At 58.2% G+C, this 136,336-nt stretch overlaps 6 protein-coding genes across 16 annotated transcripts in view; 3 read left to right on the top strand and 3 right to left on the bottom strand.

Moving 5' to 3' along the window:
- Positions 1-42,929, top strand: part of CELSR1 (cadherin EGF LAG seven-pass G-type receptor 1) — a 138,348-nt gene extending 95,419 nt beyond the window's left edge. Inside the window, exons 6-35 of the mRNA XM_042948138.1 lie at positions 442-599; positions 1,639-1,802; positions 2,260-2,385; positions 3,911-4,077; positions 9,156-9,341; positions 10,380-10,493; positions 11,371-11,545; positions 12,580-12,721; positions 14,356-14,476; positions 16,280-16,463; positions 16,777-16,878; positions 17,496-17,590; positions 18,081-18,290; positions 19,504-19,687; positions 21,225-21,368; positions 24,782-24,986; positions 25,992-26,159; positions 27,793-27,919; positions 30,212-30,412; positions 34,738-34,912; positions 35,425-35,537; positions 35,863-35,942; positions 36,553-36,679; positions 37,306-37,431; positions 37,858-37,952; positions 38,236-38,339; positions 38,595-38,744; positions 39,212-39,445; positions 39,983-40,244; positions 41,012-42,929. Of these exons, the coding sequence (XP_042804072.1) occupies positions 442-599; positions 1,639-1,802; positions 2,260-2,385; positions 3,911-4,077; positions 9,156-9,341; positions 10,380-10,493; positions 11,371-11,545; positions 12,580-12,721; positions 14,356-14,476; positions 16,280-16,463; positions 16,777-16,878; positions 17,496-17,590; positions 18,081-18,290; positions 19,504-19,687; positions 21,225-21,368; positions 24,782-24,986; positions 25,992-26,159; positions 27,793-27,919; positions 30,212-30,412; positions 34,738-34,912; positions 35,425-35,537; positions 35,863-35,942; positions 36,553-36,679; positions 37,306-37,431; positions 37,858-37,952; positions 38,236-38,339; positions 38,595-38,744; positions 39,212-39,445; positions 39,983-40,244; positions 41,012-41,036 (4,464 nt within the window). The 3' untranslated portion in view covers positions 41,037-42,929. The remainder of the gene's footprint in view (positions 1-441; positions 600-1,638; positions 1,803-2,259; positions 2,386-3,910; positions 4,078-9,155; positions 9,342-10,379; positions 10,494-11,370; positions 11,546-12,579; positions 12,722-14,355; positions 14,477-16,279; positions 16,464-16,776; positions 16,879-17,495; positions 17,591-18,080; positions 18,291-19,503; positions 19,688-21,224; positions 21,369-24,781; positions 24,987-25,991; positions 26,160-27,792; positions 27,920-30,211; positions 30,413-34,737; positions 34,913-35,424; positions 35,538-35,862; positions 35,943-36,552; positions 36,680-37,305; positions 37,432-37,857; positions 37,953-38,235; positions 38,340-38,594; positions 38,745-39,211; positions 39,446-39,982; positions 40,245-41,011) is intronic.
- Positions 42,930-43,053: 124 nt separating this feature from the next.
- Positions 43,054-63,670, bottom strand: TRMU (tRNA mitochondrial 2-thiouridylase). 3 transcript variants are annotated; one of them, XM_042948139.1, is made up of 11 exons: positions 63,510-63,667; positions 60,453-60,618; positions 57,949-58,055; positions 56,034-56,156; positions 52,129-52,301; positions 50,566-50,619; positions 50,415-50,481; positions 49,022-49,122; positions 47,645-47,789; positions 47,219-47,301; positions 43,054-46,724 (listed from the first exon to the last, which is right to left on the bottom strand). In XM_042948139.1, exons 1-11 carry the CDS (start codon positions 63,589-63,591, stop codon positions 46,560-46,562), a joined length of 1,266 nt encoding a protein of 421 aa, XP_042804073.1. In that variant the 5' UTR covers positions 63,592-63,667; the 3' UTR covers positions 43,054-46,559. The 3 variants fall into 3 exon arrangements, with proteins under 3 accessions (XP_042804073.1, XP_042804074.1, XP_042804075.1); XM_042948140.1 differs by lacking the exon at positions 56,034-56,156 and having other exon boundaries at positions 63,510-63,670; XM_042948141.1 differs by lacking the exons at positions 60,453-60,618; positions 63,510-63,667 and adding an exon at positions 58,159-58,997 and having other exon boundaries at positions 52,129-52,242.
- A 3,704-nt stretch (positions 63,671-67,374) lies between these two features.
- On the bottom strand, positions 67,375-86,551 carry GTSE1 (G2 and S-phase expressed 1). 4 transcript variants are annotated; one of them, XM_042948135.1, is made up of 12 exons: positions 86,429-86,551; positions 86,082-86,187; positions 79,698-79,755; positions 79,048-79,594; positions 76,841-77,011; positions 75,935-76,061; positions 73,954-74,334; positions 70,994-71,066; positions 69,964-70,203; positions 68,842-69,046; positions 68,214-68,426; positions 67,375-67,790 (listed from the first exon to the last, which is right to left on the bottom strand). In XM_042948135.1, exons 2-12 carry the CDS (start codon positions 86,101-86,103, stop codon positions 67,707-67,709), a joined length of 2,121 nt encoding a protein of 706 aa, XP_042804069.1. In that variant the 5' UTR covers positions 86,104-86,187; positions 86,429-86,551; the 3' UTR covers positions 67,375-67,706. The 4 variants fall into 4 exon arrangements, with proteins under 4 accessions (XP_042804069.1, XP_042804068.1, XP_042804070.1 ...); XM_042948134.1 differs by having other exon boundaries at positions 78,991-79,594; positions 86,429-86,550; XM_042948136.1 differs by lacking the exon at positions 76,841-77,011 and having other exon boundaries at positions 78,991-79,594.
- Positions 86,552-89,146: 2,595 nt separating this feature from the next.
- TTC38 (tetratricopeptide repeat domain 38) lies at positions 89,147-112,187 on the bottom strand. 2 transcript variants are annotated; one of them, XM_042948132.1, is made up of 14 exons: positions 112,057-112,183; positions 110,950-111,027; positions 108,992-109,073; positions 107,147-107,318; positions 105,899-106,072; positions 103,228-103,303; positions 100,397-100,516; positions 98,556-98,615; positions 97,406-97,444; positions 96,295-96,376; positions 94,342-94,507; positions 92,683-92,842; positions 92,415-92,488; positions 89,147-90,326 (listed from the first exon to the last, which is right to left on the bottom strand). In XM_042948132.1, the coding sequence occupies exons 1-14, from the start codon at positions 112,087-112,089 to the stop codon at positions 90,233-90,235; spliced, it is 1,410 nt and encodes a 469-aa protein (XP_042804066.1). In that variant the 5' UTR covers positions 112,090-112,183; the 3' UTR covers positions 89,147-90,232. The 2 variants fall into 2 exon arrangements, with proteins under 2 accessions (XP_042804066.1, XP_042804067.1); XM_042948133.1 differs by having other exon boundaries at positions 90,221-90,326; positions 92,415-92,516; positions 112,057-112,187.
- A 2,432-nt stretch (positions 112,188-114,619) lies between these two features.
- PKDREJ (polycystin family receptor for egg jelly) lies at positions 114,620-121,671 on the top strand. Its single transcript, XM_042948131.1, is given in 3 exon segments — positions 114,620-115,596; positions 115,599-119,783; positions 119,786-121,671. Coding segments are annotated over 3 exon segments (6,816 nt in total). The 5' UTR covers positions 114,620-114,662; the 3' UTR covers positions 121,483-121,671.
- Positions 121,672-124,251: 2,580 nt separating this feature from the next.
- On the top strand, positions 124,252-132,473 carry CDPF1 (cysteine rich DPF motif domain containing 1). 5 transcript variants are annotated; one of them, XM_042948126.1, is made up of 6 exons: positions 124,252-124,432; positions 125,902-126,038; positions 127,058-127,200; positions 129,107-129,219; positions 129,468-129,579; positions 131,582-132,473. In XM_042948126.1, the coding sequence occupies exons 2-6, from the start codon at positions 125,927-125,929 to the stop codon at positions 131,726-131,728; spliced, it is 627 nt and encodes a 208-aa protein (XP_042804060.1). In that variant the 5' UTR covers positions 124,252-124,432; positions 125,902-125,926; the 3' UTR covers positions 131,729-132,473. The 5 variants fall into 5 exon arrangements, with proteins under 5 accessions (XP_042804060.1, XP_042804061.1, XP_042804062.1 ...); XM_042948127.1 differs by lacking the exon at positions 124,252-124,432 and having other exon boundaries at positions 125,837-126,038; XM_042948128.1 differs by lacking the exons at positions 124,252-124,432; positions 125,902-126,038; positions 127,058-127,200 and adding an exon at positions 128,373-128,454.
- Positions 132,474-136,336: the final 3,863 nt, after the last annotated feature.

The raw sequence follows: 136,336 nt of genomic DNA, 5'->3' as shown, positions 1-136,336 counted from the left end.
CGGGCACCAGGGGAGGGTCCCAGATCCCGGTGGTGCCGGGGAGCCCCTGTGCTCCTTGGCCTGCAGACACAGCACTCTGTCTCTGCCTCCGTTGCCACATGGCGTCTCCCCGTGTGTCTGTCTCTGGGCCTGCCTTATAAGGTCACCGGTCACATCGGATCAGGGTCCCCCCTGCTGTGGTGTGACCCTGTTTAGCTAATTACACCTGCAGACCGTTCATTTCCAAATAAGAGCACATTCAGAAGCTCTGGGAAGGACGTGAATTTCAGGGGTCCCCAGTACAGCCGCTTTGGGGGAACTAATTTAAAACAAGGCCGTCCACACGTGGCCTGGCCACGTCCTCATCCCCTGCAGACGGGAGGCATGTGCTGGCGCTGGTGAGCCCACCGCGGGCGCTTGAAGGGGACACACTCATGCCTTCTGTGCTTTCTGTTCTCACAGCCCAACATTGGCCGCCTGGGCCTGCCCCACGGGCCATCTGGAGAGAAGGTGGCCGTGGTGACCGTGGACGACTGTGACACGGCCGTGGCTGTGCGCTTTGGCGGCCTCGTCGGGAACTACAGCTGCGCTGCCCAGGGCACACAGAGCGGCTCCAAGAAGTGAGCATCCCCGGGGCTTGGCGGGGGAGGCCCAGGCAGTCACCCCCTGTGACGGCTGCTCCCAGCAGGGTCGTCCAGGGCGGGACCCTGAGGCAGGGCACCGGGGGCCCCAGCGGCCTGGCAGCCCCCGTCCAGGCTGGAGTCAGATTCCCTCCCCTTGTTTGGGGCACCTTCCCTCTGACACGTTAGAACCTTCTAGAATAAGTCCTCTCATCAGTTCTGCCGAAAGTAATGGCCAGACCAACCCCGAACGGCCTGGCTTGTGACGGCTGGCTTGATGACCCCAGAGACTGTGGGATCCCTGGCCTCGATCCACCAGGCACGCACGGGTCCCTGTGGTCCGGTGTTGGGTCAGTAAACCTCCCTCTGGTACGTCCCGGAGGTTTTCTGTGGATCATCCTAACTCGGAAGCCCAGACAGCCCTAAGGCCAGTTTTGTGATGCCGGCCCCACCAGCCTGAGCTTTGCTCCTTCCTAATTGCGTCGTGGTGGAGTATTCAAGAAGCTTTCGGCGTCCACAGTTGGAGGACCCGATCCGTGCTGGGCATGGGGAATGAAATATGCCTGTTTCCCCCGACCCCACCCAGCTGTGCCCATTGTACCGAGAAGAAAGCTGTCGCCTGGAGACGTTAGACCCCTTGCCCAAGGCCACCCCGCTGCTCACGTGGAACCAGGGCTCTCGTGTGCTGTGACCTCTTTAAGGTCATCAGAGCCTGGGGGGAGGGGTAGTGCCACGATTTGGCATTGACTCGTGCCTGCTGGGCTGCGTGTTTGGCTTCGACTGGCCCAGGCAGTGGGTGGGACTCCCGTTTGCCCGGCTCTGATGCAGGTTTGAGGAGTCTGAGGCACAGAGAGACGTGAAAGCCAGTGGTGGCCCCAGAACCGGGACCTGCCGTGTGTGGTCTGACCTGTGGGCTGCCCGCCTCCCCTGTTCCCCGTTCAGTTACGGACGTTCAAGTTGATGGGTGTGTCTGGCGGCCACCGGGATGTTACGGCAGCTTCAGGGCCCCCGACGCTGCCTCTCACCTTTGCCCCCTCAGGTCCCTGGATCTGACCGGCCCTCTGCTCCTGGGAGGCGTCCCCAACCTGCCCGAAGACTTCCCCGTGCACAACCGGCAGTTTGTGGGCTGCATGCGGAACCTGTCCGTGGACGGGAAGAACGTGGACATGGCCAGCTTCATTGCCAACAACGGCACCAGGGCAGGTGCGAACGACCGCCGGGGTGCACGGCCGGGCGTTGGTGGCCTCCTCCACGTCCTGGGCAGTGACTTCTTCCTAGAGCTGACCACACCTGTGTGCAGCTAGCGGTGGGCCGGTAGGAGGGGGGCCCGGGCTCGCAGATGTCCTGCTCTTGGGGCCTGGGCGTTTGGGGTGCCTGTGACACCGCCGGGCTGGGCAGGGCACTCGGTCCCCCGGTCTTGAGCATGTCACCAGGTGACCCGACGTCCCTGGACACGGGCAGGGCTTCCTGTACCATTCCGGGTCTGACCATCGGACTGCCACCACAGGGTCCCGGCCTGTCCGCCTCCCCTTGGGGCTGCTCCTCACCAGGCTGCTTTCGCACCGCGGGGTTGGCGTCGGGGGCAGTGACCGGTCCCCCCGAGGCACGATCCCTTCACGTCTCCCGCTCTGAGACCGTACCGCGTGCCCTGTGTCCTCAGGCTGTGACGCTCAGAGGAACTTCTGTGATCGGACCTGGTGTCAGAACGGGGGCACGTGCGTGAGCAGGTGGAACACGTATGTGTGTGAGTGCCCGCTGCGGTTCGGCGGGAAGAACTGTGAGCAAGGTAAGGGCCCGGCATCCGTGCCCGCCCGACCTCGGGGCCTCGGACGCATCGCTGTCGGGTGACGGGGCTCACGCGGGCTGGCACGGCCAGGGCCGCAGCCTCCGATGGCGTGTGTGTCCCCAGGCCTGGGCCCGGCGGGGAGAGAGGGTGGGGACGGGGGAGCGGGGGGGTGGGGGGGCCCGGCCGCCGGTGGGACACACGCCCACACCTAGAGTTCCTGTTATGGAGGCCGTGGGGCCCGGCCGGCCGTGGCTGTGCCAGAGTGAACAGATGCCAGCGTTGGATTTGTAAGAGCAGGAAACAGACGGGCCGGGGCTCGTGAGGCTGTGGTCCCCCAGAGGCAGCCGCCAGCTGGCGTGCCCTGTGCTGTTGGCGGGTGCGCCCCACCTGGGGGACGTTCCTCTGTGTGACAGCCGGGGTCTGGAGGACACGGGGCGGCTGGCCGGCACCCCGTTTGTGCAAGGGTAACACACTGGATGGGGTGTTGATCCACGTCCGTGGTCCCCCCCAAACATCTGGAGCCCTCGGCTGGCCAGCGGCCTTCCCACCTCTGTGCCCACAACCAGGAAGAGAGAAACAGTGGCCCGCATGCCTGGGCGTCGGAGCCCCCCCCCAGACACAGATGAGGGCTGGTTAGGCTACAGGGTCGGGGTGTTTCTTCCGGAACACGTGTGCGGTATTCATCGCAGGCTCACACCGACCCACCCTGAGACCACCCTCCCCACAGCCCCGCCCCCGCCCCACCCCATCGGCTCCCCCCACAGCCCCGCCCCACCCCATAGGCTCCCCACACAGCCCTGCCCCGTGGGCTCCCCACACAGCCCCGCCCCCGCCCAGTCAGCTCCCCACACAGCCCCGCCCCCACCCCTTCGTCTCCCCACATAGCCCCGCCCTGTGGGCTCCCTGCACAGCCCCGCCCCTGCCCCTGCCCCGTCGGCTCCCCACCCAGTAGGTGTCACGTGGGGCAGGGAGGTTGGGATCACCGCACCCCCCAGCACCCCATCTGCGGAGCCCAAGGATTCTGAGCCACGACATCCAGCCCGAGAGCCCCCCCATCATGCCCTGACCAGGGCTGGGAACCCCCAAGCCCCAGCCTCACTCCCCGGGAAAGTGGCGCATGCCCTACCGGGTGGGCTTCTGTAAGCCGCTGGCTCCTGTGCTCGGAGACCTAGAGATGGACGCCCGAGACTGGCCTTAGTTTTCGTTTGGTTGGTTTGTTTATTTTTGAGATAGAGTGTGAGCAGGGGAGGGGCAGGGAGAGAGGGAGAGAGGAGAGCGCTGACAGCTGAGAGCCCGACGCGGGGCTCGAACCCACGAACCGTGAGAGCACCACCTGAGCCGGAGGTGGGCGTTTAGCTGACCCAGCCACCCAGGTGCCCCTGAGACTGGCCTTTGTATTGCAGCGAAAAAGGCCCAGAAATTTTTCCCTCCCCTCTCCCGGGAGCCCGTCCTGCCCCCCCTGCAGCCGGCAACGGTTCTCAGAGGCTCGTCTGATACCTGGGGCCCCGCGTTTCTGTGTCCGCAGTCATGCCTCACCCCCAGCGCTTCAGCGGGGAGAGCGTCGTGTCCTGGAGCGACCTGGACATCACCATCTCCGTGCCCTGGTACCTGGGGCTCATGTTCCGGACCAGGAAGGAGGACGGCGTGCTGATGGCGGCCACCGCAGGCATGGCCTCCAGGCTGCGTCTCCAGGTGAGGGGGGACCACGTCCCACCCGGGCGAGCTGAGTGGGGCAGCCAGAGCCACCCAGGCAGCACCCCCCCCCCCCCCCCCAGGAAGCACAGGCTTCCCGCGCACACAGGCAGGGAACCTCACCCCTGCGCCGCCTCCCTCCAGGGAACCTCACCCCTGCGCCACCTCCCTCCGCCCGCACCGGCCCGGCGGGGTCCCCAGAGTGAGGAAGAAAGGAAACACGAGCCTGCTTTCCCAGCCAGCCGCACAATCCCGCCATTCATGCCAGGGAAGAGCGCAGGGAATCCGGTGTGCAGCCACGATTCCCCCTGGGGGGATTGATTCCAGCACTTTCTTTTCTTCCATTATTCCTGAGACGGGGGGCGGGGCGCACGGGCGGGCTGGACCTAGCAGCCCAGCTCCTCAGCTGCGAAACTCAGCCAAGGCGTGTTGTAGACAGCGGCTGTGGCCTGCGGGCATTTCGGACCTAGAGGGGGCGCAAGCTGCACCTCCGGGTAGAGATGGGGGGCCCGGGGCTGGGGTGCCGCGTGCAGGTCTGCGCCCCGCGCTCTGCCGGGGCTTTCCTCGAAGTCCCGAACGCTGAGTCTCCTCCCGCGTGTGCTCTCTTTACCTTTTTGCAATTTACTGTGTTGTCTATTTTAAATGTCAGATAAGCAGAGTTCCTAAAAACCTTTTATTTTCATTTGTTTTAATGTTTATTCATTTCTGAAAGAGGGAGAGGACACAAGCGGGTAAGGACCAGACAGAGAGAGGGGGAGACACAGAATCTGAAGCAGGTTCCAGGCTCTGAGCTGTCAGCACAGAGCCCGACGCGGGGCTCGAACCCACGAACCGTGAGATCATGACCTGAGCTGAGGTCGGACGCTTAGCCGACTGAACCACCCAGGTGCCCCTCCTAAAAACCTTTAAGAAATGGTTGAAACACACCGTATTCGTTAATCTCTGTGCCACAAAGAGCTCTCCCTGCATTTTCCCTGCTCCACAGAGATTTCACTTGGAAAAACAAGGAAAGTTATTGCCGTTTGTGGAAGTCACCCAGCGACCCTGTCAGGCTGCCTTCGTGCCTCTGGCCCAGTGTCCTGGTGGCCTGAGGGAGGGGCTCTCACCCTCGACGCCAGCCTGCGGTTTTGCGATATTCGAGGGCCCAGGAGACCCTGCCACCCGGGGAGCCTGGGTACGGGCCTGCTCTCTCTGGGCTCCTGGTGCCTTCTGTCTACAGTGACGGGGGGAACGGGAGGGGAGGTTCTTGAGTAAACCCTCCACCTCCGAGCCGCTCGGCCAGGGGGCCACACCCAGGGATTGTCCCTCTTAGAAAGTCCACTTTCTGACCCTTCTCAGAGCTGATCTGCCTCCTGATGCAGCAGCGGCATGTGGGACCTGTTCCTCGCCACTGCCCTGGGCCCTGGGGACTGGTCCTTCCGCCCGGTGAGGAGTGGCCTTAGTTCCCAGACAGAACAGGCTGTGCTGCGGTCAGAAGGTCAGACGTGAGATGGACCCCACGGAGCGTCCACTCCAATCTCTTTTTGCTCAGCAGAGGCCTAGAGACTCTGGGCTCTGGGCCCCGTGGTTCCCTTGTGCCCCGGGCTCTGTAGTGCCCACAGGACCCCCTCCCATCGCCCCCGTGAGCTATCCACCTGGAAGCACTTGGAAATGGCAGGGGCAGCGGGTGGGGACACAGGCACTGTCCAGCGCCCCCTGCGGGCTCTGTGTCGGAGGTCAGTGTGGGCAGGACCTCGAGGGCTCCCAGTGGACAGGCAGGCCCCACACTCGCCCACGGATCAGTGAGGACAGGGTGCCAGGGGGCCACGACTAACCCTGTCCGGGCAGGGGGGCTGGGGGCTCAGAGCCCGGACGGAAGCCTCTCTGTCTTCCACCTGCCCGGCTCACCTGCGTCACTGCTCAGCGGCATTTCCAGCGCGGACCCATTCGGGGGTGCTGAAGTGGGTACCTCTGTGCATCCGATAATTTAGCTGTCGCTGTTTCTCCTTAGTAACTCGTGACTTCATAGGTTTCCAGGCAGTCCCAGAAGCTAGGTCTGGGCCAGAACTTGGCAAGCACACTTTTGCCTCAGGATGGCATTTTTCTCTGCGGTTATCTCACTGTGGAACAAATTAAATTGGCTCTTTCGATTCAGGTGATGAATTGGAACTTGTAGGTTGTCCTTTGTCAGCGGGGTCTCTGTAGGAAAGAAGTATGCTTTCAGGAGGAACAACACTGAAAGCCACAGACTCCCGTATTGTTTGAGTAATTACGTTATGGGTAGCTAATCCAAAAATTTAGTTTTTTGTTTTTTTTTTTTGGCCAGGGACTATGGCCAGCCCCTCCCTGTGGAAGGCTGGGTGGGTGGTAAGAGTGGTGGCCTTGGGGGGAGTCCTCCAGACCTCAGTGGCCACCCAGAAGGGCGCTCCAGGGCCCGAAGGCCGGTCAGCTGGGCGTTACTGGAATGTTCTGGGTTATTGCCATGTGGTGTGTTTGAACACAGGCCTCCTGCAGACCCTGTAAGCTCTGTGGGGCAGCCGCGTAGGTGTTCCTGGCCTCCGCGGCAGGCCAGACAAGCTACGTAGTCATCCTGCAGCCCAAACAATTTGGGTAATTGCACTCAGGCGCCCTCGCTTCGCCTGCATTGTCAAGGGAGATAACCTGGCCATTGTTGAATGCTGCCCCTCTTAAATCCGGCGACAGACCTGAGGTGGTGAGCAGTTACTGTGCATGGGCCTGGAATTCATTCTGTTGCCTTTGTCTGTAGACATATGTCATTTTTATTGTTGCTCCACTGGCCTCAGGGTTTTGTTGCAAGGAAAGAGCATAGCCAGGGAGATTAAGGACATTGACTTAAACTTCTGTGGACAAATGGAGACAAAGCCGAAAAAGGTAAAAAAGTCCTCTTTATTTCACTCTCGATTAAGACCCAAAACCAAAAGGGGCGCCTGGGTGGCCCAGTCGGTTGCGCGTCCAACTTCGGCTCAGGTCACGACCTCACGGTTTGTGAGTTCGAGCCCCGCATCGGGCTCTGTGCTGACAGCCCAGAGCCTGGAGCCTACTTCGGATTCTGTGTCTCCCTCTCTCTTTGCCCCTCCCTTGCTTGCACTCTCTTTCTTTCTCTCAAAAATAAATAAACATTTAAAAAACATGAAAGGAAAATAAACATTAAAAATTTTTTTAAAAAGACTAAAAACCAATATACGTTATTGGTTGCATAATCTTGGTAATCACTTAAAAACATTTTCTGTTTTCCATTATGATTTCTTCTTCGATCCTTGGGTATTTAGAAGTATGTTTCTGGATTAGCAAACAGGTGGCGTATTCTAGTAAATCATTTTGTTGTTGATTTTTGCATAGTTGCAGGTCAGGGAAGGCATGCTGTGTGATTTCAGACCTTTGAAACGTGTAGAGACCTGCTTCGCAGCCCAGCATTTCATCGTTTCTTTGTGTATGTCCCACCTATGCCTTGAAAGAATGTGTGTTCTATAGCTGTGTTCTGTAGTGTCCTATATACATCAAGTGAGTGAAGTTTGTTAATTGTGGCATTCAGACTTTCTATGTCATTGTTGATTTTTGTGTCTGCTCAGTTGCTGAGAGAAGTGAGTTTTAAAAGTTTGCAACCCTCATTATGGATGTCTCTCTTGTTCCTGTTAGTTCTGTCAAGTTTTGCTTTATACATTTTGAGGCTGTGTTGTTAGGTGCATACAAATTTAGAATTGCTTTATTTTCCTGGACAAGTGACTGTGTCATTCTATGAAAATTGCCTTATGTCTAGAATTTTTTGTTTGCCTTCATGTCGACTTTGTCTCCCTTTGTCTCACTCTACTTTGTCTCACATTAATGGAGCTACACCAGGTTTCTTTTGGTTGGTGTTTACGTGATGTGTCTTTTTCTAGCCTTTACTTTCAACATTTCTGAATCCTTCTATTTTATGTCTGTCTCTTTTAAGCAGTGCATTCGTAGTTGTTTTTTTTTTTTAACCTATTCTCTTACTTGAAGCAGTCTTTGAACACGTGTATCTTAGGTTAGTTGCAGTGCTATTTTCCCATCTCCTTACATGTCTTTCAACATGGTAGCTTCAATCTTGTCTCCCGAAGTGTAACATTTACCTGCAAAAGTAAGAGTCTCATGGTCACCTGAATCTGTCTCCTTGAAAGTTCTCTGATTCCTCAAGTCTGTCCTCGAGTCTGTGTCTGATGATTCTATTTTATGGATCCACCCGGGGCGGCGGGGGCAGGGGTGGTCTGTTTCCATCCATTCTTTCTTGTGTCTCTTGGTTTTCACACACACTGTCTTATCTCCTTGGGTATGTGGTTATTTTTGATCGAGTGCCGAACATCATATTGAAAACACAGATAATTTGATGCCAGAATGGTGGTGTGGCTGTCCCTCGTGTTTGCTTCCGACGGGCACCCCCACATACCTTGGGCGGGTTCCGAATCCCAGGTTCTGTCATCCTAGCCCCAGGAGCCTGGAAAGCTTTGCTCCTCTTTTAGGCTCAGCTGACAACCATCAGCGGAAGGAAACCCTGAGCTCCTTTCTGCAGATTTCCATTTTCTACCTGGTCGTGGCTCTGTAACCCAGCCGTGAGTCACTCAGTACTGCATCTTGTGTTTCTAGGTGTTCTCAGGAAGAGGGTTGGTCCATGAGGGGAAACGAGATCTTGGCGTTAAAGATATTTTCTTAAAACAGGAATGTCTTAGGCCAGTTATTTTACCTATGGCTTTTTTTTTTTTTTTTTTTTGGTACGTATATATAAACGTGGTGGCTTGAATCCCATCTCAAAAAGTGGAACATCTGCCTCCACAAATAAGAGCCCAGTAATCATCAGAGTCTGTGACTGTTCCCAGTAATTAAGCCCCACGCGAGTTATCTTACCTGCCCTCTGTCCACATTTGACACTTCTTGCCACAGAAAAAGGCATAGGATCTTGAAGAGTGTTACGGGCAACAAGAAATTACACTGGGCCTACTTTTTAGGTTTATCTGTGGCCCAGTGCCCTGTTTGCACGGCTCTGTTACGTAAGTGACTGCAGAGTATTTTCTGTTCTGCTGTCGTCACATCAGTTGGTAGGTCTGGCTCTCCCTGTCCTACAGATCCTGAACAACCACGTCCAGTTCGAGGTGTCCCACGGCCCCTCGGACGTGGCATCCATGAGGTTGTCCAGGTCACGCGTGACTGACGGGGCGTGGCACCACCTGTTGATAGAACTGAAGAGCGCCAAGGAAGGCAAAGACATCAAGTACCTGGCGGTCATGACCCTGGATTACGGGATGGACCAGGTGAGTTGGCACCCGTGCCCTCTTTGGAACAGGCACCTTCGCCGGGCCTACGGAGAACCGAGTGACCCCTCCACGTGCCAGGACGTGCCGGAGCCCCGGAGGATTTTGGGGCACACGTTCGGGCCCCCCTGAGTTTGGGTCTCACATCCTGCCTTACGCTGCGGTCACCAGTGTCTGTACCTCCTCCCCCTGCCAGATGGCCAGCTCCTGGACTCAGGAACTGGACTCCATCCGTCTGTTATCCCATCGTGGTGCCGTCGGCACCCGCGGCAGTGGTCTCTTTCAGCAGAGCTGACCAGAGTAACGACTGCGGCTTGGTGCTGTGCCTCTGGGGCACACAGATAAATAACACGCGGGTCCTCGCCCTCAGGGTGGGTGGCGCGTGAAGGTGGGTGAGCAGATGAGCCCGGGTGAGCAGAGGGGGCAAGCGATGGGCGAGTGGCATTCAGAGCATGCTTGGTGAACCGCACTGGATTTCTACTGGTGGCGGCTGGTAACCAGAGGCCCTTTTTCTGGGACGTCCGCCCACTTCAGGGGCTGCTTGTGAGTTTTGTGCCCTCGAGGTCTAGGCGCATCTCCCACCTGGCTCTGAGGATAAACAGCTGTTCTGTTCCACCTGCAGCCTTGCAGGGCCTGAGGGTCCAGCAGCGACGTTCTTAGATGCCTGCCGTCCCGCTCGTACTTTGCATTCGCTGCCGTCTTCTAGTTCACTCCAGCATTTTCCTGCAGTGGCTCATCAGCGGTGCCCCTTGTGGAGGGGGGAGGGTTGCCCCTGTCCCCCCGGCTGGCCATCTTGGCTGGGCCGGGCGGGGAGGACGTGTATCCTGTGACCCGGTCCCCACTCCCCTGCCTGTCACACACAGACGGCTGCGTTCTCTCCTGAGAAGGCCGAGCCCGGCTCGCCCCTCTGTTTGGAGGCCCACGTGTCCTCGGGCTGTGGGGAGCTTGCCCAAGTGACCGCGTCATCAGCCTCTGGGCATGTTCCTCCCAGAAGATGTTTCCGGAATGTGGATGTAGCCCCCCCCCCTCCTGCCACAGGACACGGTGCAGATCGGGAACCAGCTTCCGGGGTTGAAGATGAGAAGCATCGTCGTGGGCGGCGTGTCCGAGGATAAGGTCTCCGTGCACCGCGGTTTCCGGGGCTGCATACAGGTACGGCAGAGCCGTGGCGCCCGCCCCCCCGTGGGCAGCTCGGGGCCCTTGGTCCGCCCGCTGCCTTTCAGTGAATGAGTCATTCGTCTGATAGCCGACCCAAGCTTAACAGTCCCGCTTCTAGCTTAGACCCGTCCTCCCCGTGGTCCCCTCCGGCCCTCCCCCCGCATCCCCATCACCGCATCACCGTCCGCCACTGCGGCTTTGCCTTCACGTCCTGTGTGGCACGTGCCCCCCGCTGCCTCCCCCGGCCTCCCCCCCCCCCGGCCCACCTGAACCCGCTCATCCCCCGGAGCAGGTGTCCTAGCAGCAGCCAGAGTGACCTGTCAATCGAGTAGCTCCGCTCGCGTGCCCCTGGCCTCCCGCTGCAGGAAATGAACTCCCGACCTGCCTCCCCTTCACGGCCCCCACCCTCCTCGGTGACCGGGCAGTGCCATCGCTGAGCGCCAACCCCCTCCCCCCCCCCCCAAAGCGCCATCCCGCAGCGTGGAACTCGCCGTGTGCGTCCCCACCGCGGTGATGTGCGGGCCGCCCCGCTACCCGGATGCCCCCGGCTCCCACGAGACGCCCCCTTCGGCGGCGGCCGCGCTCTCCCGCCGCCCGCATTCGCTCTTCCTTCAGGACACCAGCCACGGAACCGTCGGAACGCGGACTCGCTCTGACTCCGTTTCCGGGCGGCTGGTCTACCCACCTGGCGCCCACGCCTGCCGTGGTTCCACCTCCCTGCCCCCCACGCAGGTCCCGGCTCTGTGCATACGTGAAGGGTTGCTTTTTGACGACCAAGAGAACTTGGGGCCCTCTTACCCCCTGGTTACTTTGGGGGGTTCCCCCCACCCCAAGACACGGGGCTGAATCCGGCTGCCCCTCTTTAACTCAGGGGGTGAGAATGGGCGAGACGTCCACCAACATCGCCACGCTCAACATGAACGACGCCCTCAAGGTCAGGGTGAAGGACGGCTGTGACGTGGAGGACCCCTGCTCCTCCAGCCCCTGTCCCCCGCACAGCCGCTGCCGCGACGCCTGGGACGCCTACTCCTGCGTCTGTGATAAAGGTGGGAGCCCCGCCCACACCCCCCGGCACCCTGCAGCCCCTGAGCAGAGGGCCGCGCTTTGGCCTCGAAAACACACGGAGGAGAGCGGCCTTGGAGCAGCCCCGACCCGTGCGGGGCTGCGGGGGGCGGAGCCTTGTCACTAAGGAGTGCGCCCTCGCTCTCTTTGTTTATATTTACTTATTTTTGTATTCGCTTTAAATGTTTACCTCTGAGAGAGAGAGAGAGAGGGAGACTGCGAGTAGGGGCAGAGAGAGAGGGAGACACAGAATCCGAAGCAGGCTCGGGGCTCCGAGCTGTCAGCATAGAGCCTGACGTGGGACTCGAACCCACAAATCGTGAGATTGTGACCTGAGCCCAAGTCAGATGGTCAACCGACAGCCTCCAGGCACCCCTCTTTTAATTTTTTTTTTTTTTTTTTGAGAGAGAGAGTAGGAGAAGGGGCAGAGAGAGAGAGAGGGAGAGAACCTCAAGCAGGGTCTACACTGTCAGCACAGAGCCTGATGCGGGGCTTGAACTCACGAACCATGAGATAGTGACATGAGCCGAAGTCGGACACTTAACTGACTGAGCCTCCCAGGTGCCCCTGCGCCTTCTCTTCTTAAAGTTCGTTCCCACGTCTGGTCCTCACCTGAGGCACAGGGGACACTCCAGGCTTTATCCTCAGGGCACAGGATGAGGGGAGGGGAAGAATTCGGGAACAGCCCACACTGTGGATGATACTCTCAGCCTGAACGTTGAGGTGCTGCCACCCTGCTCCGCTCGTACCCGTCCCCCGTGTGTCCTGGGGAGGCCGGGCCTCCTGCCCTCCTGGGGGGCCCCTTTCTCTGCCCTTCCAAGTCTGACCCACCGGACGTTTGTGTTTCCCGTGACTCCCTCATTTCCCTCGGGGGCATAGCCCGGAGAGTTGGGGGAGCCACGATGGATCGCTTGAGACGTCTTCCCCTGCAGGCTGGGGCTCCAGAGGGCGGGCCCGTGATGCCTCGGGCAGATTCTGGCGGGGGGGCGGGGGGGGTAATGCTGGCCTGTCCCCGCAGGGTACTTTGGAAGGCAGTGCGTGGACGTGTGCCACCTGAATCCCTGCGAGCACGTGTCGGCCTGCGTGCACAGCCCCAGCTCCCCGCGGGGCTACGTGTGCGAGTGTGGACCCAGCCACTACGGGCAGTACTGCGAGAACAAGTAAGACGACCCGCCTGTCGCGTCCAGCGGCTCCTTCTCGTGACGCCTCCCCTCCTCTCTGTCACTTAGCACAGAGATACGGAGGATTCCAGATAACACGGACGTGGTCGTTTGCTTGCTTGTTTTTCAAATTGGGCCAGAAACGAGTAAGAGTTGACCTGGCACCTGGGACGACCCGCGTTTGAGCACGCTCCCACCGCGGGGACATGCAGCGTGACTCACGCGTGTAGAGCCCAGCCGTGCACAAAGCAGGCGGGCACTGGGGCGCGGGGGGCCAGCCCTGCAAGCCGGGAGCAGAGCGTGGCTTTTTGGAGGCCGCGGAAGCCTGGCAGAAGCGTGGCAGGATCGAGCGTGGGTCTCAGAGGGCCCCGGCCGCCGCGTGGAGCGGGATGGGAGCAGGTGAAAGCCGGAGGCAGGGAGGCCGGGAGGCTGATCGTGTCCCCGAGGGCTGGCATTGCAGGGGCAGAGGGCGGCAGAGGCGGGAGGGGGAAGGTGCCCCGCAGCTCGGGGGTCCCCAGACTGTGAGTGCGGATCCGTGAACACCTGACTGGAGCCCCCGGCTCGGCAGTTCTGGCGTGGTTATTTTTATGCCCCTGCTGTGTACACAGTCGGTACTTAATAATTGCTTGCCAGGCGAGTGAGGGAGTATGAGAGGTTCACTGCCGGCTGGGCGGGTGGGTGGACGGAATGCCATTAGCCGAGACGGCGAACACGGGGCGGAACCCGAAGGACGTTTGGTTGGGGAGGTGCGTCCCACAGGTAGGGGGTCTGCGGATGATGCTCCCGTGTGTGGTCAGGGTGGGAGCGGAGGTAGGGTGACAGTGACAGGCAGCGGCCAGAGCCCGGGAGGGGTGAGCGTGGCCTCGTGACCTTCGACGCCACACGTCTCCGGGCCTGCTGGGCTCCCAGGGCACGACTGGGCCTGTGTCGTGATTCTGAACCCACCACTGGCTCCGGCCCATGGCTGCACGGAGCCGACCACGGTTCAGGTCACATCCGTGGAAAGGCAGCTCTGAGCGTCTCCGGGGACGTGGCCAGTGTTTGACTCAGGGCACCCGGGAAGGCGTGGATGCCCCGGAATCCCTTACTCAGGATCTGCCCGCCGAGGACCTTTTGCCGATAGGCGCCCCCCCCGCCCCCGGGTCCTGCGGAAAGGTTGCCCAGGGCAGTCAGGCTCGGTCTGCTCTGTTGGGGCTGGGGTTGAGAAAGTCTGGCCCGGCAGTGGGGTCACTTGTCACTGAGCCCCCCCGTGAGCCAGGCGTCCTGGGGTGGACACCGATGGGTGCCGTCCCCACGGCTTGGAACGTGGCGAGGTCACGCTGATGGGACGTAAGCCCAGTTTGGGGTACTCGCCTGTTCTTCCAGGTAGAAGAAAAAATAGCAAGCAAACAAATCATTTTAGAAGTAAGTTTTGCAGGTAGAAGCCCTCCGGACATGGGGCCCCTGGAGGCTGGGATTCTGAGGGGTCACAGGAGAGTGAGGCTGGGGACGAGCAGGGGGGGATACGGAGGCCACTGCAGGGGGAGGGAGGGGCCCAGAAGCAGGGTAGCTCAGCCTCCCGGCCTGCGACAGTCTTCCTCTGGCTGCAGGAAGGGTTATGCACACCTTCCCTCTCTGGCCTGTTTTCCCCACAGGATCGACCTTCCGTGCCCCAAAGGCTGGTGGGGGAACCCCGTGTGTGGACCTTGCCACTGTGCCGTCGGCAAGGGCTTCGATCCCGACTGCAACAAGACCAACGGACAGTGTCAGTGCAAGGTGAGGCCCGGCCCGCGGGCGGATGGAAGCCACGTCCCCACCGCCACCTTGGGGAGCCAGCCCCGCGGGATGGGCGAGTGCAGGGACGCGTCTGTTTGGACATAGATACACACACCCGTGCGTGCACACACACCCGCGCACTCACACACACATCCACCTAGACATACACACACGTGTGCTCAAGCCCTAAGCCCCGGGAAATCGCGACTCACCGATGTCCCCAGTACACCTGGGCTGGTCTTTATCCCTGCGCTGGTTTGGCCCGTGGGAACCCGAGTCCTTGGCCCCACGCCCCGCTGGTAACCGGAAACAGTCTCTGAGAGCCTGGCTCACCCTCTCACCACTGCCATTCTCCTACTTTCCTGGTCTTTTATCAAATTTCTTCTCCGTGATGGCTGTAAGTTTTAATCTGTGAAAAGCTTTGGGGCGCCTGGGGGGCTCAGTCGGTCAAGCGGCCGACGTCGGCTCAGGTCATGATCTCGCAGTCTGTGGGTTCGAGCCCCGTATCGGGGTCTGTGCTGATGGCTCAGAGCTTGGAGCCTGCTTCCGATTCTGTGTCTCCCTCTCTCTGACCCTCCCCCATTCATGCTCTGTCTCTCTCTGTCTCAAAAATAAATAAATGTCTAAAAATATTTTTTGAACTATGAAAAGCTTTGCCTGCACCCCACCTGGGGTGTCTGTCATTCTCCTGCACGGTGCAGTCACCTCGTGGTGCCAGTCTGCCACAGTGCTCTTGGGACAGCCCGTGGGAGACTGCCCCCCCACCCTCCCCGGGCGTCCTGGAAAATGCCACACACCTTCAGAATCGTGTCTACACTGCTATGTTGAGCCGCTGGTCACTTGAAACCCAGAGGAGAGACCTGCCCCCCTTGATGAAGGTCGCAACTGCCAGGGCGTAGGGTTGTGCCCACCCAGGGAGGGAAATGGCCCTCACAGGTACTCGTGGCCGTTTAACATCAGTAACGTCCCCCATGCACCATGGTGCTTCCAAAAACCGAACGCTGTCTCCTGAAACGCTTACGTCTGCTCCAGCCGGAGCAGGTCAGGACCGGGCCAACCACATGGAGCCAGACTGGGTGGGTCATCTGTGGGAGGAAGGTGGGGAGGGTATTTGGGGAAAACGTACCTGGGATTTGTTCTCATCAGAAATTACAGAAAATGCACAACAGCATCTGAAAGGTGACGGTGACACCCATCTCCCCTCCGGGGACGACTGCTGACATTCTAGGGCCTTCTCCAAGACGCTAAAACACACACGGTGGGGACAGTTCCACGCTCCTTCCTAACACAGGAGCGCGGACACTGGCCGTGGCTCTGCCCAAGTCACAGCCCCATCCCAGTCTTCAGCGGGGACGCTTGAGTGACCCGGCAAGGGCAGCGTGGCCAGTCAAAGCCTGGATGGGCACAAACCCAGGACTTTGTGATCTGAAGCCCGTGCTGTTGGCCGTCACCCTGACCTGCCCAGTGGTGGACACTAGGTGGCCTCTGGTTTGTCTCGGTTAAAAAAGACGTTGCAAGGGCCATCCTTGTCCTTCAATCTCCATTTGAATCCAGTATTTTCTAGGACAGATAGGCAGACTTCCCACAAGTCTTTGCTAAGAAGTTAGAAAGGTGCTTTCCTGGAGACTGCACCTGCCCGTCCGCCATGGCAGGTGCCCAAGAAGCCCCCGGCGGGGGGATGTGGGTGGAGGGCAGCAGAGAGAGGCCCAGGAGCCGCGCTGTAACGTTGACGTGCTCCCGAAGAATCGAGGTGTAGACCCCATCCGTGTGTGGAGTCCCACGCACGGCTTCTGGCTTTCGCAGGAGAATTACTACAGGCCCCCGGACCAGGATGCCTGCCTGCCGTGCGACTGCTTCCCGCACGGCTCCCACAGCCGCGCCTGCGACATGGACACTGGGCAGTGCGTCTGCAAGTCGGGCGTCATCGGCCGTCAGTGCAACCGCTGCGACAACCCTTTCGCCGAGGTCACCATGCTCGGCTGTGAAGGTCCGAGCTGCCCCTTGAACCCCGCAGGCCACGTCGCAGGGACAGGCTGCTGGGCGTGTGTGTGCGTGCGTGCGTCCACGTGTGCACAGAAGACTCCCGGGGCTTGGGGCGGGTCGGCAGCTTCTAGTGACCTGGCCCTCGCGGAGGGCATGGGTCAGAGCCAGGGCCCCGCCCTCACGCGTTCTCACGCTGTTGAGGGAAAGTGCAGGGGTCCGGTTCTCGACACGGGTGCAGCATGTGGGGCCCTGTGCACCCTTGCGGCCACGGCCATGGCCACGCCTGGCTGAGTGGCCTTCTTTCCCCCGTCCTCCAGTGATCTACAACGGGTGTCCCAGAGCATTCGAGGCCGGCATCTGGTGGCCGCAGACCAAGTTCGGGCAGCCGGCCGCAGTGCAGTGCCCCAAGGGATCCACGGGTAAGTGCCTTGGCCTGTGGCATCTGTTCCAGGCAGGAAATTGGTCGAGGCACGTGGCTTACGGGAGACTTGGCCGAAGCATGGGAACTCACGGGACGTTCTGCGTTGACGAAATTTTGTTCCCTTAACTGTCAGTGGCGAAAGCTGGAAAGGCTGTAACGCAGACATGAGGGGCATAGTGGCCGGGATCGGGCAGGCTGCGTCGCTGTTCCCAGCGCTGGGTTCTCTGTCATATGGGGGTGGGAGCCGCGTCCGCGCCCCGAGGGGGGTCGGGAGGTCCAGTGAGACCACGCATCAGAGTCGGATTCGCAGCAGGCATGCAGACAGACGGACGCTCGTCATTTGGCAAACGACGGAGCCGATTTCTCTTTTCGTGGACTTGCTTACATGTTGGCTCCTAATCGCTGGGCGGCCCACATGGCCCCTGGCATGAGGGGAGAGAGGTTGGGAGGGCCTCGTGGCCGTGGCACCTGCCGGGCCCCGGCCCCACCCAGGGCTGTGCTTCGCTCCTGGAGTTCACGTCCCCGCTGAACAGACGGGATTTGCGTGCATTCAGGTAAACGAGCATAATTAACAATTGGAATTTCAGGGTTTCCTCTCTGTTCCCCGTTCCCCAGGGAACGCAGTCCGGCACTGCAGTGGGGAGAAGGGCTGGCTGCCCCCGGACCTCTTCAACTGCACCACCGTCTCCTTCGTGGAGCTCAAAGCCATGGTAGGCCGGGCCTCGGGGAGGGGGCAGGGGGTGTGCACACAGCGGGGTCAGGAGAGGGGGCAGGTGTGAGGCCTCCGCATCGCCCCAGCCAGGGGCTGGGCATGGCTTGGGCGCATCAGCGCCCGCGTCTGTTCTGGGCACCCACAGCCGGGCGTGGCTGCTCCTCCCGTCGGGTCCAGCCCCGCACCTGGATCTGGAAACGCGGAGTGCCCACATTCCGGTCCCCTGCCCCCGATCTCGCCCGTTTGTCCCCGCGTCTCGCTCTCTGTTCTTCCCTTGGTGGTCTCTTTCCAGCGCCTTTTGGCCTGACAGTCCCTCCTTTCTGGTTCCGTAGTTAACGACCAAAGTTCGTTTTGGGGTTTTGGACTCTTAAAGTCCTCGTCTGACGAGGAAGCTTTTACCGGAAGGGAACAGAGTCCTGAGTGACAGGAAGGAGCAAAGCAGCCATGGCAGCTGTGCGGACGTCTCGGGCGCCCCCCCTTCTTTCCAGAATGAGAAGCTGAGTCGTAACGAGACGCAGATGGACGGCGAGCGGTCCCTGTGGCTGGCCAGAGCGCTCCAGAACGCCACACAGCACACGGGCGCGCTCTTCGGCAACGACGTGCGGACGGCCTACCAGCTGCTGGGCCGCGTGCTGCTGCACGAGAGCGGCCAGCAGGGCTTCGAGCTGGCGGCCACGCGGGACGCCCACTTCCACGAGGTGAGGCCGTGGAGCAGGGCGCCCTCGGGGAGGCCCCGCAGGCCGAGGACGCGCCTGGGCCCGGGCGTCCTGCGGGGTGGGCGGGCGGCCGGGGTCTGCCCTCAGCCGTTCAGGGTCGCCGCACCCAGCATCCCCAGGGCAAAACTTCACTTTCCGCGCTGGAGCCGGCACGGGGGCCCGTGAGACCGATGGCAGGTGTTAGGGGCATTTTGGCGAGGGCACGGGCGGGTCACGGTCTTGGTGGTGGGGACAGTCACGGCTGCCGACCACTGACCACTCAGTACCCGCGTTCCGTGTGGTTTAGTGACTCGGCCCCTCACGCCCACATCCCGTGACTTAGCACGGTTACTGCCGCATTTTACAAGTAAGGAAACTGAGGCAGAGAGCGCCAAGGGCACGTAGCCTGTAAAGGGGCTCCAGAGTCTGCGCTCCCACCTCGAGGGCCTGCTTTCAAAGGACACGATGTCTCCTACGAAGAACGTCCTGTTTTCTGTTCGAGTAACTGGCCCCTAAGTAACGTTTGCTTAGAGTGGTGGGTGAGGAGATGCTCATTCGTCCCGACGTTTGTAAAGTGCCGGGCGGTGAGCAGTGTCACCCGTGCTTCCTCCGGACTCCTCTCTGGACCTCCCCATCCTGCAGAGCCCCCGGGGATCCTCTCATCCTCACGGAGCCCCCAGGGAACCTCTCCATCCGTAGCAAGGCAGGGCCCCCTTGATTGCATTTCAATCCGAGCCCCAGTTTGGGCCAGTGGAATTTGTTCTTATTTCTGATTCTTTGCAAAAAGAAGTTCCCCTCCTGGTTTTCATCCCGGAGCCCCTATGGACAGCCCGGGTCACCTAAACCCTGAGACGTCGGGGTGGGGGGGTCAGGAGTGTCACCACAGGGTAACCCGCTCTGTGTCCTTGGGCCACATCACTACATGGTCACCAGAGGGGGCGGCGGAGGGGGTGGAGTTCTGATGCAACCGAGGGCCCTCCACGTGCCTTGTCCCCTTGGCGTCGTGGGAGGGACGTGGGGACGCCCTCAGCAGGCTTCTCCGTGACACGTGGCTCCTGCCTCTGACACGGAAAACAGGGAGGATGTCTCCCCATCCCTGAGCCTGGGCCGGCCTGGTCTGGGCGAGCTGGAGGCCTTCCCGAGCCGGCGTGCTCCCGGCCGCGCCCGTTCGGCCCCGCTCACCGCCTGAGCGCCCTCTGTGTGTCTGTCTGAGCAGGACGTGGTCCGCACGGGCAGTGCCCTCCTGGCCCCGGACACCCAGGCCGCGTGGGAGCAGATCCAGCGGGGCGAGGCGGGCGCCGTGCAGCTGCTGAAGCGCTTCGAGGCCTACTTCGGGAACGTGGCGCGAAACGTACGCAGGACCTACCTGAGGCCCTTCGTCGTCGTCACCGCCAACATGAGTAAGGGCGCCGGCCGCCCGGGTGCGCGCTGTGCTCCAGGCGTGGCCCCTGCTGGGCCGTCTTTAGGGAAGGGTCACCAGCCGTGTTTCCTCGTCCGCAGAGAGACAGGACCCCCCTCGTCCCGGTGTGTGAACCGGGGAGACGCACACGTCACTCTCGCGCTCAGAGAATCGGGGGCAGCTGAGGTGAAACGCTGCAGGCTGGACCGTGGGGGTCCTTCCAAAACTTGGCTCTGAGGCTGTCTAGGGAAGCGGGTGTGGGGTCTGCCTGCAGGCCCAGCCCTCCGGGCTCAGGCCGGGGGCGCAGACCAGGGAAGGACAAGGGGGGCAGGCTGGCCAGGCACCTGGCGATGGGGGAGCATCTGTCTGCCCTTCCCGAGTCGGGGGCTGAAGGTCAACAGAGCAAATACCTTACGAACTGAGTCACCCTAGCGCCCAGGACGGGCCATTCTGAGGTCCAAGGGTTTAAATGCTTCCTTCATGGGGAGCAAGGCCCCCTCCACACCCACCCAGACAGAGCTGGCAAGCCCCTGGGGGGGGGCCACCTCCCTACAGGCGGGGGGCCCTCGTCTCTTCTTGCAAACGTTTATTAGCACCGAGGTGGGGGGCACCGGGGCAGCCCTGGGAATTGCTTTATGTATATCCATCACCGGAAGGGCCTGACTGAGCCTTAACCCAGAAGTGGCGTCCCTGCCGTGAACCCTGGGGCTGACCGGGGAGGGGCCCTCGCACCCTCACCAGATGTTCGTGCGGTCTGACCCTTCCCGAGCCCCCGACTCGGCCCGCCCTGTGCTGGGGTGGAGGCGGGCTCGGGACCCCGGCACCACTGGGGGCACGGAAGAAGGGTGAATGTGCTGGGCATTCTTGTGTCTGCCCTGGAGGAGGGGCAGGAGTGGACTCGGGGCGGGAGCCCCCTTGCTTGTGTGGGTGGCTGGCAATCCCCCCTTCATACCGGGGGGTGTTGAACCAGACAGCTCAGTGGGCTGACTTTGGGGGTCGACCCGGGGCACCCGGGGTAGCTGTGGCCTGTTGGTCACCAGGCCCCTCACTGCAGAGGAGACCAGCACCAACAGAGAGGCGCCCCAACAGCCTCAGTCTTGACAGCGTCCGAGAGCAAACAGGAGTCCGTAGCCCTGGGGTCCTGTCTCTGCCAGACGGGGAGACAGTTCCGGTTTCTCTTGCCTCCGCGGCAATCTGTCCGCGTAACCTGCAAGGCACGGTAGCTGCAGGGGTGACACATCATGGCGGGGGGGGGAGGGGGCAGGAGGTGACTCTGCTCGGGTCCCCCCACTTCTGCACCACGTTGCACCCGAGACCCCAGCCAGACGGTCCCCAGCGCCCCGTGATTTCTGACTTCACGTGCGGCCCTCGTGCTCTGTAACTCTTGGCGGGTTTAAAGAACGCGGAAAACTACAAGTAGATTGTCTGAAAGCTCATCGGTCGGGGCCGCGGCTCCGCGGTTTGGAAAGGGTGACGGTCGAGGGAGCTGTCGGTGGCGGGAGTGGGGGATGGATGACAAGGGTGGCCTGTCCCCACAGTTCTTGCCGTGGACATCTTCGACACGTTCAACTTCACGGGAGCCAGGGTGCCGCGGTTCGAGGACGTTCGTGACGAGTTCCCGAAGGAGTTAGAGTCCTCTGTGTTCTTCTCGGCCGACTTCTTCAGACCCCCCGACAGGAAAGGTAGAGCCCCGCAGACACCACGGCTGCCCTTTGGGGGCCTCTCTTGCGGGAGCGGGGGGGCTCCTCCCAAGGTCCTGCGACAGCGAGCAAGACGGTTCTCGGTAGCAAAGCGTGTTGTGTGGGTTTGCAGCACAGGCCTACCCTGAGTCGGGGAGCCGGGCACGGGGCGATGGCTGGGGTCAGACCCCAGTGGCCGCGGTGGGTCATTTCTTTTTTTTTTAATTCTTTTTAACGTTTATTTAGTTTTGAGAGAGAGCACAAGCAGGGGAGGGGCAGAGAGCGAGGGAGACAGAGAATCGGAAGCGGGCTCCAGGCTCCGAGCTGTCGGCACAGAGCCTGATGCGGGACTCAAACCCATAAACTGTGAGATCATGCCCTGAGCCGAAGTCGGATGCTTAACCGCCTGAGTCACCCAGGTCCTCTGATGTAGGGGCCACCTTGACACTGACCCCACCTTTCAAATAATTGGGGACCCATTTGGGTTTCCAGCTCTCAGCAGTTTGTCCACAGCTGCCCTCGGAAGGGACGTGTACGTGTACCTACGAATATGGTGTCTTACCTTGCCCTAAAAAAGCAGGCTCTTTCCCTGACATTGTCGGTGTTTCTGCTTCTGGACTGACCCCTGGGTCATCCTCTCTCTGGGAGCCTGTGGCATCAGGAGTGGACACGCGGGAGCCTATTTGGCTTTAGAAGGTCCCGTGAGAGAAGCTTCTGGCGCCTGCTGCCCTCCTGGCCTTGGGACAGCCGCCGGCTGATGCGCAGGTCCCCTCGGCCCCGCACGCGGTGTCTTATTCAGCTCGTCGGTTAGCTACACCACCAGCCCGTAGTAAACTCCGCCAATTCTTTTGCTGATGACAAGACTCAGCCCCTGGCTCCTGTGACCTCCCTTGCCCTCCAGTTTCTGCAAACACGTGGCAGAGAAAAGTATCCTAAGCTCCCGTAGCCAAAAATGAGGGCGGGTCTCCCGGGGGGAGAGCTTGCAGGAGGTGGAGGGGGTGCAGCCCAGCCCCCCAGCCCCTTGCTGTCCCACTGTCTGCTTCTGTCCCTCCTGGAAGACCGTCTTCCTCACCTACAGGACGATGACTTAGATGGAGCCCTAGGGTTTGGCTCCGAGGCCTGGCCTCTGCCCACCTTTCACCTGCCGCCTCGGCCTTGCCAGCCTGACTCAGACACTGACCTTCCCACCTTGGCCCCAATCTTTCTTTGCCTTGACTGCCCCCTAGGCGGGCTTTTGTCCCAGCTCTGGACTCCGGGCCCCTCTTGTCCCCGTGCCATGACCCACCCGTGGCCCAGATGCCTTGCCCAAGGGGAGCCTCTGGGACCCACCTGCTAGCCGACTGGTTAGTTAGAGATGCAGAGAGCCAGTCAAGTCGTAGGAGAATCTGAGGCTTTGGAGCCAGCCAATCACGGAGGCCCAGAGCAGACACTGGGAAGGGGCGGGACGCTCCCAGGAGGCCACCGTGACCCGGGACGCTGTCCAGTGCACCCGGCGGCCTCTAGTGTGATGCAGTGCTCCCCAGAGGCAGCAGCCCTGCCGGAGGAGGAGGACAGAGCCCTGGCGAGCCTCTGCTGGCAGCCGGACCGTTCCAGAAGCAACTAGAAGAGAGGCGGCAGGCAGGACCAGGGGGAACTGAGTCAGCATGTTTATTTGGTGCCCACTCCGTGGGGTCGTCCAGGAGTGAAGTCCTCGTGAATGTTCTTGCTGTGTGAAGATAGTCACATCCGTCCAGGTCAAGTCTGAGCCCTGGGGGGGCATCCGGCTCTCGGGTGGAGGCCCCGGGCAGGGTCACCCAGCCTGGGGAAGCACCTGGCCCTCTCGCTCAGAGAACCCCGCAGCCGGCACTGCCCTCCCCCCCAGCCAGAGGAGGAGCTGGGGGCGGCTCAGGTGGGTGACCAGTGTGCCACAGCAGGCAGAGTGGGTGGTAAGGCCCTGCAGCTGGCCCGGTGAGGAGGCCCGGCCTCGGCCTCCTGCATGGACCTTCCGGAAAGCCACTCAGTGCACACCTCGGAAAACAGTGACCTTCGAGACCCTGGGAGCCTCCTGCCCTGCCCGCCCCCAAAGCCAATGTCACTGAGCAGCCTGAATGGGACTAAACACTGCTGCGAAGCAGTCAGTGACCCTGGGCGGGGTCAGGAGCTTGAAGGTGCCCTCTCAGAGGGCCAGACATCGGTCGGTCAGATGGCAGTCTGCCGGGATGAGTTAGCTGTTCTGGGCTGGGGCCTTTCCATGTGCAGTGTCCCCCTCCAGAGGTGGCAGGGATGAGACCTGCCCCCGCCACACCTCGCGGCCCCTCCACAGGCTTGTCTCCCGGGGCTCTGCCCCTCCCAGAACCCCTGCCCTCAGGGCTCGGCCCTCCTGTCTCCCTGGAGCCCGTGCTCAAGACCGCTCAGCGCTGGGCGGTCTGGATGTCTGCAGGGGTGACGTCTGCACCAGATGCTGCCAAGGGCATTTTGTCAGTCGTTGAGAACATGGGCGAGTGTGGCCAGGTTCACAGAGCATCGGAGGGGAGCGTCCCTCTGCCGGTGGGACGGGCAGGGCCGATAGCCCCTCCTGTGATCCCGTGTGGACACTGGGACTGGGGAAGGTTTGGACCAGGGTCTCTGGCACCCGTGGTTCCATGCCGCAGGCGGTGGCAAGAAATTGTAACCGTCTATGCCCCCATAATACGTGTGTTGACTTATTGGCGTGGTCTGTACCTGACGTCTTGCATCCCTGGAGCACGTATGACCTAAAACACGCCCATGAGTCACATGGGATAAAAGTGTGGGACGCAGACCCACACGAACGGCACCCTGTCCCTCCCGCGGGTTTGTGGGGCAGCCCTGGCAGAGACCCCTGCCCCCGGGGGAAGGGATCAGCCGTCAGCATGCGATATTTTGAAATATACACAAAACGTACTGTCCTAAGCACCTTTGGGTGCAGAGTTCAAGCTGCGTCCTGTCCATCTGCACTCGTGCAGCTGCCGTCACCCTGAGCCCTGGAGCCTTCACCTTGTGTCTCCCCACGAGACACTCAGGCCCCGGTCCCCCGGAGCCCTCCTTGTACTGGCTGTGCATTTCCCGGTGCCCACGGAAGGGGAATCGTGCAGTCCTTGGCTTCTCCCTCCGAGCATCGTGTGGTCCGGGCTCGTCCACGTGGTGGCTGCTGGTGGTAATTTATTCCCCCGTGAGGCCGAAGCCTGTCCCGCCGTGGGTACAGAGCACGTCTGGGACCGAGAGTGTTCCCTGCCTTGGCGCTTCAGGGCACGTGCCCGGAAGTGGGGTGGCGGGGTCACGTGGGGCTCCGTGATAAACCTTTTGAGGAGCCACCTGCTGTCTTCCCCTGAAATCTCTGATTTGCTTGCTCGCGTAGGACGCGGTTTGGGGGGGACACAGGCGTCCGGCCCCCATCCTCACCATCTGCTTCGTTGCAGAGGGCCCCACGGTGAGGCCGGCCGGCCGGAAGGCCGCCCCGCAGACGGCGCCCCCGGGGCCCGGAACCGAGAGGGAGGCCCCGTTCAGGAGGCGCAAGAGGCAGCCCGATGAGCCGGGCCGGTTCGCCGTCGCCCTGGTCATCATCTACCGGACCCTGGGGCAGCTCCTGCCCGAGCACTATGACCCTGACCGCCGCAGCCTCCGGTAAGGCTTTCCTAAGTTGCCACCCGAACATCACCCCGTGACCCTGGTGCAAGGTCGCAGACCGCTACCTGCGGTCTCCCGGGGACAAGGTTCTGGGTCTCCGGGTGGGGCCTTCCCTGGTGTTTCTGCCGGGAGCGCCCCCTCCCCAGCACACACCCCGCTCGTGCCTCGATGGACACCGTTGCTGCTCTGCACTCCGCGGCGTAATTCCTGCCCGGGGGACTCTCCCCCCACACCCGTGTGCCCCGGGCCGCCGGTGGCCCCCCTTCTGCCTGGAGAAACGAACGCCGCCCACGGGGGCTTCGTGGCCCCCCTCAGAGCTGGGCCGCCACCGAGGCTTTGCTTTCCAACCGTCGTGTCATTCTCCACACGTGTCCCTGGCTCCCCGGTGTTCATACTCCTCCTTCTTCGTGGCCGGGTGAGATTCTGCCGTGAGGTGTAATTATTCTGAGCTCCGGTTGTTTCCAGGGCTTCCGCAAGGGCAGGGACACCCTCGCACACACCCCTTCTTTCTCTTCATTTTGATTTATTTAAAAAAATTATTTTTAATGTTTATTTACTTTTGAGACAGAGAGAGAGACAGAGTGTGAGCAGGGGAGGGGCAGAGAGAGGGGGAGACACAGAATCGGAAACAGGCTCCAGGCTCCGAGCCGTCCGCAGAGCCCGACGCGGGGCCCGAACCCACGAACCGCGAGATCGTGACCTGAGCCGAAGTCGGGCGCTCAACTGAGCCACCCAGGCGCCCCATCTTTCTCTTCATTTTTAAATGTCCGAAGTCCGCCTCTGACCCAGACGTGCCGCCCACGTCCCCCGCGCCTGCCCTGGCCGTCGCGGGGCTGCTGCCTGGCCCGGGCCCTTCTCCGGAGCAGCGGCTGAGGCTCCAGCTCTGCCCTCCTGGGAAGACGTCCGCCCCGTGTGTCCCTGGGGCGTGTCCTGGGGCACAGGGCTTAGACGAGTGTCTTCTGAGTGTCTTCCCCTTGTTCCCGCTTCTCCCCACGCCCCCAGGTTGCCTAACCGGCCGGTCATTAACACACCGGTGGTGAGCGCCGTGGTTTACAGCGAGGGGGCCCCGCTCCCCAGCCCCCTGGAGAGGCCCGTCCTGGTGGAGCACACCCTGCTGGAGACCGAGGAGCGCACCAAGCCCGTCTGCGTGTTCTGGAACCACTCCATCACGTAAGGGTGACGCGAGGAGTCGGCAGCCACCCCCACCCCCAGAGTTCTGCGTTTATTGGGGGGGCGGTCATTGCTACAGCCCCCAACACTGTTGGCAGAGTGTCTTACGGGGCAGGGGGCGCATCCTGGGGGTGTCAGAGTCCCCAGCACAGTCCCACATACGCACGTGCACATCTGTGCGTGCACGGATATATGCGGCTAGGAACACAGACAGGCACCCGTGTGCACACGTGCGCACAGATGCTCATAGACGTCCCCCGGGAAAGTCCACACAGAGACAGCGCCGTCCACCTGTTGGACTCCGCGATCCGGCAGCTAACGGGTGCCTGATCGTCCCCAGACGAGGCAGGGGCTCGTTCTAGACGCGCATACGAGGCAGGAGTCCGAGACCGGGCCCAGGGCCCCTTCCACCGACAGCAGAAAGTCCCAGATGTGTGTGTGTGGGTTGGGGGGGTGGGCATCCTTTTAACAGCCAGCGGTCCCCGACCTCACCTGCCCGCCCGTGAGATCAACCCAGCTGCCGCTGGGGCTGCTTTTACCCCTCGGAGGCCATACCCGCCCCCCCCCTCCTCCCCCCCGCCTCCATGAAACGAGGATGGAATTTTGTGCATCCGGGGGTTTGTTTCTGCGCCTCGCGGACATTCCCTAACGTCGTGGTTCACGTGGATGGAGAAGGTGTCCGCCAGGCAGGGCTCCAGCCGCGCTGTGCTGGGAGCTGGTCCCCAGGGAGAGCCCTGCAAGGGGCTCCCCCTGGGCCACGGGCTCGGCTGCACAGAGACCTTGCGTCTCCTTGATTTCCCAAATTCTGGTTAATGAGCAGCCAGCATCGTGTCTGGAGTATAATAGACGCTTGGCTCACAAAAGAGAGAAAGAAGGGCCCGCTTTCACCGCGAGGGAAGCGTGAAGGTCTGTTTGGCATGTGTTAGGCACGGCAGTCTCTCATGGTCGCCCGATTGAATCCCAGCAATTAGCTGCAGCTCTAATTACACTCTGGCTGCTTTCTGTGGTACCTATCATCCCCGGATCTTAGCGCTCTTGACAAACTTGTATTAGCCTTCACATCCCATTTCACAGGGGAGTACACTAAGGATCAGAGAACTTACTTGACTTTCCCAGAGTCAGGGAGGGCAGGGCGCTCTCTGAGCCCGAGACACCCTTGTAGCAGCCCGCAGTCATCTGGGGTTTCCCATCAGTAAAACGGGGGTAATAATCGGCCCCTGCTTCCGGGCACTGCCATAAGACGTTGTGCAATCTGCAGATGAGAGGGCAAAATGAGCGTGAGACACTATTTCATAAACCACCCAGACTCAAAAGAAGTCTGAAGTACAAAGCGGCCATTGTAACCACTGTTATTTCTGACAAAAGGGGCGTCCAGTGACCTCAGACATCCCCATTTAAGTTTTACTGCGAGATGATGCATAAACCACGAACTTCAGAGGGTGGAGGCACTCCCCCGCCACGAGAGGGAAGGGAGAGTGTCCACGCGGTCCCAGGGGCTGCTGTCCTCCTAGAGGGTGACCGTGGCTTCTGTCTTGGGCGACGTGAGGATGCCGCGCGGGCTCCCACGGGGGCGGCTGGGCCCCGGAGACCCCCTGGAGGAAGCAGCCGTCTCACGCCTGCCTTTCCTCTGCAGCATCGGGGGGACCGGAGGGTGGTCGGCCAAGGGCTGCGAGCTTCTGTCCCGGAACCGGACCCACGTCGTCTGCCAGTGCAGCCACACCGCCAGCTTTGCAGTGCTCATGGACGTCTCCAGACGAGAGGTGGGCGCGGCCCCCACGGGCAGCCCTGCCCACCTGGCGAGTGTGTCCAGGGATGAATCCCTTTGCACAGTTAGCCTCCCCCCAGACCTGCCTCCTCAACGAGTCCTATCTTCCCTCCCGGGCATCTCCAACAAACCCAGTCCACGGTTAAAACCTGTGTTTGGGGGGGCTGGCCAGAGTCTGCCAGGATTTCCAGAACAAAACTCCTTGGAAAGAGTTTTCAAAGAGCCCGGCTGTAAATTAAAACCCACGGTGGGAGACCCTGAGCCTCAGACTGAAGAAGGCCCTAGAATATACCCTTACTTCAAAGCAGGATTCTCCGTGTTTTTCTACCCCACTTTATTTTATTTTACTTTATTCATTTTTAATGTTTATTTTTGAGAGAGAGAAGGTGGGGAGGGAGAGAGTGCACATGTGAGCAGGGGAGAGGGGCAGAGAGAGGGGGCACAGAATCCGAAGCAGGCTCCAGGCTCCGAGCCATCAGCACAGAGCCCGGCGAGGGTCTCGAACCCGCAAACCGCGAGATCGTGACCTGAGCCGAAGTCAGACACTTAACCGACTGAGCCACCTAGGCACCCCTATAAAGTTTTTTTTAATGGATATTTATTTTTGAGAGACAGAGACAGAGCACGAGCAGGGGAGGGGCAGAGAGAGAGGGAGACACAGAATCGGAAGCAGGCTCCAGGCTCCAGGCTCTGAGCCGTCAGCACAGAGCCCAACGAGGGGCTCGAGCCCGACGAGGGGCTCGAACCCGCGAACCGTGAGATCGTGGCCTGAACTGAAGTCGGACGCTCAACCGCCTGAGCCACCCAGGCGCCCCTGTTTCTACCCCGCTTTAAATTTTAAGGGAGGAAAGAGCCGGCTGGCCGGAACAAAGCGAGGGTCTCCCGTTAGCATGACACACGCGTGCTGGCCCCGGAGACTCAAAGGAGGGGGCTCGGTCAGGAGCCACGGAGGCCGGCTAATGTTTAACCTCCTCGCATTTTCCACGGCCTAAGAATGCAAGCCGGCCTCTGCCAGCCTGAGGGTGGATGGGGTGAATAGAGCAGCAGGCCCCCAGCAGGCATGGCAACGAGGTCAGCCTGGGCCCAGACGTGTGTGGACGTTGGTGTCTCGGAGCCAGAAGGGAGGCGTCACCTGTCACCTTTGTTTCAGACCTGGGATGTGTCCTGGGAGGCCAGGCCGTTGTCCCCCCCGAGGGCCCTCTGGTGTGCAGGGGACCAAGTTTGTGTCCCACTGTTGGGAGGGTAACAGCCGTGTGAGTTGCTGCTGATGGCGGCCAGGGTGACAAGAGGGGAGGGTGTGCCCCCAAGCCTTGCCCTGACCGTGGAGCTGCTCTGAGCAGGTGGCACTTAGGAGCAGGGAGCCCTGGGTTCTGACCTGGAGGGGGTCAGTTATTAGTGGCCCTTGTCCGCCTAGGGGCGGGATGGGGGGGACCTCCCCGAGCCAGGAAGCTGGGCACTGCCGGGAGCAGACTAACAGGTGGGGAAAGCCGAAGTTCGGGGGCATGAAGTCAAACGGGAATAGGACTCCCCGCTCCCTGCTCCGGTGCCTCAGGGCCAGAGCCCTCCCCACAGCCGGACGCAGCCTCCGGGCCTCCCCAGTGCTGCACCTGCACGGGCCGCAGAAGGAGAGAGCCCTGAGCCCTCAGCGCCCCGGTCCCAACCCTGTCCCGGCTCCCAGCCTTACCCTGGGTGGCCCGGCTCGTAATTCTGTTCGAGTCGTGAGTTCAGAGCGCTTTCCGGAAGTTACTGGAGAGCCGAAGCTGGTCGTTTCCCAAGTGCCAAGACTCCGCCCGGGCACCGGGCCCTGGACAAACGGCCCGTTTTGCAGAAGCACAGGAGACAGTTGCAGTCCGTGCCGCTGGGGCACATCTGCCTGCTGCGTAAAGTCAGGGTCTGTCTGGAAGAAGTCCCTCTCGGCTCAGAATTTGGGGCAGGCGGGCTCCGCACCTCCTGGAGAGTAGGATTTACATGCGAGGCTTTCTGTTTCATCTGCGCTCGTGTTTCTCGTGATGGCAAAACACACAGAACACCGGTGCACTGCCTTAGCCACGTTTAAGTGGACCGTCCGTTCACCGAGCTGTGCCCCCACCACCCCGTCCCCTTTTGCCCCCCACCCCCCAACGATTCGTTTGGCTTTTGTCCTCAGTTCCTCGCCAGCCTGGGAACCACGTCACGGTCGCGTTGGTTCCTGTCCGTGATAGTCGCTACGCTAATGAGCCTTTACTGTACAAAACCTCCACCAGAGCGAGGCCCTTACGTTCTCCTGCCTCGCCCCACCTGCCCGCAGCACGGGGAGGTCCTGCCCCTGAAGATCGTCACCTACGCTGCCGTGTCCTTGTCCCTGACCGCCCTGCTGGTGGCCTTCGTCCTCCTCACGCTGGTGCGGACTCTGCGCTCCAACCTGCACGGCATTCACAGGAACCTCATCGGGGCCTTGTTCTTCTCCCAGCTGGTCTTCGTGATCGGGATCACCCAGACCGGAAACCCGGTGAGGCCCCTCTGCTCCCTCTCCTTGCGGGTCCCACCCTTCTCCAAGGCCGGGGCCCGTAACTCGCAGAGGAGCGAGGGGAAGTGGCCGCGGCGCGGACGCTGAGTGGGTTGGCCTGGAGGGAGGAGGGAGAGTGGGGGGTGAGCTGAGGCCAGCGGGGCCCAGGGCCGGTGGGCCTTCTGTAGGATGCGAGAGAGCTTAGCCCCCGACATGTCGGGGCGGAGGGAGGGACGGGCTGCCGGCCTCGGCAAGGTCCCCGGGGGCTGGGGTGGGGATCAGCCGACGTGACAGGTAGTAGGGAGAAGCACAGGGAATCTTGGAGGTTTGTGGCTTAGGCAGCGCCCGGCTGGGGGCAAAGCGGTTTCCCGTTTCCACAAAGGGGACTTGTAGAACACCAGGGTCACAGCACAGCATGCCCACGGCGGGCACGGGTGGAGGTGTAGGCTGTGTGCCCAGGCTCTACACACACGCTTGGGCTTACTGGATCCCCCCGGGGCCCCGGGAGTTGGGGGCATCCCTTCTCACAGGTGAGCAGCCAGGACCCGAGAGCTTGAGGGACTGTCGGAGGCACACGGCACGCCCTGTGCGTGTTCCCTTGTGTGTCCGTCACAAAGTGGGGACCCTGATAGCCCTGGGGAGACGCGAGGCCAGCTGAGCACCACACGTGCGGATGCAGTGAGGGCGGGAAGCACACAGGTTATTCTCGCCTGACCCCGATCTCTGCCAGGGTGAGCCGTGAGCCCTCACTCTCTCTCACTGGGCCCTTCCGAGGGCACCGCCACCAATTGCTGGTGACATGGGGGCCGCTTCTTCATTCCCCTTGCAGCAGGGACCTAGCGATTGTCACTCTGTCACACCCACCAGAGACCCAGATCCCACAGGCCCTCCCGTCCCTGCCCGTGGAGCCCACCTTCCCGACGCAGACACAAATCGCGGCTTATGAGTTTCACGTGCCCAAATGGTGCCATGGTGGCCGGTGGGGGGCTGGGCCCGGTTAGGGAAGGACTGACCATGCGGTGGGAGGGGTCCAGGATGAGTGGGGACGGGTTGGGTGTCGACCGGAGCCCTAGGGGCCACGCCAGGCATTGTGCTGTGGAGAGCCATGACCGGGGCTGCATGGCAGGAAGGTGACCGGAGGGCAGAGTCACAGCCAGGGTGGGGTTGTTTGTCCTGCGTCCACGGGGTGGAGGCCTAGCACCAGGACAGCAGGCACGGGGTGGACGGCGGGCGTCGGGGCCAAGTGCACAGAGAGACCGGAGGGAAGGTGCCTTAGGTCTCCAGAATGGGGACAAGGAGGGGAGGATGCCACCAAGTGAGAGGGACACTCGGTGGCTGGCCACGCCGCTGGGGGCTGGGGAGAGTGTGGAGAGGTGCATGGGGAGGCGTCCCCGCCAGTGACAAAGAAATATATGCGAATGGGCCAGCCCTAGCGGAGGAAGAAGGCGTATATAAAAAGACATAGAATGTTCTAGCCCAGTGGTCAGGGCCCCTTGCATGCCTGGACTCCTCCTCCTCCTTGTTGAGACCCGCTCAGGCGGCCCGACCTCCTCAGGAGGAAGGGGGGAGGTCGAGGCAGGGTGTCACAGGCAGACAGCCTTGAAGGCCTCAGGGACTTCGCGGCGGTGACTCACGTAGCAGCGGGCCCGGCAGAGGACAGACGCGCAAGCATTTGCCAGCCTGCCCTCCAGGGTGCCCCTTGGACTGGGGGGAGGGCCCCAGGGTGGTGCCGGGCAGGGGTTTCTGGGCATCCGGCCGGGCAGGTGCGCCTCTGCCCGAGCGCAGGTCCTTATCGGCGCATCAGACAGGTGAAGGCTCTGGGTGGGAAGCCACATGACTCATTCCAAGCCCTTCAAGGGTGCCCTTGAGTGGTCTCAGCAGCGGGGAATGTGGAGTCGGCCGGGCCGCACCTTGCAGCTAAGTAGCACGTGTGAAACGCAGGGAGGCCGCCCGCTTATTTCGAGCACTGACTCATCCCCCTGCCAGGAATGAGCTTTCAGCCAGCGGCGCACTGGGGAGCCGGGAGGGCAGGAGTGCCGGCCGCACATAACGAAGGGGCCTGGCTCGGCGCCTGGGTTTTATGGGGTTTCTGCAAACTCGCAGGCCCATCTCTGGGCGAGGTGTTTCATCTCCTGGATCACTGGCAGGTTAAAATGATTTATTGTGCATTAGCATTTTGTCTGTGTTCTGTTTCTGCAGAAGGTAGTACGTTTAGTGCAGAAGTCTGTGCGTGTAGAGCCCCATTAAATTGTGAAATGTATTTCTAACAATTTTTTTTTCAAAAGGTGGTTTTTGTGGGTTTACTTTTCACATTATTTAAGGCAACACGCCAGCCCACCTCATTGTCCTTCCTTTCTGAGCCAACTGTGCTCTGCGTATGGGGCAGGCTGGGGCTGTTTGGTGTGGGGCTCCCCTGCCCCGGGCTTGCCCTTGGCATCCCGACGGCCCTGCCCATCGCTAAGGGCAGACTCTCCCGTCTCCTGACTCTTGAGTCAGGCAAAGGGCAGGATGTCCACTCATAACCTAAGATGCTGTGTTTCCTTCTTTGTCCTGTGTTTGACGAATGTAAATGCTAAAATCGTTTCCTCCCACGTCTCCGGGGTTCAGAAGAACCTGGTCTGTGGAGGTTGACGTGGCAACGGGCGTCACTTATGTGCCCAGCCCGTCCGTGCTCTGGTGAGCTCCCCACGGGGAACACCGAGCTGGCACCTGAGCTGAGCAGCCTTCAGTGTGGGTCAGGGTGGTGGCCCTGTGTCTCCTACGCCTGTGTCTGTTGGGTGGGGTGGGGGTGAGGTCTCCCTGGGACCCCTGGGAACCTGGGAGCTTGTGCTGATGGGGCAGCAGCCAGGATTGGACAGAATGGGGTGGACTGTGGCCTGGGGGAGGGGTAGTCGTAGCCCTGTAGCCTGGAGTCGGGCCAGGAGGGGCACCGCTGGGTGTGGGTGGGGCCAAGAGTGGGTGGGCCCAAGAGGGGCGGGGTTTGGGGGAAGGAGGGCCCCCGGGACCTGGATGTGGGTGTGCTGGGAGGGGCGGGGGTGTGGGTGGGGCCAGGAGTGGGGTGGTCATGGGGGGCGGGGGCTGGGTGTGGGTGGGGCCAAGAGCGGCAGTGGATGGGGCCTGGGTGTGGGTGGGGCCGCAGGGGGTGGGACCAAGGGGGTGGGTGGGGCCTGGATGTGGGTGAGGCAAGGAGTAGGATGCGGCCAAGAGGGGTGGGATCCTGGGTGTGGGTGGGGCCAAGAGGGGCAAGGGCTGGGTGGGTGGGGCCAAGAGGGCGGAGCCTGGGGCTTTCTCTTCTCGCCCCTTTCACGGTTACCCTCTCCGTAGCGCCTGACCAGCTTCTTAGGACCTGGCGGGGCACCTGCCCACATCTTGCAGCCAGCCAGCCTCGGGACCCCTGGCCAGCTCAGCCCCTCCCTGTGAGGCTGCTCTGGACCAAGGCACAGGGCTGTTCGAGGTCTCTCCTAGAGCACCTCGCACTGCACTTTCACTGGTGGCCTCAGAGACTTGACTCCCTGTGACCAGTGTCCCCAGCCCCTCCCCGATACTGCTTTCTTCCCATTTGAAGGGACAAGGGGCTGGCTCACCAAGGCCTGGAGAGGCCCGGATGCTGACCCTCGGCTGCCCTGTGGATCGGCTGCCCTGTGGAAGTTGATTTTCTCCTCCCACTGGTGGGGGTGGGGGGTATAGCCCTGCCCAGCTGAGGACAGAAACAGCAAATACTCTCGTCTCTGTTCTTTTTGGGAGGCGGGAAATATATGGCTCCGTGAACTCAGTGCAGGCAGGATGAACTTTTTATCTGACAGGTCACGAAGCGTGGGGCCTCCCCCTCCCTCTGACCACACCTGCTGGACCCTGGAGACCCACACAAGGGTCCAGGGCGGTGGGTGACGGCCAGCATCACAGCCTGAACCGCTGCCTCTGTGCTTATTGAACTTTAAAGCCAGTGTCACGAAAATGCAAGTTTCCAGCTTCAAATGGAAACCCTAGAGGCTCTGCGTACCGTTCGCCCCCTGGCTGGATCGCTCCAGGCACCCATCTGGGTTGAGGAGTGGGTCCCCCGAGGCCCCCAGCAGCCTCACTTCCTGTCCTCTGCTGCACGGTGGGAGCCTGAGGCGCTGTGACTGTTCATGCCCAGCCATTCCGGGTGAACCCAATAGAAAAACCAACTCACTCGGCTTCCCTTCTCAGACCTCCGTACCCTCACGTTTGCAAAGTGGTGCGATTTGGTCACTAGCGCCCCCGCCCTGTGCCCCTTTGGCCCTCTGCCCCAGGCGCGCAGGCGCGGGCTCCCATGGGGCTGGCACTGAGCCGCACTCCCTTCCGCACAGTTCCTGTGCACGGTGATCGCCATCGTCCTGCACTACGTCTACATGAGTACCTTCGCCTGGACCTTTGTGGAGAGCCTGCACGTGTACCACATGCTGACCGAGGTGCGCAACATCGACGCCGGGCCCATGAGGTTCTACTACGTCGTGGGCTGGGGCATCCCGGCCATCATCACAGGTGAGGACCCGAGCAGCGGCCCGGCCGGGTGGCCTGGACAGGGTACCCGCCACCGTTTGGGGAATCCGCGTGGCGCTGCCGACACAGGTGCCCGTGTCAGGTGAGCCCGCGCCCCCGGGCCCAGGCGGACGAGCCCTCTGGCCTCCTCTGCCTTTGATACCCAGCTCGACTGGCCCCCAGCGGAGGAGCCTCTGCCCTTGGGTCTGCACACACGAGTGTGAGCCTTCGGCGCCCGCTGTGGGGGTGCGCCTCCCGTCAGGTGTGGGTTCCCTGGGATCCGAGGCGGGTCCGTTCGGGCTTCCGTCTGTGGCCGCTGACACACAAAAACTCCACGTCCGCCCGCTGTGTGGATGGCTGGGTGTGGATGTGTGGTCTCTATGTAGCATCTACGTATGTGTGTGTGGTCTGTACGTGGAGCGTGTGTGCAGGGCTGGGAATGCCCGTCCCGTGACCACGCGCCCCCGGAGGGGCCTCTCCCGCCTGTGGCCCTCACCTCCTCCCCTGCCGTCCAGGACTCGCGGTGGGCCTGGACCCCCAGGGCTACGGAAACCCCGACTTCTGCTGGCTGTCCCTTCGAGACACCCTCATCTGGAGCTTTGCCGGGCCCATCGGAACGGTTATAATTGTGAGTCCGGGAGTTCTGCAGAGCCCACGATTCTCGGGACGTGGGAAGTGGGGTGCACGGGCTGGAGGCGGTTTTGGGGGCCAGCGGCTCCTCAGAGTGGCCTGTTGGGCAGGAAGGCCTGATCTCACGGCGACGAGCCCTTGCCCTTAGGCCTGTGGATTCCGGGTTTCCTTCCACGTCCAGGTCCACGGTGAGGCCGCCCATTCCAGCCTCTCCTCGAGGTGCAGGCACAGACCCTCCAAAGCGTTTGGTCTTTGGAGATCTGTTGAAGTGATACCCACGAGCTGGCCGCCTGACTTTGGTGTTTTTGGAACTTTTTTTTTAGGTCAACACAGTCATTTTTGTCCTGTCTGCAAAGGTGGCCTGCCAGAGAAAGCACCATTATTATGAAAGGAAAGGAGTCGTGTAAGTGGGCGCCAGCACTGACCCCCGGGGCAGGTCTGCACGCCCAGCAGAGCCCCCGGAAAGCTCCCGTCACCCAGCGGCCAGGCCCTCGGCCACTCCCCAGCTTGGCCACTGGGGTGGCCTCGTGGGTGGGTGGGCAGGGCAAAGTGGGGAGAGGCCTGGGGCGCATTGTGGAGGAGAGGGAGGGGGCCCGGGGAGAGGGGTGCGGGGATCCCGGAGATGTTGGGGTGGAGGACCCGCGGCGTTTGGTGGTCGAGAAGCTGAGGGCTGAGGGAGGAGGGGCAAGCGATGAGGCTTGGGCTCTGTCCCCCTCACCGGGGTCATGTTAACAAATGGGGATGGAAAGGGGAGGGACGATGACAGCGGGTGGGGGGAGGTACCGAGGTGCAGGGCAGGACGCAGCAGAGTGGGGTCGGGCAGGGCGCGGTGGGGGGTGCTCTGGAACTTTCTGGGTCGGTGACGACGGTGATGTTGCGCCCCGCGGGAGTGGAGAGGTGGCGGGTGCTTTAAAATGGTTTTGGGAAGGAAGGGAGGGAGGGGTGGACCGACGGGCGCACCCCTGTGGAGGGGAGGGCGGGGCCGAGAGTCACTCCCGCCCCTCCCCCCGCAGCTCCCTGCTGCGCACCGCCTTCCTCCTGCTGCTGCTCACCAGCGCCACCTGGCTGCTGGGGCTGCTGGCCGTGAACAGCGACGCGCTGACCTTCCACTACCTGTTCGCCGTCTTCAGCTGCTTGCAGGTGGGCGGCCGTCAGGGTGCGCGGGCGGCCTCCGCGTGGGCCAGCCTTGGTGAGGCCACGGGTCACTTGTGCTCCCTCCCGTCTGAAACGCCCGGAAGGCGTCCCCGGGGACATCCTTGACCCAGCGTCCAGGCCGTGTCCTCGCTCTCAGGACACACGGGGCCACAGCAGGGCGGTGTGCCAGGGGTTACGGTGAGGCCTCCCCGCACACGGTCCCGCCCCCCAAGGAACCTGTTGTCGCCAGCACAGCTCTGTCCAAGGGTTCCTCAGGGACCCCCCCAGGGCACCGTCCTTAGCCCAGCCAGTGCGGGGCTCATTCTCCCTCCGCAGGTTAGAGTAGCTCCCACCTGTGTCCTCAGGGAGGGTGTTGGCCATTTAAGTTCACACCGAGGGCTTCCCAGTAAGCTGACTGCGGATGTCACGTTGGGGACATGGGTGGCCTGGCATGGGGGGGCCTTCCTGGCCCTTGGCTGCCCTGCCCTGCTCCCCGGAGCAGGCAGAAGCCCTGGGGAGGGGCGGCGCCCTGTGCGTTCCCGGGCAGGTGGGTGGGCAGTATGGCGGCCACAGGACCCTGGCTGCTTGCCCGAGGGCCAGTCCCTGCCCTGACCGGCCGCCCCTCCCTCCAGGGTCTCTTCGTCCTCCTGTTCCACTGCGTGCTCAACAGGGAGGTCCGGAAGCACCTGAAGGGAGTCCTCGCGGGGAAGAAGCTGCACCCGGATGACTCGGCCACCACAAGGGCCACCCTACTGACGGTAGGCGGTCCCCAGGGACCCTGCGTGGGGCCGGGGGTCCTTGTGGGTGTCCAGACCAAGCCTCAGACACAGCTGCATGGTCTCGGAGTCCCTCTCAGAGGGGGCATCCCAGAACCCCCTTGGAGAGTGGCACCGAGCCTGACACCATCCCTGATGTCCTGGGGAGAGAGCACAGGGTCTCTAGATGGGGTCTGTCACAGTCACAGCCCCACTTTTCAAGGTCTCAGAGGACAGGGTGGGACCCCAACGAGAAGCCGTTGCTGTGGGAAGGAAGCCATTCCCTGACCACCGTGGGGGACTGGGGATGTGCTCTGTGCCCAGCAGGGGCACAGTCAGGGTGCTGGCACTGGGGCTTGCCATGGGGACAGAGCCATCCTCTGTACCCGGTGGCCTCTGCTCTGCCAGTGACCATGTCCCCTCCCCCAGCGCTCCCTCAACTGCAACCACACCTACAGCGAGGAGCCCAACATGTTCCGCACGGCCCTGGGCGAATCCACAGCCTCGCTGGACAGCACCATCAGGTCAGGCTGGAGCCAGGCGTCCTCGCTCGTCTCGGGCGGGGGTGGGGGGGGCAACTCTCGGGGCAAATGCAGGCTGCCAGGCCAGCTGGAAAGGCCCCGGCCAGGGCGCTCTGCTGTTGTAGTTGATGAGTTTCTCCGTGTGTTCTCGGGGTCTCTCATGGCAGAGAACCTTCCAGAGCCCCACGGGGCCATCTTGGCACATGCCGAAGGTGCTCAGTGATGTTGGGTGGCCATGTCGTGCCCCTGAGTGATGGTGCTGAGCCCACCCTCTTATCCTCTCTAGGGACGAAGGGGGCCAGAAGCTCAGCGTGTCCTCTGGGCCAGCGCGGGGTGGCCATGGGGAGCCAGATTCGTCCTTTGTCCCCAGGAGCACCAAGAAGCCCCACGGTAGGTGTCCCCTGGAAGCCGGTCCCCCATCAACCTGGGCATCTCCCTCCCGGGTGGCCATGGGTGACAGCTTCTGGCCGGCTCTTGTCTGGCCCACGGGCCTCACGGTCACTGGACGTGCAGCTTCGAAGGGAGTCTGCAGCTGCGTCGCATTCGGAGGGTCAGCGGGGAGACGATTTCTCCCCAGTGCCCGGGGCCCAGCTGGCCCCATTCTGCCCCTGGCCTGAGCCTCTGTCCCTCCCGTCCACCCTGCAGGCCACGATTCAGACTCGGATAGCGAGCTGTCCCTAGATGAGCAAAGCAGCTCTTACGCCTCCTCACGCTCATCGGACAGCGAGGACGACGGGGTGGAGGCCGAGGACAAGTGGGATTCGGCTCGGGGCCCTGTCCACAGCACCCCCAAAGGTGAGCCAGCGGGGCTTAGCGAGCTGGGGGGCGGGGCTTCCCAGGATGCAGCAGCCTGGGAGGGCAGTGGGGGTGGGGGGGCGGGGTGCTGGCCGGGGGAGGGCCCTGTCCTCAACATCTGCAGAGCAGAGGCAGGGAAGTCTGAGGGGGGGGGGCGGTTCTCTCTGGGGACCCCCGCTGCAAGGACCGCACAAGCTGGCCCCTACTGTGCTGCGGGTGCCGGTGTGAGGCTCCAGAGTGTTGGGGTGCCACGGGGGGATTGCAGCCTGGGCCCCCACTGTCAGGACCTTCGCTCCCTGAGCGCCTGGAGGGCACGCCCCTGGCAGGCCTGCAGCTCCGGGAGGACCGGACCACTTAGGATGCAGACTCCCCACGGAGGGACACCGGGGAACTTTCTAGGGGGTGTATGTAGCTCCAAGCCAAGCAGGGACCCTCCCCGCTTGGTGACGGTCCCTCCTGTGCCTCAGCGGACACTGCAGCCAACCACATCCCCGCCGGCTGGCCCAACGAGAGCCTGGCTGGGAGCGACAGTGAGGAGCCTGGTGACAAGCCGCGCCTGAAGGTGGAGACCAAGGTCAGCGTGGAACTGCACCTGGATGAGCAGGGCAATCACTGCAGCGAGTGCCCCCCAGACCAGGAGAGCGGGGGCCCGCCGAGGCCTGCGGGAGTGCCCCCCAACCCGCCCCCTGAGCAGAGAAAAGGTACCTCAGAAGTGGGGAGGGCCCGTTGTCCCCAGGAAGCCTCTCCTAGCAAAGGGGGCGGGGCGGGGGGGGGGGATAGGGACGAGGACCGGACAGAAGGGGGACCATCTGGGAGGGGGCGGGGTCCTGGGGGGGGGGGGATGCAGGCGAGGACCGGGACAAGGGGGCTGGGGGTAGGGCGGTGTAGGTGGGGGGAGGCGGTGCAGGGAGGGCGGGGGCGGGGCCCGGGAGGGGCTGGGTGCAAGTGGGGAGGGGCAGAGGGCAGGTGGGGGCGGGGCTGAGTGTAGAGGGGCGGGGTGCAGGCGGGGCAGGGGCGGGGCAGGCTGCAGGTGGAGCCCGGCAGGGTCCTGGGTCCTGGCCGGCGTGGGGGCTGCGCAGAGGCGGCCACTGGGCCCCGCCGCCTGGCGCTGAGACCCGAGGAGAGAAGGGCAGGGGCTGAGGGGTGCGCGGGTGGGTCCGCAGGGACCAGTCCTCCGGGAATCCCCGCATCCGGCAGCGTCAGCCTGAACGTGACCTTCTCAGTTTCCGCACCAACAGGCATCTTGAAAAACAAAGTCACTTACCCGCCGCCGCTGACCGAGAAGAGCCTGAAGTCCCGGCTCCGGGAGAAGCTGGCCGAGTGCGAGCAGAGCCCCGCGCCATCGCGTTCGTCCTCCCTGGGCTCGAGCGACGGGGCCCGCGCCCCCGATGGCGCCATCACCGTCAAGAGCCCGCGCCGGGAGCCGGGGCGCGAGCACCTCAACGGGGTGGCCATGAACGTGCGCGCCGGGAGTGCCCAGGCCGCCGGTTCCGACTCCGAGTGAGTAGCCTGGGCCTCGGCTGCGGGGCTGCAGAGCTGCAGGAGCAGCCCCCAGCCAGCCTTCCCTCTGTCCCTTGTAGCGGGACAGGTGTCCAGTCCAGAGAGGGGCGGTGCTCAGGGGCCCAGGGGCTGCGCCGGGGTACCGAGGAGGGGAGGGGCCTCTGCAGGGGTCAGGACAAGTCGGCCCCAGAGGAAGCGGACTTCTGACCCGGTGGAGGGGGCGGGGGCTGCGCTGCTGACATTGAGGCCCTGTGGGGGCCACAGTGGCCAAAGCCCCCAGGGCCTGCCCAGCCCTGAACTTCCAGGACTTCAGACTGTGCCGGACCAAGCACTTTGTAAGGATCTTGTCCAGCTCGTTACTGCCCTGTTTTGTGGTCGAGGACGCCAAGGCTCTGGGGCGCCCCTCTGCAGAGGCGAGGACCTGGGATCTTGGCCTCTCCCCGTAGCTGCTCCCTCCCACAGACTCCCAAGGGAGGAGCAAAGACCGGGAGCCAGGTCCTCTAGAAAGGCTCTCTTAAAACAGAAAAAGTTCGGTTGCTAACCTTGACGCCCCACGCTCTGCGGTGAGGCTGGCTGTGTGGACGCTCAGACGAGCCTGGCCCTCCCGGCGGCTCAACCCGCCCCCTCTCCTGCCTAGCGCAGCTGTGTCCACACAGGAGCTTGCCCTCCTCGGAGCCCCCGGGCATTCCCTGTCCCCTGACTGGGGATTTCTGCTCCCTGCCCCCTGTGGGACCTCAGCCCACCTGCTGGCTTCTTCCCACGCACAGAGGCAGCAACGAAACCTCAATCTGAACCGTCAGGAAAGCGGGACACGAGCCCAGCGCCTCCGTCCAGGCCCCTGTGCTGCGTCAAGACACCCTTGGACCTTGGAGCCCAAGGGACCACGGCCTTTCCAGTGAAGCAGGCCCTGGTGGTGGGGGTCCCTGCTGGCAGCCCCCTGGCTGGTGTGACGGACGGTCTGGACACAAAGCTCTGGGCCGCCCCCAGGGGCTCAGGGCCCAGCTGACCCCTGACAAGTGCCAAAGGCCACAGGCACAAGGAGGCGTGGACTCCCGGAGGCTGGCACAGCTTGATCCAGACCCAGAGCCGAAGCCGTGCGCCCGCGGGCCAGGAGAGGGCCCAGGCAAGAGCTGGCAGGGCCCAAGTTGGCCTCAAGAGAGAGGAGCTGCCTGGCCTGGCTGGCTCTTTGCAAAGACACTCCTCGTCTTAAAGCAAAGGACTTTGCTTCGTTGAAAAGGTGTAGATGCTTCTGTATATTTGTATGGAACTCTGAGAAGGCGAAAGCCTGTGTATATTTTGCATTTGTACGGATTGATACTGAGAGATCTGCAGAACGACCGCTATTTTTTTTACATGAGGGAGATTGTACAGTTGTACTTGAATCTGGCACGCATCGATGCAGCTGGTGTCCCAGCAGATCGGAGGTGGGAAGTGCGTTGGGAGTGAGGTTGTCTTTAAACAGAGGCTCCTGCTGCTGCTTTCGGCCAGTACACAAGGACTGTGGGCATTACACGCAGCTGCCTGAATTCACACACGTTTGTTTTCGAGACGTTTGCCATCAGCTCCCAGCTGCCTCGAGGTGGTGGATCCGAGACAGAGGCAGGGTGGGACTCCTGCAGGTGCCCCACGGCTGCCCCCCACCCCCGGTGCCCACACCGGGCCCGCTCTGGGCCCTGCAGGCCTCCCTGGCCCCCTTCCCAGGCCACGTGGTCCTGCAGGTGGGGACTTCTGTTCCGCTGCTCCTGTCCCCAGTGGGACCTCGGTGTTCACACGTTCCCGATTCAGACGGAGGTGTGAGGTCTTCCGGGAGGCCACGCTCCTTCCTGCCAATTCTCCAGCTCTTTTAGACTCTGAGGATCTGCGGGAGGGCTGGGGCCCCACCCCCGAGTCCGACCAATTGCTTCATTTTGCCTCAAATGGCCAATTGTGCACAGGGACAAAGCCGCAGCCACACTTGTCAATGGTTACCAGGCTGTTTTTTGGAAGCTCCTACCGAGGATCGGCTGGGGCCGTCCCACCGTGGGCAGTTGGCACAGTGCGGCCCAAGGGCTGTGGAACCGGGCCCAGAATCACTCAGACACGTTTCATTCGTTTTCTTTGTTCTTTGAATCAGGCGCCCAAATACATTACTAGCACAGCTGCTTCCAAATACGAGAAACCATAAGATATGCTAACAGCAGGTGACTTCCACGGCGCAGTACTCTGACGGGAAGGAGGGCGCTGCTCACGACACCAGGGACCGCGTACGTGAGACCAGTCTAAGGCCACGCACTTCACACCCAAGGGAAACAGCCCCCACGGTCCACAGGCTGGAATGAATGATGTGCCTTAACAGGTGAGTGGCCTTTTGAAGACGGAAAATGATAGCATCAGTAAGTGTTTACCACCGACGAGACGCTTCCTACATAAAGGACGTTTTGACATTCGCGAGTCTGAACACCCACCTTCACACCATCACGGCCTCTTCTGCGACTCGGGCCCTTTCAGGTGGTTTTTGATTTGATCAGAATTGTTACCAAAAACCAATGGTCAAGTTTTATTAAGACAGGAAAAACTGTAAACCTATTTTTGTGACTTAAGACTTTATAAGAGATGAGACACTAGAGATTTTTTTAACAAATGTCTATTTATTGTTCAGAACACTGGAATCGCAACAAGAGTCTGCAATAAATTAAGATTTTTGAACATGCGCTTCTGCCGTGCTCATCTCCCCCGTCCCCACTGCCCTGCCCCGCTTCCTGACGCAGCTGTGGAAGGGACCTTGGACAGGATGCCGAGGACAAGCCGGGGGAATGGGGTGGGGGGGGGGGGTGGGGGGGGAGGAGCTGTACTAGAACTTTCTGTCCATTCTCCTGACAGAACTCTGGACGAGCTGGCCCTACTTGGGGTTTCCTGACATCCTTAAATCTAGCTCTCACCGTGTGCAAAGGCACCAGCCCGGGGCCTTTCCCTCAGGATCCGTGCACGTGGTGGGGGTGACGGGGCCTGGCAGTGAGGTGCCCACTTGGGAAAGAGGCACAGGGGGGAACACGTGTCCTACTTCTCAGCCCCCACCCCTCTGGTCTGCCAGGGTCTTCTGAAGGTCACCTGGGGGGTACAGCCCTAGAGCCTGCTGGCCCCCAGGTGAGCGGACAGGGCAGTGGGAGGGGCCAGAGTCCCAGCTCAGGAGCTTGGCCCGATGGCGCCCCCTGGCCGACAGCTGCCGCTGAATCTCTGAGGCGGCACAAAGTGGCCTTCCACAGAGGGCCGGTGGCCTCAAGGGCACATGGAGGGCGGGCAGAGCCCAGCAGGGGGAGGAAAGCACTGCCAGCTGGAAGGCTGCCACGCGCCTCAGGTGAGGCCTGGGTGGCCCGAGCGGCAGCGGCGGGTTTGCGCCCGTCCCCCACCTTCCTCCACCGGCGGCCTGCAGGCTGCAGATCTGGCCCTGGGCTGATGAGACGGGCAGCGCCTCCCTGCGGCCTGTGCCCAGGCCGCTTCCTCCCTCCTGCCGTTTCCGAGGGTCGCCTTGCACAGAGCAGGGTGGGCCGGTGGGGCCTTCCCAGAGCAGCCACAGCTTACAGCTGGGCTCATGGGCAAGAGGCCCAGCCAGCAGGGCAGTGAATCAGGGGACACATGGGCCCAGGCAGGCTCCGTGCTGTCCCCTGAGCAGGCAGAACAAGGGTGGGGTTCCGGTTCCGGCCTCCCCGCCACCGCACACCCAGCGGTGGTCCGCCTTCTGGCCGAGGCCGAAGCCCCACCTCTCGGGACGCACTCCTTTACCTGGATCACAGGATGGGTCCCAGACACCCCGGGGCAGGCCCACTCCCCTCTTTCAGCCTCGGGAGCCTCCTGCTGGGGGGGAGCCTCCTGCTGGGGGGGAGCCTCCTGCTGGGGGGGAACCTGGGGGATGGGCCCGGAGCTAAGGGTGGGGAGAGGGCAGACTGAGGCAGGGACAGGTCTGAGGAGGCGGGACACTGGGGTTTCAGCTCTTTGGACGGCATCGCTTCCCTCATCAGGTGGTGTGGAGGGAAAACTGCTCTGGGCACAGCCCCAGCACCCCGACCATCACCGAGGGGGACCACTCTGGTCCTGCCTCTGGGAAAACGGGCTGGCACCTCGCTCCCAGCCCCGCTCAGCGGCCTGGTCTTAAAGCCCCCCAACACTGCGTCACACTAAGCCAGCCACAGGGCCCAGCACACTCCGTGCCCTTTGCCCAGGCTGGCAGGGACATGGGGTCAGGCCAGAGGCTGGCCTCCCTGCAGGCTGCAGCCCCCACACCAAGGCTGGGGCAGGCGCCGAGCGGGGTGCCTGGCCCGGGCCTCCCTTCCCGGCTACACGGGACGGCGGCCCCCTCTGCTCTGAAGCACAGCCGTCCTGACGCACACAGAGAACCGAGGGCAGCGGGACCCCGTCCAGACACAGGTCTCAGTCGTCCACCCCCCCTCCTGACCTGCTACACCTGACTTCCTAAATCCAACGGCCTGCCTCCTTCTCCTGGCCCACAGCCCACCGGTCTATTCGCTCCCACCCATACCTCAGAGACCAGAGGGATTTTCTGCTCAAAACCACCTAGGCCTCCCTCCCGTTCAGAAGGAAGCCCACCTCTCACGGTAGTCCTCTGGGGCCCGTGATCTGCCTCAGGGGGAGGGGGTTCACACCCCTGGGACCCAGACCCAGGACTGGTCCTGTCCCCACTACAGGCCCTGAAGGGCGGGGCCACGTGACAACCTTCCCGGGTGCTTCTCCTGCAGCACCATGCCTGGAGGGCTATGCTACCTCTAGTCTAGAACCTTCTGTCCATAGAAGACAGGGAACCACACTTCTGGCCCCCACAGAAGCTCAAAGCACCAAGAATGTGCTGGGTCTGGGGCCAGTGAGAGAAGGGAGCCCAGGCTCTCTGTCCTTAGCAGAGCAGGGGGCTGAGCCCTTGGGGCGAAGCACCAGGAAACCTGGAGGGGGTGCTGCCCTGCCCAGGCCCCACCTTCAGGGCAGGCAAGCTGGAGGCAGTGGGGCCCAGACACGGCCTGTCCCTAGGAAAGGCCGATTTCCTGCCTGACCCACCTGACAACTCCCCGCACACCCCCAGGCAGAGCGTCTCCATACTTCCCACCCCCAAGGCCTGGGGCTGTTGCCCAACGGGGCCCTAACTGCACACACAGCAGGCGAGGGGCTCTCTAGGACTCTGCGGTGATGAAAATGCCCCGGGGCCAAAGCGTGTCTGTCGCCCACTCAGCACAGCTGGCTCTGAAGTTTTTATCCTCACTTGCCAAGCAGTTCTCGGCCTGGCCTGTGCCACAAAACGCACACATGCACGCACACCTATGCTACGGGCTGAGTTGAGTGTGCCCCCGCCAAAACCGGAATGTCGAAACCCTGAATCCCCAACTTAACAGTATTAAGAGATGAGGCCTTCGGAAGGCACTTAGGTCACGAGGGTGGATTCCTGGTGAACGGGGTTAGTGTTCTTGTAAGAAGCCCCAGAAAGACCCCTCACCCTTTGGCTGTGTGAGGACACAGCGAGCGGTCGGCTGTGAACCTTCAGGGGAGGCTCGGCCGACCCCGCTGGCACCCTGACCTCGGACTTCCGGTCTCTGCAACCACGAGGAGCAAACGTGTCGTTTGTAAGCGGCCCCACCCGAGGTGGCCGGTGCCAGCAGCCCAGACGGACGGAGACACACAGGCACACGCTGGCTGCGGCCAAGCCCTCCTCTCTGGGACGCAGGCCCCTCAGGCCTTCCCTGGGAGGCAGCCAGGGCACCGAGCATTCTGCAGGGGGAGGGGGGCCTCTGGGCCTCAGGCCCTCACACACCCCGAGGGCGCCCCTGCAGGTGGGGCTCGGCTCAAGTCCACCACCACCCCCTCCCCGCCACAGGGGAGGGAGGGCACGGTGGGAGTGGGGAGCGAGGCCTCCAACCCTCCTCCTGAACTGTCCGCCTGCCTCTCTGCACCTGCGGCTTCCACCCCCCAGGAGACCCCCGTCAGAATCTGCATCCCAGACAGATGTTTTATTGACTGCTGTCCCCGCGGCCTCCTCGGCCAGGTCCCCTGCGTGCCTGCAGGTGGGAAACTTTCCAGGGAGCATGAAAGAGCAACTCTAGAAACGGGGCACTTGGGACACACCCACTAGCCAGCAAGTCCTTCTGGCCAGAGCGCCGACTTGGAGAAGCCAGGGCTGGCCTTTCCGGGGCTCTCCTCGGCTCTGGCGGCTTTCTGGAAGCTCGGCCAGCCTGGAGGGAACCGGGGCCGCTCACCCCGCCAAGCTCCCCCTCGCCGCCCCACCCCAGGCTCTGTTCCTCCGCGTCCGCGCCTGGCGCTTGCCAGCAGCCGCAGCCTCCTTCAGAGCGTGGGACCCAACCCTGGGCCACCGCCCGGGCCGTCGCTGGGGCCCTCGGTGGACACCCGGGACTTGCTCTTGCCCTTCTGGAGTATGTAGGCAGACGGCCCCAAGCGCAGGATTTTCCCGCTGCCCAGACACTCATCCCCTTTGTAGAAGACGGCAAACTAAAGAGGAAAGAGGCCCGTGTCACCAGCAGTGGGACCTGGCGCCAGATGCCCGCAAGCAGCCAGCAGTGCGGGGGTGGGGGGGAGGGGGAGGGGGAGGGGCAACGCTCTGCCTGCCCCTCCTCTGTCCCCGCCCCCACGGGCCAAGACAGGGCAGCTGGGCCTCCCAGTGGCCAAGCAGGAGCAGCCCTCACTGCTGTCGTGCCTGGGGGAGGCATGCCGGGCGCGGGGCTGGGTGCGGCTTCCACCCTCGCTGCCCGGGGGACCTGAGCCCCCACCCCGTGAACCGGGTGCCCTGGTGGGGAGGAAGCACGGCGCGTCCTTCCGGAGCACGAAGCCCACTGGCCGGAGCCCTCTCAGCTGAGCCAGTCCTAACGCCCAGGGGCTCCAGGCCCCGCACCCCCAGGGGTCGTGTGAGGCCCCGTCCTGCCTTCCAGCCGGGCTCCCCCTCCTCCCTCTGCAGCACCGCGCAAGGCCGGGCGTGCCCCACTCACCTGTCCGGGGGCAAGGGCCCGCACGGCCTTCACGGCCGTCACCCACACGGTGCCGTCTTGATTGAGGGTCAGCACGCACGGCACTGTGTACGAGAGAGGGGTCCTTAGAGGGGGCTCCGGCCTCTCCACGCGTGCTCGGCCCCAGGCCTCGCACCCCCAGGGAGGAAGGAGCCCCGCCCGCCAGGGCCCACAGGCGCACGCACCACCTACGGCTCGGCCGCCACAGCCGCAGCCCCTGCCCGCGGCACCGACGACGGAGGCGAAGCCGGCCTCGAGCCTCCCGGTGCCGCTCCCAGGGCTGGCCCTCGAACAGGGGTTTGGAAGGGGTCATCCAACCTAACGGTGGGGGACCGTCGGGCCGCGGGTCTCACGGCCGCTGCCCTCAATTGGGCTCCCCTGTCTGAAGGGACCCTCCCGCTCAGTCACCTAGTGCCATCTGGTGGCGGAACCGGAAGTGGCACTCCATCATCTTGTCGCGGACCAGGGCGGCGGGCGGCTCTTCCGCGATCCAGTGCACGCGGCTGGTCCGCAGCAGGTCCCGGTACAGAGCCGGGTGGTCTGTCCGGGGGGCCTGCGGAGCGGAGCGTGCAGGTCAGGGCACCGAAGCCCCCGGCGGGGGCGCCCACCCAACCGCACGCCTACTGGTAACTGGGGCGTCGGCCACGGAGACTCGGGACCAGCCCACGGCCTTCCCGTCCCCGTTCCGCACGGGAGGAGACCAAGGCCCAGGAGGGACAGTGGCTCATCACGGTCACACACGGCGAGCGGCTGACCACAGCACGCTGGCTGCAAGTTCACGCCTCGCTGCCCCCACCTGCCTGGCACACGGGCCCGCCAGGCCGCTGGCTTGTCTTTCAAAAAGGTCACCTCAGGCAGCCCGTCAGACACCAAGCGGCTGAGGAGAGAAGGGACAGGGCAGGCTCCCCGGGGCTGTGCTGGGGCCATCTGCCCCTGGAGCCCCTGTCCCCCCCCCCCCCCCCCCCCCCCCCCCGGCAAGGATATCCTCACGGGGACAAACGTCAGCTGATGACCCTACGGGTTTTTCTGAAAGCAAAACAGACCACTGAAATTTTACTCTAAAACCACTTTAATTCGTACACGACCACAACCCCTGCCCCGGCTTCTACGCCTACAGCTCTTCCTGGAAGGAGATACCCAGAATCAGGGGGCGAAGCCAACTGGCCTCTCGGCCGGTGTCTAAGAGAAGGTCCCCCGGTTATGTGACAGCATGAGATGGCAGCCCGCTCTCTCAGGGCAGGGCCACTGTCGGGGGGGAGGGGCTATCCTGCAGGATGTTAGCAGCGCCCCGGCCTCCATCCAGCAGGGGACACTGCCGAACGTCCCGGGGTGCAGGGCGAACGCACCGCCTTTGTGAAGCCCTGCTCTAGAGCCCAGGGACGGGGGGGGGGGGGGGGGCACGGAGGTCCGGGGCCCCGCTGTGGCACACAAACCGGTCTGGTCCCAATGACTTGCTGGGGCCTGGGCGAGCCCTGTCCCAAGCACTGAAGCTGCCTCCTCTCTGTGGACCTTCGGGCTCTCTCCTAACAAACAGTATCTACACGTAGCAGCTGACGACACGACCGCTAGAGTGAGCGGCGTATGGTAAGAGCCTAAGGACTACCTTAAACAAACGCCTTCTGGTACCTTGGGCCAGTCCCAGGAGGACGCAGAGGAAAGGCAAGGGTGGTCCGTCAATCACTGCCGTTCCGTAGGGTTTCAGCAGCCCTGCCTGGTCTCACAAACACTGTGGGCCGTGCCAAACACAGACCTCTGTCACCTGCCTAAAAGGCCAGCCCGACTCACCACAAACACGTCACCCTTGGTGCCGTCCTTCTCCACCACATACCAGGGCTCGCGTAAGCCGCCTATCCTGGCTCTCTGGCCCAAAGTATACAGGAACCAACCTAGGGAAAGACAGTTCCTCAGGGGACTGGCACCAGCCCCCTCCCAAACAGCACACCCCTCCTAACCGGAAGGGGTGGATGAAGGGGGACAGTCAGGAGGCTCCGCGGACCACCGCCGAGGGGCAGTCCTGACCACACACCTGAGCTCGTCCAGGCCCTGCCCCGCGCCTGGGTTAGGCTCTACCTCGAAGCCCCGGTAGGAGCCAATTCCAGCTGCTGGACCACCTGACCCGCGAGCAGCAGGAAAGCTCCTTTAGAAGGTGGACTGGGCGTCCTCCGGGCCCACGACCCCCTCCTGCCGAGCGTCCACCAGCCCCTCTGATGTACGAACCGCACGGGGGCTGTGGCATCCGGGCTGCCCCCGACTGCTCTGTGCACTCCCCACGGAAAAACATCACAAGACCAGATGGCCAAGCCGCCACCCCCTCCTTCCCTCCTGAGGGGATCACAGTGCCCCGGGCCACCGTGCTGTGCTGGAGATGGGCAGGCAGCACCCTGCAGTTCTGTCCCCAGCAAGGCTGTCACCTCCACCTGTCTCCGCTTGGGGACTTTTGTAAAAGCCCACCCCCGACAGGAAAGTGAAGCCATCTACCCAAACTGGGGCGGTGGATTCCAAAGAACCACCTGTGAGACTGGCCACGTCTGAGCACCAGCCCTCGCCCCCCACCAGGTCAGGCACGCTCTGGGTCAAGACCTACCTGGCCATCCAGGGCCCGAGGGCTTCTCTGGCTCCAGGGCACAGACCCACCACTCACCAACCCAACATCCATCCCCCCTCCCCCTGGGCTGTGAATGCTGGCGCCTCGTTAGCCGGTCGCAGCCTCCCCACACCCGCTCTGTGCAAGCTCACGGTGCCCCCCTGAAAACGCCTGCGCATGAGCAAGCAGCACCCCAAGTGCAACACCGCTGCCTTATGCGGACACCCTCTGATCCCACCTCTTCCTTGTTCTAGATCTGGAAGCTCCTACTCTGGAATCAGTCGATCACACTTCTTTCACGAGGGTGGGATGTTTTCTTTTCATACAGATAATTCCACGTGCAGGGACAGAACACCCAACTGGAGAGCGAAGTCTTTCTGACTCGGACGGCACCCCTCTCTGAGCCGCAATGCCTCCCGGCCACAGCCGCCACCACGCTCCCTCGCTCACCCGCGACCCCCACCCACAGGCTTCTCAGACTCACGGGCAGATGTGGAAGGAATTACAGGCTTCTCGCCTCAATTTCCCACAGCGGAAGCCCGCCCCACGACTCGGGGAGTTTACAACGAAGGGCAGCCCGAGGCTGTGTCTCACCTTTATGTGTTCCCAGAACTCTGTTGTCTTCTATGGAAATAAATTTACCAGGCCGAGGCTGCAGATACTGGAAAACAAGCACTTCCTTACTAACGGATCCAAGTCCAGAGCAGAAACACGGGTCCACACTCACGCGTCAAAGAACACTCACCTGAAGGATGAAATTTTCAAAATTTCTTTTACCGACGAAGCAGATGCCCATGCTCTGAAACGAAAGGAGGGCCGTGCGTGAGGAGGACGAACAGGCAGCCGGCGTCCGCACGAGGACACGAGGACCAGCCAGGCTGGGAGAACGAGAGATGGGCACCTGGGCCTTGCCGGGCCCCACCGCCTGCCCTGAGCCTCGGCACACCTCCGGGCTCCAGGCCTGGCTTTCCTCGGCCAGCACCCACGGACACCAGTCACACCCACAAACAGACCTGAGGGGCCCGCAGAACCTCTTAGCCTCTCCTCTTAGCCGGGTCTTAAATAATGGACCCCTGACCCTGGATCTTATGAGCTCAGCGAGGCCGCCATCACGTCCACCCCTGGCAGGATGTGGCCCCTGTGCGGCAGACGTCAGCCCAGCTGCCCCAGGAGAGAAAATGACAGTCGTGCCGGCCGTCAGGCCACCGTCCGGGAGCCATGGGGGACACGGGGGCCAGAGCAGGACCCGGAAGTAGAGGCGGTGGGCCAGAAGCTGAAGCATCACAGCAGAGTCCGTGGAAGAGAGGACTCCCTCGGGGAGGCCTACTCCAGCACAGAAGACACGCTGGAACGTGCTCCACGCGGCTCCTGTCCCGTCACGGCTTCCTGGCCTGTTCTCTACGGTGCGTCTCTGCAGTGTGGCGCCCCCTCCCCCAGCTCCCATCACAGAGCCACACCCAGAAACTGAACAGGTAAACAGAGGAAGAGAGATGATGGGTGGCGGGATGTGTCAAAGGATGTGGTCCTGGGAAGGGACGGTCATGCTCGTGCCCAACCCTGGACGTCACCCGGTCAGACCGAGCGCACCGAGCCTGCGGGACCATCCCCTAGCACTGAACCTCCACCACGCTGCCCTCACCTTCACTCCAATGCATGGGCTCTTTCTTGCCTCAGGGCCTTTGCACATGCTCTTTGCACTATTGGGACTGTCTCCCCCCCAGCCCTCTCTGTGACACTAAATCCTATTCATCCCGAGGTCTTAGGTAAACGTTAACTCCTAGGAGCCCGTCCTCGGGTCGGGGTCAAGCCCCGATCTAGTTAGAGCCCCCTGGTGTGAGGAATTCCTTTCACAGGATCCTCTAATGTCCTACACAGACGTTGTCTAATTTTACGGTGGTTTGTTTCGTGAAGACACCGTGTGCTCCTCACCCACCCTCACAGGCCCGGAGCACAGCACCCTCCACTGAGGGGCTGGACGAGTGCGGGCAGCGCCAGAGCTCTGGCCCGGGGCGTCTCGGGGCCTGGTCCTCACTGTGCCGCCCTCGCCCGGCAGGCTGGGCCAAGAGCACCCACTGAGCCACCACGGCTGCTGTGAAAAGCTGCCCACCCCGGAGTGGGGCCGCGGAGGGGTCGGGGGGGAGAAGTCCCGTCTCAGCGGCCTTCTGAATGTGCACAGGGCCTCCCAGAGCGCGCAGCCCCGCTCTCTCCTGACGTTAGAGCCTGGGGAGGACACGGGCGGTGACCACAGGGCCCTGCTTCTCCCCAGACCGCGGAGAGGGCGACGCGAGCACAGTGCCCTCGACCCTACCTCTTTCTTCTGGAGCACATGATGAAGTCTATTCTCTGCAGCTATTTTCTTGACAAAATGTTTCGTTAATCCCCCCAGAGGGAAGAGGGTTCTCCTCAGGGCATCTTGGGAAACCTGGCTGAGAAAGAAGGTCTGGTCTTTAAAGCTGTCAGCTGCTTGTAGAAGCTTTACCGCTGCCAAGAGTAAAGAACAAAACAAGTTGCAGAAATAAAAATGATGGTACTTTGCTCTGAATAATGTCTTTCCCTCTACTTGGACTCCCCCTGGCCTGTCAGAAGCAAAAATCAATACTCAAAAGCAGACTACCAGAAAGGAAAAAAACACAACAGACAATCACCATGGATAAGGGGAGAAAAACTCTCCCTGATTCATCTACCATTAAAAACGATACAGGGGAGGGGCGCCCGGGTGGCTCAGTCGGTCAGGCGTCCGACTTCGGCTCAGGTCATGATCTCATGGTTCATGGGTTCGAGCCCCACATCGGGCTCTGTGCTGACAGCTCGGAGCCTGGAGCCTGCTTCGGATTCTGTGTCTCCCTCTCTCTCTCTGCCCCTCCCCTGCTCGTGCTCACACGCTCGGTCTCTCTCAAAAATAAACATTAAAAAAAAAAGATACAGGGAAGGCGGATTTTATGCGATAAAGAAATTTATTCCAGTTCGCACATCAGATGACAGAATTTTAAACGCCACGTGAAACCATTCTGAAGTGCCAAGGTGAACTGTCTACAACACGCAGCCACGTGGGAGGCGAGTGGGTGACAGGACCCCCGGACACCCCCCGACGTGGGGTCAGCTGTGCGGTTCCCCACACCGCCACGGTGCCGCACCCCGGCTGCCCCCAGGCCCCAGGCCGGCGAGAGTGCCTCGAACTCCTCCCCTTCCTCAGCTCAACGCTTCCTGCCGAGAGTCACGCAGGCGTCTGTGCGGCGCTCCGGTGCCCCCACTAGAGACAAAACCGTCTCTGGCTCTCAGGCAACGGTGCACAGGTGTGACTGACCGTGGCCCTGGGACCCCGCATCGGAGGCGGCCCAGCTCCAGCACTGGGCCCCATCGACCCAGCCCGGCACGCGGCGGCACTTCCACGACCGGGACCGTCAAGCTCCCGCTCCGAGGTTCAGGGACCGACGGGAAAAGCTACGCGGGCTACCGGTACACGGTGCCGAGAGGCCGCCGCCCGTCACCCTGAGGGCACGCTACCGTGTGCGACGGGCCCAAACACACGTGTGCCGGTCGGCCTGGCACAGTCCCGTGTGGAACACGGGCTCTGTGCAGGTCATGGTCACCCGTGACCTCAACCCTGATTCTCGCTTTTGCCGTGGAAAGTTGGGCTCTCCCCATTTTACAGACGAGGAAACCGAGGCTGGGATCACTGAAAGGGTTCAACGGAACGGTGCAGGTGCAGGTGGGTGCTATTCCCTAATTTTCTAGGCACAAAGCAACAGAACCAGTTGAAAATGAAAAACGGAGTTCGGCCACCCGGCCATCGGTAGGCACGCTCGTTTGCCTAACGCTCCTTGTTGTTTCAAAACAAAACCCAGTCAAACAGCGTCCACATAAAAACCCCAGGACCTTGGAAGCAAATGGCATTTCCTCACAGTTTGGAGTTTTTTAAAACAAACTCAAAACCTATGATTTAAAAAAAAAAGTTTTTTAATGTTTTTATTTATTTTTGAAAGAGAGAGACAGAGCATGAGCAGGGGAGGGGCAGAGAGCGAGGGAGACACGGAATCCAAAGCAGGCTCCAGGCTCCGAGCCATCAGCACAGAGCCTGATGCAGGGCTCGAACTCACAAACTGTGAGATCATGACCTGAGCTGAAGTCGGACGCTCAACCGACTGAGCCACCCAGGCACCCCTCAAAACCTATGATTTTAAAAAAACAAGTTGACAACCGTTAAAGCACAGACAGGAATATGTGGGAGATACGCTCGTGCCAGGAACCTTCGCACAACCCCGAACCTCACGCCCATGGCCGGCCGACGGCGCCCCCACTTTGCACAGGTGAGGTAACCAGACACAAGGCCAGGGCCCAGGAGCGCCGGCTCTGGGGGCCACCCGACCCCGCGCGCGCTCTCCCCGGGGCCCGGGCCCAGGCCAGGAGGCTCTATTCCAGGTCTCTGGGGCAACTAAGTAAGAATTCAATAAAAGCTCTAGTGTGCCTAAAAAACACACTAAAACAAAGACACGGTCGTATTATTAAGACAACCACACGTTAAAATTACCCAACAAAACAGAGGTCAACGCGATCACAAGTTTCAGAGTGCCTGTGGCCCAGCAGAAAGGTCCAGACGGCTCTGGAAGGCAAACCATGTTCTAGGAGACAAGTGAGCATGCCTGTTCCACATGGAAATAAACCCTTCATCTACTCAGGACCCTTCCGTCCATATTTACTCAGTGGATCCTGCTGTGGCGCCCCCGAGTGGCGGGGTCTGCCCTCTTCCCCGGCGTGGAGCGGCTTCTGGAAGAGTGGCGGGGAGCGGCTGGGAGGGAGGCAGAAGACGCCTGTCCTCTCCCCCACGTCTGTACCTGAGGCCAAAGGCCCAGCACCCGGCAGACAGCAGTATGAGCTGGGCCTGCGCAGGCCGCGAAGGCGATCTGAGCGCCCTGTGCCGTGGAGGAAGAAGGGCCGCCGGGCAACAGCCAGCACCCTGGGGGCCCCTGCAGCACGACGGCCGTGGCCTTCCGACCAGGCCCAGAGACACGGAGGACAGAGCCCAACTGGGGCCTGGCACAGCAGGACGAGCGTAAGCTGCGGGGCCGGGCAGAACTGGGCTGGGATCCAGGTGTAGTGCAGCGGGATTCTCGCACAGAGTCGCGACCCCGAGGCTCTTCTTTCCAGGAAGCAGCTTTATTCCTGCCGGCACCGCTCAGTTGGGTTCGTACCCAAAAACCGGAGCCCCGAACTCCACGTGGTGTAGTTTTTCGTGTGTTTTTTACTTCTTTGTCTTCCACGTATGGTAACGCACAAACATGCAGTCTGATTAAGTGATCTCACGTCACAAGGTCAGGAGGGACGATGCGGTCACGTACGTGTGTGGCCAGCTTGCCTTGAGGGTTTTTCTTCTTTCCTTAGGGAGGGGACCCTATCACATTACCACCAGAGGCACCCTGGCCAAATGACTTCATCCGCGCCTCAGTTTCCTCATCTGTGAGACGGGACAAGACTATCCCCCTCCACTCTAAGAGGAGCCCAGTGGAACGTGTGCCTGTAACGGCCTGGGCTTGGGGGCAAGGGGAAGGTGCCGTGAGGCAGGCGGTCAGCAGGTGCCAACCCTTCAGCGCTCCCACATCAGTGGAAACTTCTCACTCACATATGGCTCTGGGCCCATTTTGTCTCTCACTTCATGGTGACGTGAATCCCTCTTTTCTACAAACAGATGTATGCCACGACAAGCCAGCAGTTGGGCATTTTTCTAGAAAGGTGAAACTGTGCTCCCTCTAACGCAGATCAACTGATCTGCATACGTAATCTCTGTAAACGGATTTTCCACCGGCCTGAGCATCAGGCCCCAGCACCTGGGTCACACTGGATCCATACACCTAAGTCTCGAGCCCTCGAGAACTTGATGGTAAGTAACGAGGCCTGTGAGCACTTCAGCTATCAAGTATCTCCTCAGATATCACGGGAACCCTCAAATCACTAGCACCCAGCGTACAGAACTGGGCTGCAAACAGATTCAGGTTCCAGCCAGTCGGTGCCCAGGCGCCCGACCGGGACTCCCGCTGCCTCATCCCGGGCTCTAAGGGCAGACAGCCCTCTCGGTAACTGTACTTTTTCAAAACAAGCAAGCTAGTTCGGAACACAGAGACCTGGAGGGCCTGCTCAGAGAGTGACCCGTTGCTACTCTCCGAAACATTTTCCTCTGTGCACAAATACTTAAGGTCTGACCTGGGCGCTTTAACTTACCATTTCTAACTTCAAATCGATTTCTGAAAAGCCCTTCTGGCCTCTTAATGTGCTTCTGCTGAAAGACTTCCTCATCTTCCAGTGAGGTTCTGGCATAGTGACCTGTGGCGACCGCGTCTGCTCCTGTGAGGTTTTTAAAAACACAAGATCAAACTTCAGACGCACAATGGCCGGCCGTGGCCTCCTCGGGCCCGGGGAGCTCAACAAAGCACGCAGACGCCGAGCCTCGTACTGGATGGTCTGCAGAGGGCCGCCTCCACACGGGGGTCGGTGCAGGGGAGGGAGGCTCACCTTTAACTCTTCATTTAAACTGATACAATCTTGCTACAAGATTCCAGTGCAGCTTTAGAAACCTGTGAGGAACCTTTAAGACCCCACAGAGATCACACGGCCCACCAGATGCCCGGTCTCCTCACACGCTCAAAACCAAAGTCAACACACAATCCAGGGACCGGTCACGCCCCCCCAGAACAAACTGGGGCTAAATGTCAGCCCCCCCAGACGCGGCCCACCGGGGCAGGGCACGGCAGACGCCAGACCGCAGGCTCGCGGGCCGCCCAGGCCCCTGGGGCCCCAGACCTGCGCCCGATCGCGTGCGAGAATGGGCCGTGGAGCCTGCATTTCTCTCTCCTGACATTCAGTTCTGACGTTAGCCATTCAAAGTCATCCGGACTTTTGGAGTCCGTTTCGCAGGCGTCATCGTGGTCTGTGAACCCACGTTCTGCCACCCCCTCGGCTGCGGTCGCTCGTACGCTCGATCCGCGAGCCTGCTCTGGGCCCACCTACGTCGCCACGGCAGTGCTGACGGGACAGAGAGGCCAGCAGTCTGGTGACACTACTGGACCGCCGGCACAGGACAGTCACAATAACACGTCTTGGCGCGTGGCCACACACGGCAGGGTGAGCCGCCCGGGACAGAACGAACCGAGGGGCCAGAAGTGGGAGCTCCGGCAACAGCAGGACACAGGAACAGGACGGTGGGCGTCACAGCAGCAGACACGCAGACGGTCCGAGCAAGCAAGTGGGCATCAGGGAAGGTCACACGAAGGAAGAGGGGCGCCCCAACGGGCACACGGACACGAGCGAGGAGAACTACCAGAGTAGACAAGATCTGCAGGGCAGCCGTCTACAGGCGGCAGGGCCACGATGGGTTGTTTTGTCCTCGAGAGGGCGCGTGTGTGTGTGCATGCAGGGCAGGGGCAGAAGGGGACAGAGAGAGAGACAGAGTCCCAAAACGGCTCAGACTCAGCACAGAGCCCGATGTGGGGCTTGATCCCGTGACTCCAGGATCATGACCTGAGCAGAAATTAAGAGTCAGACGCTCAACTGACTGAGCCACCCAGGCACCCCTCGATGGGCTTTTACAACAGACCACCAAAACGTGGCTTCAAATCCAGAGAAACAGAGACCCAGAATCCAGAATCGGGTACAGACCCAGACCTGTTCTCAAGGCAGAGCAGAAAGCCACGAAGAAAGCCTGCTGAGAACGTCTCAGCAGGACTAGCAAGAAACCAAACGCCGACTTTGCTGAGCTCTAACTCAGGCTCGGGAAACTTCCGCTAACTATAAGCACGCCTGGAACCGGTGCTGTTCTGAGCAGAACTGGACCTCAGCTCTCAGCTCTCCACCAGTGACCCTGTGTTTCCGCAGGATGTTCTCAAGTTCGTGGCTCCTGAACCAACAGCACAGTCCTCGCACCCACGCGGTCCACGGTGAAGACGCGTGCTCTCTTCTGTGCGACCCTGTCATTTGCATATTGCCAGAAAGTTCTTTCTTACTCAGTGAGATAGAATATTACTGTTTTCACCGCTTCCTTTCCTTCTGGAAGACGAAACTGTTTATGAGGATTTGGCTGCTATCTCTGAAAACCTTGTGACTTTTAAAAAGATCAAATGGAAATAATGAAATTACTTACCGAGATTATCCACAGCATAATGGAAAAAACAGCTGAATTTGATATGCTTGTTGCAAACTATGTCAGGATTGGGAGTCCTTCCTTTCTCGTATTCACTTAAAAAGTCACTGGAATAGAAGAAAAAGACTTTTGTTTCTGAGTGCGAAACATTCCTCAAAAAAAAATACATCTGTTAAGTTACTTGCTTAACTTGGTTCCTCCTTCTCTTACCAAAACTATAATTTTCCGTAAAATAGGAGAGCTTCGGTATACGGCCGTTTCCAGTATTTTCATCAAATATTCCTTTAAAGCCGGGGGCACTTCCCGTCTGAATCTACGACAGTGAATAAACCTGGACAGAAAGTCAGGTATCACCGGCCACTACGGCTCAGCGGCCGTTCTGTCTCCCCAGAGGCTCATGGGGCGCGGGGGAGGGGAGGGGGACTGACCCAACCCCAGCCTCCCCTGACTTCGCCCACAAAAGGCGGCTCGAGTGAAGAACGTGCCGGAGACAGCGCGGGAACGACCTCATCCAGAGCGACAACCGGGGCTCTACCAGCTATTCCACCAGCAGCCTGGCGACCCAGGGCCCTGGGCAAACGTGCCAGCAAGGACCTCTCCCACGTGGCTGACACGCTCCCGAGGAGCCCTGGGGGCCGCCAGGGCAGCGGCAGCCCAGCTGGACTCCTGTTCTAACCGGCCAGCTGCCCGGACACAAAGATGGTTCGGCAAGAGCTTCGTGTCTTAGAGCAGTCACTTCGGGAGGACTACGTCCGTGTGTACTCGCGCGACAGGTTGTACGGTGGGCAGGTGACGCCGTGTCGCTCCTCACTGACCCACGACAGTTACAGACAACAACGCTGACCGCGGGGGCCACGTTATGAAGACAAACTAAGAACCTGCACAAGGTCCCAGTCACATGCGCATCTCCAATCTCAGCAGGCGATGCCGAGCTGTGTTCCTCCCGCCTGTCACTCCGCTCGGAACGGCTAAAACTCGTGTTGCTCCGTACTTCTATTGTTTTAATTGCTAGAAGTCGTCGAGGGTTTTCCTTTTTAATGTTGGTTTATTTTGAGAGAGAGAGAGAGAGAGAGAGAGAGAGAGACAGCATGCACGAGCAGAGGAGACACAGAGAGAGGAGGAGAGAGAGAATCCCAAGCAGACGCTGCGCTGTCAGCACAGAGCCCAACGTGGGGCTCGAACCCACAAACCGTGAGCTCATGACCTGAGCTGAGATCAAGAGTCAGACGCTTTGGGGCACCTGGGTGGCGCAGTCGGTTGAGCGTCCGACTTCAGCCAGGTCACGATCTCGTGGTCCGTGAGTTCGAGCCCCGCGTCGGGCTCTGGGCTGATGGCTCGGAGCCTGGAGCCTGTTTCCGATTCTGTGTCTCCCTCTCTCTCTGCCCCTCCCCCGTTCATGCTCTGTCTCTCTCTGTCCCAAAAATAAAATAAAAACAAAAAAAACAAAAAAAAACAAAAAAAAAACAAAAAAAAAACGTTGAAAAAAAAAAAAAAAAGAGTCAGACGCTTAACCGACGGAGCCACCCGGACGCCCCCAAAGTTGTCAAGCGTTTTATTAAACCGTAAACTAGTTAAGGTAGAATCCATGCTTTACTCTCTTATGTCCACAGCCCCCAGAACATTCTCTACGTAACAAGTATCGAGTGAATGTTAAAGAGGTTAAGCGTTTATGCTGGTTTACAAAAGCCATGGGAACCATTCCCCAAGCGGTGTAATGGAAGACAGGTCAGTGGCATCAGCAAGAACCAGAGCGGAGCCTGTACAGTGGGAGGGGAGAAGCCCTGCCTGCACCCCACGAGGGAGACAGCAAGAGACCCCTGAAGGCCAAGTGGGCCTTGGACAGAATTTAGAAGTCTCTGAGCCAGAGAGTGCTATCTTTATGTCCCCAGAGGCGGTACTGGGCCCAGGACAGAGCAAGCACCTAAAAATCATTGTTGGGATTGTTATTATATCTTTTTTTTTAAGTTTTATTTATTTAAGTAACCTCTACACCCAACGTGGGGCTCAAACTCACGACCCCGAGATGAAAAGTTGCATGCTCTTCTGACCGAGCCAGCCAAACACCCCCGTGTTAGATTTTTAAAGTCTTAGTGTGTGTGTATGTGTTTCGTGTTTTCAAGAAGCAGAGTGGATCACCTAATTCTTTTTCCCAGAAGCCCCCAATCCCTGACGCGCACGGGAACCACCGTGTGGCACCTGTCAGGCAAGACCCCGGCCTTAGCTACCTTCCCCTACGCCAGCAGCAGAAACGACTCAAGGTTCACGAAGGCATTAAAGAGACTTCTGGCAGGTGGCACAATAAGGAGAGCCAGGCTGCTCCGGGACCCAGGCATGGCCTCTGACGAGAGCTCCCAGGGCGGCTGAGGCCTCCCACGCGTGGCCTCTGGCACCAATGCAAACAGCACTGCCCGCCTGTCTCCAGTCTGGCCAACTATGGTGCTGCTTCCCTGGGAAGGGCGGCACAGCACACGAGGAAGCCTCCCGCGTCTCTGAACCGCACTCACCTGAACACGTCATTCCAGTACTCCTTCACGTAGGACACTTGATGGAACGGGATGTCTAGGATCTGGCAAACTCTGTAAGCATCTTCACAGTCTCTGTCGGCAGTGCAAACCCCGTGTTCATCTAGCGAGTCCCAGTTCTTCATGAACACCCCCGTCACCTGGTAGCCTGGGGAAGGGAGGAGGCACAGATCAGAGTCCATAATCAACCCTGGGTGAAAAGGCAGCGGCTTCTGAGCTCCGAGCAGCTCCCCGGCGGGCCCCCCTCCCACACCACCATCTGCTGGTTCCCCCAGAGATGTCTGCTTTGCTACAAGGCCTTCAAAGTGACTCACATCTTAGCCCAAGACACCTGACTTGCCGGCTGGCTGAGATGCTCCCTCGGCTACACTCCCACAGCACTCTGTAAAGGCCTCGGACATCACAGTGCATGGCTGGACTGCAACTGTTGCCCAGCGTCTACCCCCAGGCAAGCAAGATGGTATATTTGCACCTTTGTGTCCCCCCCTCTCCCCCCGCATCGGCACGATGCACGCCCAGCATGCGGGAGAGGCTCGGCAAATGAGTCATGAATCAGAGAGCAGGAACTCAACTTTTTTTTTTTAATGTTTGTTTATTTTTGAGAGACAGAGACAGAATGCGAGTGGGCTGGGGCAGAGAGGGAGGGACAGAATCCGAAGCAGGCTCCAGGCTCTGAGCTGTCAGCACAGCCGGACGCAGGGCAGGGCTCGAACCCACAAACCACGAGATCATGACCCAAGCCAAAGTTGGACGCTTAACCCACTGAGCCACCCAGGCGCCCCTAGGCTATTCGATTATAAATGCTATACTAACTTTATCTTTTATGACCCAGTTTTTCCTTTTCTGTTGTAACAAAGTACCCAACCAAATACTGGAAAGACCAGCTTAGGTGAACTACCCAGGTGCCTGCCTTGCAGGAGAAATGTTTCTTTCTACATGGGTAGGCTCAATGTAACAAAAGCGAGAACACATGACGCCAAAGAACAGAGACTGGATGACAAAGCTTTGCCAAAACTAACCTACAAATTTGCAAGACCACCCCCATCCAGCTGGTTAATCCGGTTAATCTGGCCTTCCCCACTCTGCTTCCCAGAGCACCTGACTCCCTTCTCTCTCTCTCTTTTTTTTTTAATATTTACTTTCGAGAGAGAGGGAGAGCACAAGTAGGTGAGGGGCAAAGACAGAGAGAGAGAGAGAGAGAGACACAGAATCCAAAGCAGGCTCCAGGCTCTGAGTTGTGAGTTGTCAGCACAGAGCCTGATGCGGGACCTGAATATGCGAACCGTGAGATCATGACCTGAGCTGAAATTGGACACACAACTGACTGAGCCACCCAGGCGCCCGACTCCCTTCTCTTATAGCTCATACCACACTGGGCTCTGTTGGGTGTGTTCCACTCAGCCCCCTTCTGCAAATCACCGAAACACGGAGCTCTTCAAAGGGCAGGGACTACATCTCGTCCAGCCTGTCCCAGTGCCCAGCAGTGCCCATTACAGAACCAGAGCCAAAAAAGGGCTTGTGGAACGGAGAGAGCTCCACGCATCCCATCCACACCTGCATTCCAAGTGCCCCAAAAGGAAAGGCTCACAGCAGAGGGTGCACGAATGTCACTTTAAAACTCCACTCGTCTCTAACCTCATCTGCCTGCTCATTCTTCCCTTGGAGATGGGACCCGCTTACAGGGGCACCTGGCTCAGGCACTCTAGGACGGGACCTTAGCGCTTCACCCATCCTGAACTTTCCAGGGGGCACATGACAGCAAGTGCACCTCCAACAAGACCAGGAGAGCCCTTGATGCCAAGGAGAGGACCGAGCTCTTCCTTTGCTGAGTCCATCAGCTTCTGGCACTGAGAAGGAAACCCCAGGAAAGGCTGCCATATGAAGTGGAACAGTCTGGATCCTGGCGAGGAGGGGAATGACCTTCCTGAAGAGTAAAACCGTGTATCTGGCCTGCCCACGTCACTCAAAACATGTCACACACGTCATCGCGGACCTTCCAGGGCTCTGCAAGTCTGCCCACCCTGAAGTGCCTAAAATAACATCTTAATCAGGGCGCTACCTGCTTCTCTACCCTCCTCTCCTTCCACCTCCCTCTGGCCAACACTGCCACACCTCTGACCTTTTGCTCCAGCTGTGGACTCTGCCAGAAGCACTTACCTCCATACTGCAGGCCCCCAATTCTCTGCTTAGTGAAACCCTAGTCTTCCTTCTTCAAGCCTTGCCTCAAACACCATCACCCTCTATGATGCTTTGATTTTCCCGTTCTCAAGTTAGAGATGTTTCTATTCAACACCTTCAACTATGCCTTTCACAAAACCTACAGTTATTAGTGTGTGCTAATAACCACTGCTGTTTTCTCAATGCCTGACATGTGCTGGGCACTGGGGTAAAGCTTCTGTATGTGTTAAATGCTTCCACTAAGCCAGTGAGGTAGGGTTAGCTCCATTTCACAGACAAGGGGAGCTTAACTAACGTGCCTGAGGTCTGGAACCCCTCATTCATCCCTGCATTCCAAGCGCCCAGAATGAAAGGGCTCACAGCAGAGGGTGCACGAAGGTCGCCAAGCGGATGAGGGCTCACAACGGGAAAGACCACACAGATGGGGAATTCAGCTCATCTCGGCTCCCGACCCCGGGCACTCTCTAGACGCCGGCAAGCAACGCCAGCACCCTGGCGGAAATCTGTCGCGCGATGCACGGCGAGCACCGACGATCCGCTGACGTCTCGGCACACGCGCTGAGGACCGCGTTGGCACCTCGAGGGCAAGGGCCTGTCCGGCGCGGCCCCTGGGCCGCGGGGGTCAGCTCGTTCAGGGCCGCCCGCGGCCTCCCAGGGTCAGCGCCGTCCCCGCCGCCGTCACTCCAGGCAGAGGGCTCCGGAGCCGGGGAGAAGCGCGGCCCCCAGGGTCAGGATCCCTACCACTGGGTCGGTAACCGGGCTGGCGGGGCGCGGGGGAGCGCCCAGGCGGTCGCGCGTCCTCGACCACCCCGTGGAGGGTGAGGGGCCGGGAGCCGGCGTCTCCGAGGGGGGGTCGCTCACCTCTCCGCCTCAACAGCAGCGCGGCCACGGCGCTGTCCACCCCGCCGGACAGGGCGCACACGACGTGCCGCGCCACCTGCATCCGCACGCCGCCAACCTCCCCAACAGCAGCCACCGCTGCCGCGCCGCGCCGGAAGCCCCGCCCCCGCCGCGGCGTCGCAGACGCGGCCCGGACGGAAACGTGTGTCCGCGCGCGACGTTCCGCCCTTTGACCGGGCTTCCGCTCTCGAGGCCCCGCCCACGCCCCCTGCGCGCGCACCCTAACTCGGGCTCGCTGCCGCGGCTGCGTGAGCTGCTCCGGGGCGGGGCTAGCGTGTACTTCCGGGTGCACCAGCGGACGGGCTGGAGGCGGGCGAGGAGACGGCGGAGGGGAGGAGCTGGTTTCTAGGAGAGGGAATCTCTAAGCAGGAGAGCCAAGTGATCTCATCTAAATTCAGGAAGATTCTCCTGGGTGCCCTGCGCAGAGGACGAGCTGGGAGCCCGGTTAGGAGGCGTGACAGCCGCCTGGGGAAGAGGTGTACTTGCAGGTAGAATCTAGCCCTTGCTGCGCGAATGGCTGTGGGGGGATGAGAAAGACCGTGGAGGACTTGATGTTTCTCTTCCCGGAGGAGGGGGTGACCTGCCTGGTCCGTGTCAGGTGCCTGGGGAGAATCGGCTGTTCTGAACGAGTGCGCACGGGAGCGCACGCGTGGGGCAGCCGGGCAGAGGACCGGTGGCGGGCACATTTCTGGAGGACAGAAACAGCAGAACCCGGAGACATTCGCTGGGCCTAAAGGAAGACAGTGGGAAGGCAGAGGGGTGAGGGTGTGGTGAAGGCAAAGGAAGAGGACCGGATTGGAAACCTGAACGGAGCAGGGCGGGCGGAGAGCCTGTGAGAGCGAAGAGGTGGTCACTGCGGAGTACCAAAGCAGGGGATTGGCCCGGCTCAGACCAAGAGGGTCACGGGGCCCAAAGGACTGATTTGGGTTGACACCATAAGCTGCGTGGTCCGCACCAGCAAAATGCAGGCATTCTGTAAATCAGCGACTCTCAACTTTATTCACTTCAAACCAGCGTCACGTTTTACAGGGTGACCCAGAGGACACACCAACCTACACATAGAGCCATAAAGAATGCTTCTCTAATCGGTTTTTACTTTTGCAATACGCCACGTACATATAATGTTCCGTTTGGTTCTTTTTCATTTTAAAATACTGCAGTCCACCAACATAGTGGTGAAGTCTAAAGTAGTCCACTCCACTAAATTAGTTTCATGTAGAATTTGAACCATGGTTTGAAAATGCCAGGGAGGAAATGCGGCAGCAAATGCAAATAAATGGAAATCGGGCCAGTAACACACACACCCCCCCCAAAGCTTCAGGTTAGAACTGGGCTAGTTTTTAATAGTTTCTTGACAGGCTGACAGTGGGCGCAAGTGTTTAAACTGGGATGATTATTAAGGCAAGGCATTTTCCTGAGGACAGAACTACCTCGAGGGTCTAGAGAGAAACGAGGAAGGCCCCCAGTCTCCATTTCCAAGAGAAGCAGGAACTGCCAGCTGGAGAGTCGTGGCCGCCGGTGCCACGAGCAGGCACAGGGCGAGCAGCCCGACAGGCAGGAAGGTCACAGGGCCCCTCGGGGAAACAAGAATGACTGCTTTTTCTGAAGAGGGTGTCATCCAATAACACATCCAATGAGAGTATCTGTTTCATCTTGGACTTCCCAGAAGAGATGAGTAAACACAGTATTTGGCCACCTGGCCTTCGGGCAAATTTTGGGGTGAACCTTTAGTGGGGTCTGTGGCAGTGGCTGAACCACGGGGTGGGTATTTTGGCTCAGTCTAGAGGACCACGCCCCTCCTGGATGTGGCAGTTTGGTACAAGGGCAGAAGCCCAGTTTTCCTGCCCAAGCAGAGGGATTTTTTTCAGGTCTGCTACCCGCCTCCCCCCCCCCCCCCCCCACAAAGTGGCTGAAACATGATACCTTTGCTACATTTTCTGCTGCTTTTCAGTTAAAGGCAAGGTATTTCAGCTACTTTGGATGGCGCAGTGATAGGAAAGACAATGAATTCTCAAGTGCCATGTGCTAAGAGCGATGTAAGATTAGATTTCAGAGGCTTGCACCAGAAAATTAATGAAATATGATAAAAACTGGGTGAAGTTGGGCCTCTTAAACCCAGGAGGGTGGCCCTCTAGTGGCAGCCAAGGTCCTGTCTCCAGGGCCAGTGTGTCCTTTCCCACACTGAGCCCTTCGGGTGGTGCACTTAGGAGGAAAAAGAGAGCCTGGGGGACGTTCTGCCAGGAGGTGCTGCGTATCCTACACGTGCCTTTGGGGGGCCGTCTCCCACCCATTTGAGAATTAGAGTCCTATTACTTCTGTCTTGCCTGAGGACACCTGCAGATTGGATGGCACCCCTGGGCCCCAGTAAGAGCCTGGCCGCTCCTGAGGCAGCCTGGGGGGAGGGGCCCTGGATGAGGGGAGCCAGGGAGCGGGCCCAGGACGGAGGGCCCAGCTCATGCCCTGGGTTTGGATGGGATGGCCAGAGCCCCACTAGGTAACCGTGTATTAGCTAAGAGTTCAATGCGCCTCCCTCCCGAAGCCTGAGCTTTGCCCCCCACCGCATCCCCGGGACCATGCGGCCTGCCTCGTCTCCATGAACACGTGGGGCGCTGGGCTAGCTCAGTCCGTGGAGCGTGCGACTCTTGACCTTGGGTTCGTGTAGAGATTACTTAAATAAATAAAACTTTTAAGAAAACAACATGGGAATGAATTGATTCAGTTCCAGGTTTGGGGTTTTCCCCTGTGAATCGCGGGGCCACGGAGGAGGAGTGGGCCACTGGGCTTCCCACAGGTTCCCTGCTCCCGCCAGCCAGGGGGGCGGGGGGGGGGGGATTCAGACAACAAGGTGAGTTGCTCTGAGTCTAACCGTAGTCTATTAAGACGACTGCACGAGGCGCTCACAGTCCGAGCAGCCTCGCCTTTGAACGTAAAGCTTCTACCCACAGGTGCAGCCATCCTCTTCGGGACGTCTGCTTCCCCTCTGCAGACACCACGGGAGTCACCTTCCCGTTCCCAGTGTTAACCGGAGAAAGAAAGTGCAGCCCCCCGCTCCCCGGCTCTCCCCGCTCAGCCCCGGTCTCGTGCAGGAAACACCAGGTGGGAGCCCAAAAAGCAGGTGCACGTAGTGCTGTGTGCCGTGAGGCCACCGAACCGAGACTGAGAAATTTCCTCAAGAAGTGAGGTCTCTATACACACCAGTGGCTCGCAGGCTAGCTGGCTGTCAGAAAATACTAGAAAGGCTTCAGGCAGGGACTACGCCGCCCAGTGGCCCTTAGCTCCGTTTCCTCCTGCCCTCCGGCCAAGGGCTCCAGCTTAAGCACAGCCGAGGGGTCCACTCCTCAGACAGGTGGCTCCTTACCTCTCACCTCCCCCTCCGTCCTGGCCGCCACCTCCCTAGAACGGCCCGCGCCCAGGGTGTCTGCATGCAGGTGCAGTCTGCTGATCCTGCCCCCGACCGGGGCGGTGGGGCCTGGGGTCTGCATCTAAACCAGTATTTCTTCATACTAAATTTTGAAAATCACTTGGGGAAGGGTGTCCAGGTGGCTCAGTCGGTTGAGCGTCCGACTCTTGGTTTCGGCTCGGCTCATGACCTCACGGTTCGTGGGTTGGAGCCCCACATCAGGTCCCGCAGCTGGCAGCTCGGAATCTGCCTGGGATTCTCTCTCTGCCCCTCCTATGCTCGTGCTTACTCTTTCTCAAAATAAATAAGTGAGCTTCTAAATAAAATCACTCGTGGAAACGGTTTGACTAACATCAATCTTGCATACTGATTAATGATTAAAATAGTTACACCTGCTTAAAAATCAAGATAACCTTAAAATCGAACTATGCTTTAATACATTTTCATTTATTTTCCAATTTAATTTAAACCTAGAATATTTACCTTTTCATGCAAACTTAATTTTAAAAATAGTCACTTGCCATTTTTACACGCAAAAGACACAAAACAGAATTCTTCACCTCCAGCCCAGCGTGTGGGGCAGCGGTAAGCTCGGGACCGACTGCACAACATCCCCTCTAGGCCCGGGACCTTTACTTGGGGTTGTTGTAAACAACAACCACGAAACAATTGCTCCTAAGATTTATTTCTAAGGGTTGAAAACCACCTTAGGACTGACAGTTCTATTAACAAAATGTAAGAGGCGAAGGGTTTTATTCTCAGAACTTGAGAAGTGGCGAATCAACATTTTCCTTGTCAGCCTCGGGACTCAGCTGGATCAGAGGAGAAGTCAAGTCTATCAGCTGCAAGACAGAAGCGACGGGGTGAACGACGCGGCCGCGTGGCCCCTCCCGGCCCGCGAGCCCCCTCCGCCGTGGCTCAGACACACTGAAAGTGCAGCTGGCACGTCTAAGAAGCCGGAAGAACTCTGAGTTCTTGACACACATGTGCTCCCTCCTCACAAATCGGGCCCTGGGGACCCTGGAGCGACAGTGATGGGACCCCTGCCCTCAGAGAGCTCCTGGGCCCCCGGGCAGGATCCCACAGCAGGACTTGGTGAATTCTAAGCTCATGCCACCGCTGGAGGGTGCCCCGACACGTGTCACTTTAGAGACCTCAGGGGCTGCTCTCGAGGGTCACCGCGATGTGCCCTGGGAGGAGGAACAAACCCAGAACTGAGACCACCCGAGGCCAAAGCCCACATGGAACCACCTGCTACTTCTCACCTGTGCCACCTCGTGGAGAGGCTTGGACGTGGTGGTTCTGTTCATGTCCGGAGTGTTGATCAGCAGGTCAATCAGAGGTCTGCCTTCAGAGCCCGGAGCCACGCTTGCTCCTGGAGTACTGCACAGGTCCACAAGAGGGGGGCTGACGAGGGCCGGGCCCTCAGCTTTCGGAGTGATGGCAAGTTGCTCCAGTCTAAGATCCACAAGAATCGCCTAGACGAGAACACGAGATCTAAAGGCAATTCTGGCACCTTTTTGTCAACCACGTTGAGAAAACAGGAAGCCCAAGGAAGGACGGCCTTTAGCGGGGAGAGCTGGCTGTGGTGTGCACGTACTGATGGGTGGAGTTCTCTCTTCCTTGGCCACCCCCACACGGCCCCCCACCTCCGTCTGCCGCCCTCTGGCCGATGGCCCACACTAGGGCTCCCGCCGGCCTCTCCCACTGTCACTCTGCTTCCTACCGCCCGTCCTCTGGGCGAACACAGGAGGAGGGGAGAGGCTGGAGGTCCTGACTCCCACTCTCTGGCCCTGGGGGCCCGGGGACAACAGATGAAGTCCCAGAGAGGCAACTCGGCAGAGTGACCACACGGCTTGGGGGCAGGGTCCAGGGTCCCGGAGAACACGGTACCTCACGAGGGCGTGTGTCTTCGGGTGGCTGGGCCGCAGCTAGCACTCCTTCTGCAGTGACGCTTTTTGGAACAGCCAAGTCGCTCTTTTCAGGAGAAAAGTTAAGTGCCTGTGGCACAGCCGACGGGGGGGAACAGGACCCATCAGACGACGAGTCCTCGCGCCTGGAGGCAGCCTCGCTCCTGCTCGCCCCGGTTGGCGCGGCTCTGCGGGGAGAGAAAGGGCAGACCCTGCGAGGGACTGTAAGTGCTGGCTTGTCGGGCTAGGATTCTGTTCCGGGAGGAGATGTGTCACACGGGGCAGGGCGTGCCGGCTTTGGTTCCGGCTCCGTCCGCGACAGCTCGAACCATGAGCGAGTCCCTTTCTGACCTTCAGCTTCCTCGTGAGGACAAATAAAAGGCCCGAATGGTCTCGGGGGTCCTTTGGCTCTAAAAGCTTACCAGCCTGCTACCCACACTGGCCTGTTTTACGCCCTTCCCTTCCGTCTGCGAAGTGGACAGAGACACGCTTGCTCCACGTTCAGGTAGAGAGGAGAGAAACGCTCCGATGAAAATGAAGCAGGAAACCAGAATAGAGTGACCGGGTAGGGAGGCGGGACTTTCCAGAAAGGTCCCCGAGGTTGGCCCCTGAATGTGGACTTGAACCGTGGAGGGGCAGAGCATCCCAGACGGAAAGGACGGCCAGGACGGGACCATCTGCCACGCGCTGAGGGAGGGGGTGGCGGGGCTGGAGCAAAGTGACGGGGGCAGGGGAGGCGGGAGAAGCAGGTGGAACGGACGCGGTAGCGGACGCGGAGTCCGTTTCTCAGGAAGCCTGAGTGCGGTCGCCCCCGGCCAAGACTACGGGACTGTCCTGGGGGCCCGGTTGCAAAGACCACACCAGGCCCCGGGCCCCGGGTGTGGGTGCACCTTCCTGAGTCTTCTGCCCAAAGGGCTCCCCCCAGTGAGAGGCCACGGCCCACGGCGACGGGGTGGTTGGCAGGTGCCGTCCCTGCTCGCCCAGCCCCTCGGCCCAGTCGGGACAGTACGCTGGGTGGGAACGAGGATGGCGCAGCGAGCAGGTGCCCTCCCGCACTTCAGGGAGCCGCCGACAGGCTTCTGCGGCCGTCGCCTTTGCCTCTTACCTCGCCGCACATTTTTTCCGGAGTTCAGAGGAAAGCCGCGGAGCAGACACACACAGGGGAGAAGCCAGAGCTCTGGGCACAGTTTTAGGGGTCACCCGTGGAAGGCTGGAGAGCCGACGGCTGGCGGGCGTGGGCAAGGCTGACCCACGCCTCGTACTCACAGGGGTCGTCATACCGCTTAAATGTCCTGGTGAGGCCAGCCCGGATGAGCGTCCAGCAGGAGTGCTGTGGACAACTACCCTGGAAAGACAAAATGAGAGTCTTCAGCGGGCATGAACAAAAAGAAGATTCTATTCATCCAATATGCTAATGCAGTAAAAGGTCCTGTGACTTCAACAGACGAGACTCAGGCCGGCAAAGAAGCCCGCCGGAGGTCTGCTCTGGGGAGGCAGGGCCGCCGCCAGCACCCGGGAAACCCTGCTGTCTCCAGGGGGAGCATGTGAACGCACCTCGTGGGAGGTCCGCAAAACATCTAGACATCACCTCTGACAGCGTAGGTATTTCCACGAGGAAATCCAGAGCCACAGCGGGGACTGCCCGGGCTCACACGCACACGGGGAGCCGTCACTGCGTGTTCGTTCATCCCAGCGCTCGGGTCACCTGAACCCCACGTGAGCGCACAGGACTGAATGCGGGCACCCGCGGCTCATTTCTCACACGTCCCGCTTTCCAATCTGGCGATACGTGTGGCTGTAACTGCCGGTGAACCCTCCTGCTGATTTGTTCTGCGGTTACTGATAAACACGGTCTGTGTGGAGTCAACCGCTATTTTAAATAGGTCGAGGGTCGCCTGGGGGGGCTCAGTTGGTTGAGCGTCCGACTTCGGCTCAGGTCATGGTCTCACGGTTCGCGGGTTCGAGCCCCGGGTTGGGCTCTGTGCTGACAGCTCAGAGCCCGGAGCCCGCTTCGGATTCTGTGTCTCCCTCTCTCTCTGCCCCTCCCCTGCTCCTGCTCTGTCTCTCTCTCTCTCCCTCTCTCAAAAATAAACATTAAAAAAAAATAAAATCAAAGGAAGTTGACGACTCCTCACCTTCCCACTGATGTGCAAGAATACGGCCTCTGTGCCCGACAGGACTTTGGCACTGCACTGTCTGCAGGCTCACCTGAGCAAGAGAGGAAGTGTGTCCCGTCAGTCAAACGTGGATCAAGTGACAAACCCACCGCAGGGCCCTGTCCCTACTGTCCCCACGTCTGCTCTACCAGGACAGCTGGTGTCGCGACCACAAGGGCGCTCGCGGCCACGGAGGGAGCCCGCTGCCACGGTCGCAGGGCCGCGTGTTCTAACGGCGTGGGGCTCCCCGTGGCCTCTCCGGCACTGAGTTTATGAGAACAGTTTGGCCCAGGGTGAATGATGAACGGTGTTCATGGACAGCCCTGTCCCTGACACCGTGAAGAAAAGAGAAACCGATTTCAGAGGCGCGTGAGGCGTCATTAGGGGCACGGGCAGCAGAGGGTAGCAGCCGACGGGCGCCGGGACCGGTCCAAGTCGGCGAGACTGGCAGACGACCGTGTGGTTGGAGGAAAGGCAGCCAGAGGCACGCCGTGGCCTCGGGCACCCGGGAGGAAAGGCAGCCGACGCCGCCAAGCACACTCGGTGCGCCCCGTGCCGTGGACGCTCCGAAGAACCGCTTTCAGCCAACACGCTGAGCTCCCTGCCACGGAAACCTCAATCTTATCTCCAGGGGTGACCGCTCCCGCGGGGCCCGAACCCACACCTTCAACCACCTGCTCGGCACGGCCCTCAGCACGGCCCCCAACTGTGGCACCTCGCGCTCAACAGGTGCAAACCGGGCCAGTGGGCTCTACCCCGGGGCTGCCGTTCCTCCAGCCCTCCCCTGGGGCTCTGGGCGTGGGAGGCAGCACCCGGGCACCCCGCGGAGGCCTCCGGGTCACTCCCGAGTCCCCTCCCACGCCGCCGCGAGCTCCCCTCCCCCATGGTCTCCTGTCCACCTCACAGCCGGGCTGCCACGGAGCCCTCCCAGCTTCCATTCTTGCCCACGAAGGCCTGTTCATCACTCAGGGGAGGGATCTGCTGGAGGCCAGGACTCCCCGCCTAAAACCTTCTTCCTTAGCACCTGCACTGGCCCCCGGCTGCCTCAGTCCCCACCTCTCATGACCCTTCCCCTCGTTCACTAACTTGGCTGAGGTTGCTAGTGTTTGATCAGTATCCGCCCTCTTCTTCTCAGGAAGGAACCTGAGCGGGGCGAGAAGACAGCACGTCTTAGCACCCCTGGCAGGGAAGCACGGTCACATGACTGAGGCCTGAGCGAGGGGACAGAGAGGGGCACACACAACTTCCGTAAGCGATCTCGCAAGGTAGGGGTATGGTCCCCTTCGCCCGTCCCACCCTCGCAGCTGACGGGGCGGAAGGTGGGGCTGCAGCAGCCGCATTAGAGGATGAGGAAGAGACACCGGACACGGCAAAAGACAGAGGCGGCCTGGGTCCTCAAAAGGCTTCGGGGCATTAAAGGCCACCTGTACCGGCTGGCAGTGCTGGAGACTTCAAGACACAAGCACCTCTACTTGAGCGAACCTACAGGGACCCTCTCCCTTAAGGCAGCTCTGCATGACCTCCCATGTTACACAGATTTCTTAGATTCATCTGCCTCGACCGAGCACCTGCCACCTGCCAGATACCACGCCGGTGCCACTCACAGCCAGACAGGGAGGCAGCCCGGGTCCTTGGCCACGGAGGAAACACACGCGTGCAGAGGGAGACTCCAAAAGGCCAAGGTGAGGACAGCCACTGGGAACAACGGCCACCCTTCGCACAGGGCTGGAAACTGCCCACGTCCCACCCGCCACAGCAGGGACCTCGGGAACACGCAGCACGTCCGGCAGGGACCGGGCAAGCACAAGTCAGCAGCAAGGCCACCTGTTCCCGAGGGTGTAGGCCACTCGAGACCTGCCCCATCGAAGCTTTAAAACAATCCTCAAAAGGCTCAAGCCGACCTGCAATTGAAATGCCTGCCAAAGCAAGGTTCTACTCCTTAAAGCAAGACAACAAAATGCAGATCTTCCAAGATTTTAAACCTATACTGTAAACAATGATTACACATGAAGAGGCAGGAAAATGTGGTCATAATCAGGAAAAAAGTCAGTCACTAGAAACAGACCCCCAAATGACCGGGAAGGTGGCATTAGAAGAAACAGCGTAAATCAACTGTCATAAATATGTTCAAGAATTTAAATAAACACCATAAGGACAAAGATGGGGAAACTACAATGTCAAAAAAGAAAAATGAACTGAACGGGCGTAGCCACGGATTAGACGCGCTGCAGAGAAAGACAGGTAAGTGTGAAGACAGGACGTTACAGATGTCAAAACTGAAACACAAGAAAAGGGGGAAACCCCGGGCCTCCATGACCTACAAGCCACATTGAGAGGTCTAGACACGTGTAATTAGGGTCCCTGTAACTAGGGGCAGCAAGCAAACAGAATCTGAAGAAATAAGAGCCAAGTTTTTTTTCCAGAATGAATGAGAAATATCAACCCACAGATCAAAGCAGTTCAGGAACCCCCAAGAAGGATAAACTCCAAAAAAGCCACTTCAAAATTCGTAATAATCAAAATGCTGAACTTAACAATAGACAGGAGCTCCTAAGAGCAGCCTGGGAGCAGTGATGTGACAGAGGGAAGAATGCGGGACGGGGACTCCACTGAGTGCTCGTCCAAAACGATGCAAGCTGGAAGATGCTAGGACAACATATTCAAGGTGCTTTAATAGGGGCGGCTGGGTGGCTCAGTCGGTTAAGCGTCTGACTTCGGTGCAGGTCATGATCTCACAGTTCATGGGTTCGAGCCCCGCACGGGGCTCTGTGCTGACCGCTCAAGGCCAGGAACCCGCTTCGGACCCCATGTCTCCCTCTCTCTCTGCCCCTCCCCTGCTCGTGCGCATTCTGTCTCTCAAAAAAATGGATAAACGTTAAAAAAAAAAAAAAAAAAAAAAAAAACTAAGAAAAACATACAGAAAATGCTCCATTCCTCACCAGTAGAAAACTTGGGGACCTTAAAGTGACTTGTTGGGGTGGGCATCGCCTTTGTCCTGCAGGGTAGCCGGGAATCACGCCCTCTCGCACTCCCGGCCGTATTCAACGGAGACGGCGGCGACCAGCTGGAATGAGAGCTCAGCCCCGGGCCTCCCTGTTCCAGAGTCGGGGCTTGGGCGACAGCCGCGGGGGTGAGCGCCTTGGCTGGCTCCCTTGTCACCTCCGCAGCCGAGGTCCGTTTACTCCTTCTGCAGGACGCACCCCCAGGGCCTCCCTGCAGGGACTGCCGGGACACAGCAGGTCCCACTCTGCCTGACTGGCTGCTGCGTGACACAGGCGGGGAACTGTTCGCAGGAAAACTTGCAGGTTCACTTGATTTAGCTGGAAGAGGAGACACGACGTCTGGTTATGGCTGAGGCTTGGGTCACTTTTAAATTATGAAGTTACTTGACAAACACATACAAGGTACGCTGTCTTCACCGTATCTACCTGAAAATGTTCTCAAGTGAAGGAAATGTATTTCTATCGTCACGATCTCCATGTAAGAGAAACACAGGACCTGTGAGCAATATTCCGTCCACCCGTCAGGTAACATCCTCAAACAGGACAAGCTGGGTCGCTCATGGCTCAGCCGAGTGCGTCATAAGGTACTAACTCTAGACGCAATTACCAGGATGCACGAAAGCGTACGTAAATTCGAACTCTCCCCCTCCACCGACTGTGTCAACAGCAGACATCTACGCTGGCTGAGCAGACACGAGCCGGCGGTCCAGCCGCGCCTCTGGGCAGGGAGGAAGGGAGGGAAGGGCGAGAGGAGGCGCATTCATCACTGGTGGGCTCCTTCGAGTCCCAAGGAGGCTGGGTCATGGCCATCACGAGCGCCATTTAAATCAGAAAGACGGCGAACGAGGTCCTCAGGTGCCAATATGCCCCGTGCAGAAGGCAGGCTGGCGAGATCCCAAAGGCGGCCTCGAAGAGAACGGCTGACGCCATAGCTCTCTCGTTCAGTGCGTAACGGCTTTACGGCGCTCCCCCCCCCCCCCCCCCCCCCCCACCACCACCGGAGTCCTGTCTGTCCCAGCCTCCCCAGTGTGTACCACGCAGAAAGACCCACACTCAGGCCCGTTCCATGTCCGTCTCAACCTTTAGCGGGTAGGAACGCAGGGCCCCCGAGTGGAAACAGTGCTGACGCCCCGCACCGCCGCGGCCACTCAGGCCTCACAACCTCCGACGTGACAGAACTTCCTTTCCCCCAACGCGGGCCACGCGCTCCTTCTGATGCCCGCAAGAGCGCGTCCGGGGAGGCTCTGTCCTGCGGTGTGTCCGGTTCCGGGAACAACTGGAGTTCTCTTGGCCGCCACCCGGCAGCGGGGACTCCACATCACGTCGGCCTAACTCCAGAGCTCACGCTTTGCGGTTTGACAAAACGCGCACAGGTCTGCACGGCAAATACGCGTGGAAGAGGGCGGAGTCCTGAAGGGAATCCAAGGCTTCCCCCGACAGGTCACGAGGGCTTCTCCCCTTTACCACCAGATGGCGCCCTTGGCTTGCGAAGGTTACCACCGTGCAGAGGCGGGTTGGGGTCGGGGTTTAAAGAAGCACAGGCGAGTTACAAGGGCCACGTGCCCTACGTTATCTGGAACAGTCCTATTTTTAAAACCTGTGTGTGATTACATGTCAGTGGGCTGGTCTCAGCGTCCTCGTGTGTCGCGGGCACGTGGAGCGCCCACCAGCTTTGGGACGGCCGGGACCACCCTGACCTAAAACCCCTGGCCTGAGAGTGCCCCTTCTCAGAGGGGAAACCCTGGAGGGCAGGGGGCCCGACACAAATGTCTCCTGCCCCAGACTGCAGCAAACCCTCCAGAACCTTCTGCTGAGTCTACGTGGTTCTGTGAAAACAGTCTCAGCGGGTCGGATAGCATTCAAGGCCTTGCCTCTCGAGACGCGGGCGGGTCTGGGCAGGAGACACTGGCTGGCTTACCTCTGCAGGTGGCCGGAGAAGCACACACACTGGAAATCCCACCAGAAACAGACCCTGAGGAAGACGACGTCCTTGAAAGACCGCCAGCACACCCACGTGGTTTTAACAGGGTCCTCTTCGGCCCCAACTGAAACAAAACATTAAAAAACAGAGTCATCGAAGATTTTGTTATCTGCCCATTACTTTTTTATGCAAAAATTGGGTTTAAAAATAATATTTTTTTAAATGTTTATTTTTGAGAGAGAGAGAGAAAGTGAGCAGGGGAGGAGCAGAGTGAGAGGGGGACAGAAGATCTGAAGCGGGCTCCTCGCTGACAGCAGGGCTCCGACTCACGAACCATGAGACCATGACCTGAGCCACCCAGGCGCCCCCCTAAAATAATTTTTAATAATTGAGTAATCATCATCTTAAGTGTAAAGAAAAGGCCAAGCAGTACTTCTCAAGCGCGGTCTTCAAAGCCCCGCATGAGTGAGAAACGTGGGGGACTCGTGAAATGCAGATGTTGGGGCTCTGACCCTGCCCCCCGAGTCTGTAGCTGGGGCCCAGCTTCTGGCAAGTACATCAGCGGTTCTCACACGCAGCACCGTTTAACCACAAAGCTGCGGGCGCTCGTCTCCAGGCCTGTGAGCTGCGGTTTCCAAGCACGGACATCCCATCTCGTCTGAGGGCAGCCGGAGCGGCGCAGACACACACAGGCTCGGAGAGGCGGACTTTTCTCAGTCCACGGAGCCCCCCCGCGCACGCCAGGCCGTGTTCTCTGCATTGCAGCGAGCTGCCTCTCACGGGTCCCAGTTTCAACCTTCCTAAACTTGACTTCAGTCAAAGACACACCACATGATACCCAAAGCCGCCCCTTTATTCTCCTTGCTGACAGGCCACACGCACCCACAGCCCCGGCAGACCCACCTTGCTCAGGACAGGGAGCGATCGCTTGCCTTGGACCAAGTGGCTGCCCCCCACCGGCAAGCTGGCGCCCTCCCGGGCAGCACTGGATTTGTCAGGGGGCACGGCCCCGCGGGATTCCTTCTCATTTAGGTTTCTCACGCCGGAAGGGCTAGCTGGTATCCTTTTCATAGGCTGAAAAATTGCAATTTGAATTGAGAGTAGTCTGGCCTTGGACAACGCGCAGATGCACCAAGGCGTCAATTTCGAGCACCGGCAGCACCGTCTATCTTCCCGGCGCTGTACGTGCTCAGTTCACCCGCTGGATGGAAGGGATGAAGCGGACACGGCAACTGGCTTCCTCTGCCAAATTACCACGGACAGAAATGACGATGGCGTTTGCTTCCTCATTAAAAACAGCAAAATAATACTAAGACGGTTGCAGGAGAGAGATCCCCTAAAGCTATTCCTCAATCAGGATTCTTATTTAAAGATGATAGTGAGGAAAGTGACTCTAGTGACAAAAACTCTTAAATGCCGTATGGAAAGGAATCACTCATTCAGAGGTCATTTCCTCTCCCAGAGGCAGCTCAGTGGCAACGAATCTTCTCGGAAGAGTACTGAGAGCCATTTTTCTTTGGAGAGCAGAGTCAAACAAAGAATACATTTCTGACATATTTAGACGCAAGGGCATTCCTGGCACTGACCCCTGCGGATAAAAATAACCCCTTGTAACAAGGAGCGCTAATGAGAAGCGGCAGCAGCTCATAAGGTCAGAGCGACGAAACAATCACTTTCTTTCTCCTTCACAGCATTTTAAAACTCGAGATCTACCTCACGGACGTAAGTTCGCCATCTGAAAGCGTGCGTCGTCAGTGGTTTCTGCGCGTTCACAGTGCTGTAAGGCCAGCGTCAGTATAATCTTAGACCATACCTGTTGTCCCTGAAGGAAACTGCTAGCCATTAGCAGGTGCCCCCGCCCCCCTACTCCCTCAACCTCCCCGCCTGCACACTGGCTAACCTACCCCCCTCGATACAATTCGCCCATCGTGGTCCCTCATGCCAACAGGATCGTACAGCAGGTGACCTTTGGCGTCCGGCTGCTTTCACTAGGCAGGTCTGCAAGGGCCATCCATGTTCTACTATGTACTGATATGGCATTTCTTTATTGCCTGAGTCCAGCCCACGTGTTACACACAGAAATCCGTGCGCGGGTCCACGTATTACATAGAAGACCCGTGTCCCTCTTGTTCTGGAGACCTCACTTTGGAAATTGACATCCAAACGGGCTCCGGCAGGAGGAGTTTGTGCGATTAAAGGAACGACGGCCCAGCTCCTTAGGGGAAGCGACGGCCAGCACGCCTCCTCCGTCCAGGCTCCAGTGCGGCACAGGCGCCTTTAGCTCGGATCAGTTCTGGGTCCTGAGCGCAGGGAGTCGCGCGGTTCGGGAGATGTGCTCGGAGAGGGAAGGCGCTCCCCGGCCCTCGCTAGCCGTTTTGCACGGACCCAGACTTGCTCATGACCCCACACGGCATCTCCGTAACCGGCTCAGAGAGCTGAGGCCCGGGGCCCCGGTTAGGAGCAGAGCTGAGAAGCGGTGCTCGGCGGGCTCCAACCTGCTGCCTCTCCTCGAAGCATAACTTCCTCCCCTGAGTGAGGCCGGGTCAGCGAGGCCTGGAAGCAGCCGTGGTGTGACCCTCCCTTTCTCCTGCCCTAGCGCTCCGCCCTGCAAACCGCAGGGGCTAACCGCACCCCAAAGACCTGCCCGGCCACTGCCACTGCCCAGGACGGCTCATCCACTTAATTCCTGGGAGGAGAGCAGTCTCAACAAAATCCGGTTCAGGGAGGGGAACTGTTGGAAGCTGCTTGTTAATGCAGATGAAACCCCTAATGAGCAGGAAATCCGAAGTTGTAGCATCTAGGAAGGGATGTTTTTAAGTCATCCCAGGAGGAAGGCAGCCGCGCCTGCATCCACATGCACCCCAGACCCAGCTCCCCGTGCCGCTCCTGCCCCCCGTGGACTTGCGGTTCCTATGCTTCCCAGCCCTCAGCCCGGCTACGTTTCCCAGCTTCTCCCCGCAACGGTTTCCGTTAGGGCCATAAACCGGGAGGGCTAAAACGTAAGGGAGCACCTAGTCCCGCACACGCGTGTCCTGGCACGTGAACGTGTCTACCTGCTCCGCGGCCGCATGAATGTTTTTCCCTCTCACAGACGAAGCTCGGGGCCGTACCAACTGGCTGATGACCTTTTTCTGAGGCCCTGCCTGGTTTGGCGGGGGAGCAGCACCGGGTTCCACCGGCAAGGAAGAGCGAGGCGAGTGCAGCGGTCCCTGCGTCTGGGCGTGGCCGGCCTGGGCGGGAGCTGCCCCCAAGGGGGTCTGGCTCAGCGGTGCCCTCAAGGGGCTGTCCGACAGGTAATATGTCTCCCTCTTCAGTGACCTGGGGCTCTTCCTCATTTCCATTTCTTTCTCAAACAGGTTTATTTTTAATTTCGATTCCTGGATAAATCTCTCCACGCTCTGGCTCCAAAGGTCTTCGGGCCTGGCCGCTTGGGCTGCCTTGTTTTTGCTTTTGCTTTCGATCTGTAAGGCCAGCAAGTGAGCCTCCGTGTACACTTCCACAAACTTCTCCCCAGTGAGAGGGCTCCAGGTGAAGTGACCTTCCGAGCCTGGCAGAAGCGGTTCTTCGGGAACGTGGTGATTTAACTCTAAGCTGGCAGCGACACATCTTTCTTTATGGCCCACGGGTCCAAAGAAGACTTCATCATCTTCATTTGCACTGTTTTAAAATAAAAGGATCATTAAGGACACTGGCAGTGAAATGAAAGACCTTACTGAATGCGGTTGAGCCCAAGGCAAGGGAAGAAAACTCATCCGTTTACCTTGAAGAAGACAGTGAAAGATCGAAGTCAAACTTTTCATCGGCCAGGAGAAGAATGTCTGTGGGGGGAAAGTCCCGTGTTATTTGAGGGCTGGGGTTGGTGGAGAGAAAACATTACCAGTCTGTACAGCTATAAAAACAATGACAACATTTCACTCCCCAAAGTGTACCTTATCATGATTTTAACAGTCACCTCATCACAGAGGGCTCAAGGTTATCTTGGTTTTTTTGTTTTCTTTTTAAAATAGCAGCAGCCATTGCGTGTTTGCTGAGCTGCCCCAAAGGTCCAAGTCCTTGTCTTTAAGGTATAATCTCAAATGCATTCACCAAGTCATTGAACTAGTTTTTTCTAGACTAGGTAAGTCATTTTCAGGTTAGAGCATTTTCTTTTTTTTTTTTTTTTTTATTTTTTTATTTTTATTTATTTTTTTTTTTCAACGTTTTTTATTTATTTTTGGGACAGAGAGAGACAGAGCATGAACGGGGGAGGGGCAGAGAGAGAGGGAGACACAGAATCGGAAACAGGCTCCAGGCTCCGAGCCATCAGCCCAGAGCCTGACGCGGGGCTCGAACTCACGGACCGCGAGATCGTGACCTGGCTGAAGTTGGACGCTCAACCGACTGCGCCACCCAGGCGCCCCAGAGCATTTTCAAAAAACCACCTGCTTCAGGTTCCCTAGAATTAAACTCCTGGCTTACAAGCCATAGAACGCCTACTGCTCTTTCAAAATCAAATTCACTATCATTCGCATGTGCAGTCGCCACTCCATTCGTATCTGCTGACTCCCTTCGCTTCTAGAGCCCAACTCGCCCCAGAAGAAACTGCACTCTGTTTCCCCCATAGTACCTCCATAGGCCCGGTCTAATAAGCCTGCTCCCTCCACCAAACCTCCAGCTCCCAAGCAACTTCTCCCCCCCTCAGCTCCCCCCACCCCTGCATCACCTTGACCTGACCTCTGTCACCACACTAGCCCTGCTGCAGATGTCCCTTCACTCTTCCGGGGCCCCAACTAGACTGTAAGCTCCCCCAAGACAGCAAATGTCCACCACTCTCCCAAACTCCCTCATGTCCAGCAAGGGGCCTGGACACTTGGCAAATAATTATCGAGATGTGCTGAACGGGTATTTCCACCACGTAAAGTTGATACAGCGCTTTCACAAATCACATCTTATTTGACCCCAGTAAATGATGCAGCACACTTATTAAAACCATAAAGATTTAACATATACTAATATCCTAATTAGATCCTCGTTAGTCACGCCAATTTTTCTTAATTACCCAATCAAGGAAAGGGTAGAAAGCACAAAGGCACAAAAGAAATAAAAGGAAATAAGCAGAGAGAGAGGAACTGAAAAGATTCATAAGCTAGTCTGCTCAATTCCATGCACACAAACCTGAGAGCCTGGCTGAAATGGATAATTTTCTAGAAAACGGAGTTTATTTTTTGTATTTAAATTACTTACATTGATTTATTTCTAAAACGGACTCCAGAAGAAAAGGAAAAGATCTTAACAGTTCAATGACCACGAAATAACTGCACAGACTTATTCAAGGCCTCTTCTCCTCAAAAGAGCCCAAGTCCACGATCGTTTCACAGGAAATTCTGTCATGTCTTTCAAGAATGGATCATTCCAGAACTATTTATATTGCTCCACGGGATAGAAAAAAGGAACTTTCAACTCACTTCTATGAAGCAAGCATGACCATACCCAAAACCTCTGAAGTTAGCTCAGAAGGAAAGCTACAGACCAGGTTCCTAACATAAAAATCCTAAATAGGAATATTAGGTAACAGAATCCACCAACACATTAAAAGAAGAAGAATAGGGGTGCCTGGGTGGCTCCGTCGGTTAAGCGGCCGACTTCGGCTCAGGTCATGATCTCACGGTCCGTGAGTTCAAGCCCCACGTCGGGCTCTGTGCTGACAGCCCAGAGCCTGGATCCTGCTTTGGATTCCGTGTCTCCCTCTCTCTCTGCCCCTCCCCTGCTCGTGCTCAGTCTCATTCTCATTCTCTCTCTCTCTCTCAAAAATAAATAAAAACATTAAAAAAAATTTTTTTTTAAATAAAAGAAGAATAATAGATCGTGACCAAGTGAAGTTCGTTTCAGGACTTTAGGATGGCTTAACTTTACACAACCCAGCAACATAATTGTTCTATTACTGGATCTAAAAGGAAAGCCGTAGGTCACAGCCATCTATGCTAACAAGACACTTGAAAAACTGCAACGAACTTTGTTGACTTTAAAAGCCCTTCCTAAAAAGTAATGGGTACCTGACAGATACATGTTACCATACAAGGAAGCATCCACCTAGAGCCCAAGGCCAAACTGGGGTTTAATGGGATCCCATCAGAAGCGCCCCTTCTGAAGTCAGGAGCATACATGTGTGGTCAGGACAGGTTAACCCACGCCGATATGACACCCCCGAGTCTCTCACTCAGCCTCTAATTCTGCTGAGGGTGGGCTTGGGCCCTGCTCTCCGCCCTCCTCTCTGCACAACCCAGGAGCCTGGGGAGCCTGGTGTTGGTGCGGAAGAAAAGGGAAAGAGCAAATCCCATACCAGTTCTCAACGGCCCGGAAGTAACACATACACAAACCACATTCCCATTTCACTGGCCGCCTTTCCCGTCCCCTGAGCTGAATCCTGCCTCAAGCAGGTGGGCAAGTACAATTCTATCAGGTACCCAGGAGGAAGGAAAAAAAAAAATAGAAAGGGGGAAAAAAGAAAAAAGTGGAAATACTAATAAACAGCACCAGAAACCACCATCTCTATGTAAATTGACCCGCAAGTCAGCATGAGGGATAATGGAAGTCCAAAGAGGAAACTCCGTGAAAGCTGGGCACTTGCAGATGATGTCTGCTGTCACGATTCCTGACACAGGTCTGGATACACTAACTAACACAGACAAGGGAAAGAACCTGGAGGCAAAAACACCATGGTGCACAGGTGCTAAGATTACAGACACCAAAAATCCATGAATACTGTCATGAGTAGTGAAAGGATGCAACCAGGTGGCTGAGGACAAGATCATCACACAGCAATCTACGGTGTTCACACCTACCAAGAACGGTTAGAAGACACGATGGAAGAAAAGGCCTCATCACAAAGACCTACGTTAGCAGCAAACCCCACAAAACGCAAATATACAAACCTAGCAGGAAACACGTAAGATTCATTAAAGAAATCTCAGTATATGATAAAAGTAGCCGCGAAATAAAACGGGACAACGGAGTATTTGATAAACGGTATTTTCCCTTAGAGGAAAATACATATAAAAGGAATAAGAAGAACCCACGGGGAAATTATGTTATAACCTGGAGTGAGGGGGTCTAACTACGACACCAAAGTGGAAGCCATAAAATAAAAGACTGAGAGTACAATGTGTAAATAACAATTTTAAGACTCTGCATGGCAGAGATCACCATGAGCAAAGTCAAAGAAACAATAAGCAGGGAAAAAGCATTTGCAGCTCACATCACAAAGGGCTCATCTAGGAGCAGTGCCTACAGACTGCTAAGAAAACAAACAGTAACAGAAGAACTGACAAAGGATAAGAGCGGAGAAAATAACTGATGAAATGACATAAAATAAAAATAACCCCGAGATTCCACTTCTCACCTATCAGATTGTCAAAGATCAAAAAGTCTGGTGCCATGCGGGCAAGGCTGCGGGGGAGAGACCAATTCCCAGACTGCTGGGGAAGGTGTCACTTGGCCGGCCCTCCTGAGTCACCCGGCAGCACCTACAAAGCGCAGGTGTCCCCCGGCCCAGCAAGCGGACTTGTGGCAGTACATGTCACGGGCAGTCACGGCGCAATTCACCGCAGCAGCCCTTGAAAAAGCAAGACACCGGACACAAACTAATTAACGTCACCCACAGCAGATGGGAGAAATTATAGCACCCAACCCCACCCCCCCCCGAAGATGGCCACCACAGAGACAAAAAAGAGAACGGGAACCCTGTGTTGACTTACAAAAAGCATCAAGATAAATGAGGTGCCCAAACCAGGACGCAGCACAGGGCCCCATCTGCTAGAAAAAGAGGACACTCGGGGGAGCCTGGGTGGCTCAGTCGGTTGAGGGTCAGACCTCGGCTCGGGTCATGATCTCGCGGCTCATGGGTTCGAGCCCTGCGTCGGGCTCTGGGCTGACAGCTCAGAGCCTGCAGCCTGCTTCAGATTCTGTGTCTCCCTCTCTCTCTGCCCCTCCTCCATTCGTGTTCTGTTTCTGTCTCTCTCTCAAAAGTAAATAAATATTAAAAAAAAATTTTTTAAGAAGAGAAGGAGGGCAGTCAGCCGACAACATATACACATACTGGTTTCCTCTTGCACAGATTAGCTCCGGAAGATCAAACAGACCAAAGACATCGATGGCCTTTGGAGGGGCGGCTGGGTGGCTGAGGGGGAGGCTGCAGGAGGTGGCAACGGGCAGGGTCAGATCCCGGAGGGTTTGCAAGCCCAGGCAAGGAGCGCCTGTTTTATCCAAAGTGCGACAGGAAGCTCCTGGAGGTTTTAAGCGGAAGAGTTATGATCTACCTTGTGTTTTCAAAAGGTTACCCTGGCTGCTGTGTAGAGTGGGTGAGAAAAGCAGGCCGTATCTCCTGAAATCACGCATTGGCCAAAGTGCAAAATGTCCGAGTGGGTGGAAGTGAGTTAATGTGGCCGAGAGGCACACGGTGGCGGCCTCCGGGTGGGGTTGGAAAGAGGGAGACGCATCCAAAATCTATTCGGAAGGTGGAAATCGCAGTAAATGATGATTGAGTGAACACGGCCCCTTCACAACTTAGACAGCGAAGCATATGCAGGAGCCGTTCCCTTCCATGAGGGGACAGAGAGCAGCCCAAGAGCGGGGAGATGGGGGGCACACTGAGTATGAAGTGCAGGACAGGGCAAGATGCCAAACAGGTGGGTGGATATACAGCCCAGAGCTCGGAGGAGCGGCTGCGCTCAAGACAAAACGCGGCACCACCAGAAAGGAGATGGCTTTTCCAAGTTTACTTATTATTTATTTTGAGAGAGACAGAGGCAGCCCAAGCAGGGGAGGGGCAGACAGAGCCCAACACGGGGCCTGAACCCACGAGACGGTGAGATCAGGACCTGAACCGAAATCAAGAGCTGGACACTTAACAGACTGAGCCAGCCACACGCCCTGCAGATGGGGTTTAAAGCCATGGGAATGTCCGAGAGCCCTGGGGTATGGATACAAAGAGACCCCAGAGACCTCGTCCTGGGTAAGATTAGCTTCAAAAGACAGTGGAGGAAGAGGAGGTTGCAAAGTGATGGATAAACCAACCAGAGAGGTGGAAGGAAAACCAAGGCTGCCTTGGAAGCCAGGTGAGAGGGAAGTTTCCAGAAGGAGAGGTCAGATGTCATCGAGAGGCTGATTAAACAAGAACAGAAAAGTGATAACAGGTTTGGCAACATGTATGTTGTGACTGATGAAAGCAGCTTGAACAGAGTGGTGAGGACCGAGGGGTTGGTAGGGGTCGAGGAACACGGGAAAATAGCAGAACAAATAGAGAAAGCTCTGGAAGGCGGGCTCCCAGAGTGGAGGATATGGAGACAGAACAGAACGTATTTGTGTGTCAATGACAAGCAGGAGCGAATGGACAGGCACAAGGTGAGGCCACGGAGGGAGGGTGACACGAGGGGTGTCCTCAGAAGCGGCAATGAGGATTCTACATGCACAAGGAAGGGACTGGTATCTGAAAGGGAGGAGAAGGGGGTGCAGCGGCAAATCCCTTTCTAGACACGATGAACAAGTGAGGAGATGGGCAAAGTCTCTAGCACGGTGTCAGCAAAGCGGAAGTGATCCGGGTACCCCGTCTGCCTGCCGCACAGGGGTGCGTGAGGAACAAAGGCTAGGGGGTGTCGACAGGCTTTAAGAGAAAAGGAGGGTGCGGCCCTTCCCTCATTCTGCGAGGCTGGATTCTCGCCGGGATGCTCAAACCAGACAGGGACGGAGCGAGAGGAAAAGCCGCCAAGATTCTGAACACACCTTGGCAAACAGAAACCGGCGACAGACGCGGAAAGAACGCATCGAATTCCCTCCCACACGTGTGTGAGTTCCTGCGAAGCGCCAGGCAGTGTTCTCCGCACTGGGTGTACAGAGCGAGTAAAGCCGGAAAGGATCCCGCTACCACGAAGGGAATCTAAAGCCGTGTTGGGGGGGGGGGGGGGGCGGGGTGCGGTGCGGGATGCAGAAAACGGAATGAAAGAAGCCGGAAGGATGCAAACCCCCTGAAGACAGGGATCTGAGCCGCACGGGCACAGAGCACAGGGTGAGCACTGAATAAACCAAGGACTACGTTCTCACAGAAGCATGAACGCCACCTGCATCCTCACTGAGCTCCCTGCACGGCGGCGCTGCGGCCACAAGGACATACCATCCTTCTTGGGAGCCTCCATCCCTGCCTCTCGAGACTGGCTGGCTGAAGGCGCGCCGGTCGCCAAGCGTGTCCTCCTTTCACGGCGAGGGCTGTCAGGAAGTCACTGCGGGAAGGGCGGGGCCAGCAGGTGAGCCGGTGTCAAGGCCCAGGACGCCCCCACCCCCACCCCCGACCCCTCCGCCCCCTTCCAGCGGCCGAGCGCCCCCAGGCCGGGAGCTCCGGGGGCCCGATCGGGCCGGCACACCGCGGCCGGGGGCCGGACCGGTCGGGGAGGGGGGGAGACCTCGGCAGCCCCGACCGAACGCGCGAAGGGACCCCGCAGCCCGAGCCACCCCGCCCCTCACCCGAGCGGCGGCGACGCCTGGCGACCGCGCCTCCGCCCGGAATTTAAACGCGGCGCGGCGAGCGCAGCGCGGGCTGCCGATTGGCCGCTTTGAACGGGCGGCGCAGCGTCGCCGCGCCCGGTGCATCCTGGGGGCCGCAGCCGGGGCTGGGGAGGGCGGCGCGCGTGCGCACTGCCTCCGCGCGCGGGTGGGCGGCGCCCGCCGGCGTTCCGCCGAGAGCCCGCGGTGGGCGCGCAGAGCGGGGCGGGGCTTCCTTGCAGCGGGTACCGCGTGCCCGCCGGTTTGGCCCGGGGTGGCTACGCGTGACAAGGGACGTGGTTCCGATCCCAGCTCTTCATCTGGAAATGGAGAGACTTCATTTCCTACAGCAGGATGTTGACTGTGAAGACCGAACAAAATAGGTGCACCTGTCTGCTTCGTAAAGCAGTTCGCACCGGTTACTAATACCGTAGCAAGACCCGGCCCCTGCCCCTGCCCCGAGGAGCGCACCGGGTGACGCTGGTGTGTGCCCCCCCGGGCCAGGAGAAGCTGAGTGGTGGCGGAGAACTGTGATGAGGGTCTGAGCCTGGCCAGAGGTGCGGCCCAAGCTTCCCCTGGGCTTCACAGCCGCTGGGGGGGGGGGGGGGGGGGGGGGGGGGGTCCTGCGGGGGCAGATTGGAGGAGCGCGCAGGGTCCCGTGATCGAGTCTGCATGGGGGAATGCACAAGTTGGGGCAAGATCCCTGATCTGAGCGACGCGAAGCACTGACGGTGAACAGGGCAGTCCGCGGCAGCTTGAGATTGACCTCACTTGAGCCTTGGACTGGCGTTCAGGTATATGTAATACCCACCTCGTGGGCGGGACAGTGGCATGAGGGGGTCCCCTCAGGACACACTGTCGTGAAGCCGTTACCCTAGGTATCTGGCACTGGTGGATGTAGCGGGATGTGGGAAGGAGACGCCAGGGATGACGCCTAGGGTCTGCCCTGCGAAGGAGGGAACTCCAAAGGGAGAGCACCATTTTCAGGCATGATAATGAGCTATTTATGTAGGGCAGGTTGGGTGGAGAACTGTCCAGAAGGCAGCCATCCTGGGCCCAGGACCTACGCCAAGAAGCCTTCCAGGCCGTCTGGCATCTGGGCTTATTTTCACACCATCCACACCAATCACCCCCATTTCACTGTGGTCCCTCTCACTTCTGATCCTGAGTGCAGCTCCCCAGGAGACTGTGAGCCTAAAAGGCAGGGTGGGGTCACAGTCATGTGATGTCCCCAGCTTCACCCAGCCCAGCACTGGGCCCCAGGCAAGAGCTGAGAGCACGGAAGCTAGGTATTCAAGGGAGGTGGGGAGTCTAGCAGCTTGGAAAGAGCCCAGCCTGCCCTCCGCATCCCCTTTGGCTGGTCCTGGCATCCCCAAACACCTCTTTTCTATTGAAGGGCTCCCTCTATCACCTTCAACTTCTGTCTTCACTCCCCACTGCACTCTGATGTGCTGGGTCCCTGGACCCTGCCTTTCCCACCTGAGTCTCTGTCCAATGGGTCCTTTCTGAATTCCATTGTCTTTTGCTCAGATTCCTGCTTAACTACATAAGGAAGACGGTGCCAGGCTGACCCAGGTACAAATCCCAGCTGCAGGTATCCGTCAGGAGCCTTTGGGTCACAAGAAACAGGAAACCAGCTTCAAGCTGGCTTTAGAGGAGAATTTACTGGCTCAAGGAACAGAGAGGTCCAGGAATGGCCCTGGCTTCAGGTCTGGATAGAAAGAGGGGCTCGAAGGAGGGCACAGGGTCACGTCCTCTCCCAGCTGCCTCTACGGGGTCCTGCACACCCTCAGGCAGGCTGGTTTTGCTGGGCCCACAACCCCAGGAGCCCCAGGCTTCCCTCCACCTACCAAGGCCTCTGGTAAGACACAGCTGGTCTCGTGCCGCCAGTGCTCAACCAAGGGCCCTAAGGCCTAGGCCTGCCTGACTCAACCCCCTGCACAATTGCAGCAAGAGCTCAGGGGGTGCCTGGCCCAGATGTCAGGTCCCCACAGCCCTGGGGTTGTCTGCAGGGGGTGAGCGCCCCCAACACCCACTCCCGATGCTCCTCTTCCTGTATCGTGTCAGCACCTAGGAGGTGCTCAGTATCAGCACCAATTATCAATAGCTTGTTGCTGCCGAGTCTAAACGGTATCGTCCTCCATCTGTCCTATCGTGGGCCTGCCCATCAGACACATTTCTTCCCTCCCCCAATAAGATTCTGCTTCATTTTTTTATGTATCCATTCGTGGGTTCATTCACCAATGTTCCCTGACGGGTCCTCAGTGCAGGCCAAGTGCTGGGTGGTGCTGGGACAGATCCCATCCCTGACCTGAGGAGGTCACAGCAGGGGAGGAAAGGGCATCCTCGCCAGCCTGCCCCACACGAGCGGAGGGCTTCTCCGAGGAGAGACCCGGGTTCCGCCTTCCCCGGCCACTCTGCGTCTTGTTTGGAACCAGGAGAGGGGAGGGCAGATGGAGTGTGAGCCTGCTGTGTCATGGCATCCGGCAGGAGGGGACAGCTCAGGATTGGAGGGCAGGCTCGCCTTTGGAATGTGTCTCTATCTCCCGAGTAGAGACGGCACCCCTCTTGAAATCCTATTGTAATTACCCGTTGACTCACTGCCCCACCCACACCCCAAGTTCAAGGAGAAGCCTGCCTCCCCATGACCCAGGCCTGACACATGGGACATGCGGAAAGGTGTCACCAGCAAGTCAAAGGAACTGATTACCTAATTTATTTTAATCTCAGAAAATTTGTCTAATCGATTTGGAGGCCTCCACTGCCTCCCAGGAGACCTGCCCCCTGCCTGAGTCCCTCCCTAATGTCAGTTTACACTGAAGGAACCTGAGAAACATTTAGGGGCCAGGATCGCCCCTCACGGGTGCATTCCAGTGAAATCAGCAACTCCCTGATTTAAGGGCCAGGTTAAGAAAAGGGGGAAACTGAGACTGAGGCAGCATTTGTAAAACCGGCTCGGATCGTGGTAAAGCCACGGGCCACAGTGCTGTGTGTTTGTTGCCACGACAGGGCAACCCTGGGCTCAATCCACACGCCCCAGAAAGTGTGTCAACTCAACGCCTGTGCACTCGTATGATTAAAGTCATAGCTGGCGAAGGAAACCACATACCCGAGGCCCCTTGATCGACACCACTGAAGCCCCCTGGGAATCTCACAGACCTCTCCAGAGACGGCAGAGGGCCCCCCACATGCTTGTGCTTCTTTGAGGTGGGGGGGGGCAGCTGGGGGACCCACAGACGGTGAGGTCAGGCCTTGCGGAGGCCCAAGGCGAATCTTAGGGCCTCCACTAGCTGTGACCCGGGCAAGTCACTTCCCCCGTCATGGGTGCCCTCAACCAAAAGATGGGACAACAGATCTAGAATATGAGGAAGACAAGGTGAGGGTTTATCCCAGGGGCAGCCTGGGGGAGGGGGTCCCCAGGGGCTGTGTGGAAGACTGTCCTCCCTGAGCTGCGCTGGCCTCCAGCCAACCCCGCCTTCCAACCCTTGAACACCAGGAGATGCGGGAGTGCCCTGCGAAGATACAGTTTGCAAGGCAAGTGGAAACAAAACTAGTTTGGTTCTAACTGCTTGAGGCTGCCCCTCAGCCCTGAACAAGGACGAAAAGATCCTGACTCGTGTTTAAAGTTGATTTGTGTCCCTGCTCCCTGTAACGCTGCTGGTTACAGGGCTTTTTGCTTAAAGCTGCAAAATTACTCAACAGAACCACCTAACGGGCTCTAGCCGCTTCTAACCCTAGAAGCCAGGGGGCAGCCGATCTGACGCTAGGGAGGGGGCCAGGCCTAGCTCACTGCAGGAGGTGGACGGCCGCAGCCTTTCGGATGAGCCGTTGGGTCAGGGGTGAGTTCGGCTTCAAGGCATCACGCTCCATCAGGAGGCTCCTGTGGAAACAGGGACAGGGTCTGTGGTGGAATCTTCTAGAAGGATGTGGGGCCTGATGGTTCCCGGGCCCCGAGGCAGGACAGGCAGCTCGGCCTGGGTCTGAGATGAGCAGAAAGCAAGTTGCTCCCCTTCCCGGGCTACCGGAGAGAGGGGACAGGAGGGACAGAGCCCAGCAGCAGGAGGCCTGACCTTGGCAGGGGGACCAGGTGGTGAACCAGGTGCGGGAGGTTCAAGGATGAGAAGGTAGGGACTCCAGTGCGTAACCAGAACGTCCAGTGTTTGGAGAACATTTTGACGCTGTCCCCAAGACACATGTAGCTGGGTGAGCACATAACTGTGGCTTCATCTGCCTCAGGAAGCCAGGGCCCATCCTTCCACCAGACAAGAGGGTAGAACTGGACCGTGGGGGTCAAGGGGAAGCCAGGCATGAGGCCCGCTGGGAAGGCCAGTGGCTATGGAAAGGCAAGTCTGAACAAAGCAAGTATCGTTTAAGGGAAAGACCCCCAAACAATTGACAAGAGTGATTCCGTGGGGTGAGGGGGGGTTAAGGGGCTAGGCCTGGCCCTAGGGGTGGGGACGCCATTGCAGGGGGCCCAGCATCTCCACCTTGGAGGGGAGGGGCGTGAGCTTCCTGTCAATGACAGGAGGGCACTTGGAGGCGAGCCTGTCACCCTGGCTGCAGCAGGTGGCCCTCGGTGGTCCCCACGGGCTCCAGGCTGCCTGTGGGGCCCGTTCCCCCTCAGCTCGCCCGTGGACAGACCCCCTGCTGCATAGTACCCTCTGCCCTGCCCAGAGGGCATCCTCTACCCACCATGGCAGGCCCCCACCCTGCCCCAGCTCCCCTGCTCCAGCCCTCAGCCCTCCTATCCAAAGGGCCTCACCTTCCCTGCCAACCCGCACCCACACCGGGACCTGGAACTCTCTAAGGGATCTGCCCTCTAAAGAAAGGGGTGTGGCTTTTATGAACCACGCGTGTCCAAAGATGCTTCAGAGTCTTAACCGATTCCAGAGCGTGTACACCTGTTTCATCAGCACTGAGAACACCTGCACTGCCCCGTTTGGAAATGTTGTTGGGGCAGCTGGGGCTCACCCAGCATGCACCGCCTGAGCCTACGCTCAGACCCTCGGGCTTTCCACCTGACTTCCACGGTTCCGCCAGAGGCCACCCGGGACTCACCGCAGGGCTTTCACTGGGTCTCCTGACACCTACCCACAGCTCCTCCCTTCCTCCCTTTCCCTTCGGTGTTCTGGGGTGGGGGGCGCATCTCACCCCAGAGGTAGAAGATCTGGTGCAGGAACCAGCATGGAACTCGGCTGCCCCATGTGGGGCAAGGCGAGTCGGGTGTGGGAGCTCCAAGGCTGTTAGTGAGGGCCGGGCTTTGCAGAGCTTTCTTCTGGGGGCGCCCCCGCCCCCACATCCCTAACCCTCCAGCCCCTCCTCCTAACCAGACCATGGGTCTGGTCAAACCCGCTGGTTTCGGGCCTCCCCTCAACTGTCCCTTCTCCAGGACATCCTCTCTCCCTAACTCCCCACCAGCTCCAGCTACCCCACAGCCTTCAGGGCAATGTGCCCTGCCCCGGTCCCATTGTGCGTGTGTGTGTGTGTGTGTGTGTGCGTGTGTGTGTGCGTAAGAGATAGTTGCTAGTGCTACTTCCCACATGAGAAATAAGAACCACCCGCCAGGCCTTGGGTCTGCCTGACACAACCACCCCCGCCACCTCCTGGAGCCCAGCACAGTCAGCCCCATGAGAAAGAAAGAGCGTCCCCAGCAGAGGATGCGGCATGTGCAAAGGCCCAGGACCCTGAAACAGCAGGACGTGTTGGGCAACTTACAGCAAGGCTCGAATGAGGAGTGGGCTGGGGAGGGCAGGAGGACCGGCCTGGGGGTGGGGTGGACCCCCTCTGGCCAAGCCGAGCATGCTAACAGGGATGCCTCGGGCGGTGGGAGGTGGGAGCCTGTAGCCTCGGGCGGTGGGAGGTGGGAGCCTCAGGGCAAGCTGGAAGCCCGTGGGGAGACCCCCGTGAGAGAGGGAGCGATGCTCAGAAACGTCCTCAAGCCTGGCGTGGTTGTGAGCGAGGAACTCACCGAGCCACGTTCTTGTGGACGCCGGAAGTGCAGTTCAAGGCCGCGTGGATCAGTAACTGGTTGAAGACGTCTCTCTGAAAGGTCACTGGGCAGGTTGGGCTCCTGTAACGTGGGATGAGGGACGGGAGCCCCCACCCCACTGCGGGCAGGGCTGTTCTCAGGGGCAGACTTCCCGGGGGACGCGAATGGTAAGGACACCCCCGCACCACGGGCGCCCACGCCGAGAGACCCTGCCGGACCCAGGCTGCTGGTGTGGCCGGAGGCTCACCTGGGCGTTGCTGCCTCCGATCTGGACGATACGGTAGCGGATGGGCAGGAGCAGTTCCACGACACGGTCCGGGTTCCCGTTCTCGGCCTCCACCAGGGCCTGGCACAGGGGCAGCCCCACGTCACGGGCCAGGAGGTGCTGGCAATTCTCCCCGGGGGACCTGCCAGCCGGAGAAGGTGCCCTCGGTCACCTGCAGGGCACTCTGCACTGCCCGTCACAGCACAGATGCCTCCCTGCCTGACTCAGGCGTCCTGACGGGAGGGTGTCCCCGGCTCTGGGCCTGACACAGCAGGTCCTTTGGTCAGGGGAGCCGACGGAGGAGAAGCGGCCAGGAAGGGGAGACGAGGGGGTTCTCTCAACCCTGGGTTGAACTCTGCTGTTCACTAGCGACCTGACTTCAGGCAGGCCCCTCAACTTCTGGCCTCACCTTGCTCATCTGTAAAGTGTGGGGAACAGTGCCAACCGCTCGGGGCTGTCAGGAGGCTTGCAGACGATGCAGGTAAAGGCCTGGTATTGGAGTTGGCCCCGGGGCCGAGGCAGACGGCTGTCACGGCCCCTGTCTCCCTGCTGGCCCTCAGGTGGCCGCTGGTCTGGGTCACAGGGCCTGCAGCCATGGAGGCAGCGGCCGGCTCTAAGCCTGTCTTAAAAGCCAGAATCAAATACTCGGGGTGCCTGGGTGGCTCAGTCGGTTGAGGGTCCGACTTCAGCTCAGGTCATGATCTCAGTCTGTGGGTTCAAGCCCCACGTCGGGCTATGTGCTGACAGCTCGGAGCCTGGAGCCTGCTTCGGATTCTGAGTCTTCCTCTCTCTCTGCCCCTCCCCCACTCATGCTCTGTCTCCTTCTCCTTCAAAAATAAGTACACATTAAAAAGATTTAAAAAAAAAAAATACTCAAGTGCTTGGTGGGCTCCCCAGGCCTTCCCTGTGGTGAAAAGACAGCCAACGGCGGACACCTCTCCTGAAGCTGCCTCCCCGGCCACAGGCCACGGTCCCTGCAGCACAGCTCTGAGAGGAGGGCTAGGGCAGCGGCCGTGGCGGTGGCCAGCCCGCGCGTGGCCCCCAGGACAGACCACCAAGGGTCATGCCTCCCGCAGCTCCTGCCCTACAGGCAGGGCTCAGCTACATCCCCGGTGGCCCACGCTGCAGAGGACCCTGGGCCCTGGGATCCCCGGGGCCTCCCACCCATGCCAGGAGCTGTGCCGGGGAGCTGTATGACCGTGTCACTGCACCTCCCTCTCCTGCCACTGTCCCCAGCTTGCAGATGAGGAAACTGAGGCTCAGAGCAGAGATCTGAGGCTCAGTCCGGAATCTCAGATGCTGTAAGCAGCAGGTCTCTCTGGTTCTGGGGCCTCACCATGTCCCCCGTGGGAGGCTGTGCCCATGACACAGATGCTGTCACCCCCAGCCGGGAGACGTGCCCCCATCTCTCGGGGGGAGCAAGTGTACCCCGTGGGATACATCCACCTGGGAGCACACGCCTGCGGGGCGCACGTGTGGCAGCAGCCCCCCCCCCAAGGCATCCCCACAGCCGTACTCCCTGAGGGGGCCCCCACCCCCAGCACCCCCGGCGGGCAGGGGCAGGGGCAGGGGCGGAGCCGGCCTTGGCACACCCCCAGTACCCTGTTGCCCTCTCAGCAGGGCCCAGTCTGCAGTGCGTACTCGCTGGCATCCTGCAGGGTGGTCAGAAGCTCCTGCGTGGTCTGGGGGTCCCGAGCACCCAGGGATGCCATCAGGAAGTGCACGTCGTTGAACAGCAGGATGTGGTCACGGCTGTGCTTCTGGGTCACCGACAGGACGTCCTGCCACCGCTCCCCCACGGACACCCCTGAGGACCCGGGGAAGAAACCACAGGCCTGGCATTCTGTGTGAGCACGTCCTGCGCGGGGGCCTCCTGTACCCCCACACCCCCCCGAGGCTGGGCAGGGGAGCGGGGCCGGCAAGCGGCATCGGGCCTCATACTGAGGCCTTTGGGCCCATTTTATGTTCACTTCCTGTAATTATAAAAGCAATAGATTCATAAGGTAAACAAATTAACCTATTGAAGGGTAGTAAGTGAAGTTTCTGGCCCCTTTGACAACCCCCAAAACCATTTTTAAAACTCTCCCTGTGGGGGCGCCTGGGTGGCTCAGTCGGTTAAGCATCCGACTTCGGCTCAGGCCATGATTTCACGGTTTGTGGGTTCGAGCCCCGCGTCGGGCTCTGTGCCGTCAGCAAAGAACCTGCTTCAGATCCTCCCTTTCCCTCTCTGTCCCTCCCCTGCTTGTGCTCTCTCTTAGTCTCTCTCAAAAATAAACTTTAAAAAAATACATAAAATAAAACTCTTCCTATGGTTACATATGACGCCTGAGAGATACAAGGTGTTTTATAAAAATCTGCTCAGTTAATAATTCTCCCACCTTCGTGTCTCGATTTCTCAACTCTATAGACAGCCCCTACCCTTCTCCGCTCCCCAGCAGCACCTCCCGATTCCCAGAAGTTACTAGCTTCTTCCTGCTTCTTGGGGGCACCTCCCGAAGGGGTTCGGGAGATGTTGCCCTTGACCTCTGTCTTGGCCCGTCAGGTCGGACAGGTCTCTTGAGTCTCCACTCTGTGGTGGGGGAGTGAGTGTCCTTTGTCTTGCCTCCACATGCCCCTGGCCCCACGACTGTGCCTCCCAGCCTCTGTCCCTCTGAGCCGCCCCCCACACGTGCACCAAGGTGAGAGGCTGCAGGGTCCCCAGAGAGTCCCAGGCGGCTTCAAGCCCTGCCTCTGCAGGCAAAGGGCTCACAGGGTCTCTGGGTCAACAGGATTCCACCTTTCTTCCAGGCCCCTCGACAGACCAGCTTTCAATTTTGCCGCTTTACCATCTGAGCATCGTGAGCTGGCCTGGAAAACGCAGTAGCAGCCTCTGCTCTGGCCTCGGCCTACCCGAGCTCAGCCCCAGCTGCCTCTCAGCCTGGACCACACTGACCCTGCTCTTCGGTCACTCGTCCCGTAGCAGGTTGCCGGTTTCCGTGTCCTGGGGGCAGTGGACAGGCTGCTCCCTGCACCTAATATCCTTTCCCATCCCTGCCTGGCAAAACCCTGCACACCCTTCCATGGTTCACATTTCACCTCCACGAGGAGGCCTTCCTGGAACCCTCCGGAAACAGCTTGCCCTGCCCAGGTCTCATCCCCACATCGTCCCGTTGACCCAGGGCCTGGAGCGGATACAGGTTGGGCCTGAGGGGAAAGGGAGAAGCATCTGGCAACCGGCTACCTGCAGAGTGTGGGATGACAATGTTGAGAAACCTCGCTCTCTGAAATCCCAGGGAGTTGAGAAACGGTCACCCCTCTTGTTCTGAGAGAGGAGGCAGCACCCAAAGACAGGTGGCCAGGTGCTACCCGTGCCCTGCGGGTCCGGTGGGCAGGCCGTGGGAAAGGCACGGGGCCCAGGGGCCTCAGCCGGGCTGGAAGGCCACGGCAGAGCCGGCACCCAGGCCCACAGATGGGCAAGCCACTTGGGCCTGCCGCGGGGCCCCGAGTGGCTCGATCATCAGCTCCTGCCCAGCTCCGGGCCCAGGTCCCCTTCCTCTCGTCCTGTGGGAGGGGAGAGGGCAGAGGAGCGCAAGGGGAGGACGCAGACCGGGCTACCTTCCATGTGCAGCCGGTACAGCATGGAGCAGCTGTCCACCACATCCAGCATCGCTCCGCCGGCCTTCAAGCTGGGGAGGATCTGGAAGACAGGGGCGGGGCGGGGGGGGGGCACATGAGGGGCCGCAGGGATGGGCCACGTGTGGGGCCTGCACGGAGCCAGTCCTCAGCAAACAGGAGCCCCCGCCACCGCCCCTCTGCCTCAACTACCAGGATCATCCCCTTGCCCGGGCCCGTGGCAGCTCCGGGCTGGAAACCCGAAGAAGAGAGAACAGGAGCCTCCAGCGGAGGCCGGGCCAGCATCTGTCACCTCTGGTCCCCAGCCTCAGGCCACGCCGGTGGGAGGCTGTGTCACCAGTTCCCAGGTCAGCATTCGGCTGGCCTGTCCCTCATGACACTTGAGTAGTCACCCTTCACTTCTCACTACACAATCCTCATAACACTCGACAGGAAGACTCAACAGAAACTTTACTGAATGTTTTCCTTGGGTCTAGAGCCCTGGGCCCCAGGCACTTCTGTGACCCCGGTCTCCTGTTTCAAAGTCTGCCCAGGGGTTCCCAGGAGCCGTGAATTAGGCTGGTTTTCTCTTAAAGGCACACGTAGGGGCTGGCGGAGGGTGGGTGGGAGCTAGTGTTCAGCGGGCACGGAGTGAGAGTCAGAGAGACCAAAGAGGTCTGGAGACAGGCCGTGGTGACAGTCAATGGACCCAGGGCCGCCAAACCATACGCGCAAAAACGATCCCGATGCAAATCTCGTACATATTTTGCTACAGGGAAAAAAGTTCCCGTGGGCAGATCACTGATTCTACCAGAGAAAAGCAATCTAAAATGACCAGAGAAAAGCCCGGGATGCCAGAAAGGACCAACTTAGATGCGTCATTCTACCAGCGCCCACGGCGCACAGAGTCCCCGAGGGTCTTCGACCCATCTGGGTCACGGGTTACGCCGCTACGTGGGGCAAGAATTCACCCCAGCAGGCCTTACACAAGAGGTGAGTTCTTGCTTCAGCTGTTGTTTCTGGCTGAGACAACACTGACGGGCTCAAACACCTGCTAGAGACTAAAAAGGCAAATTTTTGCCCTCAACCAAACTAGGTGCGAAAGTAGACTTACATGCGTGTCGTAAATGGTCAGCGCGGCCTCGTATTCGCCCTGGAAAAATCAAGAATCAAGGTCCCGTGATCAACACGCAGCAAAGGGGAGGCGCGCCTGGGGGGCTCAGCCGGTTAAGTGTCTGACTCTTGATCTCGGCTCGGGTCACGATCTCACAGTTTGTGAGTTTGAGCCCCGCATCAGGCTCTGCACTGATGGCCAGGAGCCTGCTTGGGATTCTTTCCCTCCCTCCCTCTCTCTCTCTCTGCCCCTCCCCCATTCATTCCCCCTTTCTCTCTCTCTCTCAAAATAAACTTTAAAAAAACAAAAACATGTAGCAAAGGTGAAATGTAGCAAAGGTGAAAGGTAATATGAGAAATGGGCCGAAAAGCCAATCCCCACCCCCCACCCCAGCACATCCCATGGTGGGGGGGGGGGGGGGGCAGGGGCAGTGTCCCAGAGGGTCTTAGGGTGGAAGAGGAGAACCACTTCTGCTCTGGGCTCTTGGCGCCTCTGCTGCTAAGGGGACAGTTTCTGCCGAAGCATTATTGTCCCCACTGCGCTTGTCAGACTCTTATGAGCTTTCTCATGTTATTTTTCTAGTCTTTTTTTCCCCCGTATTTTCCTTGTCTTACATTCAATGGGGGCCACTGCTTTCTTCCACACACTGTGTCACTGCATCTCTGTGTCACCGTGGACCCTCAACTTATGAGCATTTTCCTTTGGGCTTTTAGGGAGCTTCTAGATTTCCTCAACGATTAGCACCATTGTAAGAAGCTCCCGTACAAAGGGGACCGAGGGGCAGAATCCCTGGGGGCGAGGCTGTTCCCCACACCCTCACTCTCACTGCAACCAAGCATTTGGAGGGTCTCACAGCTCATTCAGGTGCAGCCTGAGGGGTGGGGGCTTCGTTCACTCCAGCGGCTGAGGACACTTGACCTAAATTGTGTCCACAAATTACATGCGGCTTACACGGCTTCCGCGTCCACACAGCGAAAAACACCTAACGGAGTTTAAGCCTGAAGAGCTATCTGAAAACCTTAATGCTCTGTTACACCAGACACCATTTAAACGTGCAAACCCAAACTGTTATCCCGGGGAACCAGCAAAAGGTAGACAAATATTTATTTCTCTGGACATCTTTGTAGGATAAGACAGCTAACCAGCTTACCTTCTCAATCAGATACAGAGCCCAGTGCCAATAATTATGACAAGCAAGCATATCAGAGTCCTGGGGGGAAAAATGAGAGAATTAGAGAAAAATCTGACAGCCTGTGGGAAAAAAAAATACCAGCTGTGGTTTTGTGACAGTGCAGGACCGTCCCCCGACCTTGAGTGCGGGAAACGTTCCCCGGCACCCATGCTGAGGCCGGCCTGTGCCGGGCACCTCTGTGCCCCGACGTCCCCGTCAGCTCTGAGGACGGTTGACACAGAGGTCACCCTGCTCCTCAAGCCTCAAGAAAACGAGCGATGGATCCACAAACAGGTGCCGAGGCCCCCGGGGTGTCCAAATCCCAATAAAGCCGCGAGGATCAATGAGCCCAGGGCTGGACTCCCTTTAGGAACTGGCGAGGCCGGCAAGGAAGGGGGGGTGTGGTTGACGACTGGAAGTCTGCAGGCCCCATCGTGAGCACTAACCCTTCCTTCTGTGAGGCTACCGCGAACACTTCCTCCTCTACCTGGACACCACCTTCTACCTCCTGGAAAGAGGAACTGACAACACCTTCTCCAAGGCCCACGTCTGCTTGACGACACCCAGGCTGCCTGTGTCCCCTCTTCCTCACAGGCCCTGCAGGCCTCGGTGTCTTTGCTCAGTCTGGCTGGAATACCCTCCACCTCCCCATCTATCACCTAGCAAACTCCTAGCCATCCTTCAATACCCAGCTCAGGGGCTGCCTCCTCCAGGAAGCCTTCCGTGACTACCTCACCCTCAAGTCCAGGGGGGGTTGGATGCCTCCTCTGGGTTTCCACATCCCTAGAGTGTCCCTATCATGGTGTGGTTCATGGGCTGCTGGGAAGCTGCTCACTCCACTTGATCAGGCCTTTTGAGGACAGAGAAGTCTGGGCTGGACTCTCCGTGGGGTCCCCAGGGTAGGATCTTGACTGAGCACCAGTCTGGGGCAGGACGAGGAGGAAAGGGAGTCCCAGGCCACACTATCTAAAGCAAGACTGTCCTGCCAGGCCAGAGGCTGCCAGGAGCCACAGCAGGGGACAGATGCAAGCATTACCCGGCCAGACTGGGCTGCCTCATTTTACACATGTCTAGAACCAACACCAAGGAGAACTCATTTGGGGGCTTCCCAGTTGTTACAACAGCAGGTATACAGATGAGGAAACCGAGGCTCAGAGGGTCACTTTCTTGCCCTAGGGTCCAGCCAGGCCTCCAACACCCAACACCCAGTAAAATCGCAGCGTCTGGGGGAGGGATGTGAATGGAATGTGCTGGAAGGCCCTGGCCCAAGCCTTCCCTGGCCTCCCTCGGTTCTGCCTGGGCAAGCCCCTGGCCCTCAGCCCAGAGGATATGGCCACACAGCTGCTCCTCCTCCCCCAGACTCAGCACTCTCGCAAACACTATCAGTATCTGCCTAGGGGAGCCGACTGCACATCATTGCCCCATCGGCCCCTGGCTGCGCCGCGTGGTCCCCGAGCCCACCCGTGGGTTCCATGCTGAGCCAGCCGGCTGGTGGTAAGACACAGCTCAGGGTTCTTACGGTTCTCCCCCGTGCCAGGCTCTTGTGTCCTCGGTCATTTTCTGACCCGTTCCTTTACACCAAATGCCCCAGCCCAAAACTTCTAGAATCTTCTAGATTCTAGATTCTAGAATCTTCTAGAATCACCTGCAAAACACCAGCAGGTTTCGGGGAGCCCTGTGGGTCCCTGGGGACACTGCGGCTCGACACAACCCAGCTCCCCCAGAACTAAGCTGCAGCCTGTAACTTCTGTCCTTAAAGCCTTAACCCAAGGGGGTGGGCGGAATTTTCCAGGCAGATGACCCATCGACAGGAATCGTACCTTCCAGTGGGTTTCTGAGTGCTGCATAAATTCCAATCCATCCTTGATTTCTGCTTTCATCTCGTGAATATGGGCGATGGTGTGCACCGACCACGCGTCTGTCGGGTTAATGGACAAAGCCTACGTGGGGAGGGGGCGGAAGATGGTCGGAGGTCACGAGGATTAGTCAGGCCGCCTGGTGACCAGGTTACGTGGGGAGCAGGGGCCTGAGCTGCTGGAGCGCGTGCGCACCGGGCCCTGCCTCAAAACAGCAGTGACCCCGAAGTCCAGCCCCGCTGACCATCTATAGGATGCCACCAGCGAGGATCTCACCGCCCATTTCAAAGGTGAGGAACTGAGCTCAGGGAGGCTGAAAGACCACAGCTGGGTCTTTCCAAAGCCAGGACTCATCCTCCTGGCCCCAGAGCCTCCTGCACGCGGCCGAGTCACCTGCAACTTGCCGGCCAGCCTCTCTGGGCCTTTGTCCCCCCTGGTGAGGAGCAATGCCGCCATCCCCTCGGGGCTGGCCTTGGAGATCAAGTGGACGCAGTGGGCGTGCCTGAATGCTGTGCAGACTGCCGAGTGCTCACGGCTGCCCCTCGTGGATGACCACGCGTGTGGCAGCCCGGGCTCATTCTGACGGGATTGCTATGAATAACAACAGCCACTCACGTGACCGGGGAGCCTGCCGGGTGACCAGCAAGGGGGGCAGGACACGGGGCGTGATTCCTACCCCCTTGTAGCTTTCTTTTAGTCCTGTGTTCAGCTCATGCTTACCGCGCACCTCCTAAGTGCCAGGCACAGAGCGGTAGGCTGAGGCTCAAAGTGGCCCAGGGGACAATCCACACGAGCCCAGGTCCTGCACACCAGGCCGCTCTTTCCTCCAGCCCCACTGACTGCCTCGGTGCCCCGTGCCTTTCACAGAGGCAGAGGCCTTGGCCTGGCACCTGCTGTGAGGTCTAGGCAGACAGGTCTTCCCCAGTAAGCCTGCCTCTCTGCTCCCGCCCACTGCTTGCACGGGCCTGCCCGGTCCACGTGGGGGCGCCGTAAGAAAGGTGTCCTCGGGGACAATGGGCACCTCAGCAGAGCCCTGCAGGACGAGGACACTTCGGGGACTGCAGGGGCACGGCCGCGCAGACCTGAGGAGGGGGCGTCCTGAGAAGGGATCCCCTAAGTGTGCTGCTCTCCTGCGGGGCACAGCTCAGGGCAGGGAGTGGCCGGACCTACGGCCAACATTAGGCCCCACCTTCCACCAGGGGCTCCAGCTTCCTCCCCAGTCTCCCTGGGACAGAGCCACGAGGCACTGCACGACCCGCCCTGCCTGTCCCCCCAACCTTTGCCCTAGGGCCCGCCCTGCCCCCATCCGCCCTGAGCCTCAGCCTATCACGTGGCTCCAAGCTTCCTGAGCTCAGCAGGCTGTGCTTCCCCTGCCTGAAGCCCTTTGCTCTCGGGGCCCCTGGGGTTTGGCACGCAGAAGCTCGCAGGCCCAAGCATCACCACCACCACCACCGTGAGGCCTCTCCAGCCTCCAGCGGAGCCTGGTGCAGCCCACCCTCGCTCTCCTGGAGGCCTGGCAGTCACTGTCACAGCATGACCTTGCCCAGTAATCACCTCGGGTGTACTGGTGTTGGGCTCAGAGCGTGGCACCCGCACGAGTGGGTGCAGCAGGAGAAAGGCCACCCCATTCCACCACGTCCTGCTCCCGGTGGGGCGTCAGCCTGCACCTTTTGTCTGCCCTCTGGCTTCTCGAGCCAGTCTGACAGCCCTCGAGCGCTCAGGGCACCTTCCCGTGGCCGACCCGCCGGACAGCGCGCCCTGCTCCCTCAGGCCACGGAGCCCAGACCGCCATGGAGCATGGAACCGTCCCCCTGCGCTCAAGTCTGGGCTCCATCTGTGTAACCAGAACAGGTTTCAGAAACCTCATGGCCGCTTGGGCCCCCCAAGGGTGCAGGCTGCCTCCGGGGGAGGGGTGCTGTGGGCAACCAGGGCAACGTCTATGGGGAGGAACGTTGGCTGGGACGCAGGGGAGCCAGGTCTGGTCCAGGCAGCCTAACGGACGGTGGTCGGGTCAGGCGGCCCCGGTGAGCACACACTCTGCCAGCCGTGGCCTCTCTGCGCCGTGGCCCCCTCGTCTGGACGGCGAGGAGAGTGCTGCCTCGCGGCGGAGGGGATGAGCAGACTAGAGTGGGTGTCTGTCACGGAGCCAGGCCCAGGGCGCCCCCGGGTGCGCGACAGCCCCTCCCGGGGTCCGTTTCCACTCCTGTGAGGAGAGGGGCTGGAGGACACGGCCTCCGAGGACCACAGAGGACACCACGAGCCCCAAGTCCACCGCCGCGGCCTACTGCTCGGTCCCGGTCCGCTGGTGAGGGGCGTCCACCATGCACCTTGGTACCAGCCGGCCCTTGGCGGGAAGGGCCCGGCCCGACAGGAGGCGTTTCGCAAAACCACACTCCTCTGCACCCTTCACCATGGTTCCCTCCCTCTGGGGGGAGGCAGAGGTCGAGGGAAGAGCTGGCCGACAAGACCCCGGCCCCCGGGTCAGGGGCCACCCGGAGGCAACCTTTGTCTGCGACCGTGGAGCTCTGGACAGAGACAGACAAGAGCTCGGGGAGCCTGGGGCGGCCCTGCACGGGGCCCCGAGGGAGAGGTGGACACAGCTTCCCCGGGCCTCATTCACCTTCCTGGCCCGTGGAGGCAGTTTGCGGACTGTGGGAGGGCCAGCTGCCCTTGCTGGTAATATGAGTCCTCCCCAGGGTCTCTCAGGAAACCGGACCAGAGTGGGGGGGCGGGGAGGGGGGCCGTGTGGGCTCTGCCCCGCCTGACGCCACCCCTGAGGGGAAGGGCCCACTTACCTCTTTGGCAAGCTTTTCTGCCTTGTCATAGAAGTTGGTTTCCATCAATCCAAAGGAATAGATGCCTTTCACGTAGCTGAAAAAACAGAGAGGAAACAAACAAAAAGTCTTCAACAACAGTGGACTGTGCAACCCTCGGTGTGGGCCGAACCGTGTCCCCCAAAACGATGCTTGAGCACGGACCCTAATTTGGAATGCAGGCGTTTGCAGACGCCATCGAGCTGAAGTCCTGCGGGACGAGGGTGGGCCCTAGACCCAACGACGGATGTCCTCCCGAGAGGAAGGAGAGGAGGACTCGGACAGGGACGTACAAACACACACAAAGGATGGAGCCACGTGAACACAGAAGAGACACCGCAGCCACGCAGCTGCAGGCCAAGGAACACCCGGGATCACCAGCTCCCGCCGGAAGCCACGGAGAGGCGAGGAAGGAGCCTCCCCTAGAGCCTCTGGAGGGAGCACAGCCCTGGTGATGCCTGGATTCCCGACTTGTGGCCTCTGAACTGTGAGAGAATGCACTGTCGCCTTAGGCGGCCCGGTCTACGGCACTTTGTCCCGGCAGCCCCAGGAGACGGACACACGCCCCCTCCAGGTACGACCCCAAGCACCAGGCTTCCCAGCAACTGGACGCTGCTGATCAGTGGGGAGCGCCGTGACCCCCCAGCGTCGGCACAATCGTCTACCCCAAACCCCGTCTCTGCAGCGGGCCCCTCTGCGACTCACAGCCCACCCCCTAAGCATCAGCGCGCTGTCTCCACTGAGGACGACAAGGGCCCTCTCCTGCCTGTCCGGCTGGTGACACCCACCTGGGGGCACAGCCCGGGACACCTCCCTTGGGAAGTACTGGTGAGCACAGGCTGGCAGTGGCTTCTCTGCCAGCCAGCGGCGTGCACACCCCCAGCCCAGCCCCGCCTGTACTTGCTGGACAGCTCCTCCCCAGACCCCAGCTCCTAGCGGCCAGGACCCGTCTGTCCCGCTCGCTCCTGGCCCAGGCCCGGCCCGGGACGGGACACTTCACTGAATCAGCACACACTGCCATTTCTATATTGCTCGTCTGTGATCCTCAGCACTGAGCGCCAGGCCAGTCACACGTGCCAGAGGCAGTCTTCGCTGTAGCTTTGTGGGATCCCATGAAAACAAGAAGAACAACAGAGTTTCCATTGGTGACTCAGGTGTTACCTTTACTACCGCGCATAGTGACAAAGTCTAGCTCTCACGATTCATAGCTGCAGTGTTCTAGCACACGGGCTTCCAGACTTTTCTTTTAAATACTGCTTTCCTTCTTTTCTTAAGTTTTATTATTTATTGAGAGAGAGAGAGAGAGAGAGAGAGAGAGAGAGAGAGAGAGAATCCTAGGCAGACTCTGCACTTTCATTGCAGAACCAGATGTGAGGCTCGAACTCACACACCATGAGATCGTGACCTGAGCCGAAGTTGGACGCTTAACTTACTGAGCCGCCCAGGCACCCCTTAAATATTTATTTCTTTTAAATATTTAAATATTTTAAATATTGTTTTTAAATATTTATTGGGGTCATTTGACCTTCCACATTGAAACATGCATTGAATGCTTATGGTGTGCCCGGTATTGTTAGGCTCTTGGGATGGTTACTCTCATGTGTCCCCTTGGCTGGGCTATGGTACCCAGTTGTTCGGTCAGATACTATCTAGATGTTTCTATGAAGGTATCTCTCAGATGTGATTAACATTTAAATCTACAGACTTTGAGTGAAGCAGATTACCCTCCATAATACGGGTGGGCCTCGTCCAAACAGTTGAAGACTTAAGAGAGAGGACCGAGGTCCTCAGAAGAAGGAATTTTGCCTCCAGATTACAAGATGGACTCCCCAGACTGCTGGCCCGTCCTGTGGATTTCAGACTTATTTGCCAGTCCCTGCACCTGCATGAGCCAATTCCTTAAAATTAATCAATCTCTGCCCCGTATAAACATGTAAATAATATAGCTACAGATATTCATACCCTACTGGTTGTGTTTCTATAGAGAACCCTGCCTAACCCAGCTCTCCAATCCACGGGGCTGTCTGATTTTCACAACCGTCCTGTGACTAAGACACAATGAAGGCAATTCTGTGCAGCCATCACACGGGAGGGAGTACCGCTCAGGTACTCCAGGCCTCCCTCTCCTCCCAAGCACACAGCAGAGCTCCACTGCCTGGTGTCCTGGGGGGGGGGGTGACCAGCTCTGGCCAATGACTTGGGAGTGGCAGGGTGGCCCTTCCTCCGTAAGCCTTGCCACCGTGAGTCCCTCAGGGGTGCCCTCTTCTCTCTCTCTCAGTGACCAATGTGTCCAGAAAGCATCTTCACCATCTGGGACCCTGATGTAGGAGGGAGACAATGACAAGGGGTGCAGAGCCCTGGGCCCTCCCACGACAGGGGTGTAGCATGTGTGATAAACAAGCCTCTGGAGAACCAGAGGATGCTTGTTACCGCAGCAAAAACTACCCTGGGCTGACCGATACACATGCCGCTGCCTTGTTCACAGGATGGGAGGAAGAGCAAGCAGAGAGATCTTTTCAGTTTCGAGAACTCGGAGAAGAGCCACAGCAGACTCACTGTTTCCAGGGCAAGGCCAGGAGCCTTGCCATGCTTTTCGGACAGAGGAGAGAGAGAGAGTAAGAAAGAAACGACGTGATTTCCAGCTGGCACATACCTGCTAAGGGGGATGTCGGGCGTCCAGAAGGGGTATATCCGAGCCACAGAATCCCGCATCTGTTCCTGATAGCCCAGGTAAAAGTAGGCATCATGGGAAAATTTTAGGGCTAACATGTCTGTTGGGTGGTCCCAGAGAATCTGTTCCCATAGTTCACAGGCTCTGGAAAAGTTCCTGAAAGCCAAAGAGAGATTTCTCAGCAGCGCTGAACACGTAGTTCATACACGTGTGGTGGGCAAAAGGCATCGTTTCTTGCCAGAGTCTGAAATATGTATATATGTATTTAAATATATAATATATAATTACATATATTACACGTAATATATAATTATATATAATATATATTTATATAAATATTCCTGTATTAAATATTTATATTTACATAAATATATTTGTATATAATATATTGTATAGTTATAATATATATACATATATATGAGAGACAGAGAGATGGGGTGTGGGGAGAGAGACAGAAGAGAGAGAGAGAGGGAACATATTCTACGTACACCCGCACAAAAAAGTTTCCATGTTAGGTTGTGGCTCAGAACATTGAAAAACCAGTGGGAAGTTTTACTCTGGAATTCAGACAAACAAAAAAACTGGTTTAACGAGCTGCCAAAGGCAATCTCCCTGGGACCGGGAACCAGCTGTGTGGGGGGGAGCCAGCTGGGGGGGAAGCCCACCCCCGTGCCGACACCTGCCACTGACTCAGCCCCTTTTGTTCCTGCTTCGGAACCCATGAGACGTCAGCTCAGGTCGCCTAGCTGTGCGGGGCATCTCCCCTGGCGGCGCAGACGCAAGGGGCTGTCCCAGAGATGGGCTGCGGGACCATGAAACACAGGGGGACAGCCGTGGCCACAAGGGAGACGGGGGGGACAACCCGGAAGGCTGTGAACAGATGTCCGCGAGGGTATGTCGGGGCGAGGATAGGGCGAGTGCTTTCTGCTCTCTTCCTTCATACGTTTCTGTCACGTGGTCCTATCATTTTTGTCACAAACGTAACACCCAATTCATTTAAAGAAGGAAAGTTGTCTGGAGGCTAAATTGGAAATCCCAGCCAACTGTTTTCTCGTTCTGCAGTCAAGTGAAGGCACAGCAGACGGGCAGGATGTGATTTTCACTGAGAGATGGCCACGGGAGGCAGGGCGAGCCCACCCCTGGTCCCGCTTCCCAAGGGCGGCGGAGGAGCCCCCGGGGCATCGCCCAGCGCGGTCTCAGGGTGCCAGCCACGGCCGGGGAGGCCCTCACCCCTTGGCAAAGGTCTCCACTGCAGACACGTGCAGCCGCTCCCGCTGCGTCAGCGGCTGTGTTTTGGAGACCTCCACCATTGTCTTCACGGCCAGGTCCAACTCCCTGTCCAGCCTCACGGAGCTTCCGGTGCCGATCAGCACGAGGCCATTAGAGATGGCATGGCCCATCGCTGGCGAAAGGTTGGAAAGCAGCAGCTGGTGATTCAGGGCGTCCAGCTCGGCCCGGCCCTGCCCAGCCCTGCCCTGCCCTGCCCAGCCTCAAGTGAGGAATAAATACCCCACATCCCTGGAGGGGCAGGCCAGGCGGCTGGTCGGCTGTGCGCCGGGCCCCCCCCCCCCCCACAGCAGTGGGGAACCCAGCCTGGGCCCTCGCCACTCACGAGGAGCGGAAGCAGCCCTAGAGACACGCTGTACCTCCGCAAATATTTTTCCAACAAGGGCATTCTGCCAACGTCTGGAGCATCTTCCTTCACTGGGTGAACTGGTCAGGGCTGCCTACCGGCTCCCACGACCCCCCAGCCCTAATTTCCCTCATCGGCTGATATTGTCACTACCACCAACGCCGGGCCTCCAGGGGGCTGCTGAGGAGATGCTCCATGCAGGGGGGGCTGGTCCCTGGAGTACAGTCTCTCAGCCACTCATGCACGGAGAGCTTTTTGGGGGGTGGGGGGGGCAGGGAGGGTATGCCTTGTGCCCTTGTAGCAACCTTGCTGGCAGGTCTGCAGACCCCCGGGTCCCCCTTGAGCTTCCCAGCCCCCAGCCTGACAGAGGCACGGGGTCCACCGGCATTTGGAACTCAGTCACTGGCGAGGCCGGAGACCCAGGACCCAACCAGAGTGTTGGGACGACCCATGTGGCCCCCATTTCTATCCTGGGGCCCGAGGTCTGCTCAGAGAGCCTGAGCCCATTCCTGGCTCCTGGTCCCCCATAGGCTGGGCTCAGCTTCCTTCTTCCCCCATCCCGTGCGTCCTGTCCTCAGCGGGAGCTGGCCACAGTGGCATGGAAAGGGACGGTGGTTACTGCCCTGCCCTCCTCAGCCCTTCCTCCAGGCCTGGAACCCCACCCCTCCTGGGGCCACCCTCCTGGGGTTCCGAAATGCACCGGGCTGACCTCCCCATCCCCTCTGCGCACACGGCTTGTCTGTGATGCCAGCCTCCGTCACTAGGCCCTGGTGGCCCAGATGCTCGAGCTAAGCCTCACTGGTGTCCTAAAAGTCCCCAGGAGCCACCTCTGGTGTTCTAGGTCAGCTCTGGAAAACAGAAAGCCTCATGTGGTCCTAGCCACCCAACTACCAGCTGAGTGGTTTGGGGTACGTTTCTCATTCTCTTTCCTCCCCTGAGAAATAGGACCGGTGTCTTCCCTGTAGACCTGACAATTAGGGAAAAAACTAGAAAGATGCCTTACAGGGGCGCCTGGGGGGCTCAGTCAGTTGAGCGTCTGACTTCGGCTCAGGTCATGATCTCACAGTTCGTGAGTTCGAGCCCCGCATCGGGCTCTGTGCTGACGGCTCAGAGCCTGGAGCCTGCTTCCGATTCCGTGTCTCCTTCTCTCTCTGCCCCTCCCCCACTCATGCTTTGTCTCAGTCTGTTTCTCAAAAATAAATAAATGTAAAAAAAAATTTTTTTTCAAAAGAAAGATGCCTTACATGGAACCTGGCATCTCTATGAAGGCAGTGCTATGCCAAGCCTACCAGTGGCTCTCATCTTGCTGCCCTCCCTCCGGGCAAAAGGCCAGCCTGGTCACTGCCACCAGCCTGCCCTCCCCAGGCCAGTGGAGTCGCTCAGTCAGAGAGCGCTCGGACCCACGAGACGCGGCTCCTCAACCCGGGGACAGCATCACTCACCGAAGGTCGGATCTGCTGCTTTGAGCTTTGACAGGCAGCCCTCAATGCCACCAAGACTTTTGTCATTGGTCCATTTGACATACTGAAATAGAAAAGGCAAAACAACGTTGTCCCCAGGGAGTCCTTAGTTCATGTTAAGGAAGGCATGTGTCTGAATCTGGATTTTCTCTCTAGACAACGAAGTATTTCATGACCTGAACTGCACCCGGGTTGGTCTCATGTGAAGAGCCTGAATACTCGTAACTCAAGGCACACTTTCTAGGGCGGGTGAGGCCCCCATATTCAGGAAAGAAGCATCTAAAGAAAGCTTCTTCCTGACAGGTGACCTGCCCCGAACATCAACTTCTTTAGCCATGAGAGGGGGCCTCAAAGTCGGGCGCCACCATTGGAACCTTCCTACTGTTCATTCATTCTTTTCCAAAAAGACCTTCAGGGGCGCCTGGGTGGCTCAGTCGGTTGAGCGTCCGACTTCAGCTCAGGTCATGATCTCATGGTTCGTGGGTTCAAGCCCCCCATCAGGCTCACTGCTATCAGCACAGAGCCCACTTCGTATGCTCTGTCCCTTCTTCCTGCCCCTCCTCACCCCTCTCTCTCTCTCAAAAATAAACAAAACAAAAAATGTGTCCTATCAAATGTCTGACCTGCATCTACACAGAATTAGCAGAGTGTGTTTTAATAAGACACGGGGGAGTTGGAGCAGAGACGCCCACGCTCGAACACAGGATGGCCCAGAGATGCTGATACATGGGACAGAAGATACACAGGCGGGGTCCGGGGAAGGACTGTGCTACACTGAGGAACGGGCTTTGTAACAAATCCGGGGCTCTACTGGGGCCAAACGTGCAGGAAGGGCACAAACAGAGTTCAAAGGAGCACAGTGGAGTCCTTCGGCAAGCTCACGGCATCTCACTGGTTGTTTCTTGTACTTATGTTTCTAGAAGCTTCCTCGGTCCTTATGTTGTGTGGATGGAGTTCGTAGGCAGGGTTCTCACTGCTCATGATAAACCCGGCTGTAGTTTCCCATCGGTGTATACAGACCCAGGCCTACCCCGCTCATCATCTGCCTCACTGCAGGAGTCAGCGCAGCTCTCTGAGCCTCGGTTTCCCCACCGTCAAACAAAGTGGTTAGACCCTACCTCTTGAGACCCTCCTAGTTCTAAAACTACAGGCTCCTTCACTGGTGTTAGAAATTACCGGTGATACGGTGGGCGGTCTTGGAGCGGCCATAGGTGAGAGTGGTATATTCAAAAATTAGCCCCAGCCAGGGGCCGAAGCCCAAAGCGGAGGGGCCCCATATCAAACCCTCAGCAGACCATAGAGGGAGGCCTGGGGAGAGTCAGCATCCTGATAAACATCGCTGTCTGCCTGACCCCGGGGGCACCTCTCACCCCCGCCATGGGTTGTCTCCAACACGTTCCATGCACCAGGGTCCGGAGTACATAGGCTGCGCTGTAACCCACTGCTAACATCATCACCCAACTGAAAACAGCATCCCCTACTTCCCAAGCTGTTGGCTGCGGGGCCTCTAAGCATTACGAAGCATGTTTGGGTCCCCCATGTGGGCCCTCCTGTACCCAAGTTTGCCAGGAGATTTGGGCAGGAATGGGGTGGGAGAGCTTCACTGTTCATAAAACAAGAGCGCTGATAAAGAGGTGAGGCTTAGGAGGCCTTGAGTGCCACCCTTGCTCGTGGTCATCGTTGACCGGCTTTCCTGGGAGAGTACATCACACGACACGTGAGTCTGGCCGTAAATCTAAGCGAAGCCGTGCTGGATGGGGGTGCGGAGTATTGTCTTGCGCTTGTGTAAGGACCGTTCATTGCGTGGTGTAAGTAAATGTAGCTGTGAGACGGGCCAGAACATTTAAAAATGAAACATAAATCAGTTAAGAGCATTTGGTAATTTTAAACACCTCCCCACCGGCCGTTAGAGAGGCCGCCGCACTGCCCGGCAGGCATACCTGGGTCAAGGTGGCATCAAAGAGCTTGCAGGCCTCGTTACTTGCGGTTGACAGTGGGAGGCCCGCATCTTTCCACGCCTGCACACAGCAAGAAGAGACTCTCAGGGCTTTATTCCATGTAGTCCTCCAGCCATAAATGTGAACCCCAACCCCCAAGCACAGAAGACCTCCAAATGCCTCGCATCGTGTGAGTGTGGGTTTCCATATGAGCCAGCCTTGTGGGGCTGGCAGGGACTCTCAGATTTCATAGACGGTGCAGAGCAGAGGAGGCCGAGTTGTGGGTGGGAGGGGGCAGATCCTGATGCAAATCCCAGGGGTCCCTAAATAGCTGTGGGCCTTCTGGCAACATCCTCTCTCAGACCCTTCGCTGGCCCCGAATGGGGCTCTGGAGGATGCACGGGGTGACTGTGAAGTGTCTGCCAAGGGGGCACTCAGGAAACGGGAGTCCCTGGTCTGGCTGAGGGGAGGTCTAGGGGGACAGAAAAGGGGTAGAGCCTTAGAGAGCTTGGCCGGGCAGGGTGGACTTTCCAACTGGCAGGCAAACACGAGATCTGCCAAGCACAGCAACAATACCTCTCCTCTCCCCACTTTATCAAATGATTCAGACCTACAAGTCTGTCAGCAGAAAGATCTAGAGATCGTTAGAACTGTTCACTGTTAGGGCTGCCCTTTGGATCCCGACGGGGTGCACAGACCTGCGACCCCGCCCTGGGAAGGAAAATGTCCTCTACTCCCTGAGCACAGCGGGCAGCTCCTCAGGCTGCGTGGCTGGGGGGCAAGTCCCCTGGCTCCTCTGAACTTCACCTTCCTCATCTGCAAAATGGGTTCAGGCTGCCCACCCTGGAGGGTCCGAAAGAGACACTCCTGCGCCACAGTGGCTGGGGCTAATGCATTATAGGCCTCGGGGTCTCCGCGGGGTTCGAACCGCGCCGCTGGGGTCCCACAGGAGGGTACTCTGGTCCCTTCCTGCACCCAGGTGCTCGCCTGTCCCTCGGGGGCCGGTTCCCCGGAGGATCCAGGGTCCCGCGCAGGTCGGTCCCGTCCCCGCCGCCGAGCGCCAAGCCATGCCGGGGCCGCGGGGCCCGGCCGGGTTCAACCTCCGCGTACCTGGCAGTCGCGCAGCGGAGCGGTGGCGGCCATGGGGGCAAGTGGGTGGCCGGGCCGGTGATGTGGGTCCGGGCGACTCCGCACCTTCCGCGTTGGGGCGGACACCGCGGGGCGGAGCTGCCGCGCTTCCCCGCGAGCTCACTGGTCCGCGGCACTGGCCCGGCCCCGCCCCGCCCGGGGGCGCTCCGAGGGGGTCCGCGCCTGCCGGAGGGGAGGAGCCGCTGCGGGGGCCTCGGTGGGCGCACTCACCTCCCCCGCAGGGCAGCGGGGCAGCTCGGGATTCGCTCACCGTCCCAACTCCTGCCCCACCCCCGCCAGGGGGCTCCCGCCTGCAGGCGACCCTGTTGGGGCCGCCGCCGCGGAGTCCCTCGGGAGGCAAGGGGGAATCCTAAGGCAGCGGTCACTTTCAATCTCTTTGGAGTCCCCCGCGGAAGCCTGGCGCGCACACGTTTCTAGAGGTCATTTTTTGAACTGAAGCAAACCGTGCTCACAACTACAGTCTGTGGAAGATAATGTGCTATATGATCCCCTTAGGTGACGTTTACCAACATGCAAAACAGTGCATCGCGGAGGGACTGGTTCCTGTGTAAACAGTCAAGAAACACGAGACAGCAGCAGAAACGAAACTCACATCAACGATGCCCTGGTGGTGCTGAGAATTCTCTCTTGCAGGGCACGCGGAGGCCTCGGACTGCACTGGGATCCTTCTATCTCCTTGGCTGGGATGTGGGCATACCACTGCTCTTTATTTTTTATTTATCTTTGTAGATCTTAGATATACACTCCTCTGCTCTGCCATGCCGGCAAAACTTGTCCAGAGTTTTACGTGGTTGTCTGAACCACTGACACTGCACTTGTCTGGGACACTAAAGGCCCTCCGGGCCCAAACCCAGCCGCTGCCTCCACTTCCGGTTCCTCACCATTTGGTCTGACACAGCCCCCTTACTTGAACCACCTCCCCCACCCCACCCCCTTCCTATGGCTTCCAGGACACCACACCTGCCTGGTTTCCCGCCAGCCCCACTGCGGCCACTTCTCTGGCGCCTTGTTGGACTGACCTCTAAATACTGGGGGAGTCCAGAGTCTGCCTCCTCCATTTGTGCCTCCTCCCCTAACATGACCTCTGATGGCCCCAATCTGAGTTTTCAGCCCTCATCTTTCCTGTGGTCTTAGTCAGCTCAGGATGCTAAAACAAAATACCCTAGAGTGGGGGCTTGAGCGGTAAATATTTCTGGCAATACTGGAGCCGAAAGTCCAAGGTCTGGGGGCCAGCATGTCAGGTACTTGGTAAGGGCTGTCTCTCTAGTTTGCAGATGGCTGCCTTCTTATGTCCTTTCCTTGGTGTGTGGTGCACTCAGAGAGAATGCGAGAGAGAGAGAGAGAGAGAGGATAAGAAAATAAAAGCCCTATTAAATGTTGCCTACAAAAGACCACTTTAATATAAAAACATAAATAAAGTGAAAGTAAGTGAATGAGAAAAAATATGCCATATAGACCGTAGGCATCAGAAGGCTAGTATGGCTATTTTACTTTCCAGTTTCACTTAGATACAATGAACATATAACTTGGCTATTTTAATATCACATAACTAGACTTCAAAACAAAGATTATTGCTAGAGATAAACACAGACGTTTCACAATGATAAAAGGGCCAATTCATTAAGACATGACCTCAAAATGTGTATACATCTAATAGAGCCTCAAAATACATGAAGCAAAAATTGACAGAATTAAAAATAGACGCTTCTCTAGTCATAATAGGAGAGATTAACATCCTCTCTCAGCAATTGATAGAAAAGCTAGACAAAAACCCAGAGAGGACATGGAAGATCCAAGTGTCAGTACCAACCATCTTGATTTGGTTGACATTTATAGGACAACCCGCCCAACAAAGGTGGGATAAGTGCACGTGGACAACACATCAAGGCAGACCACACTAGGTATGAGCTTTCAAACAAGTCTCAATAAATGTAAAGGGATCAAAATCACATAGAATGTGTTCTCTGACCACAACAGGCTTAAGTTAGAAATCAAAACCCTTAAATTTCACAGAAACTCCAGATATCTGAAAAATAAACCACACATCTTTAATTTGTAGGTCAAAACCCAAACGGGAAAGTAGAAAAAAATTGAATGATAACGTTAATACCACAAACAGGGAGGATGCGGTTACGCAGCATCTGGTGGGACACTTAACAACCTTAAATGCTTCCATTAGAAAGAAGAAAGATCTACAATCAGTGACTTAGGGTTTCACCTTAAGAATGAAGAGCAAAAAAGAGAAACCCTGGGCTTTCGGGGAGCTCACAGACCCCGTCTTGAAACTGGATATTCCCAGGGGAGTGGGATTCCCGCTAAGGGGCCTTTCAGGCTGTTGGGAACCTTGGCAGAGTTAATTCCATCACCGCTCCCCGATCGAGGCCTACACTGTCGTGGGAGGGGCCGGGGGAGGGGGGGGGGATCCCGGAAGCCCAGGTCCCACTCGCCGCTCCAGGTCGTGACCCCGTCGCCCCTGTGATCCCGCGGCCCGCGCCCCACCCGCGGCCGTTGGCTGGACGCCCGGCGGCCTGCGGCGGCGGCTCCCAGGTTCCCGGGGAGGCGGCGCCATGCGGCCCGGGCCCGCGCTTCTCCTCCTGGGCCTGGGCCTGGTCTTGGGCCTGGCCCTGGGCCGCGGCCGCCTCCCGCGGCCCCCGGATCCTCGCACGGCCCGGGCCGCGGTCCTCGTTCCCGGGGCGCCCGGCCCCCGCCGCCAGGGCCCCTCCTCGGCCCGCCGGCCCCCGCCCGCCGCTCAGGGAGACGCGGCCGCGCTGCGCACCTTCGGGGGCGCCCCGGGCCTCAGAGAGCCGGGCGGCGGCGTCCGCCTCCGCCTGCGGCCCCGCGCGACCCCGGGCGGCGGCGTGGTCCTGAGCGGCCGCGGCGGCCTCTGCCTGCCCCGCGGCCCCGTGCGCCCTCTCTGCCTGCGGGTGCGCGTCCTGCTGCGCGCCCCCGGGGCCGCCGCGCCCACGCTCGTGGACCTGCAGCTGTGGGCGCGCCGCGGCCGCCTGTCCCTGCTGTGGCGCACCCCGCTGCACGGCGCGCTCCGGCGCCCAGAGTGGACCTTCCGCCTCGTGCCCGTCCCACCCGCCAGCGTGCGGCGCCCCCGCCAGGCCTCCTCTGCCCTGCCCGCCGGCGACCCTCGCCTCTACGCGGGCTTCGTGGCCCAAGCCAAGTGCCCCACGGATGGGCCCACGCCTGTTGTTTTAGAAGCCGTCAACTCGGACGGCCCCCAAGCCATCGAGTCTTCGGTGTCCTGCCAGTTATCCGCACAGTTGCCCTGTGTTGTCAGCCTGGTAAGGATCAATAGGGACCAAGATCCGGTGGTGTTGAACAGGAGAATGCACACTACCTTGAATGCAACCTTTAAGTACGACTGCCTGGAAGCCACCTTATTTAATCCGAGTTGGCAAGTCTTTTCCGTGCCCTCCGTATCCGACGTGCCGGACTGGAATCAGCCTTTGGACGTACCACAACTCAGCCTAGGGAGGACTCCAGCGTATATGGAAATCCCCCCAATTCTTTATCTTGGGGGGTGTACGTGTTTAATTTCACTCTCACCATCTACACAAGGAAGTCAAATACGCCTCGGGCAATAGGCTCCGATATCGTCTACGTCACCGTTCTTCGAAGCCCCCTACAGGCGGTGGTTATTCCTGCGAGGCCCAACATAACAATGAATTTCACAGATTCGCTGGTTCTGGATGGAAGCAGGTCCTCGGACCCAGATTCAGGCAACTCTTCAGAGGGACTCCTTTTTTCTTGGTACTGCACCAAAGATAAAAATAACTACCAAGGAGAGACAATTATAGTGGTAAGCAGGAAAGTCTGTCTCACTGCAAAGCAGACCGATCTGCGGTGGAAGGAGGCCTCTGGCCCCATCCTGTCATTTTTGCCAAGAACACTGAGAGGCAGAGATGTGTATTATTTCAGAATGGTGATCCGGAAGGGCAGTAGAACAGCGTATGCCGATCGGAGGGTGCATGTGCTCCCAGGACCAAGACCCGCAGCACACATTTCATGCATTGAAAATTGCAATCGTAATTTGATTATTTCAGATCGATTCTCTTTGTTTCTAAATTGCACCGGGTGTGTAGGAGACCGTGATTACTATAAGTGGTCGGTTCTGTCCTCTTCAGGTAAAGAGATCATATTTGATTGGGCGAGACAAACCACAACAGGGAGGGCCAGGGCTTATCTGACCATAAAACCTTTTGCTTTTAGGGATTTTTCCGAAGCTGAGTTTTTGGTTTCTGTATACTCAATAACTTGGAGCGGAGCGGGCTTGACCTTGAGATACTCCTTTGTTATTAACTACGCTCCTCAGCCCGGGCAGTGCAACATCAACCCAGCTAAGGGACTTGCACTTTTAACCAAGTTTGTCATCCGGTGTACTAATTTCACGGACAAGAACATCCCTCTTGCATACAAAATAGTAGTTTCTGATTTGTACGGTTTTGGGCAAATCAGTTCTGTGAAAGAGAACACCTTGGGGGCCATCCTGTATTGGGGGCATGAGTCCACATCACCCCCTTCCTTTCTCCCCGTTGGTGGATTGGCTAATCATTATGTCATGAAGATCATTGTTCAGGTATATGACTCTCTAGGAGCCTTTACTCCGGTGACCCTGCACGCCACCGTACGGGCTCCTACGGACAAAATCTCATCAAAGAATGTGCTTGATCGATTATTCAATTTCACCATGGGACCAACTTCATCACTCTCTACTCTGCTTGACCAGCGGGAATTTTTGCCTGCAGGCTACTTAATTTATATAGCAGCTTCTGTGGTGAATAGCATGAAAGCTGACTTAACTTTGCAAGCTGACGAAACCAGACTCCGGGAACACCTCGTCAACCAGACTTTCGTTCTTCCCAACAGCACTTTGGAGGAAATTAGCCAGGTGGTCATGTGTATGGCTAAAGTAACCCAGACAACCTCTGGATTCACTCGAATGGCTCAGAAACTTGCCACAGTGAGGGTCTGGCAAGCCAACCACGCCCTACGACAATCTCATCAAAAACATAAATCCTTTAGCTCTGAACAAATAGAAATCGTGAGCACTGGGATATTAACAAGTCTGTCTAATATCCTTAAACTGAGTGTTCCCTATGAAGTAGTGGATGAGCCTTTCTATGGGCTGGAGCTTCTAGCAGACACAATATCGGCTGGCATGGTGCCAGGGAATGAAACCACTGTAATGACGGCCTCCAGCTTTAACATGTACCTCAGGAAAACAGAAAAGCGGGATATTAACGAGGCCTTCACCAACAAGAAGCTCGGCCGAAATTATTTTCGTCCAGTGCTCAATGCGAGCAGTGTCCCCCTTCTGCCTGAAAATGCTCCGATCTCCACCATGTTTTGTGAGTTTGCAGATGATCCCTTTCCTTGGTTAAGTCAGCAGGAAAGCTATTCTGCAGAGGTGGTTGGGCTCAAAATGACAGGCATCCCCGCCAAAGGCATCGTGCTAGAGATCACACCTGATGTGGTCGAAGTGCACATCGTCAGAAGAAACTTGAGCTTTGCAGCTTTTAATCTCACGGTGGGACCCGACAACGCGCCCCACAAAGTTAATGAGCCCTTCAAAAGGACGACGGGGGAGTTTAGCTTTGAGGTGGACAGCAGTGCAGTGAATGAGGTGCTGGTCCACATCGTGACGGAAGTCACCCTGGTGTTCACGGTGTTGGTATATGCTGGCAGTGAGATCACCCCCGCCGCTTTGGTGGCCACCTTCTTCGTGCCCTATGATATCCCTCCCATCGCCAACCAGAGTGACCTGTTTGACCAGGCCTGTGTGGTTAAGAAGGCCCGCGTGGTCTGCCTTCCACCGTCCCTGCTGCAAGTCATAGCTCAGCGAGGCAGCTCGTCCGAGTGCACCGTGACCATGGCTCTTCAGGCACCTCGCTTTGTCATGGCACCCAGTAACAAGCTAGTGAGAATCGCCCTTTTCAGCGTTCAGTGCTTAGACATGTACGGGATCCAGAGCGATTGGAGAGAAGACAACTGTGTTCTCGGAGAGGAGACCACCTGGGACAGAATGCACTGTATCTGCAAAAACCCAAGGAGGGCCCGGCGGCAGCTGGCCACGATCAAAAAAGCCGGCCTGCACCTGCAAACCCACTTTTTGACGGCCAATGTGATTGTGGTCCCTAACCCCGTAGATCTACGGCTGGAGGTCATCAGAAATGTCACCCAAAACCCTGTGACTCTCTTCGCTGTACTTTTCATTATGCTCGTGTACGTATTCCTAGCGTTCTGGGTCTTGCACAAAGATGCCATGGACCAGCTTCTTCGGCAATACGTGATAATCCTACCTGACAACGATCCTTACGATAAGGTGTGTTACCTGCTCACCATTTTCACAGGAATGCGCTGTGGGGCTGGGACCAGGGCCAACGTCTTCATCCAACTTAAGGGAACAGAAGGTGACAGCAACGTGCATTGTTTGAGCCACCCCTATTTTACCACCCTCTACCGTGGAAGCATCAACACTTTCCTCCTCACAACAAAACGTGACTTGGGGGACATCCATTCCATTCGTGTGTGGCACAACAATGAGGGCAGAGCCCCCAGTTGGTATTTAAGCAGAATCAAAGTGGAAAATCTGTTGAGCAGACACATCTGGCTGTTCCTATGCCGGAAATGGCTTTCTATTGACACCTCTTTGGACAGAACATTTCACGTTACCCCCCCTGACCAGCCTCTAGAGAAAAGGGACTATTTCCTGATAGATTCCATTTACAAGCTGGAGAAAAATCACATGTGGTTCTCGGTTTTCTCCGGGGTCAGTGCTAGGCCGTTCAATAGGCTGCAGCGACTGTCCTGTTGTTTAGCCATGTTATTGTCTTCCCTTTTATGCAATATTATGTTCTTTAATCTCAACAAAAAAGAAGACACGGATCCCAAAGAGACAAAGTACATCAGGTCAATGATGATAGGATTGGAAAGTGTCCTAATCACCATCCCTGTGCAACTACTGATCGCCTTTTTGTTCACCTATTCCCAGAAGGAACCTCGCGTGACTGTAGAGGAGGTGTCTCCCCAGAAGACCCCCTTGATGCGAGTCCCAAGTGAATACTGGGAGGAACATCTGAAAAAGTGGCACGCTCAGGAAACCGACTGTGCCCCCGCCAGAGCAGCTTCGAAGCTCCCCCCCGGGAAAAGCCCTAAAGCTCCCAAAGCGCCAGAGCAGCACCGGGGTAAGAAAGCAAAGGGCAAGGTCTCCCGCCCCCGAGATGTTAACATGAACGCCAGTAACCGAAACGCAGAAGACGATCAGGAAGCTGCTCCTGCGCAGCCCTCCCAGACGAATCCTCTAGAACTCCAGGAGAAGCACAGGATCGTCCTGCCTGGGTGTTGCGTTTATATAGCATGGTTCTTGGTTTTCGCCACCTGCAGTATATCCGCGTTCTTCATTGTATTTTATGGGCTGACCTACGGCTACGAAAAGTCCATAGAGTGGCTCTTTGCTTCGTTTTGTGCGTTCTGTCTGTCCATTTTCCTGGTGCAGCCGTCCAAAATTATCCTCCTGTCAGGCGTCAGGACGAGCAGGCCCAAGTATTGTAAAAACCTCTCGTGGGCAAGCAAGTACCACTACTCTGAGATCAAGCTGTTCCACGTGAAGATGGGCCCGGAAGAAATGAAAAGACGACACAAGCAGATCACGCAGCTGCGAAGCTCAAGGATGTACCAACCCTCACCGAAGACGAAATCCGAATATTCCAAAGAAAGAAGAGAACCAAGAGGAGGGCGCTCCTGTTCCTCAGTTACATTCTCACCCACTTCCTGTTTCTGGCGCTCCTGCTGAGGCTCGTGGCCCTCCTGCGCCACACCGACAGCTTCTACTACAACCAGTTCATCCGCGATCAGTTCTCTGTGGACCTCGGCACGGTGACCAAGCTGGAGGACATCTACCGGTGGCTGGACCACGTGCTGCTGCCTCTGCTCCACAACGACCCGAACCCAACTTTCCTTCCCGACAGCTCCTCCAAGATCCTTGGCCTTCCGCTCCTGAGGCAAGTGAGGGCCAAACCCGGCGAAAAACTCTGCCCACCCGCCCAAGACTTTGTGCAGAACAGCACCGACAGAGACATCCATTGTCATCCGGAGTATGGCACGGACCCAGAAGACACCAGAAGCTACTCTAACGTTTGGGATAAAGTGGGTAAGCGGGCTGTGGACAAGAACACCAATGGGTTTACTTACAAGCCTCAAGAGAAGATGTGGGCGTATTTCTCCCATGGACTCTTACACACCTACAGGTCGGGGGGCTATGTGTTCTATTTTTTTCCAGAACAGCAGCAGTTTAATTCCAGCGTGCGGCTCGGGGAGCTCCAGAGCAACAACTGGCTTGATGAGAAGACCTGGGCCGTGATTCTGGAGCTGACCACCTTTAACCCGGACGTCAGTCTATTCTGCAGCATTTCTGTCATTTTTGAGGTTTCACAGCCGGGAGTCGTAAACACAAGCACGTCCGTGCATTCCTTCTCGCTTGCTGACTTCAACAGGAGGACGTCCGCTGAGATCTACCTGTACGCGGCCGTCCTCATTTTCTTCGTAGCCTACGTTGTCGACGAGGGCTATATCATTTTGCAAGAAAGGGCCTCCTACGTGACAAGTGTGTACAATTTGCTCAACTTTGCTCTAAAATGCATATTTACCGTGCTGATCGTGCTCTTTCTCAGGAAACACTTCTTGGCCGCTTGCATAATTCAGTTTTACCTGTCAAACCCCATGGAGTTTGTCCCCTTTCATGCAGTTTCTCAGGTAGATCACATCATGAGGATCATTTTGGGTTTCCTGTTGTTTCTGACCATCTTGAAGACCCTCAGGTACTCCAGATTCTTTTATGATGTGCGCCTGGCCCAGAGGGCCATTCAGACCGCCCTCCCCGGCATCTGCCACATGGCGCTGGTGGTGTCCGTGTATTTCTTCGTGTACATGGCCTTTGGCTACCTGGTGTTCGGCCAGCACGAATGGAACTACAACAACCTGATTCACGCCACGCAGACAATATTCTCCTACTGCGTTTCGGCTTTTCAGAACACTGAGTTCTCCAGCAACCGGGTGCTGGGGGTCCTGTTCCTCTCGTCCTTCATGCTGGTGATGATCTGTATACTGATCAACTTATTTCAGGCAGTGATTCTGTCGGCCTATGAGGAAATGAAGCAGCCTGTGTACGAGGAGCCATCGGACGAAGCGGAAGCAATGACCTATCTGTGTCACAAGCTAAGGACCGTGTGTCGGTGTGTGTTCTTCCAACCCAAGGCCAGAGACAAACCGGAGTTCTTTGAGGACATGCTGTATGGGCAGCCGGAGAAGAAGAGCCGCCGGTATCTGGGGCTCAAGACCAGAAACATTAACGGGAAGAAAATGGTTTATCTCGTTGTATGATCAGGGACAGTGTCAAGAACCACAGGCAAGAGTACCGCCCCCTCTCCGCCCCAATCTACCTTCCCAGGGCAGAGCCTTCTCCTGCTGAGACTTGCCCCCCCACTCCCCTCCCCAGGGCTGGGAGCCGAGAGCCTGTGGCTCCCTCAGTTCCTCTGGGACCTCCCTCTGCAGACCAGGGCCGGAGCTTCCCCGCCCCGCCCCGCCCTGCCCTGCCCCTCCCCTCCCCTCCCCACCCCACCCCTACCTCCCACACTCCAGCTGGGGCAGGGCTGGAGGGACCTTGTGGGGAGTTCCAGGATTTGTTCCCCTGCGTTTGAATTCAGGGATGGGAACTAACGGTCGGAAGTCTGAAGCTCCCCACCTATTCTTTAGGGCGACTGCAAGTTAAAGATGTAAAGTTTAACAACACTTTCCGGGCCTTGAGACATGAATTTTGTTTAACGACCAAAACGTTGTGTGTGTTGGGGCGAGGGTTCACAGTGAATGACAGCAAATGTTCTATGTGTGTGACGACAGTAATATATCCATCCAGGACTGGGGCTCTGGGTTGTTGATGGCATGGTGGAGTATTAAAGAAAATGTGGCTTATTGTTTAAGAGAAACAGGGGTAGTAGTCTTACAGTTTCACTCAGAAGCATGTTCATTTATGCAGATACCACTTTAAGCTTTATCAGAATTAAATGTGAGCTTTCTTCTCTGAGAGTTGCAGTGACTTCTGCGTGAGGGGCATATACTTGGATGGCTCCTGCCTTCCACGTGGAGGGCAGGCAGAGGGGGACGACCAAACCAGGGGGGTGGCGGCTGCGTGCCAGGCGCCTGCGGTTTCCCCAGGGCCCCTGCGGTCCTGAGCGGGGCGGGGATGGCCGTGGCACTCCGTGCTCTATGCAACTCGCACAGCAGGGTCCACAGGGCAGATACGGTTTTTCTAAGTCCCCTCGTGGGGAGGTCATGGGAGTGGCCGGGTCCATACTGGCCCGCTGGCCTCCACTGGCGTGCACGTTCGTAGATGGCACCCCTCTTTACCACCCGACTCCTGAACAGGTTGAGAACAAGTAAACACAGAGGCCAAATAATTACTTTTTACCTGCAGAGGCCGGTTGTGGTCCGGTCAGATCCATGCACTTGCCTGTGGGAGTGCAGGATGAGAGGGCTTAAGCCCCAGCCATGGGAAGCCAGGGGCAGTCCTCCCCTTAGAGCTTGGGAGACCCACACAGGCATGGGGTCAATGCGCCCAGACACTCTTCCCAAATTAGCAATCAGCTGAAGTCTGGGCCCCTCTCCAGGCTCAGGGCACACCGGTTGGCCTCCCTTCCCAGGAAGAATGTTCTGGGGGTGGCTGTACCCCATGACCTGGAGCTCTTCACTGGGAGGGAGGGAGTGCCAGCTGGAGAGGCCTCCTGGTGCAGGAAGGGGACCACCCCCTCCTGGTACCGACATGGAAGCCGTCTGAGCGAGGACCAGGCAGACAGCTGTAGGTCCAACGAAGGAGACGAGGCTGTCAACTTCTGGTTACAATGAGAAGTCTGGCGGTCACAGGACTTTCCCACGCATATCAGGAAAGAAGAGAGTGCCAGGGGCCTTCTAATCCAATAGAGCAATGATAAGTATTATATGGTTAAGAAATGTAGAAATGCCAATGCAACATTATCAGGAAAACAAAGTAACAAGTGAGACAAATATACAGGGTTTTTTTGAAGGAGTTGTTATCATCATCATCGTCATCATCGTTATTACCTTATTTTCATACACAAAAACATAAGATGTGAATGGTTCTAGACTTTTTCCTCCTGTTGGGTTGTGGCTGCTTCCTCACCAGGAAGGAAAAAGTGCATCCACATGGGTTTCTCTGGGGACCCTCTGCAGTTCAAGCAACGAAACCACAACTTAGCAAGTTTAAAGCCATTTCTAAAGATTCCTTTGTCCTCCTCATATTTCCAGGAATAGCGTAGCTATGTTCCAGAACAAGTTGGCGACAGTTCTGAATACCCTCCCAAGTCCGCACCGAACAGGAAACCAAGATGAACGTTCTTGGATTTGTTCTCAGTTTAGCCCCTTAAGAACTCTGGAATTCAACAAATCTTCTAGAGAGCTCTCCGTCTGTGGCTCTGGGCGGGGGGCTACATCCGCCTCAGACTCTTGTTCATTCCAAAAACTTGCATTTTTTACAATTTTATTTTATTTTAGATAGAGTGTGCACGAGTGGCCAGAGCAGAGCCCAACATGGGGCTCAATCCCACGCGGAAATCAAGAGTCGGATGCTCGACTGACTGAGCCACCCAGGGCTCCGAAAACTTGCATTCTCAAAAAATCTTTTTTTTTTTAACTTTATTTATTTTGAGAGACAGAGAGAGCGAGTGGGGGAGGGGCAGAGAAAGAGGGAAAGAGAGAGAATCCCAAACAGGTTCCCGCACCGTCAGCACAGAGCCTGACGTGGGGCTGGAACTCATGAACTGTGAGATCACGACCTGAGCCGAAATCAAGAGCTGGATGCTTAACCGACTGAGCCACTCAGATGCCCCGGAAACTTGCATTTTTAAGGCCTGCTTCTGTATGTATGTTTTACTGTTCAAAATTTACTTAAAAATGATACAACAGGGGCGCCTAGGTGGCTTGGCCGGTTGAGCGTCCGACTTCGGCTCAGGTCACGATCTCACGGTCCGTGAGTTCAAGCCCCGCGTCGGGCTCTGTGCTGACAGCTCAGAGCCTGGAGCCTGTTTCAGATTCTGTGTCTCCCTCTCTCTCTGCCCCTCCCCTGTTCATGCTCTGTTTCTCTCTGTCTCAAAAATAAATAAACGTTAAAAAAATTTTTTTTTTTTTTAAATGATAACAACAGTAAAGGCATTTTGTCCACAGGCAACAAAAACAGGTCTCTAGATGCATCCTCCCTCCTCCACACCACAGAGAGCCGAACTTTGCCTTCTTTGCCTTGAGCCGGAAGGAAGCGCCGGTGGTAAGTCCGGTGTGTGGCTGGTATCCAGTGTATCATGTGTGTGTTACAAGGGCTTCACTGGACGCTGGTTACATTGTTGTTCTTTGTGCAGATTCATTTTGCCATACACTTAGGAAGGCTGGACTTTTCTGGATGTATATTCTACTTTTACAAGCTTACTTTAAAAACTCAGGCCTGGGGCACCTGGGTGGCTCAGTCTGTCAAGCATCTGACTTCAGCTCAGGTCATGATCTCGAGGTTCGTGGGTTCGAGCCCGAGGTCGGGCTCTGTGCCGGCAGCTCAGAGCCTGGAGCCTGCTTCTGATCCTGTGTCTCCCTCTCTCTCTGCCCCTCTCCCACTTGCACTCTGTGTGTGTGTCTCTCTCTCAAAATAATAAACATTAAAAAAGTTGTTAAGTACCGCCAGAACATATGGGTAATTATCTTCCCTAGCGAGTTACTCCTTGGGGAAGGTGGCACCAGGAGATGTTACAAGCCTCCATATGTCTAAATATTTAAAGGTTATGAAACAAACTTACAAACCATTACATATAATATATTCTATCCACCTACCTTGACAGACACACCTTTGTAATGAGAAAAAACTATGTAAAGCGATGGTTTTTATATAGCTGAAAATTGGCAAAATATCAAAGATAACTGAATTATTATTGTGTACATTTGGGTGTTCTCTTGAGGGCCACTGGCCCTTGGATGAGCGAAGAGACGCACATAATCTATGTGTAAAGTATTACGTACGCATTCCTATAAAACTGTTGTTTTGCTGTCATTACAGAAAAAAATCGTGTTAAGAACAAAGGTTTTCATATAATTATGTCCTGTGGACGATAATGCCAAGTTACACAACTTTTCCTGAGTCCTCAGAGCACATGGATTGTTTCTAATTATTTCAGTTGGGACAGCATGCACTCTCCTGAGGGGAGTGGCAACTGGAATTGTCGATAATTTTTTAAGTTTATTTAATCATTTTGAGAGATAGTATGCACAGGGGAGGGAGAGAGACAGAGACAGAGACAGAGGGAGAATCCCAAGCAGGCTCGCGCTGTCAGCTCAGAGCCTGACTCGGGCCTCGAACTCACAAACCATGAGATCATGACCTGAGCTGAAACCAAGAGTCGGACGCTTAACCGACTGAGCCCCCCAGGTGCCCCGGTCAATAAAATTCTTATATAGAATTTTATATAGATAGATAGATAAATAGAATAAAAAATTAGATAATTTTTTTAATGTTTATTTATTTTTGAGAGAGAGAGAGAGAGACAGAGCGGGAGCAGGAGAGGGCAGAGAGAGAGAGACAGAGGGAGACACAGAATCGGAAGCAGCCTCCAGGCTCTGAACTGTCAGCACAGAACCTGATGAGGGGCTCAAACTCATGAACCATGAGATCATGACCTGAGCTGAAGTCAGAGGCTTAATCGATTGAGCCACCCAGGCGCCCCGTCAATAAAATTCTTAAATCTTTAAATTTAGAATTGAACCCACGGATGTCAACGTCATGTTTGCACATCGTAAAGACAGCGCATGTGAAAAACTTTCATCTCTTCATCTAAATGTTATCCTCATCTCATGTCTACCACCATTTCTCACAGTTTACCTCCATCCAGAAGGTATTTGTGTTTTGCTAAGTTCACATTTTCCAGTGCTGGGATATTATTAAGAGAAGTGGAGGGGCACCTGGGTGGCTCAGTCGGGTAAGCGTCCGACTTCAGCTCAGGTCACGATCTCACAGTTCATGAGTTCAAGCCCTGTGTCGGACTCAGCGTTGACTGTGCAGAGCCTGCTTGGGATTCTCTCTCTCCCTCTCTCTCTTCCCCTCCCCCTTGCTCTCTCTCTCTCTCTCTCAGAAGTAAACATTAAAGAGAGAGAGAGAGAGAAGCGGAAACTGCCTCAGTCCACTCACTTTGTTCAAATCCCTTTTCGATAGAGATCCACCTTGATCCAAAGTGGCCTGAAAGTAGTCTCTATAGAGATAAGTTCCAGGATTCTTTGGCACGAATCTTCTGATTCAGACTGCATCAAATGTTTCTATTCCCTAGTTCTCATTTCCCTGCATCAAATTGGAATGCTATTTTGGTGTTTTTAAAAAGATACTTTATTTTTTTAGATCAGTTTTAGGTTCACCTCAAACAAGCTACAGAGATTTTCCAGTGACCCCCCCCTCCCCCCACATGCACAGCCTCCCCAGTTACCAACAGCCACCAGGTGAATGGTGATTCACCAGGTGAATCTACATTGTCACGCCAAACCCATAGTTGACATTAGGACTCACTCTTGGTGTCGTATGTTCTAGGAATTCGGACAAATGTGTAATGATATGGATCCACTATTATATTACCATACAGAACAATTTCACTGCCCTAAACATCCGCAGTGTCCCAACTATTCATCCCTCCCTCCCCTGTAACACCTGACAACCACTGATCTTTTTACTTTCTCCATAGTTTTGCCTTTCCCACAATGTCATATAGTGGGAATTATATAATATATAAGCTTTTCAGATTGGCTTCTTTCACTTAGTAACATGCATTTAAGTTTCCTTTATGTCTTTTTGTTTGTTTTGTTTTTCTGTTTTTTTTTTTTTTTTTCTTTATGTCTTTTCATGACCTGATAACACCTCTCTTTTCAGTCTCAAGTAAGATTCCATTGCCCGGATGGACCACAGTTTACTTATCCATTCACCTGCTGAAGGACACCTTGGTTGCATCCAAGTTTGGGCAATTATGCACAGAACTGCTATACCCTGCACCCACATGCAGGTTTTGTGTGGACGTAAGTTTTAACTCCTTTGGGGAGTCCCCAGGGGTATGATTTGCTGGGCTGCATGCTGAGCGTATGTTTAGTTTTGTAACAAAATGCCAAACCATCTTCCCAAATGGTTGTACCATTTTGTATCCCGCCAGCCATGAAGGAGAGTTCCTGGTGCTCCACACCCTTGTTGGCATCTTTTCATATGCTTACCTCCCGTCTATATTTTCCTTGGTGAGATGTCTGTTCAGGTCCATTTTTAAATCAGGTTTTCTTTCAGTTGAGTTTTTTAGAGTTGTTTGTATATTTTGGGTAACAGTCCTTTATCATATACATCTTTTGGAAGTATCTTTTCCCATTCTGTGGCCAGATGTTTCATTGTTTTGATATAGTGCTTATGCTACATGGTAGTTTCTCTACGTGTAGCTGAAATCAAGAGTCGGCTGCTTAACTCACTGAGCCACCCAGGGAAACTACTTAAAAATATATATATTTGGGGATAATATTAAACCTTGTGGATTTTTTGGGTAAACTTTTTCTTATACTCAAAGCTGTGGATAGCTCAAATTTAAAATTAACTTTCTATCAAAGACGAATATTTGCTCTTTGAGTATTTCCCTTGGCTCCCCGATCTAGTCCATCTGGTAACCTGTCTAACCTGATCTCTATCCTGAGATCAAGGTCGTGTATCTGAGTGGTTACAGGTTATATATGCAATGCTTCCTCCAGATGGTCCACCTTTGGGCAGACCCAGAAAAAAACCCCAACAGTAGAAGATCTCTGAATTGATCCAAAAAATACCCTTGCTGTAAGCACCCCGAGGTCAAAACCGCTAGAAAGAACATCAGAGTGCTTGCTAAAATCCCTGGGGCCCAGGTCCAGGAGTAGTTGTTATTCCCAGAATTACTAAAATGCCTTGTATATATTCCTTATTTCTCAAGTCCCCAAAGGATAAAGTCCCAACCCTCAGAGAGCAAACGGGAGCCCGGGACCAGCCGCAACACTATACCCGCTCGACGCGCTCCTACCAGAGGAAGACCTCACTCACTCCAGCCGCCGCCGCGCCCCGCAGCCGGAAGTCCACCCTGAAGTTCCGCCCCAGGCTGCCGGGGGCGGGGCCACGCACGCGCCCTGGGCCGGGGCCGTCGGGGGCGGGGCCGGGGCCGCCGGGGGCGGGGCCGCGTAAGCGCCTTGGGCCGGGTCGGTTACCGGCGGCGAGTGGCGCGTCCTGGAGGCGCTGGCGGCTCGGCGGAGGCTTGTGGTGTCCCGGGCTCCGAGGTCCGAGCGGCCGCCCGCGGCGTTGGGGCGGGATGGAGGACGCGGGAAGGCTCCCCGGAGGCGGGCTCGGGCGTGCGCGGCCCTCCAGGAAACTGAGGCAGGCAGGCGGAGATGGCGCGGCCGCCTTCCGGACGTAGCGGGGGCTGACGAAGCCCGGGGAGACTTGCATCGGCCCCCTTTGCTTAGAGAAGCGCGAACAGGATCAGTACGGAAAAGAAACCCCGTAGATGTGTATATTCAAACTGCCGAAGGCCAAAAATAAGAGAAAATCTTGGAAGTAGCCCGAGGGAGGTTCCGGAGGTGGAGGTGGGGGGAAGCCTTGTAGGTGGAGCGAGAGCGAGGAGGCGGGCAAGTGCAGGGTAGCGTAGGGTGCGAGGGGGCCGTCCTGGAAATAGGTACTGTCGGGGGTAAAGAGGGCTCAAATGGCCAGGGGCTGAGCGGATTCTGTAGTCCGTTGAGGCGTGAAGCATCGCCCAGAGCCTTGACTCGCGCGAACTTGTGTTGACTTTTGTCCGCTTGCTTTGAACTTGAGGTTCCTTGTCTGTAAGGGGTATCCTGGGTCTTACGGGTAAGAAACACGCAGCCGCAGGCTTAGGAGATGAGCACAGTTCCTGGTTCTGCAGGTGACGCGCCCTGTCTCTTGAACTTGCAGATGGAGTGTGAGGCAGACCACCGTCCCCTGGGTGTGTTTAAGTGCCAGCTCTGTGCCCTGACAGCCCCATACAGCTACGTGGGGCAGAAGCCCCCTGACACCCAGTCTGTCGTGTGAGTACCCCGTTTCAGGCCCCTGGCCACGGAAGCCCCCTCCTCCCCCAGGCCCCCTGGCCGGAGCTGTTGGCTGGTGCCAGCCTGAGTGTGATGCACGACTTGGGTGTTGAGCTGTAGGTCCATCCCTGTCCGGGCTCTGGACACTTCAGGAGTGTCCCGAGGGGTCACCCAGCTCCTCCGGAACCCCCAGGCCCCTTCCTACCCCCCTTAACCCGGAGACCGACACCTGCCTTACTGTCCTGCAGCCTTCTGGAGGAGAGTTATGTCATGAAGGACCCCTTCACCTCAGACAAGGGCAGATTCCTGGTCCTCGGCTCTCAGTGCAGTTTGTGCAGCCGGCTGGTGTGTGTGGGCCCGGTGGGTAAGCTGCGTGGGCTGGGGCTGCCTTCCCTCCCTCCCCGTGGCCGGGACCCCACATGCACGAGTGTGGGAAAGGTGACGCGTGAGCCTTCCTGACGTCGTCCGCCTTTCCTTGCTGGGTGATTCTAGGGGCCCTCCCAGTCACTCGGAGGGGGCCAGGGGGTTCTTGGAGGCCACGTCATTATGGATGGGTCCTGCGGCCAACGGAAGTGAGCAGACAGGCAGAGGGGCGGGCTGGGGTCAGTCGCAGGGTCTCCGTGCTGGCTGAGCAGTGGGTGCTGACGGCCCTTCCCCCACCCCGCACCAGCCATGCGGGTGGCCATTGTTCTTCTCTCCGTGGGACGGTGACCTTCTTCCTACTTGTTCTTGGCGGGACCTTCCAGAGGAAGGAACTGTGCTTTCTGGAGCATTCTTGAGCATTCCTGTGCTTGGGGCCTGTTTCACCAGTGCAGATTCCTTCAATCTGGCCCAAGCCTAGCTGGGCAAAACCGTATTATACTGATCTGATAGATGAAAAAACTGAGGTTTGGAGAGGTTGAGTGGGCCCAGTCCACCAGGGTGGTGAGCCTGTTGTTTGAAAACCCGAGGATGGAGGGAGGTGGAGGAGTGCGGCCCCCGTAACCCGAGTGACGGGCAGTAGAGGGGTCCCTGGGCTTTCTGCCAGGGGGCAAAGTGCCAACAAGGTTTAAACAGCCTCTGTCCCTGCAAGGCCAAGGCGATGAGATTTGATGGGGTGGGAGGAAGCCTCCGTGAGGCAGAGGCCTGGGGTGTTTGGAGATGGGCGGCTGGTGAGGACTCAGTGGGAGAGAGGAAGCTGCGAGATGAAGACCGGAAAGGGGGGCGGCGCCAGGTGGCGAGAAGCCTTGAATGCCACGCTTACAAATTGGGCTGCCCTTGGTGAGCAGAGGAGAGGGTGCCCCGCGTGGTCTCCGAAGTCTCCAGTGTTCTTTGATGGAACAATTTGTTAGTGACAAGTGAGTCCTCTCTCTTACGTGGGAACAGCTCTCTCCTGAGAACTGTAGGAAGGGCAGCCTTGTCTTAGCTGAGGCACACTCTGAGCTGCTAGAACAGAGACCCCAAAATACAGTGGCATGATTATGACAAACCGTATCCACTTATTTTTCATACGTGTAAGAGTCCAGAGCAGGTGATGCCGGCAGGAAAGACACTGCTGCCACTCAGCACGTCACATCCACTTGGTCCACGGTGGCTGCTGCGGCTCCTGCCATCGTACCTATGCTCCCGCCAGCAGGAAGAGACAGGGAGCACATCCCCATTCCTTCAAAGGGCATGACCAGGAGGTGGCACAGAGCTGCCGTGTGGCCACACCCAGTGGCAGAAGGGGCTGGGAAAGCAGTCTTTGGACAGGGCCTGGGCAGTGAGTCTCCGTAGTTCAGTGACAGAGGATGGGCACAGGGGAGAATGGCCGTGGTTGTGACCTCCTGCCCAGACCAGCCACCTGCTCGTGGCCCTTTCGGTCTGCGGTGCTGCCCCGAGCACTGGTGGTTACCAAGTCTGTGTCCCACTCGTGCGATAACCAGGAGAGGGAGGGATCTAGGATTTCTGACTGTTTAGGTGTGGCCTCTGCTCCGGCTTATTGTTTGCCCTTGACCGCGACGGAGCAGGGCAGACCCCCAGAGTCTTTCTGTGCCATCCCGCCTCTTTCACCCTGGTTAACCCAGGCCTGCATTGCCTCTCTCTTTGACGCCTTTGCCAGCCTCGGTGGGTGATTATCGCAGGCTCAAAACCCCGGACGCCCCACTGCCTGAAGGGTCTGGGTGTGTTTCCTGCCCCCTCTCTCCTCCATCTTTTTCCCTTAGGTGATGGCCACGTTCTTGGAGGGGGCTGGCTGGCCCCCACGCCCTGCTCTCCCTTGTGCTGTTCTGGTCACCGTCCCCCCCCCCCCCCGTGTGTGGAAAGGGCTGGGCTTGGGGAGGAGCTGCTCTGTGCTCCCCATTCTGTGGTACTTAGCCCCCACCCTTCCCCTTTGCTCTTTCAGGAGTGCAGTTTATTCTATTCCAAGAGGTTTTGCCTCCCCTGTGTCCGGGAGAACATCGATGCCTTCCCTTGGGAAATTCGGCAAGACTTGGGGAAAAGGAAAGATCCGTCAAAGAAGCCTGCCAGCCAGCCTGGTTCGAGGACATGAGTGCAGCCTGGGCCAGGGAGGGGGCTGAGCTGGGAACTGCTCTGCCCGGCCCTTTTCGGGGCCATCAGGAGCAGCGTTGGGAGCTGGAGGGAGCTGGGGCCCAGCCTGCGGCAGCAAGAGGACAGGGAGACATGCAGAGAAGGCCCTCAGAAGGCTGACCTCAGACCACACCTCCTGCAGACCTAGCCCCCTCCAGAGCCGCCCTCGACGTTGAGACCACAGGGCAGGAACCGAGCAACGAGCAACGGCTGAGAACTGGCACAAAGCCAGCCAGGGCTGGGCCTGCTGGCCCTTCTGCTCTCCTTCCGGACCTGGGGCTCTAGGCCTTCCTGCAGGGTCATCCCCGGCTTGTTTCCTGCTGGCTCGCGGCCCCCTGGGGGCCCTCTGTGCCCTTCGCACTATTCGTCAGATCCAGGAGTTGCCTCCAGGTGACATGGTGCTCTGCCCAACCCCGAGGACACAGAAGCCAAGGGACAAAGCTCCCTGTCTTGGCCCAGGCCACCTGTCCCTTCCTGCTCACCTGGAGGCAGGAGGGCTGGGGCCTCCCGCTTCCCGTCCCCGGAAGTGAGCGTTCACGCAGATCACGCAGGACAGTGACCTGCGGGAATGTGCCCGGGTGTGCGGAGAGAGATCAGGGGGCCTGGGGACAGTAGGATTTCACTTCCCACCCTTGTGCTGCTTAGAAAATGTTTTTAATCTCGATCATGTGTTAGATTTATAATTAAAAACCCAGACAACCAGTTAACGTTTTGGAAAGTAATCCTTCCCCTGAAACATTTGCAGGACAGCTGTTCTCCGTGGCACTCTGGATCTGGCGTGGAGTGGGGCTTGGGTGTTGCTGCTTCCAGCCTTTTCTGTCCCCTCAGGCTCTGGCTCCAGCCCAAGGGAGAGGAATGCCTTCCCCTGCCTTCCCTTCCCTCACTCTGCTCTGGAAACTTCAGGGAACTCAGCACCAGCCCTCAGTGGACTGTAGGCTGCCCCGGGCACCCCTGCCCTCCCGGCCCCCAGGCGGTGACACACTCAACCGAGTGTGAGCCTCTGTGGTTCTCAGAGGGCAGAACGGGGCGGTCTCACCTAGTAAGTACCGCAAGGCCGACTCACCGGCCGGGAGAATGTTAGATGCGGGTTTGAGGAGGGAACGGAAAAAGAGCTTTTATTGGCTGATCTGTGCGCTGGGTTTGTTTCACATGCTCCCCGTGTGTCATGTTATGTCAGATAAATGGCTGTCCTCTCAGGGTCACACTGTTCTAGGGCCATTCTGTCCACCGAAGGACTTAAGGCTACAGGTGAAGGCCCCTGTGCAGGTGCAGGGTTGAGCGGGGGGCTGTCCTGGGCTGAGGGCAGATGCTACGGCCAGGAATTGTCAAGCTGAACGTTCACCTCACAGCATCACTCAAAACTCACCAAATAATTTTAAAAAATAGTTTTATTCTTTAAAACCATTAAGGCAACGCTGTACCCTGAAATTAACCCCTTACATTCATCAGTCTTACAGTAGGACATTCCAAACCTGTACGTTCCCACAAACTCAGGATATAAATCAATATATGTGATCAGTTCAATCTCCTAGCAGGAAAAAAGAAGAGGACCAAAGATTTTTAAAAATTAAAGTTATTTTATAGCCATTTTCTAATTCCTTGGAACCACTATCCGTTAACGTGACTAGGAAGATTCCCTCTGCTTTTCTCTGCACACCCCTGCTCCCTGAGGCCCTGCAGGCTCCACCCAGAGCCAGAGAGAGGACACCAGAACCTGCTCTGAAAGGTCTGCTTTGGAACCACTCCTGTCTAGTATTACGACGAGGGGTCTGTCCGCCCCTGAATACTTGGGGAATATAAGGCACCTAAAAATGGTAACGATAAACACACCAAGAAACCAAGCTCAGTCTTGCTTTGGAAACCTGCACCCACCTGATGTGCTCGTGTGCGTGGGTCACCCTCCCCCTCGGCTTTCGGTACAACGGCCCTGTGGATCCCAGGGGCGGGGGGTACGCACCAGGAAGCTTTGCCAAGGCACTGAAAACGACACGGAGTGCCGTGGGGGCTGTGGTTTCTGTTTATGCTTCAGGCTGGCCCATCTGGGCACTGCCAGGGAGGCAGCCGGCGCACACGTTCCATCAGAATATTTCAAATTGCCCAAGTTCTTTGGTAAAAACCCACAGGTAATAATTCCCTGAAGAACAGACAGCTACTTACTGCACAGGATTAGTTCAGGTCTTCGGCAGGCACTGCTGTGAGGAGTAAGTGACTTGTGGCCTGGGTCTCTCGCAGCCTTGCTTGGAGAGACGGTGAAGGTCCGCTGGCTCGCGCTTCACGCGTGTGCAGCAAGACGAAGGGAACGGATTGACACGGGAAGTAAGTTCCGAGCGGCTCGGGAGAGAGGACCGGCGGTGTGAGCGTGCGTGTGCAATTGTACTTCAGCTGTTCTGTTCCGGCTTCCTTTGTGCTTCCAGTAGGGTTCGAGAGCCAGGCTGCTAAGAGTATGTCAACTAATACTGATTTCCAAAGATCCCAAATCTCTGCCATTAAACGCATGATTATAAGTTAGTAAGATATTTATACTAGATTTTTAAAAAACTTGAATCACAGTATTTAAGATATAGCTATCAACATGGTTCTTTTTCCCGTACAGTGTAGAAAAAATAACGATGCTCAAACACAAATACCGTAATCTTACTGAAAAGGGTACTGAGTGGTATTCATCTTTTGTGAGGTACGTTTTTTATGAGGCCTGAAAACAGGAACAGGCCATCTGTGCTTATTAAAAGAGAAGATATTTTCCAAAAGTGAATGATTTTACTCTGAAAAGATTGGTCACGCACTTGTCGTCGGGGCCTGGAGCGTGATCTCCCTGCTTGAAGAGGCCACGCGGAGGCCGGGGGACCCCCTCTGGGCCAGGAGACTCAGTGGCCCGCATGCCCCTACTTTGGGGCTCCCCTCGTGCCCTCGGAGGCAGGGCTCAGGGTGGAGGGCGTGTCCCTGCCCTGGTTGGCGCGATACTGCAGCTGATCGTGTTAAATGAAGTTTGGTTGTTGGGTGAGAGAAGGGTGAGGGAGGAGGAGGAGGCTGGTACATTCCCTTCTCTGGAGAAGCACGTGGGGAAGCCTTTCACACTTGACCTACACTAGCAAACATTTTAAATGGAAAAATCTGACCCAGGTCTTAATATGATCTCTGATGTAAAAAAAAAAAAAAAATTGTTTCTTAGTTTTTTGTTTGTTTGTTTGCTTTTGCAAATGACGCATTTAACAGCTACGGGGCCACCGGGGTCCTTGATGTTTTCGGTCGCTCCAGTCAAGGTGAGACACGGAACGTGGATGCAGCTTGGCCTGTGCTCTTCTGCAGAGTTGCAACAGGGCGTGGCTGTTTGTATGTCAGCTGGGCCACAGGGTATGGTCCCCCCTTTCCTGAGGTGGGTGGGAAACGGTTGCACTTCTCCTGGTTCAGACTGAAATGTGGAGAGGCAAGTGGTCCGCTGGGAGCCCCGCTCTAGAGGTGAGAAGACCGCCCCAGGGCCCCAGCTGGCCGAGGGCCGTGCAAGTAACCCCGGCCGGCAGCCTCTCGCCCGTTGTCCTGACACGCGGGCCACGGCCACAGCTTTTTTACGAGCCTCAACCCACCCCACCAAACTGAAGCTTAAGACACCCTGCCGCATTCCACGAAAACAGCACAATGGAAAGAATTATGTAATTCTTCAAACTAAAGCATGAAGATTGTCTTTTTTTTTTTCCCCCTCTTATAAAACTTTCAGTAACGCATTCTGGTTTGCCTTGTGGCTTCCAGAGAAATGCAGTGAGGCAATGGACCTCCCATATCCCGAGTCTGACCAAATTCACTGCTTTAATTCTTACTCTGGTGTGTTTGGCAGGCTGGGGGTCGATGACCATTTTCCTGAATCCTATTAAAGTGGCAGTGGAGGGGCGCCTGGGTGGCTCAGTTGATTAAGCGTCTGGCTTTTGATTTCGGCTCAGGTCGAGATCTCACAGTTCATCAGTTCGAGCCCAGCATCGGGCTCTGAGCTGACATGGGGCCTGCTTGGGATTCTTTGTCTCTCCCTCCCTCTCTGCCCCTCCCCTGCTTGCACACTTTCTCTCTCTCAAATAAAAGACATTTAAAAAAAAAAATGGCAGGGGAACCCCATAAATCAGCTTGGACCAAGAGTTAGGAGAAGCCGGGCCACTTTTAAAAAAGGAGAACAAATACAGAGAGCCTGGCTTTGGGGCTGCCGAGTGCCGGGCAGTGCCAGTGCGGTGAAGACTGGCTACGTGGAAAAAAATTCCTCGGACGCTTCTTAATAGCCCTCAGTTGGTGGCACCGATCTCAGTCTGTGACGTGCACGGACAGTCGAATGTCCCTGCCATCCTGAATTGACATCACTGCCATGAACTTAAAGGCGTTAAGCAGGTGACCCCTCCAGGAACACCTGCAGGGGAGGACGGGGTCAGGCCACCCTGCCTGTTGGAAGTGGCCGGCAGGAGGGGGAGCGTGCTTGCTACACCCGAGGCCAAAGACGCACAAGGCCAGGCGGCCCTCACCCCGAGCCCAGATGTTTCCACTTGAACCTGGGATGATCTCCGCTGAGCCCCTCAAGAGGCTGGGAGCTGGAGGC

The sequence above is a fragment of the Panthera leo genome, chromosome B4 (genome assembly GCF_018350215.1).
Source record: "Panthera leo isolate Ple1 chromosome B4, P.leo_Ple1_pat1.1, whole genome shotgun sequence".
NCBI classification, from domain to species: Eukaryota; Metazoa; Chordata; class Mammalia; order Carnivora; family Felidae; genus Panthera; species Panthera leo.
Note: the sequence above shows the minus strand (reverse complement) of the source record. Positions and strands in the feature narration are given on the sequence as shown.

Coding starts and splice junctions, on each gene's coding strand:
- TRMU (XM_042948139.1), bottom strand. CDS start 63,591: ATGCAGGTGGCGCGGCACGTCGTGTGCGCCCTGTCCGGCGGGGTGGAC. Junction 50,620..52,128: donor ATGTGCTCCAGAAGAAAGAG/GTAGGGTCGAGG, acceptor CTTTCGTTTCAG/AGCATGGGCATCTGCTTCGT. Junction 50,482..50,565: donor TTGAAAATTTCATCCTTCAG/GTGAGTGTTCTT, acceptor CTTGTTTTCCAG/TATCTGCAGCCTCGGCCTGG.
- GTSE1 (XM_042948134.1), bottom strand. CDS start 86,103: ATGGAGGCTCCCAAGAAGGATG. Junction 74,335..75,934: donor TTCTCCGGCCACCTGCAGAG/GTAAGCCAGCCA, acceptor CTCCTCTTCCAG/CTAAATCAAGTGAACCTGCA. Junction 67,791..68,213: donor CTCTCCACGAGGTGGCACAG/GTGAGAAGTAGC, acceptor TCTGTCTTGCAG/CTGATAGACTTGACTTCTCC.
- TTC38 (XM_042948132.1), bottom strand. CDS start 112,089: ATGGCCGCCACCGCTCCGCTGCGCGACTGCCAG. Junction 107,319..108,991: donor AGCAGCAGATCCGACCTTCG/GTGAGTGATGCT, acceptor ACCTTTCGCCAG/CGATGGGCCATGCCATCTCT. Junction 97,445..98,555: donor CTCTGTATCTGATTGAGAAG/GTAAGCTGGTTA, acceptor TGATTTTTCCAG/GGCGAATACGAGGCCGCGCT.
- CDPF1 (XM_042948126.1), top strand. CDS start 125,927: ATGTTTGCACATCGTAAAGACAGCGCATGTGAAAAACTTTCATCTCTT. Junction 126,039..127,057: donor AGTTTACCTCCATCCAGAAG/GTATTTGTGTTT, acceptor CTCTCTTTTCAG/TCTCAAGTAAGATTCCATTG. Junction 129,220..129,467: donor CCTGACACCCAGTCTGTCGT/GTGAGTACCCCG, acceptor ACTGTCCTGCAG/CCTTCTGGAGGAGAGTTATG.